The sequence below is a fragment of the Lissotriton helveticus genome, chromosome 7 (assembly GCF_964261635.1).
Source record: "Lissotriton helveticus chromosome 7, aLisHel1.1, whole genome shotgun sequence".
Taxonomy (NCBI): domain Eukaryota; kingdom Metazoa; phylum Chordata; class Amphibia; order Caudata; family Salamandridae; genus Lissotriton; species Lissotriton helveticus.
The window spans coordinates 480,777,998-480,922,176 of NC_136068.1; positions in this window are offsets into that span (position 1 = coordinate 480,777,998).

Below are 144,179 nucleotides of genomic sequence, written 5' to 3' on the forward strand. Positions count from 1 at the left end.
ATAAGAATTTTTGGGCGTCAAGAACTCAAATTAAGATAGTGGAGCAGTCACCAAAAATGACATCACACCGCCTTAGTTCCAAACATGAATTCACAGGAAATCACATCACACTTCGGTGCCAAATCAGAGGACCTGACTGCGGGGCTTTTGGACTAGAAGCCATAATAATAATGAATGAAAGATAAATGAGTGACTTTTATGTACCATGGCTCAAGGTTACCTCATTAACACATATCGTCATTGGTCTAGATCTTATCTCCATGAAGTCTATGCTCATAATTCCAGTCATTACCAGGAGGTATTTATTTCTAGGTATTAAGTGGCTTTGAGGCATGGCTTAACTTGTGTGACACTTGGCTGTCCATGGAATAACACTGATTCAACTTTACACTGATGGCTGCTTCATGGGCGCTGCATTGCGCTGCCGGTTTCCCAAGATAACCCCGAAAAATGTGCTGGCTGCTCCATCATTATAGAAATCTTCTCTTGCCCTTTCTTCAAACTAAACTTCGTTGAAATCTTTCAGGCATCAACTTCAGCACTTTTGTCAAGTGAAGCCGTGCATATTTTGTTTAAGGCCCTCTGCCTCGTGATGTCCTTCAGTTCCAGAGCGATTACCATTAGTATTGATACAACATTCAATAACCCACCGAGGCTGGGATTGCATCATACTCTTTTTATCACCCCAAAGGCAGATCTGACCGCGTCACAAGATGAATCCAGCTTAGCTTGTGGTAGCCTGACTTCTTACTATCATGTTTCAAATAATATGCCCATTTAACAGAAAGGCCATTTTTTTGTGTAGGATTATTATATATATGTTTAACTCTTTTTATTGTTTTTTCCCAACAACATCACAACTAGACCACCAGTAATTAACACCATATATGACACTTTCCGGTACACTATATTTCCATATTTACAGGGATTAGTCATCACCCGCCTATTGCTGTTACATTTGGTTGACCAAGGGACACCGCCCAGCCGTGTTATTTGCATTATCCGATACCCGTGGTGTTGTCGTTTTCTCCATGTCCCTCCCATTCCCCATCCATTATTCTCTTCCCCACTCCCCACCTCAGATTCCCAAATCATCGTCTTGTACATTCCTCCATTTGGACCATATCTTGGCAAACTTCTGGGGGCAGCGCTCAATAGACCTGTTTGCATCCAGACTAAAGAAGCAACTCCCTCACAGTTGGCAACCAGGTCCTCTGTCAATCAACTTGGATGCATTCCTTCAATCGTGGACGACGGGTAAGCATTATTCCTTTCGCCTGTTTGCCATGATTCATAGAGTATTGGCACAAATCTGCATGCAAACAGCGGAGGTGATATTGATTTTCCCATGTTGGAAAGCACAAGCTTGGTTCCCAGTTGTGAGAAGTTGGCTTGTCATATAATGTCCACTATTCTAGTGGGCACCTTGCACCAGTCCAAACGACCCTTATTGATGGTAGGTTTAGACAACTTTTATAGAAAGCTATCCTAGTGGTAGCTGTGGAGAGCAGCCTTCAGGCTAAGTCTTGAAGGAATGTAAAGCAGCTTGTTTTTCCAGTCTATAATCTCTTGAATGACCAAATGAAAGCAGAACCACGCCAGGTATATATATAAAATGTATGTAATTATTCTAAACACACCCCTCTAGTCTCTTTATGAGGCTAGAGACAAAAGTACAATAGAAGAACTTAAAAAGCACTCAGTAAATTAGCATAGTATACGTTTTGCCCTGGGGGTCTCACAAACCATATACTAAGAAAGTGGTATAAGTACCGCTCTCAGCATAGAGACAAGGCCTAGGGCCTGCAAAACCGCTGGGGCAACCAGGAACCACCCAAGGTAGGGACGCAGGAGACCCACGGGGGACGCTTGCAGTGTCTAAAGACAGCCATAAATCACCATTGACTTCTATGGAGGAAGTTTAAGTTAGAATTTTAAAGAATGAGGATACTTAGGAGTGGACTACAGTAAAACCCTTTCAGTACTGGACACTTCAAGAGTCGAGACCCACTTGTGGCAGTAGCCCCATAAGTTAAGAGCAAATTGATAGCTTCAGTAAAATAGCTTTAGGAGGAGCAGGAGCTAAGGGGGGTCTACGAAATCTCTGGAGAGCAAACACCACCTAAGCAGTTGCAAGGCAAATCTACAAAAGGAATTAAATAAAATATGCAGACTTAATAAGAGACATAAATCCTATACACAGTATCAACATTGTTTTTAATCACAATGTGTAAGTACATTTAGTCGCATAATCTAAGTAGTAATAAAAACTTCACGTATTTTGTGCCCCGGAAGGGAAGGGATGGGAGAAGTGGTAGTGTAGGGAAAAGTGTAGGGTAATTAACAGAGTGACAAAGCAATGGTCAGGCGACCTTAGTATACAATACAGTGGTTAAATCAAAACAATATAGAAAAATAGTTCAAATATTATTATATGTACATCATGCTTCCACAGGAAAATACAAACAATGAATTATATGGGAGGAAGCTGAATATAATGAGGCTGTCGACGTTTCGACCCACAGATAATTGCAGGCAAAGGATGATGCCTTGCTGAGGGGTCTTCATCAGGACCGGGGTAGGGGCGTATTACCTAAACAGAGGATAATATTGACAATAGTCAGACAATGGTCAAAAAGATCCATTAATATCTAAAAGCAGCAACAATGGTTGAAAGGAGGGGTTTACCATGAAAAGTGTGGTACTTGAATCATGGTAACAAGTATCTCATAAATGGGCGAGGAATATCGTGGCGTCCTGCCAAGGGAGCAAGAGAAAATAAATTAAAAACGCATCCAGAGCGAATGCAGGGAAAGAAAAGGTTGTTGTTATGTTGGATAACAAACTTACGAATTAGGTGGTAACATTGGAAACATACTCAACATTCGCGAGTCCAAATGGATGCATCGATTGGACTCCATTCAACACGGTCTAAATGAGAACGATAGCACATTTGCACAAATAGCTACACTTAATTAATCTTGAATTTTCTATATTATGTCACCTATAGAATTTATTCCCACATGATTATTTTTTTATTAAATTTCTTTAGCATTCATCTCTGAACAACTATACAAGGTAATGCGTAATAAGTTGATGTGGAATGTTTGAGATCGTTTTGAGATTACGCATTCTGTGCACCCATACATGCATATTTTCCTTGGATAGCATTATGCATAGGTTTTATTCTTCCTTATGTCATCAAAAGCTTACTACTTCATCTCAGCCTTTACCGTCATGTTGGATTGGTACGCAGATCCTTTGAAGTATTTATAATATACACTGTATTAATTGCAAGTATTTGTGTGTGACACACTATGTTTTTTGATCTGATACATAGAATATTTTTGGACTCGCTGTACAACTGTAGTCGATTTTGTGATTAGTTATTGTTCCTACAAGTCTAATACCGTGTCCCACATATCTTAGCAACATGGACCGTGACAGTCTTTTTTCCATTGCCACTGGCCCAGTTCCGGGTCATGTGACCGCGGTTACCTAGATACGTTAGATTAAGCCTTCGGCCAGCCGTTACGGTGGACCGCGTCTTTTTGGAACACTTCCCGATCATGCAGGTAACCTGATACGAATGCTCTGTTACAATCCTTCGAAGCTCCGCGGAGATCAGCTCCTCATGCTCTGTTGGCCCCCGGGCCTTTATGTCTTTTCAGTTTCCCGATCGCTAATCCGGTGGGATTTACTTGATCTTTCCTACAAGTCACCATTCCAGGTAAAGCGAGCCTGATACGAACCTTATAGGAATGCTATGTTACAATTCTTTGAAGCTCCACGGAGATCTGCTCCTCATGCTCTGTTGGCCCCCGGGCTTTTATGTCTTTTCAGTTTTCCGATCGCTAATCCGGCGGGATTTACTTGATATTTCCTACGAGTCACAATTCCAGGTAAACCGAGCCTCAGCTCGCAACACGATTGGCTCAATAGACACCACTCCCCTTCGGGACCAGATTGTAATGCCCTTCTGGCCTCCGGCCCTCTTACTGTTGTCTTTTAGATTCCAGATCTGTCCGCAGGATCTGTGAAGCTCTTTCAAGAATCATTTATGGTGAGGGCACGCCCCGATGTTTTGTGTTAGTCTTGAGGTTCTTTATTACCAGTCCCTTTTTGACTAACTCTGCCACATTCTGTCTATTTTTTCCTACAGAGAAGTACTCTTTTTAGACCTTCTGACGTCGAGTCCATTCTTTACCCTGAGTTATTTTGTAAGTTTGTTATCCAACATAACAACGACCTTTTCTTTCCCTGCATTCGCTCTGGATGCGTTTTTAATTTATTTTCTCATGCTCCCTTGGCAGGACGCCACGATATTCCTCGCAGATTTATTAGATACTTGTTACCATGATTCAAGTACCACACTTTTCATGGTAAACCCCTCCTTTCAACCATTGTTGCTGCTTTAAGATATTAATGGTTCTTTTTGACCATTGTCTGACTATTGTCAACATTATCCTCTGTTTAGGTAATACGCCCCTACCCCAGTCCTGATGAAGATCCCTCAGCAAGGCATCATCCTTTGCCTGCAATTATCTGTGGGTCGAAACGTCAACAGCCTCATTATATTCAGCTCCTCCCATATAATTCATTGTTTGTATTTTCCTGTGGAAGCATGATGTACATGAAATAATATTTGAACTATTTGTCTATATTGTTTTGATTTCAAATCGTTTTTATTAAGGATTAAAGAGCATACAAAAAATACAAAATAAACGAGAAAGAGACAGAAAACAATACACAATGATAATCTGTCTGATTCACATCATGTGGGCAAAAAAGAATATCATGAATAATTAATAGGTCATGAAATGGCAAAAAACACACAGTAGATACATGTCAGACAAATTTTCCCTACATGGAGCCATACTCTTAACACACCAATGTGGTATAAGATGAAGAAAGAAAAAGGAAAGTAGGGAGGAGCGAAAGGACTAGAGAAACAATAATATAGGCTAGGGAGAGAAAGAATATGATGATGAAGGATGAGAAAGGAGAAGAGAAGAAAAAGATTAAAGATTACAGCTTACAGCAGCAGCGTAACAGAATATCATAAAATTGTCTATAAGAGCATCTATTTTGTCCAAGTCATGCAATCCATTGCTATACAATTAGTAGACCAAAACAGGGTGTGACACATTGGATAGTTAATTTTGCGCTCAGCCTTGAGGATAGACAGTTGTTATCTTCACTACTTTATGACATTGGATAGTATCCCATACTGGCCTAAGGCGGGTCGTAGCATGTCTCCCTTGAATCAAGCGAGCTCCAGAGTTTAGTATGAGGTTTCTGCCATGGTGACGAGTATAGGACATCATTATCCGCACCTCTCAGGGAGTTTAGCCATTCTTGCCACATTTTGAACGATACCGCATAGGCACTTTTCCATTTATTTAAAACTACCTTGCATGCAAGTGTAAGCATGAGATCTAATAGGAGTCTATCGTGTTCAGATGGTAACCTCGGGTCAATTGCTCCCAATAGGACATATGCAAATTCTTTGGGCGGTCTAAATTGGAATATTCGTTGGATATAGTTAAAGATCCTATCCCAAAACTGCAGGAGCATCGGGCAATAGAAAAACATGTGTGCCAGGTTGCCATCGTGAGAATTGCAGTTCCAGCATAAAGGGTTGTCATGGAGCTTAAGTCTAAAAAGTTTTTCGGGTGTCCAATACGTCCTATTGATCAGCATAAATTTTGTCTTAGAGACATTGTCTATATTGTTTTGATTTAACCACTGTATTGTATACTAAGGTCGCCTGACTATTGCTTTGTCACTCTGTTAATTACCCTACACTTTTCCCTACACTACCACTTCTCCCATACCTTCCCTTCCGGGGCACAAAATACGTTAAGTTTTGCCTACTACTTAGATTATGTGACTAAATGTACTTACACATTGTGATTAAAAACAATGTTGATACTGTGTATAGGATTTATGTCTCTTATTAAGTCTGTATATTTAATTTAATTCCTTTTGTTCTGGGACCACTTGTCTCTTGTACTATATATTCACCCAGGTCCCAGTGACTATAATTGGGTTTAACCCATGTTTATAACGCAAGACAAATCTAGGCCACAGGAAAGGAGAAAAAAAAAGGAGGGAAAAAAATAAACCACACCTAAATCTAAAGTTACCCCATGGCTGAAAACTTACTTTCAAGTCATCTCATCAACAGCCTCTTCAACCTCAAATAAAACCCAACAACCACAAATCAACATCATGCCTAGTCCCATTAAGGGGGCTTTAGACGGCCAGTCAACAGGGAAACCGAGCATAACTCCTTCAACCCTCTTCCCAATGCCAAAAGAGAAGATAGGGAAGTCAGTAAAGATCAAAATAGTGAAGACACCCAAGCCTAAATCTGTAAGTTTGGAACAACCTGCCCAGTCCGTAAAATTACCCACGGATGGGCCTCAGGAACGGGAAATACACCCTGAGATAAATCTCTCCAATAGATCTGTTGTGTTAGAGGAATTGGACAAGGAGGCTCAAGTAGCTGCTCAATTAGGAGATAGGGTTGAAGAACAAGAAGAACAAGACTTTGGTCAGAAATGCGCAAGTCCCCCTACCTCCCTCCCCACCTCTAACACAGCCCCTCATTAATTGGCCGACCTATTGTTGGCAATGAAAGAAGAGATGACGTCAATATTCACTGTCTCTGAGGCAAACCAGGCTGAAATGGCCTCTAGATTCATAGTGTCAGAGGCAAATCAGGCTGCTATCCGGTCATCTTGCGAGGCCCTTTCTAAAAAATTGGAGGAGATCACAGCAAGGACTGAAACATTAGAGGAAGAGATCCCTAAATTGAAGGAATCATTAGCATCTAATACATTCAGGTTGGAGTCTCTTGCCGCTGAGAATAAAGAGCTTAAGAACGACCTAGAGTGCCTAGAGAATCATTTGCGTCGAAACAATCTGAAGTTTCTGAATCTTCCAGAGTCTGTCGAAGGGGAGGACATAAAGGCATTCTTAATCACTCTGTTAAAAGCTACCGTCCTAAAGAACCAATCAAGTATTGACCTCAACCACGAGATTCAAAGGGCACACAGAGACTCCTTTAAAAGGAAGCTTGGGAAACAAAAAACACGCAAAATTCTAGTGAACTTCCTGTCGTACTCTGTTAAGGAGCTCATCCTTTCTGCTGCACTAAAAGAAGGGAGTATCTTGTCACCACTATCTGAACACCCTTCTTTCTCTTTTCTTATAAGATCGGACATCTCGAATACAACAGCTACAAGGCAGTGGGAGCTGGGCAAGAGACTGGAAGAGCTCAATAGCCTCGCAAATAAGGCACAATTAAGATTCCCCACAACTATCCGGGCAATGTGGACTAACCACATGTATATGCTAATATCCACAGAGGAAGTCAATACACTCATTGATAAAATTAAACATGACAAACAGGGTGGGAAAGAGAGAGTGTCAAGAGGCTTCCCTAGGGGAAAATATTCCGGGCACATTAGTATTTAGAGTTTTAACTAAGGAAGATTGTTCGAGGGAGCAATACCCGAATAGGCTAGCCTAATGGAAGGGAGGGTTCCTTAAGGTAAAGGGGGAGAAGCTGGCACGAATGGGAGGATCAGGGAGATCGAGGGTGGGGAGCACTGGGTGGGGAGCAGAGTAGGGGGAAAATAAAAGTCAAAATTAAAATAAAAAATACCTCATTGTTGGACCTGACATCATTGGCGTGAGTCTCCCTTCCATTTTTGACGGATTGCCTCCTCTGTTTTGACATATTTTTGCTGGTTGTATGTTTTGGGCCCTGTGCCACTGCTAATCAGTGCCACAGTGCAAGTGCTCCCTATGTTAAATTGATATACTGATTGGATTCCATTATTGGCTTATTTGATCTACTGTCAGCCCCTAGTACAGTGCACCAGGTGTGCCCAGGGCTTGTAGAGCAAATGCTGCTGGTGGGCTAGCAGCACTGGTTGTGCCACCCACAGAAGCAGCTTGTAAAGTGTGTCTCAGGCCTGCCATTGCAAGGCCTATGCGTAGTCTGTGACTACCATGCCGACTTGGCCAAGTGCACCCACTTGCCAGTCCCTAAAACCTTCCCTTTGCTTCATATTAGACACCTCTACAGTAGGCCCAAGGGTAGGTTGCATTGTAAGTATAAGGTAGGACATGCTCTGATGTGTGTAGCATGTTCTGGTAGTGAATTACAGCCATTTTCGTTTTCACTATTGAAGGTAACCTGTTCTCATAGATTAGAACGGGCAGTACATCCCTACAATCCTAACTGACTCAGGGAACACGGTAGAAATTCGAGTTTAGTATGCCTGGACTCAGAATAATAAAATACATATTTTAGTAAAGTTTATTTTAATATTCTGTGTTTGCAAATACCACTTTTAGAAAGTAGGTATTTGCTTGCCTAACCATTTGAGCCCGCCTCTGCTGACTTGTGTATTCCTTGTCTGGGTTTGTGTGTGGCAGGGCTGGGGAAATTCCAGGAGACAGTCTGGGACAGCCCAGTGGTGATTAGGGAGATTTACATCCAGATGGGAGGGGGAGAGTGCACCTGGGACCTGAATAGGGCTGGGCCTTCTCTCCAAAATGCTGGCTCCACCCCATGTGGCTTATCTGAGGTCTCTGCCCTGCACAATGAAAGGAGAAGGGGAATTCTGTCAACAGAGTACTCCAGAGCTGCATCTTCCCTTCCCTGTGCTGGCTCCACCTCCTGTGGGGCGTCTGATGTTTCTGCCCTGCACAGTGAAAGGAAGAGAAGAGTCATGTGAAAACAGTGCTCAGGAACTGGTTTAAACTAGGCAGAGGCCTCTCTGCCTTCAGAGAACAAAGGATTTTTTGGTATAAATATTGGGACCCAGTCCCACAGACTTTAGATCACTTCTAGAACAAGAAACCTTTCTGCCAAGTAGAAAAACCAAGGAAGCTGCAGGAGTTTGGACTGCCCCTCTGCCAGGGTGCTGTTTGCTGGGTTGGCCTGCAGTGGTTGCTTCATTGCCAAGGGAAAGGAGAAGGAACTTTGTAAGGACTTTCATCTACAGAATATTCTCCAAGGTCTTGAACTGTGCTTGCCTCCTGCTGAAGTCTCAGGGCCAAAAGACTTCACCTCCAGCTCCCTCCTGAATTTCCTTGCTGTGAATTCTAACTCCAGTCACTTGCGTGCCGCTGGGAGCTGGAAGAGCGACGCATCGAGAGAAGCGTGTCGCCACCGCAGCTGAAATCATCGCAACGCCGGAGAAGCGAGAGTTCGTCGCATCTCCCTGGAAGCGTGTGTTCATCAAAGCTGTCTGCTGTCGTATCGCCGGAGAAGCGCGACGCATCAAGAGAGCTGTCATCGCATCACCGGAGAAGCCCATCGCAGGGCCTGTCGTGGCTCCAAAGTACAGAGTCGTCGCAAGGCTGCCAGGGAGTCATCGCATCGTCATCGCCGCATCAAGAGCGCCATCTTCTCGCATCGCAACTGGATCATCGCATCATCATCGCATCGCATCAAGGCGCCATCTTGCGCTCCGCAACAGGTCGAGAATCTACGCATCACCTCCGCACCGGTAAGGCTCACGACGAGTCCCCTACTCTGCGCAAGCATTGAGGAAGGACGCAACCGTTCCCCTGGGTCACGGAACCGACGCATCTCCCCTTTTTGCGAGCCTTTTGTTCACTTTGCGTGCCGCATCCAAGAACTTTGTTGAGAACTTTGTCACATTTACCATCATCTTGAATTAAGAGACTTTTATCATCTTTTAAGTAACCTTTAGTATAGTATTGTGGAATTTTGTCGTTTGTGGTCTTGTGTTTAAGTCTATATAAAGAATACCTATTTTTATAAAACCTGTGTTGTGTCCATCTGTAGTGCTATCACTGTATTACAGTGTATATTCACAAATACTTAACACACTGCCTCTGAGATAAGCCTGTCTGCTCATGCCAAGCTACCAAGGGGGTGAGCAGGGGTTATTAACCCCTTGAGCGCTGATGACAAAGCCAGCTCGTCATGGGCGTTACCTGCGCTACGCGTATGACGAGCTGGCTTTGTCACGTAACGCGCGTTTTTCAAATTTCAGCGCACAGCGGGAAAACCCGCTAGCGCGGTAGAGGTTAAGGAGAGTAATCCCCTTGTCCTGACTTAGAAGTAAGGGTCCCTATTTGGACAAAGGTAATATCCATTGCCAACTAGAGACCCCCAGATCTAACACTCATCTATTCCTAACTTTCACAATTTCAGTAAGAAGGCAGTAAGGGAGTGTAGTAACTGTGATGGTGCCCAAGGCTGCGATAGGTAAAGTGACAGATGGCCGTAAAATCCAATATTTGTCATGGAACCTGAATGGCCTGAGGTGTCCACGTTGGAGAAGATTGATCCTGAAATATTTAGAACTTGCCCCAGTACACATTTGCTTACTTAAGGAGACTCATTTAAGTCCAAACGAATTCAGTGAGGTTTTCTCCAAGACCCCATGGGTACAGTGTTTCTGTGTCTCGTAACAGACACTGAGTAGCCGAGGGGTAGTGTTAGACCTGTCAGCCCTAGGGTGGTCTTTCCCTGTGTTTTTTTTGCCCTTGCCTCATTTTTTCCACCATCTTTTTGCTGGCCCTTAGGTCTTCGGGCACCTTTTCATGGCAAATCCATTATAGGGTGCAGGTGCTCTCTACTTCAAACATGGCTGCCACTGGCCCCTGCTACTGCAGCGTGGTCTTTTTAGTGTAGCACCCTAGCTGCCAGGAGCTGGCTGGATCCCCATACAATGTTGCAATGCCAGCCACCCATCCCCTGTCCATAGGTAGAGTGGGGAAGCTCCTGGAACCTTCCAGAAGAAAGGCGGAGTTGATTTTTGCCGCCTTAGAGAGTGGTCACCTGACCTGGGCATACTTAAGCAAGGGAGGGAACTTTTTCTAGTCAGTTGGGGCATCACTGACCTGGGGAACCCACGCAGGAGTTTCAGGTGGGAGGGCCTAGTTAGGAACCTATGCTACTGGGAGTGACAGGATTTAGGTGCTGCCTCTTAAGCTGGGTGAGGTGTCCTAGACTAGCCCCCTGATCTGGCCCAGCGGTAGGGAACCCCAGGGTCCATCTGCAGTGACTGAGGAAAACTCATCCAGCCTCTAACTCACCCCCCCCCCTTCTCTTCAAGAAACCATCACCCAAGGGCGCAGAACCATCCAAGCGCCAAGAAGACTACTTGTTTTGACCAGAGACTGCTGGGGGATCGACCAGGTACTGGACTGTGCTGCCCTGCCTGCCTCCCCCTGACTGACTTGCTCTGCTTTCCCTCCTGCCTGCCTTGCTGGCTGCATAACTTGAAAAGCGCTATAAGCGGTCCCCTCCTCAAGCGCTGTGTCAGAGACTACCTGCCTGTCAAAACCTGCTGTAAAAGTACCCCTCAAGCACTTGACTGCCCTCACGTTGAAGCCCCGTGTGAGCGCTGACTGAAACTGCCCCCTAGCGCTTTGAGAACTGAGCGCGCTGGGCCGGGGTGACTCACCGCTGCGGCCCGGAGCCGTTTGCGCCCTCCGGTAGCACCTAGAAATCCCCTCTGGTGGCCGCGGCGTTAGCGCCAGCATTGCGTCCCCTTCGGCGGCCCCCGTGTACCAGGAGAGGGCCGCCGGAATCCTCCACGGGCCGTGCTGGCCCGAAGTCACCCTGCCTCTCTGTGCCCCGGGCCCTCGCGGGCCCTGCGCCATCATCGAACCTCCTCGGCGGCCCCCGTATGCCAGGAGAGGGCCACCGCACCGATTACACCAGGCCGCACTAGGCCTCAAGCCTCCCCCTGCCTGCAGCACGTGATGGGGGACTCCGGCCTGGTCATCCGCCACACCCCCCGCCAGAGCCGCGGCGCCATTGGCCGCCCAGACCGGGCCTTCTACAGCGAGGCCCGGCACCCGGGGAAGCACCAACTCATCGCGGAGGGGGCCGTGGAGCCCTGGAGCCCCCCTCCAATCGGCCGCCCCGAGCGCCGGTGCCCCACAGCTGCCCGCTTTCACCGTGCCGGGCCGAGTGAGGCCACGGGAGGTCCGAAGCCCCTCTCGCCTACCCCAGAATCTCCGCAAGGGCCCTGATCAGGCCAAAGACACAAGGTAACCCCCGGGGAGGAGGGCGGAAGGCCGGGTAAGGCCCCGAGGTCGCCCCTCCCCTGGGGAGAACTGTGATTGGGCCCCGTTGGCCCCCTAATGCGCCTCGAGTGTCTAGGAGGCCTGGGGACAGACTCTGTCCATACTTCATTGTTCTGCCTAACTGTCAGTTTTAGGCCTGAAGCCTGTCAATTGAACTGTGAGTTTATACTTGGCAATCAGATAATCCACTTCAGTGACTGTTGGTGTTTAGTGGCCGCCTTAGGTGGCCTGCATTGTTCATGCCTGCTAATGGAATGGTGATCTTGTTCACTGTACTGAATTTCTTGCAGGGGCGGGCTTCTAGAGTTCCTGATGGGGCCGAACTCTGATACTTATTGATTCATTCCAGTATTATTTTGATGACCTGAGTTCTGGTATTGAACTGTTGATATTTACAAGGGGTAATGTTTATAACTGCTTCTTGAAATGGTCGGCCCTGGTTTATGAAAGTACCCTTTTAGCCTGATGAATAGTATAACGCGACAGGCTGTGTTATTTGGAGTTTTTCTACTGTACTGAAAGTACTTAATGAAATGTTTTGCCATTTTACAGGAAATGCATTTTTTGGGAAAGGCGTTCATGAAATGTTTTAATGAGGTGCTGTAATGAAATGCTAATGATATACTAATGCATTAATTGCCTTGATCTAAAGCTTATATAAAAGATCTTGATTTTCAAACACAACTACTGGTGTGGTCTCCATTATTGCGCCCACTTCGTGTCTCAGTGGATGCGTGTGTTGAGTGGCTGCTTTATACGTAAGCCCCTGGCTGTCTTCCTGCTCGAGCCAAGCTACCCCCCCGGAGAACTGGTGGTCCCAGTTCTTACAGGTAGCAATTGTGATTAAGAAAGGAATCCCCTGTAATATTAAGTCTGTCCAAACTGATCAGTCTGTTAGGTGGGTAATTGCTCTTCTAGATTTTGGGGGGTTGAGATGACTTGTTCATCGTATTTTGATCCGAATACGGACGATCCTTCATTTTTGGTTAAATTACAGGGGTGCTTAATGTTGGCAAACCCTCTGCTGATAATCGGTGGAGACTTGAACATAAGACTTGACTCAGAGAAGGATAGTTCCAATTTAAAGTACAAAATAGCAACCCCTAAATCACAAAGGGTAATGAAAAACTTAATTTTAAACTTAAACTTAGTGGATAAATGGAGATCCAAGAAAGGTGATGCCCAGGGATTTACGTACTATAGTAAAAAATACAGACACTCCTGTCGTATTGACTACATACAGACCAATAAAGAACATTTAAATAACATCATAAGCATCTTGGTTCAGCCAATACATATATCAGACCATGCCCCCTTAATAACAATATATGCCATCAGCAGGAAGTGTGTACATCCTAGATGGACATTGAATAGAGTGATGCTTGCCGATGGGGAGATTCTACAATCAATCAGTAGATCCTCCTTAGAATTCTTCTCTATCAATCTGGGATAAACTTCTATCTATCAGGTATGGGATGCCTATAAGGCCAATCTGAGAGGCCATCTACACGCCCTAATAAGTTAAAAAAAAAAAAAAAAAAAGATTTACTAGCATTAGAGGGGATGATAGCCGCCCTGGAGGGAGAAAGGAGTAAGCTTAGTGTGGAAGACCTGGGGAAACTTGAGTCAGCTGATAAAAAGTTAGAGGAGGCCAGACAAAAATGTAGGCTACTTTTGGATCAAAAATGTAAAGCGCAGTAGCAATCTAGGAACATGGAGAATTTTGAATATGGAGAGAAGGCAGGGGCACTTCTCGCCTGGAAGGCCAGGCTAGATAGAGCTAAGAACGACATCAATGAATTAATAATAGATAATAGTGGCAACAAATCAAGCAACCAGGAAGACATACAAAATACCTTACTTTCACTTTTTTCAGATCTCTATAAAGAAGATCTTGAACCGACACAGGTTGAGATATCTTCCTGGCTAGCACTTAAATCCTTACCTACTCTCACGGAGGCCTCTAGAGAGGCACTTGATGCCCCCATAACAACAGAGGAAATAAGGATCCAAATAAAACGAGCAGAAAACAAAAAAAACGCTGGTCTAGACTCCCTCCCTAATGACATATACAAATTACTTCAGGAAGATCTCCTGCCGGTGCTCCTTACTCTCTTCAATTCAATATACTGCTCCAACGGGGTGATGCCAAAATCTTGGAGTGAGGCTACGTTGGTGTTAATCTTAAAACCTGGGAAGAACCCCCTGGCCGCAGACTCTTATCGTCCAATCTCCCTGCTGAATGTCGACTATAAGATCTTTATGGGCATTTTAGCAGGGAGATTGGCGAAATTGGCATCTAATTTGATCAATCCAGATCAGAAGGGCTTTATGCCAGGTAGGTGGATTCAAGAACAAACCCAGTTGCTCATAGGTAACATCGACCTTGCAGTCGCAAGGACAGATCCCTTAGCAGTAGTTGCAATCGACGCTGCTAAAGCCTTTGACCGGGTGTGTTGGAGGTATCTTTGGGGAACATTAGAGGCTATGGGCTTGGGCCCAGTGTTCATACAGACGGTGAAGCACTGTTACTCAGATGCATCGGCTAAAATTCTTCTGAACGGTTCTTTGACACCAAGTTTCTCAATTCAGAGGGGGACTAGGCAGGGATGTCCCCTGTCCCCCCTTCTGTTCAATCTCTACATAGAACCCCTAGCGCAGACTATTAGACAGAACAATGCCATTACCCCTTTTAAATCATCGGACTATGAGTGTAAACTGGCATTATATGCTGACGACATCATAGTTTACACCAGCAACCCAGAACATTTTATGCCACAACTTGAATACACTTTGAGGGAGTTTGGTAAGGTTTCAGGGTACCTAGTAAATTCAGATAAGACTGAAATAATGTGCTGAAACACAGAATACAGAAACGGTTCTGAGAGTAGAGAATTTAGATACCAGGGAATCAACGTAGTTAAAGATCTAAATAAAATCCCGTTTAACCATCTACGGGAGGGTCAATTTAGTAAAAATGTCAGTGCTTCCAAAGCTGACATATATCTTCAACGCAATCCCACTAATCTTCCCCAGTAAAAATATCAGCAGACTACAGGGGAAAATTGGCAGTTTTATTTGGGGTCAGAAGAAGGCCAGGATGTCGTGGAAAAAGTTGAGGAGGAAGCTCCTCAAAGGAGGATTAGCACTCCCGGACATCAACTGATACCTGATGGCTTTCCAATTCAAGGGTATAAGGATGCTACTATCTTATCCTGAACAATCGGCATGGGGTAGAGTACTCAGGGAACTGGTTTTGGTGGAGAGGGGAGGGCTCCATGGAGGCTTTCTTTATAAATTGGTGCACCAACATTTTTCAAGAGAATTCGGCTTAAGGTGTTAAAATCAGCACTTTCCATCTGGTACAAAATAAGAAGCATTTGGGTCATAGGGTACTTCTCAGATTTTGCCCCAATTTGGGACTCTCCTGGGACACCACTCTGTCTGAAAGATAGCCTGGCGATACCAATCAGAAATTCAGGGATGGTTAGATGGTCAGATCTGGTTGATTCAGAGGGAATTCTTCCCTGGGAACTTTTACAAGCTAAGATAGGCCCCCAGTTCTCAAGATTTAAGTACCTTCAATTAAAATCTTGGTATGAATCAGAAGCTGAGGACATCTAAGGGAATTGGGAATTAGAACAGCTGTTGCAAGATTCGAGCTCAAGGAAGAAAGAGATAGCTCTCTGGTATGCACGAATTCAAGAAGTAGAGGAAGTTAAGATGCCCCCCCCCCAGCATCGATTTGGAATTCAACGCCTCTTGCCCCGAACATTGAGGAATCATTTGAAACATCCTTGAAGATCTTATATAAATATGTAAAACCGGCCACCCTGAAAAAAAAAAAACATTTCTTTGTAATAAACAGGCTATATTATACACCGGCTAAAATTGCAAAATTTGCCCCAGATCCGCCACCAAGCTGTCCCAGATGTGCCCTAATCCATGCCAATGACTTGCATATTTTTTTTCAATGCCCAATACTAGCTATTTTTTGGAAGGGCGTTGGGGACATCCTATCATCTATTCTTGACATCGACTTGGAAGTTGATCTACCTCTAGTCTTCTTTGGTATGAACGATGAAACCAAAGGGGTATGCTCACAGAACCAAAAAGCTCTCTTATTATACTTAATACTTTTAGCAAGAAGACAGACCTGTATTAAGTGGAAATCTGCTACCCCCCCCAGGTAGGGAAGACTGGCTTAGAGCCGCAGTTAATATGTCAAGACTAGAACTAGATACTGGAAATGACGGCCCTCCCAACATTTGGCAACCTTTTACAAGATGGGCACGGCAAAGGTGCTTGATCAATTAATTAAAGTCTTAATATTTATAATCAAAACCCTTCTTGGCACTACGGTCCTATGATTAGACCAGTCCTCAATCACGTGAAGAAGGCCAAAGAGCCTAGACGGAAACAGTGAGCCAAGGGGCCCCCCAGAAGCAAAGAGAGTAAATTGGCTTATTAAATTTGTGAAAGTCTTGGTGAAGATGAGGACGAAAAAAGACAAAAGACAAAAGAAAACAAAAACATAGTCAAGACCCACGGGAGCACCGAAGTACTCGTGTTACCTCACCCAGGGAAGCCGGGAGCTTAGGTGTCTTTTCGTGTCGGGTTTCGTCGTCGTTTTCAATGGAGAGCTGCAAAGAAGTGCTGCAGGGGACCATAAGAAGAGTTATCCGGATAGATCCAAGGGTTGATCGGAGATCTGAAGAACCTGGAAGCAGAGGGGACATAGTCTGGGTCACTAGCCGGTGACCAGGAAGGCGACAAGAAGATGCCAGCCGATGTCGGGTGATTTCAGGTGATGTAGGTGAAGCTTGACTCTTTAGCCACGAGGTCCAGGAGGCGTCAACGACAACTAGGAGCTGGATTCGAGCTGTCCCACGTCGGATGTCGAGTGCTGCAGTATCGATATCTGGATTGGACCCAGCAAACCTTGGCAACAGCAACTCACGCAAGATGAAAAGAATGGCCTCGGAGCAGACCAGCAAGGTCTGCGGGACTCACCATTTGGAAGGGAGTCAGGGCACATCAGGAGCAACTAGAGAAGCCCAAGAAATAAAGTAGGTTTCTCCCTGGGAACCCACCAGTCGATGGACCAGGGATCGCGAAGGGGCCTTGAGCAGAAATGCATGAAGCAGGCCCACAGAACACTCGTGGAGTGTAGGCCTCTCAGCTTCGGTGCAAAAGGTGCTCAGTACTTGCACTACTAGGAGCCCAATGCACAACTTCGAGAAAGCTCGGGAAATTGATGCACTAGCAAATGTGCTGGATTTCCAGGAGTTCCTGTCCCACGTCTCTCGTGACGGCTACAGGTCTCAGTTTTGCTGGGGACTCGTGTCGGCCTCAGAGATGTCTGGAAGTCCATGTCCTGTGTCACAGATTCTTCGAGATCCGGCAGGAGCCTCGAAAATGCAGACCTGCAAGATGCTTTTTTGGTGCCTGTTTGAACAGGGGAGTCACTCCTTGACCCCAAGGGAGATTTCTTCCGTCTTCCAGTCAAAATGGAATCTCAAAGGTCCAAGATATGTGTTTCAGAGTTTTGTCCAGGGTAATCTAAAGTCCTAGGGACTGGGTTCCTATACTTATACTAAGTTTAGGGATTGGACTAACTCTAAGGTTCCACCTATGGGAGGAACTGTGGTGTGGGTGGTTACACCCCTTCCCTTTGTCCAGTTTCACGCCAGAGTTGGGGCTGAGTGGCCCAGCCACTGGTTTGAACTGGGAAATGCATGGGGATACCTTGTGTGCCCCAGGCACTGTCTGAAAAGCATTCACTGAATGCACCCACCCTGCCCCAATACATTAAAGTCTGTCTGGGGAGGTGCTGGCACCTCCCTGGACAGGAAACCTATTGTCCAAGCCTCCCCTGCCGGAGTTTTGTCCAGCAGCAGGAGGTCAGACTCGTGTCTGTGGCAGCAGCATCCATTTTGTGATTCTGAGGCTCTATTTAACTTCTACCGGGTATACCAGTGTGTACATCAATGTTATGACTTATACTTTCCGTTATCTTGATGACATGCAACTATTGTGATTAGCAAAGCACTTGCCTTACACTATATGTAGGATTGTGCTCACTCGACCCCTCTATTGGTTTGTTTGTTTGCCTGCCGGAGTTTGGTCCAGCAGCAGGAGGTCAGACTCGTGTCTGTGGCAGCAGCATCCATTTTGTGATTCTGGGGCTCTATTTAACTTCTACCGGGTATACCAGTGTGTACATGTCTTCTCCCTCTAGAAGGGTGGAATGCTACCCCGCCACCAGTACTGGCGGGAGGGGTGTAGTTTTCCAAAGTGTTTGACACCAAACACGACATGTTTTGATGTAGACATTTCAAAGTTGGCATTAACCACGAGGTTATAATGCTCTTAAGAGTATATGGTATGACTGTATCATAGAACAGCTATAAGGAAGGGATTCCGAAAGCTGCACAGGGGCTCAGCTCATGCTTGGGCACCCTCTCACACAAAACCAAGCACTCTGCCTTCAGGATTGTCAAGGCCTGCCATAGGAGTGACTTATAGGTTTATATGAGTCTATATATATAGGTAGATATAGGTATGCTGTATCTAAGTAAAGGGTACAAGTACCACCTTACCCAGGCTTCAGTAGCAGACCTGTGGTGCCATTTCGGAAGGCTTCCCAGGGGTGGCATAATACATGCTTCAGTCCCTGGTAGGCCTCTGGGGTACCTATGCCCTTGGTACCTAAGGTACCATATACTAGGGGCTCACAAGGGTAACCCAGTAACCAATCTGGAGTGTACCTAATGTACATGCAATCAATTTAGATAGGTTAGCAGGGCCACTGCCAGACTAAAGTCGATCAATCAGTGAAACACAGCAAAAAATGGGGGTAACCATAGTAAGCAGATCCTAATCTCCTACACAACCTCCCCCCAAACGTAGGGACATTAAACTAACCTTGACCAGTTGAGTCTTCATGTTCTAAGTGGAAATATCTGGAGAGTCCATCTGCATTGGCATGGTTACTCCCAGATCTATTTTCCACTGTATAGTCCATCCCCTTTAGGGACATGGACCAACTCGAAAGTTTGGAATTTTCACCCTTAATCTGTTTTAACCATAAAAGGGGCTTATGGTCTGTCTGAACAGTGAAGTGAGCGCCAAACAAGTATGGCCTCAGCTTCTTCAGAGCCCAAACCACAGCAAAGGCCTCCCTCGCAATAGCTGACCAACGTTTCTCTCTAGGGGTCAGCCTTCTGCTAATAAAAGATACTGGCTGGTCCTGACCTTCATCATTCAATTGTGACAGCACAGCCCCTACCCCCAACTCAGATGCATACGTTTGGACAATGAATTATTTGCAGTAGTTAGGACTTTGCAGAATTGGTGCAGTGCACATGGCCTGCTTCAGGTCATCAAAGCCTTTTGACATATGACTGTCCACTGAACTTTCTTAGGCATTCTTTTAGAAGTTAGGTCATTCAGGGGTGTCACATGGATGCATACCCCTTTTGCTCTGCAGTGGTTGAACCTGGCCTCCAACTACAAGGTGGCCCAGGTACACAACCTGACTCTGCCCTATCTGGCACTTAGTAGCCTTGATAGTTAGGTCTGCCTTTTGCAGGGCCTCCAAAACATTTTTCTGGTGGATCAAGTGATCTTCCCAGGTGGAGCTAAAAACAGCAATATCATCTAGATAAGCTGCACTATAGTATTCCAGAACTGTTAAGACTTTGTTCACCAACCTTTGAAATGTGGCAGGTGTATTTTTCAGACCGAAGGGCATTACCATAAATTGATAATGTCCACTAGGGGTTGAAAATGTTGTTTTTGGCTTTGCATCATCAGCTACTTTGATCTGCCAGTAGCCAGCTGTTAGGTCAAATGTGCTCAGAATTTTGGCTGAGGCCAACATATCTATGAGCTCATCTGCTCTGGGTATTGGATGGGCATCAGTCCTAGTGACTGCATTGAGAGCCCTGTAGACTACACAAAACCTCATCTCTCTATTACCACCCTGGGTGTGAGGTTTGGGTACAAGGACTACTGGACTAGCCCAAGGGCTATCTGAGGGTTCAATCTCTCCCAGATCCAACATGTTCTGGACTTCTGTCCTGATACAGTCCCTGACATGATCAGGTTGCCTGTAAATCTTATTTTTAACTGGCAGACTGTCCCCAGTGTCCACTTCGTGAGTGCACCAGGTAGTCTGACTTGGAGTCAGTGAAAACATATGTCTAAACTGTTGTAGAACTTGTCCGCAATCAGTTCGCTGCTGATCAGTGAGGCTGCCTGCCAAGGCTACTCCATTAACTGATCCATCATTAGGGTTCTGAGAGAGCAGGTCTGGGAGAGGGTCACTCTATTCCACCTTTCCTTCATTAGTAGCCATGAGCAAGCCCATGTCTGCCCTGTCAACATATTGTTTCAATCTGTTGACATGAAGCACCCTATAGGGGTTCCTGGGAGTTCCAAGATCTACCAAATAGGTGACCTCTCCCTTTTGCTTAACAATAGCAAGGGGTCCACTCCACTCGTCTTAGAGAGCTGCTGGGGCCACAGGCTCCAACACCCACACTTTCTTTCCTGGCTGGTAAACAGTCAGTACAGCCTTTTGGTCATGCCAGGCTTTTTGTAATTCCTGACTAGCCTTAAAGTTTTTGGTTGCTTTTTTCATGTACTCAGCCGTCCTGGAGCGGAGACCAAGTACATAGTCCACAATATCCTGTTTAGGGGGTTCGAGAGGTAACTCCCATCCCTCCTTCACCAGAAAAAGTGGTCCTCTGACAGGGTGTCCAAACAGACCTTTAAATGGGCTGTAGCCACCCCCTTCTGAGGAACCTCCCTGTATGCAAACAAAATGCAGGGTAGCAAGATATCCCATCTCCGCCTGAGCTTTTCCGGGAGACCCTTGATCATACCCTTTTAATGTTTTGTTGAACCTTTCAACTAAACCATTGCACTGTGGATGATAGGGTGTGGTGAACCTATACTTCACTCCACACTCCTTCCACATTGCAGTCAACTAGCTGGTCATACAGTTTGCACCTATATCAGATACTACCTCCTTAGGAAACCCCACTCTTGAGAACACTCCCAAGAGGTCTCTTGCCACAACAGGTGGTGTTGTGGTCTTAAGTGGAATAGCTTCTGGGTACCTAGTGGCATGATCCACTATCACTAGGATAAACCTGTGCCCAGATGCTGTCTGAGGATCCATTGGTCCAACAATGTCAATTCCCGCTCTTTCAAAGGGAACCCCCACGACAGGTAGTAGTATCAGAGGGCATTTGTAGTGCCACCTGCCTTCCCACTGGCTTGACAGGTTACACAGGAGCGACAAAACTCTTTTGTGTCTTCAGACATGTGGGGCAAGTGAAAGTGAGGGACAATTCTGTCCCAAGTCTTGTTCTGGCCTAGGTGTCCTGCTAGGGGAATATCATGGGCTAGTGTCAATAGGAAGCCCCTGCATTTCAAAGGTATGACAAACCTCCTGGCTGCATCAGGCTTGGGGTCTCCACTCTCTGAATACAGGAGTCCATCATCCCAATAAATCATATGGGTGCCACTAGCATTCCTAGCAGCCTAAGCAGCAGCCTGCTGGCTGAGGGGTTCAAGAGAAGGGCAGCTCAGCTGCTCCTGACTCAGATCTGCCCCGGAAGGGCCCTCTGCCCCGAAGAACTCAACCTGATCAGGCTCAAGCTCATCTGGGACAGTTCCTTCTTCAGGCTCACAATCATCTTCCTCAAAAGACTGATCATCACTCTGAGTCAGGGGGGAAGGCACTGCCTTAACCCCACTGCTCCTTTTCTGGGAAGGCACCTGGTCCATTATTCCAGAATCCAGGGCATGTCCAGTGTTAGACTTTCCGGCCTGTGACCTAGTCACAGCGAACACATATGCAGGGATCCCCAGCATTGCTGCATGGGTCCTGAACTCCACTTCAGACGAGGCTGAAGTCTCTAAGTCATTTCCAAGCAAGCATTCTACAGGGAGGTCTGCACTTATCACAACCTTCTTAAGGCCAGTTACCCCCCCCAGGAGAAATTAACAACTGTCAGGGCATAAGTGGTCCTGACATTGCTAGCATTGATCACTTGGTAAGTCTCACCAAGTATGACTTGTTCAGGGTTCACAAAGTCCGGTGTCACCATTGTAACACTTTCCCCTGTGTCCCTGTAGGCCTCTGCCTTTTTCTCATTGATCAAAGGCTGTTGTCTGTCCTCGCCCAAGTTATTGGGACTCACAGAGGAGGTCATATCCATGCCTCCATCACAGACTAACACAGCCTGAATTGGTACTCTGACTAGGCCAGAGTCCATCTCAGTTCCCAGGGTTAACCCTACTACACTCTTCTGCTGGGAATCACCACTTGTAGCTGAACTAGGGGGAACAGTTGCCTTAGGGGCAATGGTGTCTGGAGTGATCTGCTTTTTGGTGCAGTGACTGGTCCAGTGACTATTCTCCTTACAGACTTTGCCCCATGGTTTTCTTTGACCTTCTTTCTTTTTGGAAGATTGGGAATTCTCCCCATTAGAAGCTTTTTTGGGACCTTGTGAAGACTTCTGGTCTTTACCCTTCTCCCCACCTTTTTGATCTTGCTTCTTTTGGTCGCCACCTTGGTTCTGTACCTTCTGCTTCACCCTGGTTCTGACCCATTTGTCTGCCTTCTTTCCCAATTCTTGGAGAGAGGTCAGATCAGAATCTACCAGGTGCTGATGCAACATCTGATTTTGACAGTTATTAAGGATATGATCCCTCATGATCAGATTATACAATCCTGTATAATCACACACTTTACTGCCCGATAACCAGCCCTCCAGAGCCTTAGTAGCACAATCTACAAAGTCAACCCAGTCCTGAGTCTGTGTCTTCTGGGTGTCTCTGAACTGTATTCTATACTGCTCAGTGGTTAAGCCAACCCCATCTATTTGAGCACTCTTCAAGACCTTGTAATCATCAGCATCCTCTTCTCTGACAGTGAGGAGCTTGTCTCTACCTTTGTCTGCAAAGGAGAGCCACAAGATTGCTGCCCACTGCTCCTGGGGTACCTTCTGTACTTTGCAGACCCTCTCCAGTGCAGTAATCCATTTGTGGATGTCATCCCAATTTTGATAGGGAGGGACAATCTTGTTAAGGTTTCTATGGTCATAAGACCTCTCCCTACCACTAGGGATATTGCTGCCACCATGGGGCTCTAGCCCCATCTTTGTTCTTGCTCTTTCAAGCTCTATGGTCTCCTTCTCTAAGGCTACTTGTTGTCTCCTTATTCTCAGATGGGCTTCTTTCATCCTTCTTTCATCCTCACCTGATGCTCTCTCTGCTCCAGGTAGATACCCCTCCTATGAGCAGAGACATAGGACCCTTCAGATGTGTCAGAATGGACAGACTCCTGTGAAGGAGATCTTTCCCTTCTGGGTACACAACCAACTCTTCCTGGGAGGACAAAGATAAGGCCACCTGGGCCTTCTACATCTCCAGTAGGAGCTGGGTTCTCCAGGTCTAGGTCATTTTTACCTGCCTGGTCAGCATCAGAGTCAGAGTCCTGGTGGGGCAACCCACTAGGACTCTCCTCCTCAGATGTATCCACCCCATTGCCTACCCTTGCACGCTCTGTAGCTTACCTAAAGTCATCAAGCAATAATGCCTCTATGAGGCGTCTGGTATTGGGGCTCTGTCCTGTCTTTAATTTTCTCATGGAACACAGAGCCCTTAACTCTTGGAAAGAGACTGTGTCATACTTAGATGTCTGTACTTGACTGACATCTGGCAGAGACACACTAGGTTCTGCTTTTAAAGACATGACTAGTGAGGTGTGGTGTGAGCACCTAGCTACACTATTTGTTTTCTACTAAACCTCTCTTCTTGAGTTGTGGCAAGGGTGTGCTAAGCTAATAACACACACAACTCTACGTTCAGTAGAACTTACTGTATTATAAGCTTGTATTATATGTACCTATGGTATCTTTAGTGGTTTTTCAAATGATCAATACCCAAGATTATCTGGTAAAACAATGCAAGCTGGAATCCCACACGCTGCATACCAATATGAGAAGTTGGCCTTGCATATGATGTCCACTATTCAAGTGGGCACCTTGCACCAGTCCAAACGACCATTAGGTTTAGACAACCTTTATAGAAAGCTATCCTGGTGGTAGCTGTGGAGAGCAGCATTCAGGCTAGGTCTTGAAGGAATATAAAGCAGCTAGTTTTACCACCAGTCTATAATCTATTGAATGGCCAACTGAAAGCAGAACCACACCAGGTATATATATATATATATATATATATATATATATATATATATATGTATTCTAAACACACCCCTCTAGTCTCTTTATGAGGCTAGAGGCAGAAGTACAATACAGGAACTTAAATAGCATACAGTAAATTAGCACACTATACGTTTTTCCCTAGGGGCCTCACAAACCATAGACTAAGAAAGTGGTATAAGTACCGTTCTCAGCATAGAGACAAGGCCTAGGGTCTGTAGAACAGCTGGGGCAACCAGGAACCACCCAAGGTATTTATTTCCAGGTAGTAAGTGGCTTTGAGGCATGGCTTAACTTGTGTGACACTTGGCTGTCCATGGAATAAAACTAATTCAACTTTACACTGATGGCTGCTTCATGGGCGCTGCATTGCGCTGCCGGTTTCCCAAGATAACCCCAAAAAATGTGCTGGCCGCTCCATCATTATAGAGATCTTCTCTTGCCCTTTCTTCAAACTAAACTTTGTTGAAATCTTTCAGGCATCAACTTCAGCACTTTGGTCAAGAGAAGCTGTGCATAATTTGTTTAAGGCCCTTTGTCTCGTGATGTCATTCAGTTCCAGAGCGATTACCATTGGTAATGATACAAATTCAATAACCCATCGAGACTGGGATTGCATCATGCTCTTCTTATCACCCCAAAGGCAGATCTGACTGCCTCACAAGATGAATCCAGCTTAGCTTGTGGTAGCCTGACTTCTAGCTACCATGTGTCAAATAATATGCCCATTTAACAGGAAGGCCATTTTTGTGTAGGATTATCCTGTATTTTCTTAACTCTTTTTATTGTTTTTTCACAACAACATCACAACTAGACCACCAGCAAATAACATCATATATGACAATTTTCGGTACACTATATTTCCATATTTACAGGGATTAGTCATCACCCGCCTATTGCATTTACATTTGGTTGACCAAGGGACACCGCCCAGCCGTGTTAGTTGCATTATGACATGCCCGTGGGGTTGTCGTTTTCTCCATGTCCCTCCCATTCCCCATCCATTCTTCTCTTCCCCACTCCCTACCTCAGATTCCCAAAGCATCGCCTTGTAGAGCCCTCCATTTGAACCATATCATGGCAAACTTCCAGGGGCAGCTCTCAATAGACCTGTTTGCATCCAGACTAAACACACAACTCCCTCACAGTTGGCAACCAGGTCCTCTGCCAATCAACTTGGATACATTCCTTCAATCGTGGACAACGAGTTTGCATTATTCCTTTCCCCCGTTTGCCATGATTCAGAGAGTATTGGCACAAATCCGCATGCAATCGGCGGAGGTGATATTGATTTCCCCATGTTGAAAAGCACAAGCTTGGTTCCCAGTTGTGAGAAGTTGGCCTGGCATATGATGTCCACTATTCTAGTGGACACCTTGCACCAGTCCAAACGACCCTTATTGATGGTAGGTTTAGACAACCTTTATAGAAAGCTATCCTAGTGGTAGCTGTGGAGAGCAGACTTCAGGCTAAGTCTTGAAGGAATGTAAAGCAGCTTGTTTTACCAGTCTATAATCTCTTGAATGACCAAATGAAAGCAGAACCACACCAGGTATAAATATAAAATATATGTATATATTCTAAACACACCCCTCTAGTCACTTTATGAACCACCCAAGGTAGGGACGCAGGAGACCCACGGGGGACGTGTGCAGTGTCTAAACACAGCCATGAATTACCATTGACTTCTATGGGGCCTTGAGCAGAAATGCAGGAAGCAGGCCGACGGAACACTTGTGGAGTGTAGGCCTCAAAGCTTCGGTGCAAAAGGTGCTCAGGGATTGGACTACAAGTAGCCCAATGCACAACTTTGGGAAACCTCGGGAAATTGATGCACTAGCAAATGTGCTGGATATCCAGGAGTTCCGGTCCCACATCTCTCGTGATGGCTACAAATCTCAGATTTGCTGGGAACTCGTGTCAGCCTCGGAGATGTATGGAAGTCCATGTCTGTGTCGCAGATTCTTCGGGATCGGGCGGGAGCCTCGAAAATGCAGACCGGCAAGATGCTTCTTTGGTGCCTGTTTATACAGGGGAGTCACTCCTTGACCCCAAGGGAGATTTCTTCTGTCTTCCAGTCGAAATGGAATGTTGAAGATCCAAGATATATGTTTCAGAGTTTCGACCAGGGTATTCTAAAGTCCTAGGGACTGGGTTAATATACTTATACTAAGTTTAGGGGTTGGAGGAACTATAAGGTCCAATCTTTGTCCAGTTTCCTGCTAGAGCTGGGGCTGAGTGCCCCGGCAACCGGTTTGAACTGGGAAATGCATGGGGACACCTTGTGTGCCCCAGGCACTGCCTGTAGGAGAGTAGGGTCTGCTTTCCTATGGTCACCCCACTTTTTGCTTCACTGGTTTTCGACTTAGATCTGGCTGTGGGCCCGCTAATCAGACCCACAGCCCTGCTGTTCTCTCTCTAAATTCACAACATGTACTTTAGGTACATCACCAATTGGGAATTGGGTCACTCTTGTGAGTCCCTGTACAGTGTACCATAGGTACCCAGGGCATAGGTATACCCAAGTCCTACCAGGGGCTGCAGCATATCTTTTGCCACCCCTGGCTGGCCATCCAAACTGACACAACTGGCTGATCCCTCAGCTGGGGCAAGGTCGTGTAATCACCCCTTGCTTAGATATAGTATTCCTATATCTAACCTTATATCTAGACACATATACACCTATAAGTCACTCCTATGGCAAGCCTTAACAATGCTGGAGGCAGAGTGCTTGGTTTTGTGTGAGATGAGGCTCTAGCATTAGCTGAGCCTGTCTGCAGCTTTCGGAACCATGTCCTTATAGCTGTTCTAGGATATAGCCATACCATATACTCTTAAGTGCATTATGAACCTCACGGTTAAATGCTAACTTTGGTTTGGCTTTATCAAAACATGTCGTGTAAGGTGTCATAGGCTTTGGAATACTAACCCCTCAGACAGTTCTGGCGACGGGGGTAGCATTCCACCCTTCTAGAGGGAGAAGACATGTTGTTCCTACTAATCCCGGTTAAAGTTAACCAGAGCCTCAGCATCACAAAATGGATGCTGCTGCCACAGACACAGGTCTGGCCTCCTGCTGCTGGGAGTCCTTCCAGTGAGGGAGGCTTGGACAATAGGTTTCCTGTCTTGGGAGGTGCTAGCACCATCCCAGACAGGCCATAGTGTATTGGGGCAGGGAGGGCTGAATGAAATGAGACACTGCCTGGGGCACACAAGGTGTCCCATGCATAGTCCAGTTCAAACCGGTGCTGGGGCACTCCAGCCCCAGCTCTGGCACGAAATTGGACAAAGGGAAAGGCGTGTAACCACCCCCTTCCCTGGTCCCACCCATAGGAGGGACCTAGCAGGTAATCCAGCCCCTAAATTTGGTATATAGGTAGGAGCTGAGTCCCAAGACTTTAGATTTATCCTGACTGAAACTTGAAACGAAACTCTGGACCTTCGAGATTCTACTCGACATAGAAGACTGAAGAATCTCCCTTGTGGTCAAGGAGTGACCACCCTGTGCAAGCAGGCACCATCAAGCGATCAACAGTTTGCTTTGTCGACGCTCCCGCCGGAGCCCGAGCACAGAGCCTGACAAGACCCGGACTTCCAGACTTCCAACAGCCCGATCCACAGTCACAGCAGAGCTGAAACCCTTGGAGGCGACGAGAGACGTGGGACCGGCAATCTTGGAAAGTCAGCGAATTGCTTTCCGTACAACTTCCGAGGCACACTTGAAGTTGTGCATTGGGGATTGAGAAGCCCCAGACCCGAGCACCAACTGTACCGAAGATTAGCCCTCCACACTCCACGAGTTCTGCGTGGGGCCCTTCTGCATTTTCCTGCTCGACGCATCTGTCCGGTCACTTGCCTGTTGGCTATTGGCCTCTGTGACTACGATCCTATAAATCTACACCACTGGTCTGGTTGCTCCAGACTGCCCTCTGCTTCCCTGAAAAGGAGAAGCCCATCAGACCTTGCTGGTCTGATCAAGAAGCCATCTTTGATTCCTGCATGGGTTGCCTTTTCCAAGGCTTGTTGACTCCAATCCGGAAGCCGAGACCGCCGACAACGAGAGCCTTTGGGGGACAGTCCGTATCCAGCTCCTGGTTGTCGTCGACACCTCCTGGTCCACGTGGCTGCAGAGACAAGCTTCATGACATCACCTGATTGCTTCGCGACATCACCTGGTTCCTTCCTGGTTCCATCCTGGTCACTGGCTAGTGACCCAGACTCTGTCCCCTCTGCTTTCAGGTACTCTTCATCCTTGATCCGCCCTTGGATCCAACCGGACAGTTCCCTCCTGGTCGCCTGCAGCATCTTTTTCCAAGGCTCCATAGGAATCAGCGACGAAACCCGACACACTTTGACACCTATGCAGCCGCTTCCTGTGGGTGAGGTAACGCGAGTACTTTGGTGCTCCTGTGGGTATTTACTATCCTAGTGTCTAACTTTCAAGTAGCTTTCTCCTAGTCCATCCGGAAGTGACCTAAAAGAACTAGTTTCCATTTCTTTTGTTCCCATTCTAACTCTATGGTAACTCGCGTGCGTGTAAAGACACTGCACACGCATCCCGTGGGCCTCCTGCTCCCTATTCTTTGGTAGTACAGCGTAGCCCCAGCGATTCTCCATGCCCTAGGCCTATCCTTTGTTTGTGACGTGGTTATTATACCACTATTTTAGTATATGTTTCGAAGTGCCCCTAGGGCATTACTGTATTTTGTGCAACTTATTGTATGTTGATTAAGTCTCTTGTTATGTGCTTGTGCCTCTGACCTCATAAAGAGTTCAGAGGATTAATTTAGCAATAAATACACATATATTTTATATATATATATCCTGTGTGGTGTCCTTTCATTTGGTATTAAAGGGATTGCATATGGTAAAACAGCTGGCTTCACATGCCCTCTTGAGTTTAGCCTAAGACTGCTTTGTCCATGCTACCACTAGGATAGCTGGTCTATAAGGTTGACATTACAACCATCACCATAAGGGTTGTTTGGACTGGTGCAAGGTGCTCACTAGAATACTGAACATCATATACCAGGCCAACTTCTCACATTGGTGTGCAGCGTTGGGATTTGAGCTTGCTGTTGTTTTACCAATTGTAATCTTTGAGATATCATTTGAAAGATCACACTAGGTACCATAGGTACATATAACAAGACTTAGAATACTTAAGTTCTACTGAACTTAGTTGCTGTAGACCAAAGGGTCTAACACACCCTGACTACAACTCCTAGGGAGGTTCAGTAGGAAACACCTAGTGTAGGTAGGTGCACACACCACACCTCACTAGATCATGTCTACCACAGGTGAGCCAAGTGTGCCTCTACCTGTGGGGAGTGACCCTCCAAGGGCACCCGCCAGATATGAAATACTCAACTTCCAAGAACTGAGACACTTGTTTACCACAAGGAGGTTGAAACAAGGTTCTAACCCTACCCTTCAGCACCTGATGGAACTCCCAGAAGGTTATGATGCTCATAAGGCCTCTAGCTCAGGTCCTACAGGCAATGCAGATGAGATCCTGCCCTCAGTAGAGGATACCACTGATCCTACTGTCATAGACAATGAGGATGATGTGGAGGCAGAGGACTCTGAAGATGGGGAGCGTAGCCAAGGCCAGGTTCAGGTTAGAAGACTTAGCCAGGCCAACCTAAGCCTATTTGGGGCTGAGAATGTGACAGCCCCATTCAGGCCTTCAAGTGGGTTTAACCAGAGGTATAGGAGGGAAAGATCTCACTCAGGTGAATCTCTCCACTCCAATGCCTCTAGAGGTTCTCAGAGGGGAATGAATTCCTCTCAAAGGAAAGAACATGAGGCTAGGATGAGGGAAGTCCAAATCATAATAGAGAGGGAAGAACTTGCCCTAGCCCAAGCAAAACTTGCTTTAGCAAGGGAGCAAAAGTTACGTGGATTAGATTCCACTGGTGGCAGCAATATCCCTAAGGATAAAGACAGGTCCTATGACAATAGACACCTGAGTAAGATTGTGCCCCCCTACAAAGTTGGGGATGACATCCACAAATGGATAACTGCTTTGGAGAGGGCCTGCAAAGTACAGTAGGTACCCCAAAGTCAGTGGGCAGCAATCTTGTGGCTCTCCTTTTCAGAAAAAGGAAGAGACAAGCTGCTCACAGTTAGTGATGATGATGCTAACAATTACACTGTCCTGAAGAGTGCTCTGATTGATGGGTTTGGCCTAACCACTGAGCAGTACAGGTTGATGTTCAGAGATGCCCAGAAGACACAGACTCAGGACTGGATTGATTTTGTTGATTGTGCCACTAAGGCTCTGGAAGGCTGGTTACTGGGAAGTAAAGTTAAGGACTATACAGGATTGTATAATTTGATCACGAGAGAACAAATAATTAACAATTGTCAGAACCAGTTGTTGCACCAACACCTGATTGACTCAGATCTGACCTCTCCCCAAGAATTGGCAAAGAAGGCAGAAAAATGGGTCAGAACCAGGGTTAAGCAGAAAAACCAGGTCCAAGGTGGTGATCAGAAAAAGGCAGACCAGAAAGGTGGGGTTCAGAAACCAAAAGACCAGAAGTCTTCATCAGGCCCCCAAAATTCTAATGAAGGGGGGTCCCAAACTTCTAAGAAGAAGAAGAAAGAAGGTCCAAAGAAACCTTGGTGTAATTATTGTAAATCTGCCTCTCACTGGTTTAGTGAGTGCACCAAGAAAGGTACAGTCCCTACCACTGTAGCCCCTAAGGCATCTGCACCCCTTAGTACAGTTAACAGTGGTAGTTCCCAACCCAAGGTTTTAGTGGGGTTAACCATGGGTACTGAGGTGGATTCTGGCTTAGTCAGGATACCAACCCAGGCTGTTCTTCTCTGTGATGTGGACATGGCTATGTCCTCTACTGTGAGTCTCAGTACTCTGGGCAATTACAGGCAAACACCTTTAATTAATATCAAAGTGGCTCAGGCCTACAGGGACACATGCACCAGTGTCACTATGGTGACACCTAACTTTGTGGACCCTGGACAGATTGTACTGGGTGATAATTACCTGGTGACCAATGCAAGCAATGTCACTACTACCCATAGTGTGGCAGTTGTTAACTTCTCCTGGAGAGGGGTAACTGGCCTCAAAAGAGTTGTGATAAATGCAGACCTCCCAGTTGAATGTCTGTTGGGCAATGATCTTGAATCCTCAGTATGGTCAGAAGTGGAGTATAAGACTCATGCAGAGATGTTAGGCATATCAGCTCATGTCCTTGCTGTGACCAGGTCACAGGCCAAAAAGTGCCCAAATGAACAGGCCTTGGATCCTGAAACTATGGACCAAGTGCCATCCAAGAGAAAGAGCAGTAGGGTTAAGGCAGTGCCTTCCCCCCGGCCTACAAGTGAGGATCAGCCTTCTCAGGAAGCTGATTCTGAGACCCCTGAAAGAACTGTCCTAGAAGAACTTGAACCTGACCAGGTTGAGTTTCTTGGGACAGGGGGACCTTCAAGGGCAGACTTGAGGCAGGCACAGTTAGAATGCCCCTCTCTTGAACCCCTCAGACAGCATGCTGCTTCTGAGGCTGCTGGGAATGCTACAGGTACCCATAGAGTTTATTGGGATGAAGGACTCCTTTATTCTGAGGGTAGAGACCCCAAGCCTGGTGCTTCCAGGAGGTTGGTCATACCTCAGGCCTTTAGGGATTACCTTCTTACCTTAGCCCATGATATTCCCTTAGCAGGACATCTAGGCCAGAACAAGACTGGGGACAGGCTTGTCCCTCACTTTCACTGGCCCCGTATGTCAGAAGATACTAAGGATGTTTGTCGCTCCTGTGTGACCTGCAAAGCCAGAGGCAAATCAGGTGGCACAACAAAGGCCCCCCTTATACCACTACCTGTGGTGGGGGTACCCTTTGAAAGAGTAGGGATTGACATTGTTAGACCAATGGATCCCCAAACAGCCTCTGGGCACAGATTTATACTGGTGGTAGTGGATCATGCCACCAGGTATCCAGAAGCTATTCCCCTAAGGACCACAACAGCACCTGTTGTGGCAAGAGCCCTCCTGGGAGTCTTCTCAAGAGTGGGCTTTCCAAAGGAGGTTGTCTCAGACAGAGGTGCAAACTTCATGTCTGGGTACTTGACTGCTATGTGGAAGGAGTGTGGTGTTAATTACAAATTCACTACACCCTACCATCCACAGTGCAATGGGCTTGTTGAAAGATTTAACAAGACCCTCAAGGGTATGATCAAGGGTTTACCTGAAAAGCTTAGGCGAAGATGGGACATCCTTCTACCCTGCCTTCTGTTTGCTTACAGAGAGGTCCCACAAAAGAGGGTTGGCTACAGCCCTTTTGAGCTTTTGTTTGGGCATCCTGTAAGGGGACCCCTATGTCTGGTGAAGGAAGGATGGGAGTTACCTCTCAAAAAGCCTAAACAAGACATAGTGGACTATGTACTTGGTCTCCGCTCCAGGATGGATGAGTATATGAAGAAGGCTTCTAAAAACCTTGAGGCTAGCCAAGAACTTCAAAAAGCTTGGCATGACCAAACGGTTGTGCTGACTGAGTACCAGCCAGGACAGAAGGTGTGGGTGCTGGAGCCAGTGGCCCCAGCAGCACTCCAAGTCAAATGGTCTGGACCCCACACAATTGTTGAGAAAAAGGGAGAGGTCACCTACTTGGTGGACCTTGGAACTCACAGGAGCCCCCACAGGGTGCTCCATGTCAACAGACTCAAAGCATATGTTGACAGGGCAGACATGGGCTTGCTTGTGGCTACAGATGAGGGACAGGAGGAAGAGAGTGACCCTCTCCCAGACCTGTTGACTCAGAACCCTTATGATGGTTCAGTTGATGGTGTGGCCTTAGCTGGCAGCCTCACTGATCAGCAGCAAGCTGCAACAGACACAAGTCTGACCTCCTGCTGCTGGGAGTCCTTCCAGCGAGGGAGGTTTGGACAGGTTTCCTGTCTTGGGAGGTGCTAGCACCACCCCAGACAGGCCATAGTGTATTGGGGCTGGGAGGGCTGAATGAAATGAGACACTGCCTGGGGCACACAAGGTGTCCCATGCATAGTCCAGTTCAAACCGGTGCTGGGGCACTCCAGCCCCAGCTCTGGCGTGAAACTGGACAAAGGGAAAGGGGTGTAACCACCCCCTTCCCTGGTCCCACCCATAGGAGGTACCTAGCAGGTAATCCAGCCCCTAAATTTGGTATATAGGTAGGAGCTGAGTCCCAAGACTTTAGATTTATCCTGACTGAAACTTGAAATGAAACTCTGGACCTTCGACATTCTACTCGACATAGAAGACTGAAGAATCTCCCTTGTGGTCAAGGAGTGACCACCCTGTGCAAGCAAGCACCATCAAGCGATCAACGGTTTGCTTTGTCGGCGCTCTAACTGGAGCCCGGGCACAGAGCCTGACAAGACCCGGACTTCCAGACTTCCAACAGCCCGATCCACAGTCACAGCAGAGCTGTGACCCGTGGAGGCGACGAGAGATGATCTTGGAAAGCCAGCAAATTGCTTTCCGTGCAACTTCTGAGGCACCCTCGAAGTTGTGCATTGAGGAATGAGAAGCCCCAGCCCCGAGCACCAACTGCACCGAAGATCAGCCCTCCACACTCCATGAGTTCTGCGTGGGGCCCTTCTGCATTTTCCTGCTCGACGCATCTGTCCTGTCACTTGCCCATTGGCTAGTGGCCTCTGTGACAAAGATCCTTTGAATCTACACTGCTGGTCTGGTTGCTAAGACTGGCCCCTGCTTCCCTGAAAAGGAGAAGCCCATCAGACCTTGCTGGTCTGATCAAGAAGCCATCTTTGATTTCTGCGTGGGTTGCATTTGCCAAGGCTTGTTGACTCCAATCCGGAGGCCGACACCGCCGACAGCGAGAGCCTTCGTGGGACAGTCTGTATCCAGCTCCTGGTCTTCGCGAACACCTCCTGGTCCACGTGGCTGCAGAGACAAGCTTCATGACATCACCTGATTGCTTCGCGACATCGCCTGGTTCCTTCCTGGTTCCATCCTGGTCACTGGCTAGTGACCCAGACTCTGTTCCCTCTGCTTTCAGGTACTCTTCATCCTTGATCCGCCCTTGGATCCAACCGGACACTTCCCTCCTGGTCGCCTGCAGCATCTTTTTCCAAGGCTCCATTGGAATCAGCGACGAAACCCGACACACTTTGACACCTATGCACCCGCTTCCTGTGGGTGAGGTAACGCGAGTACTTCGGTGCTCCTATGGGTATTTACTATCCTAGTGTCTAACTTTCAAGTAGCTTTCTCCTAGTCCATCCGGAAGTGACCTAAAAGAACTAGTTTCCATTTCTTTCGTTCTCATTCTAACTCTATGGTAACTTGTGTGCGTGTAAAGACACTGCACGCGCATCCCGTGGGCCGGCTGCTCCCTATCCTTTGGTAGTACAGCATAGCCCCAGCGATTTTCCAGGTCCTAGGCCTATCCTTTGTTCGTGATGTGGTTCTTATACCACTATTTTAGTATATGGTTCGAAGTGCCCCTAGGGCATTACTGTATTTTGTGCAACTTATTGTATGTTGATTAAGTCTCTTGTTATGTGCTTGTGCCTCTGACCTCATAAAGAGTTCAGAGGATTAATTTAGTAATAAATACACATATATTTTATATATATATCCTGTGTGGTGTCCTTTCATTTGGTATTAAAGGGATTGCATATGGTAAAACAGCTGGCTTCATATGCCCTCTTGAGTTTAGCCTAAGACTGCTTTGTCCATGCTACCACTAGGATAGCTGGTCTATAAGGTTGACTTTACAACCATCACCATAAGGGTTGTTTGGACTGGTGCAAGGTGCTCACTAGAATAGTGAACATCATATACCAGGCCAACTTCTCACACTGCCTTAAAAGCATTCACTAAATGCACCCACCCTGCCCCAATACACTAAAGTCTGTCTGGGGAGGTGCTGGCACTTCCTTGGACAGGAAACCTATTGTCCAAGCCTCTACTGCCGGAGTTTCGTCCTGCACCAGGAGGTCAGACTCGTGTCTGTGGCAGCAGCATCCATTTTGTGATGCTGGGGCTCTGTTTAACTTCTACCGGGTATACCAGTGTGTACATGTCTCCTCCCTCTAGAAGGGTGGAATGCTACCCCCACTGCCAGAACTGGCGGGGGGGGGGGTAGTATTCCAAAGTGTTTAACACCAAACACAACATGTTTTGATGCAGCCATTCCAAAGTTGGCATTAACCACGAGGTTATAATGCACTTAAGAGTATATGGTATGGCTGTATCATAGCACAGCTATAATGAAGGGATTCTGAAAGCTGCAGAGGGGCTCAGCTCATGCTTGGGCACCCTCTCACAAAAAACAAGCACTCTGCATAAATACAGTAAGGGAAAGAAGCCTATGATGTGGCATCCTGTGTTATTTTATAGGTATGTATACCATGCATGCACGTGCCTACAAAGTGACAGAGGTACTTTTTTTCATTTTATTTACCAATACAAGTTGGGTCGGAAATTTTTGAAAAGGAGTAGCACAAAATACTTTAAGCAGATGAGGAATTAACATGGAGAGTGTGAATAGGGGGATGCAACACTGGAGAAAAACACAGAGGGCATGGGGGAACAATATGGAGGGCACGATTGGGGAAGCAACTTGGAGGGTGCAGGTCGGTGAGGCAACAAAGACGGTGTGGCAGGGCAAAGTGGAGCATGGTGAGAAACACACTCGTGAGAGAGAGCAACACGAAACAAGGAAAGCAAAGTGCACGAGAGAGACAGACAGCTGAAAAAAGGGAAACAACTGTTACAACTCATGCTTTTACCCCGCATGCGATTACAACAAAATTGCTTGCTGTAGGGGGTATAAGGTGTTGGATTTACTCCAACACCTTCCCTACTTGTGCACAGACTGAAGTTGGAATAGTAAATTATGCTATTCCAAACTCCAGCGCACCCCGACAGCAAGTCGTCATAAAAACTTGTGCTGTAACTGCATGTGGGGTAAAAGCATGCATTGTAACATCATACAACCCTGAAAAACACATTCAATCTCAAGAAGTGCATAACCAAAAAGAAAAAGGTAGTGCCTGAAACGTAAGCAGCGAAGGGAACATGTAAAGAGGTCATGCTCATGGAAAGCACACTCTCAAAAAGAGAAAGGAAGGACCACGCAAGCTAAGGAGTAAGAAGCAAGCAAATAGGAGTGACAATCAAGCTGACCAAAGGTTGCCAGCGTGTGGGCCGTAAGCCCACTGTATGCTGCCAGTAGGTATTTTTGAAAACAAACAGTGTGCATTGTCTGGTAGGCGAGACCTTAAAAGTATTTCACTGAATAACAGCAGTTGGAGGATACAAGCAATCCAGTCAAAAGGATGGTAAATAAGCTGACTCCAAAGGAGGGACAAACACAAGAATAGACACAAGTAAATGAGATTGATAAGAAAGCCAACCAATGATACACAATGGCCAACCCAAACCCTATGATAAGTATCTGCATTGTCTAGTATAGGTCCTTCAACAAGAGATTGCTGAAGCTGTCTACAGACGAGAATAGAATGAAGTGTATAATTATATTTAAACTTCAAAATGGGAAGGAAAATACAAATTCCTTCCCCAGAAACCAACCAATGCAATCATGATATTGGCAAATGACATTCTAAGGAAAGTTTAAATATTACAAAAATGCAGAAAGAAATCCCGCAAAAGGTGATGGAAGACATGGTTGCAAATAGTTTAAACCACTGGCAATCACTGTGGGTTGCATTCCAGCTTAAAACTTTTCACTTTAGAGGCTGCTCTAGACAGAGGCCTAATTTATGCAAATTAATGCTGTCCATGCTTCTCATAGAAACTAATTACCAATGTCTGAGATTAATTCAAGTAATTCACCCATCCCGTACATATGTTCTCAGTGTTATGCCCAAAATGCGACAGATATGTCAAGATGTGGGTGCCATGACCACTGCGTCACAGGACAGAAGCTGCACCATACTGAAGATGTTCTAATAGGCCACAACTAGTCTAGAGTCTATTCTGTTCTCATTCAAAGGAGTATTCCTATTGGAGCCAGAGAAAGGCTGATTTGCCTATGGACTGGAATGTGGCCCACATGATAACCAGTAACTGAGATTAATTCAGCAATCTACACAATTCTTTGATCTTCACAAAAAAATGTAAGACATAGTTATGTCAGGCTCATTGTTACTCACACTTAAATTGAAAATTATTAATACACATAACAAAGTATAACTGTCAAAACTGTATCATTATTGCTGCAAGGCAAAAGAAACCATTGTCTAATGTATGGTGTACTTATTACACATGTTTTTCTGCCAGCTGCTTGGCAAAAAGGTTGATCCTTCTTAACCAATGTTCTTAGGTAGTGCACACTGCAAATGGTCGAAATTGGAGGAACATACAATTTACAAAGGGGAATTGAGAGACAAAGAAATTTGGTCAGGGTTACACAATTCGTTCGAGCGGTGGAGCTGAGAGCAACATGCAGCTCTCCCAGTTCCAAATCTTCCCATTCCAGTGCTTAATTCGTAAAAGGACAAGTGCTGGGGCACAATGTTTTGCTCAGCAACCTTGATTCCACCTCCAGCCTCTTTCAAAGCACTTAAACACCTTGTCAGGGGTAGTAAGCGCTATGTAAATGCAATACAAAACAATACAATACAATACAATACAATACAATACAATACAATACCTACAGACCCTTGCACTTTATCTCAGCTATATAAATGCAATTACAATACAATACAAGACCTACAAACCCTTGCACTTTAACTTAGTTTTGCAGGTTCTTTTCCATCTTTTCTCCCTTTGTCACTCTTTCTTTCTCTAACTCTTTCTTCCCCGGGCTTTAACAATGACAGCATAGATTCATATATAGAATCATGTACAACAGATTAAAACATGAGACATGTTGGACCCGGCCTCATGGCGTGGTCCTACCCCTCCCGCATGGTGGGCCCAGGACGATATCCGCCCTCCACCAGACCTCGGGCGGCCCCTTCGGCCCGATCCTGCACGCCCCAACCCCACAGTGCCGGCTATCATCCCGGTCCACCAGCGCAGGCCTGACCCCAGCGTAGGCCCATCACGACCTCAGCACGAGGCCGTGCCCGACTCCATCTTGGACCCGCCACGTCCCAACCACGTGGCCTCGGCCCCAGCCCAGGCCCCAGCGAAGCCCCGACATCGAGGCACCAAGATCCACCCAGGTGGTCGAGTAGCCACTCGACAGATCCCAGAGGAAGGGGAGTTTCGATGGGCCTCCAGCCGTCCCCGGACGCATGGTATCGATCGCCCCCGGCCTCCCTGGGCGCTGGCTCCACCCCCCTGCTGGGTGTCTGGACACCATCATCCCGGCCCCTCTGACCCCCAGGCGCGAGGGTCCGGACTTCAAAGACCTCCAGACCTATATCTGGGGCAACCCTGGATTAAGACTCCAGTTGTATCCTGGACTGGACGCCCTGCTGACGCTGTCACGGCCGACACCAGACGAACTCGTCCGTAACCCGACGACCTTCTGAGAGCCTGCTGGCGCTGCCGCGGCCTCCCTTGCTGAACCTTCCGAGAGCCTGCTGGCGCTGCCGCGGCCTATCTTGCTGAACCATCTGAGAGCCTGCTGGCGCTGCCGCGGCCTACCTTGCTGAACCTTCCGAGAGCCTGCTGGCGCTGCCGCGGCCTATCTTGCTGAACCATCGGAGAGCCTGCTGGCGCTGCCGCGGCCTACCTTGCTGAACCTTCCGAGAGCCTGCTGGCGCTGCCGCGGCCTATCTTGCTGAACCATCGGAGAGCCTGCTGGCGCTGCCGCGGCCTACCTTGCTGAACCTGCTGAGAGCCTGCTGGCGCTGCCGCGGCCTACTTCGCTGAACCACCTTGCAAGCCTGCTGGCGCTGCCACGGCTCGAACATCTCGGAACCCCCCAGCTCGAGGATTGAGAGCTGTGCGTAGGGTATCCCTTCCTCCACCCAGAGTAAGACTGTCCCGCTACCTTACCCCCCATTTAAGAGACTTTCCAGATCCCTCGATCTGCTTGTACATACTGCCAAGAACCAGCAACCGTTTATTCCCTATAAAAGCTTGAGAACTTAACTTCTTGTGTGGTGTCCATCTGTAGTGTTGTGATTACTCTGCTGTACGATCCTAGGAGAGGACCCTCATTCAGGAGGCCTCTCAGCAACCGCTCGGCTACTCCTCGACGGAGAGGTGGACCTAGGGGTGGCCAGTCAGACATCTTCTGCCTCCCCGGGGACGCCTTTCTAACATTGGTGGCAAGCGCTGGGATCCGAGCCCACGCAGATCATACAGAGAGTAGTTCGCTCACTACCAAGAAAAAAAAAAAACCACTGCAACCATGAGCACAGAATTCCAGAAAGAGAAAATGGAAGACTACAGTCACAAGGAGCTAAAGCAATTCTGCAAGGACTTAGGCATCGCTACCACTGGCTTAAGTACTAAAGAAGACTTTAAATCGGCCCTGCAGGCCTGGGTGGACGCCGGCGAGGCGCCACCCCCGAGGGAAGATAACCCGGGCCCGAACGGAGGCACGGAGGCTGCGACGAACCCAGCGGGAGGGAGACCCGCGAACCCAGACACGGGCCTCTCCCACGAAGATGCCAGAGAACGAGAGAAGAACCGGCTCCACGAATTGGAGCTCGTTCGACTCAGGCAAGAAGGGGAGATCCAACTGGCAGAAAGGAAGTTAGCCCTCGAGCAGCTACGGCTAGAAGGAGACCTAGAAGAAAGGCGAAGACAAAGAGACCTCGAGGAGAAGAAACTCCTGCTCGAGCACGAGCGCGTCCTCAAAGAAATGGAATTTAAAGCCAAGGCAAACGAGACTGATCGCTCCGGGTGGGAGGACCTCACCTCCCCCGGGGGACACAAAGGTGCACATACCTAAGGATGTCGTCAAAGAGTACTATAAGAACGACGACATCCAACAGTGGTTCAAAGCCTACGAGGTCGCCATGACCGCCCATCGAGTACCCCTCAAGAACTGGGGCGCCGGCCTGTGGGGGAAGTTTATCAACGAAGGGAGAGACGCCCTGCTAGAGCTCTCCTCCTCACTCGCTACGGACTCACCCCCGAGATGTACCGGCAGCGATTCCGAGACTGCAAAAAAATCCCAGGTACCAGGTGGGTGGAGTACGTGAACTATTACAGCAGAGCCTTCGAGGGGTGGACTCGGGGCTGTCAGGTCACCACCTACCAGCAGTTGGTCGACCTCATTCTGTGGGAACATCTATCCAATAACTGCTTCATCGAACTCCGGCAATTCCTCCTCGACAGCAAACTGACTGAGCCACGAGAACTCGCTGTCGAGGCGGATAGATGGGGGAGCACCCGAGTCGGCCGGGGTCCGACGGAAGACTCCGGCCGGGGATCTCCGGGAAACCACCGACCCCGAGGCGGCAGAGTAGGCCAGAGCCGGGGACGAGACGCCCCCCAGGGGTCATCCCCTGCCTCCACGTCGCCACCCTGGGGCCAGAAAGGGGGCCCCCCAGCCAGACCAGGGCCCCGGCCGAATGTTACGTGCCACAGATGCCAGCGACAGGGTCATTACGCGAATGACCCCCTCTGCCCGATGAACCAGCGACCCGGCACCACCGGGCCCCCAGCCCGCCAGATAATGGCCGCGGCTCTGGGTGAAGAAGGTAGTGAGGAAGAGGACAACGGCCCCGAGCAGGCCGAGTGGGAGCCCGCCACCATGATCTTAGCCTGCCTGGGGACTCACGACCTAATCCCCCGAGGCCCGATCCCCGGCAACACCCAGAAGTACCGCCAGTGGGTCACCATCAATGGTCGCCGAACCGAAGCCCTCCGTGACACTGGAGCCAGCGTAACAGCCGTCCGCTGCCATTTGGTGACCTCCGAACAGATCCTTCCTAACGTCCTGTGCCCAGTCCGGTCTGCAGATAACTCAGAGACTTTGTGCCAGATGGCCCGCATCCCCTTCGAGTGGGGGGGAGTGTCGGGCATACTAAAAGTGACTGTCCACGACGATGCCCCCGTGGACTGCCTCCTTGGGAATGACCTGGAAAGTTCCCCCTGGGCAGGCGTCGAAAGGAGAGAGCACCTAGGGATGCTAGGCCTTCCCGAGTGGGTCTGCGCGACCACCCGTTCCATGTCCGCCCGAGCCTCCACCCCAGCAGGGGAAGCTTCGACTGAAGAGCCGGAGTGGCCCGCACCGCCGCCACCCGTCATCCCCGAGGACCCTGGCCTGGAACACGCCTCCCAAGAGCCCGACCAAGAAAATCTCCCCGAACTCCAACACCTCCCCGAACTCGCGCAATGGCGCCAAGAAGGGGGTCCCACTCGCGAACAGTTCCGGCAGGAGCAGAAAACCTGCCCCTCCCTTGAGGGGGTCCGACAGCAAGCCGCTACTCAAGCCGCGGGAGACCCAGCGGGGTCCCACTGGGTCTATTGGGACAACGACCTTCTCTACAGTGAACAGAAGATTGCCGAACTAGGGGCCAGCCGGGTGCTGGTTGTGCCCCTCCGATTCAGAGACTTCCTCCTAAACTTAGCACATGATGTGCCCCTCGCCGGGCACCTGGGGCAGGACAAAACTTACAGCCGCCTGGTGACCCATTTCTACTGGCCGAAAATGCGGAACGATGTGCATAACCACTGCAGGACCTGCCCGACCTGTCAAGCCAGCGGAAAGAGCGGGGGGAAGGTGAAGGCCCCGCTCCAACCTTTTCCCGTGGTCACCACCCCCTTCGAGCGAGTGGGAATCGACATCGTAGGGCCCCTGGATCCTCGCACCTCGCAGGGGCACCGCTTCATCCTCGTCCTGGTGGATCATGCTACCCGCTATCCCGAGGCCATCCCCCTCCGAACCATCACGGCCCCCGTGGTGGGCCGAGCCCTCATGAGCATCTTTTCCCGAGTCGGCTTCCCTCGGGAAGTCGTGAGTGATCGGGGCTCCAACTTTATCTCGAAGCATATGCGGTCCCTCTGGCAGCAGTGCGGGGTCGCCTATAAGTTCACCACTCCGTATCATCCCCAAGGAAATGGGCTAGTCGAACGATTCAACAGGACACTGAAGGGGATGATCAATGGCCTAGAGGAGCCCCTCCGGCGCAAATGGGATGTCCTACTGCCTTGCCTCCTGTTCGCCTACCGAGAGGTACCCCAGAAGTCCCTGGGGTTCAGCCCTTTCGAACTCTTGTACGGGCACCCGGTCCGAGGCCCCCTCAGCCTGGTCAAGGAAGGCTGGGAGACGGCAGCCCGAGAGGCCCCACCTGATGTCTACCGGTACCTCCTGACCCTACGCAATCAGACTCGGAAGTTTCGGGAACTTGCCGAGGCCAACCTGGAGGCTAGTCAGGAAGAGATGAAACGCTGGTATGACCAGAACGCCTTGTCCATCGAATTCGAGCCGGGCCAGCAGGTCTGGGTCATGTCCCCGGTCGAACCTTGTGCCCTCCAGGACAAGTGGACGGGGCCCTTCAAGGTGGTGGAGCGCAAGAGCCCCGTCACCTACTTAGTGGACATGGAATCCCCCAGGAACCCCCTCCGGGTTCTCCACGCTAACCGACTCAAGCCGCACTTTGCACGCACTGAACTAAGTCTGCTGCTGGCGACCGATGACGGAGCGGAAGACGACTCCGACCCACTACCAGACCTCCTCAGCACCTCCGAGAAAGACGGCTCCTTCGAAGGGGTCCGGCTCTCCTCTACCCTGACCCCAGAGCAGCAACAAGACTGCCGGAAGCTGCTGGGGCAGTTTGCGGATCTGTTTTCCCTCACTCCGGGGGTCACCCGGTGGTGCGTCCATGATGTGGACACCGGAGACAGCCCGCCCGTGAAACACCGAGCTTTTCGAGTACCCGACCGGGTTCACGCCTGCATCCAAACAGAAGTGGCCAAGATGTTAGCTCTGGGGGTAGTCGAACCCTCCAACAGCCCCTGGGCCAGTCCCATTGTCCTGGTCCCTAAAGCCGCCGCCCCCGGGACAGCTCCGGAGCTCCGGTTTTGTGTCGATTACCGGGGGCTGAATGCAGTCACCAGAACCGACGCCCATCCTATCCCCAGGGCAGATGAACTAATCGATCGCTTAGGAGCTGCCAAATTCCTCAGCACCTTCGATCTCACGGCGGGGTATTGGCAGATCGGCCTCACCCCGGGTGCACAAGAACGATCAGCCTTCTCGACCCCCGATGGCCACTATCACTTCAAGGTGATGCCCTTCGGCATGAAGAACGCACCAGCAACCTTCCAGAGACTCGTGAACCAGGTGCTGGCCGGACTAGAGGAGTACAGCGCTGCCTATCTCGATGACATTGCTGTGTACAGCCTTCACTGGGGTGAGCACCTGACCCACCTCTGGACGGTCCTGACGGCCCTTTGGCGGGCCGGACTCACCATCAAAGCCAGTAAGTGCCAGATAGGCCAAGGGACTGTGACCTATCTGGGACACCAAGTGGGGAGCCGCCACGTGGCTCCCCTCCAACCATAGATCGACGCCATCCGGGACTGGGAGCCCCCAGTCACCCAGACCGCCGTCCGAGCCTTCCTGGGGCTCACTGGATATTATCGGCGGTTTATAAAAGACTACGGGAGCATTGTGGTGCCCCTGACCGAACTGACCTCCAAGAAGCTACCAAAGAGGGTGCACTGGACCCCTGCGTGCCAAACGGCCTTTGAGACTCTAAAGACTGCCATGTGCACCGCCCCTGTGCTCCGGGCCCCCAACTACAGCAGAGAGTTTGTAGTCCAGACCGACGCCTCGGAGCACGGCATCGGGGCGGTCCTGTCCCAAGTCAACCCCGAAGGAATCGACCAACCTGTGGCCTTCATCAGCCGACGCCTGCTGGCGAGAGAGCAACGCTGGAGCACCATCGAGAGAGAAGCCTTCGCCGTGGTGTGGGCCCTCAAAAAGCTCCGGCCCTACCTCTTCGGCACCCACTTCCGGGTCCAGACCGACCACCAGCCCCTGCGTTGGTTGATGCAGATGCGGGGAGAAAACCCGAAGCTGCTGCGCTGGTCCATCTCGCTGCAGGGAATGGATTTCACCGTGGAGCATCGCCCCGGCAACGAACACGCCAATGCTGACGGCCTGTCCAGATTCTTCCGCCTTGGCGAGGAGAATCCCCAAGAAGATGGGTGACTCTCCCCTGCCTTCAGCTGGGGGGGACGCGTGTTCGACCCGGCCTCATGGCGTGGTCCTACCCCTCCCTCATGGCGGGCCCAGGATGATATCCGCCCTCCACCAGACCTCGGGCGGCCCCTTCGGCCCGATCCTGCACGCCCCAACCCCACAGGGCCGGCTACCATCCCGGTCCACCAGCGCAGGCCTGACCCCAGCGTAGGCCCATCACGACCTCAGCACGAGGCCATGCCCGACTCCATCTTGGACCCGCCACGTCCCAACCACGTGGCCTCGGCCCCAGCCCAGGCCCCAGCGAAGCCCCGACATCGAGGCACCAAGATCCACCCAGGTGGTCGAGTAGCCACTCGACAGATCCCAGAGGAAGGGGAGTTTCGATGGGCCTCCAGCCGTCCCCGGACGCCTGGTATCGATCGCCCCCGGCCTCCCTGGGCGCTGGCTCCACCCCCCTGCTGGGTGTCTGGACACCATCATCCCAGCCCCTCTGACCCCCAGGCGCGAGGGTCCGGACTTCAAAGACCTCCAGACCTATATCTGGGGCAACCCTGGATTAAGACTCCAGTTGTATCCTGGACTGGATGCCCTGCTGACGCTGTCACGGCCGACACCAGACGAACTCGTCCGTAACCCGACGACCTTCTGAGAGCCTGCTGGCGCTGCCGCGGCCTCCCTTGCTGAACCTTCCGAGAGCCTGCTGGCGCTGCCGCGGCCTATCTTGCTGAACCATCTGAGAGCCTGCTGGCGCTGCCGCGGCCTACCTTGCTGAACCTTCCGAGAGCCTGCTGGCGCTGCCGCGGCCTATCTTGCTGAACCATCGGAGAGCCTGCTGGCGCTGCCGCGGCCTACCTTGCTGAACCTTCCGAGAGCCTGCTGGCGCTGCCGCGGCCTACCTTGCTGAACCTGCCGAGAGCCTGCTGGCGCTGCCGCGGCCTACTTCGCTGAACCACCTTGCAAGCCTGCTGGCGCTGCCACGGCTCGAACATCTCGGAACCCCCCAGCTCGAGGATTGAGAGCTGTGCGTAGGGTATCCCTTCCTCCGCCCAGAGTAAGACTGTCCCGCTACCTTACCCCCCATTTAAGAGACTTTCCAGATCCCTCGATCTGCTTGTACATACTGCCAAGAACCAGCAACCGTTTATTCCCTATAAAAGCTTGAGAACTTAACTTCTTGTGTGGTGTCCATCTGTAGTGTTGTGATTACTCTGCTGTACGATCCTAGGAGAGGACCCTCATTCAGGAGGCCTCTCAGCAACCGCTCGGCTACTCCTCGACGGAGAGGTGGACCTAGGGGTGGCCAGTCAGACATCTTCTGCCTCCCCCGGGGACGCCTTTCTAACAAGACATGTTTTGCCCTATTGTGTTGGTATTAAACAGACATTTTCAAGGCTTAAATGTTTAAGTAGCTCCCTGTAGCTGTTCTGTTATTAAGTGCAAGAAATTCATGTGCTTCATCCCTGAGCAGTCTGCTCGACTGTCTATGTACCTAAAGTATTGGTGCTAAGTTGTCACATTGATTTTTTTGAAGATTAAGTATTTTTGGCAGCTATTAATATATCCTGCTTAACTGAATTAGAACAACCAATCTAGAATAGAACCTTAACTCAATAAGGCATACAATTATTATCACAGAGATTATCGTCAAAAGGCCCCCAGAACAGGAATTTTTGCATATTTTGTCTGCTCCCTACCTGCTCTCTACCTTCAGCCAAGAAGGATGTCAGGAGAGCCCCACTTGGGTAAGGGAAACATTCATTCAATCCTGCATTGTTATAAGCACAAGCTCTTCACCAATGCTTGAAAGGAGGAAGGTAGTGGGGGGATTACGAAGAATCTTTTATCTCCTGTCAACCACAGAGTATAGAGGATCAAATTATTGCTTTGATGGATCGTGTCAATAGCCTACTGGGATCAATAGACAAGACACATGCCTGGCTTAAAAGCCAATTCCGCTTGTCAAGTTATCACCCATAAGGCGGAAACATGTACTTCGACCCCCAGACTTGGACATTCTAGATCATCGCCCTGGCACTAGCGTCTCCTCTTTACACACGCCTCACAATCATTCTAGCCTGTGTCGGGTGTCAATTGCCATGCTGCATCTACAGCAGCCAGAGCATTAGAGTGGAACTATGCACCTGCAAACACTAAACTATCAGCAGCTGAGTTACTCCCAGTTCTACAATTCCCACCAGAAGCTACTCAGCATACTGATGTCTTAAAAGGGGTTCCCATACTTGGGTCCCAGCAGCCTGAGGGCTATGAGCAATTAGTTAATAAGGTTACCCATTGGCTAAGCGGGAGATCATGGGACAGATACCCATTACACAGCAGGATAAATATGGTGCACAGAATGTCTTGGATAGGGAATACACCAAAAACTGATCTAATGACTTTATTTTGATCAATTTCAAGAATGAGTTTGTTGTGCCAAATGTGTTTCCTAGACTCAACTCCCCATTCTTGGCTTAAGTATGATTGAGGCACTTCCACACAGTTATTTTCGTCTACCTAGTTTCAAAGATAGGAGGCCTAACAATGCAAAGGATACTTGGGGTGGTGAAAATCTGTTACCACGCTTCCCAACCATAGCAGCTAATAGATTTTCAGCATTAGGACAGCATGGGTCTGTAGAATACATTTAGAGACTATGGGCCAGATGTAGGTAAAACTTTTTTACCACTTCTTAAATACCGATTCATACCGAATCGGTATTTAAGAAGTGGTAAAAAAGAGGAGGGGAGATGTAGGTATTTTAGAATCGGTAAATACCGAATCGTTAAGATTCGGTATTTACCGATTCTGTAAATACCGAATCGATAATGCCCATTGCTTCCTATGGACATTGAAGCCCATAGGAATCAATGTGCATTACCGAATCGGTATTTACAGATTCGGTAAATACCGAGTTCAGCAAGGGTGCAGGGGGTGTCACTTTGACACCCTCTAGCACCCCCAAAACAGGTTCGGGTGCCATGTGGCAGGCATACCTGCACTAAGGGCAGGTCTGCCTGTCATATGGCACAGGTGTGCATGCACACATGTGCATGCACACCGGAATCGGTATTTTACCATCAACTTGGATTTAATGGTAAAATACCGATTTTGTCAGGCTTGTGGGACTCAGAAGAGTCCCACCTATATCTCAAATCTACCGAATCGGTAAAAATACCGATTCGGTATTTTACAGAATCGGTAAATTTACCGATCGGTAAATTTACCGATTCTGTAAAAACTGCCCCCTACATCTCAATTTCCATTTACCGGTCGGTAACGGCCGAATTCGGCCGTTACCGACCGGTAAATGCCTACCTACATCTGGCCCTAAATGCTTACTTTCCCCTGAGGCGGAAGCCGCGGGCGTTCTTACTTTCCCTCTACCCTTTGCAACACACTTGGCTGGTAAATCTATTTTAAAAGCTGTATATATTTTAAATTGTCAATTTTTACCGCATACTGTGTATCGATCCTGCAGGCGAGAATTACATCGCTTATAGGGTCCTAGCAGTTTACTGCCCACCGGCGCAGCCGATTCAGGTGCTGACGCCGGCACGCAGAGGGATAGCCTCCATCTTTGGGGAAGGCAGGGTAGCGGTCCAGCTTCTGGTCGCCTCCCGCCCTCCCGTGTTACTTAAGGCGCTATTTCTTGTTGGCTAACAGACTAAATGCTCACTTTCCCCTGAGGTGGAAGCCGGGGGCGTTCTTAATTTCCCTCTACCCTTTGCAACGCACTTGGCTGGTAAATCTATTTTAAAAGCTGTATATATTTTAAATTGTCAATTTTTACCGCATACTGTGTATCGATCCTGCAGGCGATAATTACATCGCTTATAGGGTCCTAGCAGTTTACTGCCCACCGGTGCAGCCGATTCAGGCGCTGACGCCGGCACGCAGAGGGATTGCCGCCATCTTTGGGGAAGGCAGGGTAGCGGTCCAGCTTCTGGTCGCCTCACACCCTCCTCTCCATGTATAAAAATAGATGGACTTCCCGTCCGCGCAACGGACGTGCGAAGCGGGCGCGCCGATGGCGCATCGAAGGCGTGCCTGAGGCAAGCCCGTCTGCGCACGTCCGCGCCTGGCCCGCGCCCAGGGCCGGACCCCCTGTCTGTTGCTCGGTAGGCAGCCGCATTAGCTGGCCGAGAAATCAACTTCATCAGCTGAGACCTAGCATATGTAGGCCGGCGTCTCGCTGCTGTCTATCTCACTTAGAAGACTCCCTCTTTGAATGCCCTCACTGTGATTTTAGACTGCCCCCTTCGAGAAAACGCTTATCTTACCATCTTAATATGGACAAACGTTGCATACATCCGTTGATGCTAAAAGCGGCCCTGGTCAATTGTCGATCTCTCCCTCGTCATGCCTGTGAGATTTGGTCGTCCCTTGTTTCGGAAGCCTGGGATATCCTGTTCCTCACTGAGACATGGCTGAGAGACACATCTAACCCTGACATTCATTTAGCCACCCCCCCGGGCTACCTTCTGAAAGGTATTAACCGTGAAGGCGGCAAAACTGGTGCGGGTCTTGCTATCGTGCTAAAAGCACATCTTAATCTGACCATCAGCAAACTCACAAACATTGGCAGAATTGAAGCAATGTATTTTACTATTGCTGATTCGGCTGCTGTAATTCTTGCTGGTATCATAGTATACAATCCACCCAATGCATTGGCCCCCTCTCTAACGTTACTAGTTCATTTGATTGCTGATCTATCCCTTAAACACCCTCACTTTATTGTGCTTGGTGATTTTAATTTGCATGTGGATAACTCGCTATGTCTGCAGGCTACTCAGCTGTTGGATACTATGCAGGGTCTGAATTTGCATCAATTAGTGCAGGGCCCAACTCATGTAGCGGGCCATACCCTTGATTTAATTTTTTCCAATCACTCGGACATCTTGCTACATCCTTCCCTCCCCCTTACCTGGTCAGACCATTACCTCCTCCCTTTTGACCTTACCCTTTCCTTGGTACCTAGACCAATTGCACTTAGCAAGGAGTATGGGAGAAAATGGCAAAAAATTACCTGTGCCACCTTAGATCCCGTGTTCTCTTATCAACCAGACCCCCTGTCTAATAATATTGACGAAAGTGTGTCTAAACTTAATTCCTCCCTGCTGCTTGCTATTGACTCAATTGCGCCACTTCAACCTATTACCTCCGCTAGATCCCGTCCTTCTGCTCCCTGGTTTTCTTCGATTCTTCGTGAGGAAAAGAGCAGGTGTAAAAAATTAGAACGTACATGGCGGCAACATTATGATCCAGAGGCCAAAACTATCTACAAATCTGCTCAAAAAAATTTCTTGAAATTAAAACGATCAACGATGAGAGACTTTTTTTCTCTACAAATCAAGAAGGCTGAGAATTCCTCTAAAACCCTTTTTAATATTGTCAAGGATTTTGTTAATCCTCCCGCTATGGTACCCCAGATCTCCGCCAGCCAGGCCCTATGTAATGGTTTGTCTGACTATTTTCAGGAGAAAATCATTAACATCAGATCTTCCTTCCCCACGGATTGGATTCCTCCGATCATTCATGACAGGGACTTGGTAAAATCTTCTTTGAAGTCCTTTAAGGAGTTGACTATCGAGTCCGCACTGAGGCTGATTACCCAGTGTAAAACGGGTTCCCCGTTAGAACTCATCCCTGCCAAGATTATGGGTAACTTGGCCCCTCTATTGGTCAGACCATTTCTTTCCGTCTGGGATACATCCCTTCGCACTGGCCAATTTCCAACCGTTTGGAAGGAGGCTATGCTAGTCCCTATCCTGAAAAAAGTGAACGCGGACCCAGCACAATTTAGCAACTATTGTCCTATTTCCCTCCTCCCCAATTCGGCAAACATTCTGGAAAAAGCAGTACAGCTACAACTGGCGGAATATCTAGAAACAAATCTGCTATTACACGATTCACAATCCGGTTTCAGAACGGGTTTTAGCACTGAGACTGCTCCCCTAGAAGTCTGTGAGACGATCCGAGAGTGTGTGGATAGGGGTGAGGAGGCCATGTTGGTCCTCCTCGACTTATCCGCCGCTTTTGATACTGTATCCCATGAGATACTACTGGATCGTCTGAACCAGATAGGAATTGGTGGCGTAGTGTTGACCTGGATTGACTCTTTTCTGAAAGGTCATTCTCAGAAGGTTTTACTCAAGCCTTTTAAATCAGTGGGTAAACCCCTTCTCTGTGGTGTTCCTCAGGGCTCTGCCCTGAGCCCTTTGTTTTTTAATGTGTATCTTGCCCCGCTGGCCAAGGTGGTGGAGTCCTGGTGGGTCAGAGTGATCTCTTATGCTGATGACACTCATCTTGTGTTTTCGTTTAGAGATCATTCTGACTCCTGCTTTGCCAACTTTCGCCAATGCCTGGACAATATATGCTCCTGGATGACTTCCAATCATCTCAGGCTTAACGCCGATACGACGGAGGTCCTGTTTTTTAATCAAAAAACTTCGCTGCCTACTAGCCTTTGGTGGCCAACGGTGCTTAACCCTCCCCCATACCCAGTCCAAACAGTACGCAATCTGGGCTTCCAGTTTGATAACGCACTTTCATGCGAAACCCAAATCAAAAAGGTTACATCAGCATGCTTTGCGAAACTTCGTATGATCAGAAAGATCTTTCCATACCTTCCCTTGGATGCCCGTAGAACCATCATCCACGCTTTAATTACTTCTCATTTAGACTATGCCAACAGTCTCTATGCTGGTGCTCCCCTGTACCAAATTGAGCGCCTGCAGATCGTGCAGAAAGCGGCGGCGAGATTGATTGGCAACATTCCCTATCGTCAATCAGTAGCATCCTATCACAAGAAGCTGCACTGGCTCCCTATTGCGTGTCACATTCAATTTAAGATGTTGATGTTTGCTTTTCGTGCCCTTAATAACTCTGGCCCAGGTTATTTGAAAAAGCGACTTGTTTTGTCTCAATCAGTCAGATCTTTGAGATCGAATAGCCTACGTCTCCTGATTATTCCCCGTTTCCGCCGTTCCAGAATGGGCGGTAGAGCGTTTGGTGTCTTGACCGCCAAACTCTGGAATAATCTCCCATTAGACCTGAGATTTACCGCCTCTGAATCCATTTTTCGCCGTAAACTGAAAACGTGGCTGTTCTCTTCTCTCTAAACTCTGACTTCTAATTGCTCTTCTTTCTGAGCCCTCAGTCGCCAGCGCCGGGACACCCCTTCGGGGGTAGCCGTGCGCTCTACAAGTTTCTTAAATAATAATTAAATAATAGAATGACACTACATACAACAGATGAGCCACTTTGTGGAGACTGTGCTTGAATCACAACATCTCCTGTGTCAATAATGGTCCTTTACACTCTAATGAGCTTTGCTCTATTTTAGCCGCCATTTCTGACAATGTTAACTGTCCTTTGACATCGACAGATAGAAACACTTTAACCAACACATTTTTCTTTACTTTTGCTTCATGGAACATTGTGGGTCCGAGCACAAAATTAAATCTCTGAGAATGGCTGGCTTTCATTAGAGGCTTTGATATTGTCAGCTGCCTGAAAACATGGTCCCTCGATCAACAGCATATTGATGGGTTTGTTTTTTGCTTTGCATCTGCAGTCCAAGCCTGCCCAGCTTGAGGCAAGAGAGGGCTTCGAACCCTGGTTTTTGTTCTGTTCCCTGGTACAGTTATTTGGTCTTACTGGGCTCTCCTAACTTTAAAGTTTTGTGGTGTGATTGCAGACCAACAACAGAAGGTGAGGGCTTTGCAAACAGACACAGGAGTTCTGTGTCTGTTTTTAAACTGTGATCTGTCTTGCCCTGTGATCTGTGGGTTTGCTGATCCAAATTGTGGGGTTCTAACACACTTCTTGCATACATCTTGTGGCAAGGCTTTTGATTTGTTTATTATCAAGTTTTCTTTGCACTTTGCTTTTGATTCGCTATTTAGTACCGTGGTTCTAAAACCCACGTTTACTGGGAGGAACAGGTGCAGTCAAATTGACTGGATCATGCTCTAGCTGAATCTGCTAGGATTCTTTGTCTGACTACTATGTCCACTGAAATTTACACAGGGACATAACATCTTATCAATCTCTTATTGTTGAAATGTGGTGGCTGCAGAGTGTTCACTAAATCATCTTCCACTTAGTGTGGCTAATAATAAGGGTTTTTTGAAGAGATAAGACAGAGTCGATAAGGAAAGATTACTATCAAATTTGATATCTAAAAACAAGTATAACTCTCTAGATGTCTGGACAAGGGGCGGTAGTCCAGTCGAGATTATTAGTTCTTTCACTGCATTATGTGAGTCAATCAGGGAATCATAACTAGCCTCTGTACAGCCTCTTTAAAATTAAACTTTCCAGATGGTTGGATTCTACAAAGTCTGCACCCCTCAAAAAAATCATCTATTCACAGTACACAGGACATACTGGATACCGAAGAAGTTGTCCAAGTTGGGGAGACAGGAGGTGAGAAAACGCCCAACATGTGGAGAAGAGAAGGCGGACAATATCCCCATGTTGTGGCGGTGCCCTCTGATAGAGACCTTCTGGCAAGATGTGAGGGGAGCCATAAACCTGTGAAATTAGTCAAGAAACAATTTTTTTTAATTGTCTGTGTTAATATTACTGGCAAGAAGGGAGAAATGTATAAATTGGGTATTGCATACTCCGCCAACAAGCACTGAATGGACATTATCTGTCCAGAGGATACGTTATTTAGCACACAAGATTTAATCGGCTAAAAGAGTTAACTTTTGGGAGCTAGTACCCAGCGATGCGACGATTGTGTGCTGGTAATGCGGGTGCCAGAGGAGAAGCCGGATATAATGGCCAGGGCTTGCGCTGAGGAACCGGGAGGCTGTGGTGAGCGGAGGACAGTCACTGCTCTCCTCGCAGAGATGAGCTGTGGCAGAGATCGATGGGAGGAAGGCGCTGCCGGGATTTCAGCAAGGTCAGAAGCGAAGAGGGCTGCGGTTGGTGCCCAACTGCGGCGGCCTGTGATGGAGGCGGCCAGCATCGTGGTGTGGCTGGACCAAATCATTGAGCACTGGTTGCAGGGCAGCTGTGCAACCCTGCCTGGCTCCCTGATCCGGCTTGTGCTGAGGCCCTGAAGGAATCAAGAGGTCAGACTGAACCTAGGTTTGTTGGGAACACAAGCGGAGGGGGTGGGCGACCGCACCAACTGGACCCACACCAGAATTCAGGAGGCTGTAATCAGGTGCGGTGTGTCAACCCCACCAACATTATGGCGGTCAGTGTCCCCGGGGACTGGCTGCGGCAGTGGACATTTTATGGCTGCGGCCCGTCCTGAACAGTGAGACACTGGCAATGTGGCAGCCACCTATGTGTGGGCCTTGAGGGGGCTGATGAATGAACTGACCCGAGGTGAGGAGAGATGCGTGCCCCTGCCTGGTACCTGGGTTTTACCAAAACTGCGTCTCTCCTGTTCTCCCTTTCCATTGGGGTCGTAGCCCATGGAGGATACTAGGAGTGGCGGGCGGCCTAACGCTTGACACTAGGCTAACTCACTGAATTGAGGCAGCGCACCCGCATGACCCGGCAGACATACTGGCTTGTGCTTGGGAAGGCCACCTGCCCTTGAAGGCTGAGACCTGACCCCGCGAGCTGAGGTGGAGCACAGGAATAATAGCTGCCCCGAGAACGTGACTGGAGATGTCATTGCTTGACATCGGAGATGAATAAACGTGCGGTGCAGACTCAATTGGGCAGCCTCCAACCCCGGCAGGCCCTATGTGCCTACCCGCTCAACAGCTGTTCATGGGTCTTCTCCTCCAGTATGTCTAATCTCGTTCCCAGATATACTTTTGGACCCTCTGGGTCAACCTCAGCCACTAGCAGTACAGGAATAGTTGTCCCCCATGGCATGGAGACTTTCAGTCGACGCTGGCAGGAGTTTCACAGGAAGCAATGTTCTTCCTGTCACAGTCTTGGGCACCCCCCTACGCACAAACAATATGAATCAGCTTGGCGTAGATGAGTTAGTTGGTGTTCTGAACGGCAGGGGGATCCCGTGGGATCCGAAATTCATATGATAGTTAATTTCCTTTCAGAGATGGAGGTCATGTAGGGGCTATCGGACGGTTAATAATTTCCGATCCGCAATTTCAGCAGGACATCCCCATGTGGATGGTAAACAGGTGGGAAAAATCCCCTGGTATGTAAAATTGTGAGGGGTGTCAGATTGGTGAATCCTCCAAAACACAAATATTCCACACTGTGGGATGTTGACATGGTGCTGCGATTCCTCAGGAATTGGCCAGCAAATGACGGATTATCTTGCTAACAATTGCCAGCGAAACTTACACTGTTGTTATGTCTATTATCCTGCAGACATGTTTCAGATATAGGAGCATTAGATCTAGCAGATAGAGTATTCACTCCTATGTATTTCATATCCTGCTTTTCCTCATCATAGCAAGTTATGTGTGGTACAATGCTAAACGTATTATGAAGATTGCAGGGGGTGGTTAAGTGGCTCCAAGGAATATGTCCCTGATGTAAATTCAAAGCCTTTTTTTTAGGGGTTGTCGATCTGCAGTCAGGAGGTTAATGCTTAATTTGTGGAACAATAAGTGTGGCTCCAATGCTTTCCACAGGAGCCTGCGGATGGCACTACTGGATGTCAGTGGACCAAATCCCAAGGCTGTCCAGCCTTGATTTCACCTCATGCCTCTTTTATCTAGAATCAGACATGCCCTGCTCCTTTAGCTCACTCTTGCAGGTTCCTGCTTTTGAGGACTCGCCTATGCAGCTCGCATGCACTGCATAGGAGAGAGACCTGTAGTCAGCGTCACAGCTTTGGGGGCAAAAAAGTGCACGCGTTGCATTGCTTCCAATGCAACGCGTGCACATTTTGGCGATTTCCTTGCGGGAGCCATATGGTGGCGCCATATGGTCGCACGCTTCCTCAAGGAAATCGCGCAGGCCCCCTCCCCTGCTGCCGCGTGAGGAGCGTGCATGTTCTACTTGTAAAGGATATCCCATTTCAACGTTGTTGCTCTGTTTGCTAAGACTTGTACCTGCTGATTTAATTTGAGCACCGGAGTGCAGCTGGGCCAGAAATGAGAAATGCCACGAATAGGGAGGGGGGTGTCAATCATGTAATGTGTGCTAGACTACGGTGTTTACAACAGAACACGGGATTGGGAGCCACCCGCACCCTTCCTCCACTGCCAACCACTGTAAAAAAACACACTGGGATTGTTTACGCAATTTTCATTTCCAAGGCGTCTACAAACAGCTTGTGTTTTCTCGCAGTCGTCATAGCAACTGTTCACGCATTCTAACGTGTTAAACGGAAAGGTCACGGTTCACATAGCCCCGGCATGGGTTATGCGCGATTTAAGACTATAGCAACAACAATATAATATCGCGCAACAGCAGCTGTTACTTTTACTCAGTTTACTAGATGACCCTGTGCCACAGCAGAGCATGTCTCTATTAAAATGAATGCTAGGTGGGGCATTGTGGGATTTGCTGTCCTAGTGTGTTTGGATTGAAGCAATTTGACAATGAATTCTAAAAGAAAGGACCTGGAATGAAAACATGTCCTCTCTCCTCCCCATCATTTACTACAGCTCTTTTTTTTAATCAATATCTGTAGACTAAAGGGCTAAATTAGCACTCCCCGGATCAGAAATTCAAGATTTTCTCGCTGGCGCCGCCCTCAAACATTTCGAGCCGTAGAACAACCCACCGAGCTATGTTTGAGCGCTTAGATAAAAAGGCATTTTAATGACTGGCTGCGTGGGGCGGCTGCAAGTTCATTTTTATTTCAGAATACATTTTCTGAACGAAAAAAACATGGTCCTTACAATCTGTGTAATTCATATTTTGGGTGCTAATCTGCAAGGCCTACCTCATAGTTTGAATATTTTGATCTGATAGAGGTGCGCATTTAAGTGCCTGTTATTACGTTTGCCACTATGTGAACCCAGGATCGGTGTTGTGGAGTTTGAGCGCACAGATGACAGTGTTTGCAGCGAGGGTTCAAAGTTCGCTGAATTGTGACTAAAGACAAAACAAATTGCTGTACAACGGGCGCGCTAGATTTCAAGGAGGCACTTGTTATTTTTTTGGCCGCTTCGCATCACTCACATTGGCATTGAAAACCGCTCCGCACACGAAAACTCTTGAATTGTGGCCAAGTCTGATCCGAAAAGAAAGTGCCCGTGTCCCATAATGGTAGAACCCCTAAATCCAATCTGATTAACTCTGGTGGGGGCGGTGAGGGGCCTCTGGACTGGAAGTAAACACATGTGTGCAGGCAGGCTGGCACACATCTGCTGTACCTTGGCAGAAGTGCCAGTTACTCAAGGTCTGCACTGCATTATCAAGGAACACATTCTATGGGAATTCTGGAATCTGCATGTTGTCCTTTTAATTGGTCATTTAAGTTGACGGGTCGACCGAAAGTTATGTTGTTTATACGCTGGGTAAAAATAGCTGACAAGTGATGACCCAATGCCAAAGTACATTTAGCAAATTCTGCCTCTTTAGCCAAAAGGTGGGTCTGTGTGTGTCTGTGTGTGTGTGTGTGTGTGTGTGTGGGAGAGAGAGAAAGGGAGGAGGGGCAGTAAGCGCACGGAAGCGACAGCCAGTGACCGCGAGAATATAAACTATATTTTCAAACCATATGCATCCGCAGACCAATAATCTGCCCTTTGTTTTTCTTTCAGGTTTTTGTTAAAATGACAACAAACCAAATTCAGGGTTATAAGCATCTTCCTTTGGATTTGATCCATAAATGCGTCAATACTTTTTATATTTAAATGACACACCCGCACTATTTTACAGAATCAAATCAAGGGCAAAATCGGAAGTAAAAGTTGGAAAAATGTCCACCTTTGAGTTTATGGCCGCAGCGTGAATCACCTTTTTTCCCTGTACTCAAATGTGGTATTTGCAGGTCAGCCATTTTACACAGTTAATCGAATAAATAGTCACAACCCCCCCCCCCCGGCCGCCCAGAATCGAGATTCTTTCCTAAACGTTTTGCCCCTCCCCCGCCACCGTGTTGTGTGTGGGGGGAGGGAGGGTGGAGACAAAACCACTGACGGGGCCTCCTGTCCCCCAGGAGAGCCCCGCCATTAGTAGCAAGTAGTTGAATCTAAATATTCTTGATGAAAGGAGATAGCTGGGCAAAATATATGCAAATGGCATGACGTTAATATTAAAACAAGCATTTGCATAGCCAATAGCTCTCGCCTTTGGGACTTTATAAGTGTTTAGCCATGCAACAGTTGATGTCGTTGCCCCAAGAATATTATGCTGCATAACTAAATACTTATAAGGTCCCAAAAGCGAGACCTACAGGCTATACCAATGCTTGTTTCCTTTGTCTCAGGTTTCTGTCTTTCTCTTACTCCTTCTTTCCCCTTTTACGTTTTTTCTCTCTCTTGTTGTGGGTCAGAGTTTGATTAGGATAAATAAACGATGGTCACCAAAAAGGAGTGCTGTGGCCCTCACCTGCAGCTGGCAGCTCAAATTAAGCACTGCCAGATGTGTGTGCCTTATATATCGCTGATTAAAATGGTGGTGTAGGAGCTGTTGGAGTGATTCCCAGAGGTCTTTTGACTATGGAGACCATCTGACCTATTTTCTATGATTGCGTGGGGATGTTGAAGTTAGATCCCAGTAGGTCTGTAGATCCTTGTGCATGTTGATGCTGTGGATGGTGATTTGACTTGTAAAGATGTATCTAATAGTGGTAAATACTTTTATTCTGACTATAAAACATACAGAAAATAACACAAGATAATAGTTAATTTAACATACCAAAAAGATTTCGATACTTAAAAAAACCCACTTTGCAACACACAAGTATACAGTATTCTGAAAGCAAGCCAAAACGTAAATCAAGTAAACCTTAAACATTATTTAAAACTTTATCAAGAAGTCACAACTACTTTTTGAAGTTGGTATATTATTAAGTCCTAGTTCAAAGAGACGGCAGTTACAATATATATTCTAAATAATTATTAAAGCACCTAAAATAATATTCAAGGGAGTATGGGCTAAATTTTTTCATTCTCCTTTTTTCCAATTTTACATTTACTCATATAGTTCAATTGGGTCCATACATCTGCATTAACGATGGGAAATAAAACAGAGTGATATAACCTTAATAATGGCAGTTACATAAATGAATGTTGTGCTATGGTAGCAATCAGAGTCTTACACACAACAAAACCAAGAGGTTCATTGATATATATTGGTTCCTTGAGGTCTCACCTGGCAACAGGACTAGAATCCAAGAGAGATGATGCTCCATCTCTCTCCTTATAGCGTTTCCTCAACCAAACAACTCCACATTGAGGAAAAAAATGAGAGCCGGTTCCTCTTCATTGAAGCAATGATACCTCGACTCATCAATGGTAAAGTGAAGGACCAGGTAACGAAGAGACGGCAAGGCCAGTGACATCATAAATGAAAGGCTGCTGACCTCAAACAATCAGAACCACCACTGTAGGATCTGCCTCCTACAAACATGGTGTGTTTGCTTCAGCGTGACCAGGGGCACCTGAATTGGTTCCCCTCTGCCACACATGTGCTAGGCAAGGGTCAAGTGAAAAGGTGCCCAGGAATTAAGGTGTTGGTTTGAATTCCGAGAAAGAATACTTGCAGCACAAAGGAGTCTCGCTTTAGGAATAATTTCCAGACATTCACAAGGGTTTGGGAGTATTGCTATCAGATTTGGGTCTTTGATGGCACCCAACCTAGATCACAGGGCCCAAGAAAGACCTAGGTGCAGCATTTTCAGCCTGTGTGCTCTTGTTGTGCCCATCAGCATCCTTTGCTTGCATTGCACCGCTAGGCTCCTTGGAAAAGGTCTTTGGCACATTGATGGCGCACAGCAGGTTCGATTTCTTTGCTATCATGATTTATTTATGATGGATTCTCCAATCGTGTCATCTTTAGAACCTGAAGCTTTTATTCCTCGTTGGACATTCTGAGAAATATCACCAATTTTGCTGCAGAACCTGGTTGTGTGGGCCTGGTGAGATGGAGGCATCTTGTTACGCGGCCAAGATTCATAGCACATATCCCTATGAATTTAGGTTAGACCCAGGAGAGAATGCTAGGAAAGTGAGCAAATAACCCCAGAGCCTGTGGGCGATTTAAAGGCAGAGACCGGGGTGCTCTTTGACAGACGTGGTCCGTAAACTCTTCTGGAACTGATTATTTCTTTGCTGGTCTCCATAGACCAGAGCATGGCTTCTTGCTTTCCATATCGGGTCAGATCAATAACAGTACATCAAACCAGAAAATATATAGAATGTGCATCTTTCTGTGCCTTCTGTGATATGCATGTCTCAGACCAGCGCATCACTCACTTGAGTAGTTATGAGTTTGTATCTGACTTGCACAGTCCTGGTGTTGGCTGTGGTTGTGTGGTCTGTACAACACGTGTCCCACTGGAGCCCATAGTGTAGAAAAAGCCTAACATAGCATTATTAGCCTATTTGTAGTGGAGGCCGCATCACTACCTCACACTATCACTAAAAATATAAGCCAATGAAATAGCTGATTTTATATCTGGCTTTGTTAGGAATATTAACGAATTGTTGTTTAACACATAGACAGCATTCATCAAACGAGCACGAATTTGCTGTCTCTACCTACACACACGTGCAAACACAAACTCCCTCCCCCCTGGAAGGCGAGTCCCAAATACTGCTGTATGTACTTGGCATGGGGGCGGAGTCAGAGCAAGGTCTCACTGGATTAGATACAGGACCTATTCAAGGTTTTTGGTCCTACCTCAACCTCTATAGAACACATTGGTATGTTGTTTTTCTGTCTGTGGACTAGGATTCTTAGATCAGCCCCTTGCATTCATACATGTTTGAGAATATTGTCATCTGGAAAGTACTCTTGCCAAGGTGTGCACGGCCAGGACAGTTGGCAGAGCAAGTGAAAGACCTGGTCAAGCATTATGTGTGTGCTTCTGTTCCCTGTACGGCTTTATATTCCTTTCTACTTGAATATGTACTACTTAAAGTGTCACTTCTTTATCTAATAAAGAACCTACAAAGAACAAACAGTCTTTACTGTTTCAAGAGTATGCAGATGCTTCCAACAGCTCTCCCACTTCAAAAGACAATATGCTACTTCCAGACAACAATTCACACACTTCACCAACCCATACTGCCACAGCAACTGTGGTTGAAAAGGATGCAGTGGATCCTAACAAGAGGTTATTTTCTTCGTTCCTCCAGACGGATGCTTCAAGCTGGCCAGTTGACCGACCAGTTTTCCTAGCTGCCAAGTACCGAATAGCCAGCTACACATGTACACTCATAAACACATTAACACCTTAGGAGCTCGTAAACAAACCTCCCCAGTGCTGCGCTGTCCATTATCCAGTGCTGAACTGGACGTCCAGCGGTCGCACGCAGCACTGGGGAGGTAGTGCCCGTGACGACCGTTGGCCGACGGCAGCACCTAAAGGGTTAAAATAAACATTACACCAGACAACCACGCATACATTCGAAAACACCTAACTATCGACGATCCAATTCAAACAATAAGAAAAAAGAAGAAATCCCCAAGACCAGGGCAGCGCTGTGAGGCCATACTAATAGCAATACTGATCCATATAAATGTATGCAACATAACATCATGTGAACCTGCTCAGATATAATGGTGGGGGCACTCACATGAAACCAGGTGCTTACACATCCAATCAGTAGCTCTCACCGCCCGATGCCCCCCAATGACTAGCAATCATCTTTGCACCCTTTAACAAAGCACTATATGAACGGTTTCCTGCATGGTCCCTGGGCCAAAGCATTGGACTCTCAGGGGTTAGGGTTCTTCTGTTAGAGAACTGGCATAGACTAAGTCACACATACAAATGCACACTGCTGTCCTCTGTTTACCATATAACTTGGTAAATTTCAAGGACCACGAAGAGATAGGAATTTTTGGGCTTCAAGAACTCAAATTAGGATAGTGGAGCAGTCACCAAAAATGACATCACACAGCCTTAATTCCAAACATGAATTCACAGGAAATCACCTCACACTTCGGTGCCAAATCAGAGGACCTGACTGCGGGGCTTTTGGATCAGAAGCCATAATAAGAATTGAATGAAAGATAAATGAGTGACTTTTATGTACCATGGCTCGAGATTACCTCATTAACACATATCGTCATTGGTCTATATCTTATCTCCATGAAGTCCATGCTCATAATTCCAGTCATTACCAGGAGGTATTTATTTCTAGGTATTAAGTGGCTTTGAGGCATGGCTTAACTTGTGTGACACATGGCTGTCCATGGAATAAAACTAATTCAACTTTACAATGATGGCTGCTTCATGGGCGCTGCATTGCACTGCCGGTTTCCCAAGATAACCCCGAAAAATGTGCTGGCCGCTCCATCATTATAAGGATCTTCTCTTGCCTTTTCTTCAAACTAAACTTTGTTGAAACCTTTCAGGCATCAACTTCAGCACTTTTGTCAAGAGAAGCCATGCATATTTTGTTTAAGGCCCTTTGTCTCGTGATGTCCTTCAGTTCCAGAGCGATTACCATTGGTATTGATACAACATTCAATAACCCACCAAGACTGGGATTGCATCATGCTCTTCTTATCACCCCAAAGGCAGATCTGACTGCCTCACAAGATGAATCCAGCTTAGCTTGTGGTAGCCTGACTTCTGGCTATCATGTATCAAATAATATGCCCATTTAACAGAAATGCCATTTTTGTGTAGGATTATTATATATTTTTTAACTCTTTTTATTGTTTTTTCCCAACAACATCACAACTAGACCACCAGCAAAAATATATATGACAATTTCCGGTACACTATATTTCCATATTTACAGGGATTAGTCATCACCCGCCTATTGCTGTTACATTTTGTTGACCAAGAGACACCGCCCAGCCGTGTTATTTGCATTATGCCATGCCCGTGGTGTTGTCGTTTTCTCCATGTCCCTCCCATTTCCCATCCATTATTCTCTTCCCCACTCCCCACCTCAGATTCCCAAATCATCGCCTTGTACATCACTCCATTTGGACCATATCTTGGCAAACTTCTGGGGGCAGCGCTCAATAGACCTGTTTGCATCCAGACTAAACAGGCAACTCCCTCACAGTTGGCAACCAGGTCCTCTGCCAATCAATTTGGATGCATTCCTTCAATCGTGGACGACGGGTAAGCATTATTCCTTTCCCCTGTTTGCCATGATTCATAGAGTATTGGCACAAATCCGCTTGCAAACAGCGATGGGGATATTGATTTCCCCATGTTGGAAAGCACAAGGTTGGTTCCCAGTTGTGAGAAGTTGGCCTGGCATATAATGTCCACTATTCTAGTAGGCACCTTGCCCCAGTCTAAACGACCCTTATTGATGGTAGGTTTAGACAACCTTTATAGAAAGCTATCCTAGTGGTAGCTGTGGAGAGCAGCCTTCAGGCTAAGTCTTGAAGGAATGTAAAGCAGCTTGTTTTACCAGCCTATAATCTCTTGAATGACCAAATGAAAGCAGAACCACACCAGGTATATATATATATATATAATAAATGTATTTATTCTAAACACACCCCTATAGTCTCTTTATGAGGCTAGAGGCAAAAGTACAATACAAGAACTTAAAAAGGACACAGTAAATTAGTATAGTATACGTTTTGCCCTAGGGGCCTCACAAACCATATACTAAGAAAGTGGTATAAGTACCACTCTCAGCATAGATACAAGGCCTAGGGCCTGTAGAACTGCTGGGGCAACCAGGAACCACCCAAGGTAGGGATGCAGGAGACCCACGGGGGACGCGTGCAGTGTCTAAACACAGCCATGAATCACCATTGACTTCTATGGAGTAAGTTTAAGTTAGAATTTTAAAGAATAAGGACACTTAGGAGTGGACTACAGTAAACACCTTTCAGTACTGGACACTTCAAGAGTCAAAACCCACTTGTGGCAGTAGCCCCAGAAGTTAGGAGCAAATCGATAGCTTCAGTAAAAGAGCTTAAGGAGGAGCAGGAGCTATAGGGGGGTCTTTGAAATCTCTGGAGAGCAAACACCACCTAAGCAGTTGCAAAGGAAATCTAGGCCACAGGAAAGGAGAAAAAAAAAATAAACCACAATTAAATCTAAAGTTACCCCATCTCTGAAAACTCACTTTCAAGTCATCTCATCAACAGCCTCTTCAACCTCAAATAAAACCCAGCAACCGCAAATCAACATCATGCCTAGTCCCATTAAGGGGGCTTTAGATGGCCAGTCAACAGGGAAACCGGGCATAACTCCTTCAACCCTCTTCCCAATGCCAAAAGAAAAGATAGGGAAGTCAGTAAAGATCAAAATAATCAAGACACCCAAGCCTAAATCTGTAAGTTTGGAACAACCTGCCCAGTCCGTAAAATTACCCATGGATGGGGCCTCAGGAACGGGAAATACACCCTGAGATAAATCTCTCCAATAGATATGTTGTGTTAGAGGAATTGGACAAGGAGGCTCAAGTAGCTGTTCAATTAGGAGATAGGGTTGAAGAACAAGTAGAACAAGAACTTGGGCAGAAATGCGCAATTCCCCCTACCTCCCTCCCCACCTCTAACACAGCCCCGCATTCATTGGCCGACCTATTGGTGACAATGAAAGAAGAGATGATGTAAAGATTTACTGTCTCTGAGGCAAACCAGGCGGAAATGGTCTCTAGGTTCATAGTGCCAGAGGCAAATCAGGCTGCTATCCGGTCATCTTGCGAGGCCCTTGCTAAAAAATTGGAGGAGATAACAGCAAGGACTGAAACATTAGAGGAAGAGATCCCTAAATTGAAGGAATCATTAGCTTCTAATACATTCAGGTTGCTTTTTTTTTGTGGAGTTGGCTTTACTGCCGAGGACAACGAAGCTTAGCAAAGTTAGCAAAAACCACTGAATGTTTGGCCCACAGTGAGCGGTGTACGGCGGTGGTAATTGCAGGAACGGCACCTGGACTGTAGTCTCACCTGTGCAGGATCATCATCTGCTGCTGCGGTGTGTGTGCTACTGAGCTCACGGCCGGGTTGGCGGGCTCGGATTCAAGTAGTGAGAGGAGCGGTTCACTCAACCCTTGCGGCTGTGGAGAGGCAGAACTTCTGATAAATTTCCTGCTACAATGTTACTGGCGTTACTGGCATTGGACTGAGAGCGAGAAGACTGTGAGAGAACGGCTTTACTCATTAAGGCTCTGGTGAGTGTGTGTGAGGGGCTGAATCGTCTGTAACTTATAAACTCTTCTGCTGCCTTGTCTTTTGAGGGGGCATTTAAACTTCGTGACTGTTCCCTGGCTTGCCGCTGGTCTCCCTCACTTTCCCCGCAGCCGCAGCCTGTCATCTCGTGGCAGGGGGACTACAACTCCCAGCCTTCTTTGCGGCAGAAGCCGCCAACGCCATTTCCGCGCCCGGAGGCGCTTTAAAACTCAGCGCAGCCCCGGTGGAGCGGGTGCTGCCTTGTTTTTTGAGGGGGCATTTATATTCGTGACTGTTCCCTGGCTTGCCGCTGGTCTCCCTCACTTTCGCCGCAGCCGCAGCCTGTCATCTCGTGGCAGGGGGACTACAACTCCCAGCCTTCTTTGAGGCGCAAGACGCCAACGCCATTTCCGCACCCGGAGGCGTTTTAAAACTCAGCGCAGCCCCCACGATGCGGATTCGCGCGCGGGTTAAGCCCGGGACATGGGCGGGACCGTCCAAGGCCGTCATAGGCCGGATGAGGCTGGGCTGGGCTACCCCCCTAACGCATTGCAATTGAAGTGAGACTTTAAACTATTGTCTTGGTATTTATGTACATATTATGATCTGGATATTGTTAACTTGCTGTTGTAACTAGCCCCTAGGCTTTTCTCATACACTCACAGTTATGTATATAGTTGGGAAAATGGCACTGCGATCTGGGAAGGGGAGGAGAGCATTGACTGGCTCTATTGGGGGGACAATTATAGCTACACTGGACCAGTTAGTAACTAGAGCAGCGGTAGTTTTGGTGCACGAAATAGCTCTAACTGAAAAAAGATTATCACTAGAGCTATTACATTCTAAACGTTCATAATTGGGCTTGATTATGTCAGCCGTAACACCTGAACAGCCACATGCCAGGTCAACAAATGGCGATAGATCCTCAGAGGTTATAGGGGCTGTTGGCATAGTGCCTGTAACTTGGTTAACACCACATTGGATAGCAGTTCATGGGCAGATGATGGACCGATAGAAGTTAGCCCTTCCAACGTTTCTAGTGATCTCCGAACCAAAAAACGAGTACCAGCCCCAGCACCGACTGGTAAAAGAAAGCGTGGGGGTGGAACGCAAAAGGGAAGATGCCCAAAGGTAATTAAAACAACTAGTAAAGGAGGGAATTTGATAACGTCAACTCAGGTATCATTAAGTAACGTACCCCCACGAGTGTCTAGTGGTACTGCTTGTATCCCTACCTTGCAGTCGCTCGAGCAACAACCCCAAATATCCCAAATTCCCGAAGACTTCATGGAACAAATAGAGCAGCTAGTGAAGTCTTTAATGCTGCCCTTACTTGAGAGAGTGAAAGTAATGAATGAGAAGCTGGGGAAGTTAGAACAGGTAGCTACAGCTAATTCAAATATATTGGAAACTCTTGCTGTCGGCATTCAGAACCTAGGCTCTGCATCACATATTGGTACAGCCCATGAGACCAACAACAATACATCAGATATTCCCCTTTTAACATCAAATAGACCGAACGGGACAAACATGGCAAAGCCCAATATGACCAGGAAAGTGACAGAAAGGACCAATTCCACCAGGGCAGGAGCAAAAGAGACAGGGGGAGGGGCTGTAAAGGATAATAGCGCACCAGTACTAGCCGAGGATATAACAAATGCGGCACAGGGTAGTACTAGCATAGAGAACCAAAAAACCAAGTACCCCCGTATTGATTTATCACCTGACTCAGCCCCTTACACAGTGGTACTGACAGGGGTCCCCGAATTACATGATGATAAAGAAGAAAGTTACACCGAACTGAAAAATAAGGTTACGTTTTGGCTTAATAACAACAGACCACTCCCGGGTAACACGCAAGTAGAAATACTTTTTGTACGCAGGGTGAGTTGGCTGGGCCATAGTAAGAAGGAAGTAAGAGGGGACTGTATAATTGTCAATTTTCGAGACACAAGAGTGGTAAGGTATATCTGTGACTGGCAAGGCTCCACAGGTGATGGTGGCATTCAAAGTCATGACTTGAGCTATTCCTATCCGTGCTCTGGTCTTGACTTTTCCCTCTTTGCTCCATTAAAGTTGAGAGGAAATGAGCATAGAGGGGGTACTAATGTACGTAGAAACGAGTTTAGTATTCCCCTGGCGAACCGTTTTGACGCATTTCTAGGATTAGAAGGAGTGGATTGACTGGGGCATAGTCATCATAGTGTTAACCTGGTCACCCCCCTCTGTAATAGAAAGCTCGATCCAGGGTGAAGAAAGCAAAGTAACACAAAATAGTCAGACTGAACTTGGAATACACGCAAGGGAACTTGATAAGGATCATGCAGACATTATGGGTAACAGTGGTATTGCTGTAAATACACCGGCAATAACTGAAGTAGGCATTGGTGAAACTATTAACATGGCGGAGGCTACTCCTTTGAAGGAAACATGGGCGATAATATTTTAGAACGTTGCGGGCCAAAAAAACTAAAATGTCAAATAGCGACTGGGTTACCTTGATTGATGAGTATGACATAGTAAGTCTACAGGAAACATGGTGGATAGAGGCCTTACATTTGTGCGGCTATAGGACCTTTCACTCACCGGCAATCGCCTCAAGACATGGCAGAGCTCAAGGGGGACAATGTACTTATGTGTCAAACCTATTTAAGTGCCGTAATATTGAGATGGTTTTTAATAATAGGTCACGGGAACTGGATTGGAATGTTTGCGGCTTACCGGGCTGTTTTTTCGACGTTCTTAGCGCTCGTCTGCAGCCGGCATCTTTGACCAGCGCTGGAGGTGGCTGAGTCTGCGGTCGAGTCCGTGGTCCGCGGACCGCCCTGAACTGTAGTGTGTAGTGTGTGCGATTCAAGGCAAGTAGAAACGCAGAGAAACGCCGAAACTGCGGAGGACTTCAGGTGGAGGATACCAGACGCGCCCTACTCGGTGCGGTAGGACGAAGCTCCGGAGGTTTCCTTGAGGGCGTACAGCTGAAAATCATTTCAGCAGGGAGGCGTCTAACGGCCAGTGTGGAGCATTGAGCTGAGCGGAGCGGACTGGACTTCACATTTTACATGGTTTTTCTTTGTGCCTTCAGCGTATAACTGTCATAACAGCTGCAGTCAAAGTGGTGAGACATTATTTTATAATTTGCATACTTTTGCTTTCCTGCTGGGACTGGACCCTTGTTGCTGCTGGTGCGCCGTTGCTATCCTGTGCGCTGTTCTCCCCTGAAGCGCTACACCTCGCCGGACCTGCTTCGAGGGTCCCGCTTCGTGGCGCTTGCTCATTGCGGGTGCTGGTGTAAGGAAGCTTTGCAAGACTGCTGTGGACGTTTGAAGTGTCAGGGCTGCAAGCGATTTGGTACTGGGACTCCATCTCCCAGGAGCCCCAGCTGACCAGACCCGAGACACCTGGGCCGCTCTCCCTGTAAAAAGCTAGGCTAACTGCCATTTTGATTTGCTTAATATACGGGCAGTAGTTTTAGTTTGCCCCTGTGCCGTGAGAGGACCCGCTCTGGTTTACATTGCTTTAGCCCGCCCTTCAAACGGCATTGCCTACCAAGCATGTTTTCCCCTCCGGCCAGCTCTGTACTGAGTCCCCCCCCGCCAACGGTAGGGACAACAATCTTGGGCCCCCTAGACAAGTATTTTAGTAGGGCAACTCGTGATATTGACAAAGAGATTGCCCTAGCCGAGAGACGCGCCGAGCGTAGGCAATCCATTGAACTCCTTAAACTTCCTCCGGAAAAGCGGCCACTTTTGGGTTCCCTGGCACCGGTTCCCCCTTTACCACCTGTAACCATGCCAGTGTTAGTAGAAATGTCCCAAGTCTCTCCACAGTCGCCCAGTTTGGCTGGGGTCGAAGGCAAGTTAGGCTCGGACCTGCAGACCGGAAATACCCCTTCGGTCGCTGCACCGACCATCTTGCCTCCCCCTTTGTCTACCACATTAAATGTTCCTTCTACTGACGACGAACACACTGCCCAATCGGGTGTATTATCCCATGTGGCCTCGAATAACCCTCGCACTAAAAGGAAAAGACACGTTACCCCGAGGAAGAGTTGTTTCCCTAAACACCCATAGAAAATTAGGAAACTTGGCATAGGTCTGGAAGCTCCCTGCAAGCCTAAAGGGGTCGGGTTAGGTGGGGTACAAACTGCCAAGGATGGAGCCATCCCGGCTAACTCTGTATCTAACCCTAGTGATCCTACGGTGACAGGGCTTGCTGAGATTTCATCCCTGGATTCACCCTTGCTTATGCAGCTAGAGAAGTTGATGAAGTCATTATTGACCCCCATTGTAGAACGAGTCAAAAGGTTAGCTGATCGATTAGATTGCTTTGAACAGGCTACCCTTGACAACTTCTTTTCAACTAAATCCTTAATTAAGACCCATCTTAGGACGGGGGACAGTAGTAATCCCATAAATATAAGTGGGTTGATAAGTTGAGTACCTGTTTCTGAGCCCCTTCCTCCTGCTGTTACTACTACCAAAACGGGGCCCCGTCTTGTAATGTATTTACTATGGGAACTGTATGAATATTCCTGTTTCTGACCCATGTCCAGTTAATAAATCACTAGTGGCCATACAACGGCACAGAAACCCGTTTTCTGATTAGGTCATAGCGCATGCTATCACATTAGGCAAGCACTATCCCTCCAGCCCCCCTAGAAAGCATACCGAGTTCTCAAAACAAATCAAACCTCCAGCAACCTGGGAAATCCCCCGCAGCTATTGTTTTGATTTAGCCAAGAACTCCAGTAAAGAATGTAAGAACGACCAGTTCTTATGACATCCTTATTGACGTATTTATGTCCATCCTTACGTCAATCTCGGCACCTTTCAGGTATAAATAATACCGACATTGCCCTAAGCAAACACACGGTGGTGACGAGATTGGAGCAGCGCGACTTGCCGAGGAGCCCAGCTGATGCAGAAAAAGCCCACGGACGCTGCCCCTCCCTTTTGACGCGCTGAAAGAGACGCTGCTTTTCTCCTGCCGAGAAATCCAGCTCCGGCATTTCCAGCTGCCCTCGCAGGCATCTGGGATATCAAGTCCTGAGATAGAGATACCAGCCCTCCAGCCTTCTAAATCCCAGGTACTGAACTGAATAACCCCTTACAGAGAATTCTTGAGTCAGACCCTTGGCAAAGCAAACTTAACTTAAACTGCTACTTATCTACTCCCGCCCACGAATTAGGCTTAGGTCAGGTACACTGGGGTAGGTGTAGTTAGAAGCACCAGTTGAGTACGATTAGTCAATGTATATATGTATGTATCTATTTTATCCATTTTAAAGTATCATATGGCTAAGAAACCATATCAATGCTTTTACAGTATTATTTTATAATTCTGCATTTACTGTATGCACTGTACTTAACTATAAGTATTGCAATAATAGCGATTCATTTCTCTTGTACGAGAAAAGAGACTGATCAATAAATAACACCTTTTTATTGAACACGCCTGTCTCTTCCTTTTCTCTACAATCTGGTGAAACTAAGAATGCACGTACTGACTGAGTAAAATAAGTTGTCTTTTGTTTTCACACGACTCTAGAGATATACTCTTGATTAGGGGGAGCAAAGTTGTCATGTTCTATGGTTGTCAGAAACTAAATCCCTTCTTGTCTATCCAGGGAGGTTAAACTCCTCCTTGCCTATTCGAGAAAGTTTCTAGTGAACTCTGAGCTAGCTGGCACACATAACTTTAAGTCTAATATCATCAGTAGAAGACCTAGTTAACCTCAGTCCTACGTCTATACTATTGTAGATATTATTCCAATGCGCAGAGCCTATTGGGATAATAGGAACTACACTACATGGCGCCCAACAGTTTGGATAGGCGATAAATCTAACGTAAGACATTAAAGTAACTCAGTCGTGCTTTTTCACACAGACCCTTTTTTCCCATAATACTCCAAAGACGTCTGTAGTGGGTGAAAGGTTAAATCCGCCAAACTTCGTAGGAGGAGACTCCTATGTATGGTTCTTGGTTTATTCAACGTTGAAGGATACACTGTTCCAAAATATTGTGCATCTAATCTTTGTTTCCGTAGAAACCTGACCTGCAAATAAACAAAATAACCTTCCTGTCAGTAAAATGTCAGACAGTGAAGAAGGAAGGGAGACAGCTAGAGTAGCAGCTCAACTCCTAGCGGATGACAATAGTCTCCTACAGCAAGACCGGGAGGCAATACTAATCCCGGTCAACATAAGAAAAACTATAACTTTAAAACTTATAGAAAATGGACTGACACCGAGAGGTGGTACAGTAATATTCGTAATTGAGGCACACGAATATCGGCAGACAGAGGTATTCTACTCATGGATAAACTTTCCAGCAGCAAACGCTGTAACAAAGGAGTTCAACTACTACAAAATAGAGGAACCTCCGAATGAGTACACTCCTTTCGAGGAAGTGGAGATATCACTCAAATACCAAGAGCACCTGCTCTGGTTTAATGGCGCCCTAAAACATAATAATCACATCACCAGGCTTGGTCCACTAGGTAGACCAGGAGCAACGTGGCCGGTCCTAGCCGGATACACACCACATCCAGACATTGAAGAAATGTCTGCACCAGATCTTTTAGCACAGCTAAAACAACTAATTAAAATACATACACAATTAGTCCAATATGTAATGTGGACTTCAACAGTCCAACCAGCTATTAAAATTCCACAGCTGACCTCTCATCAGGGAAACACAAATAAAATTACACCACAGAACATACAGTCCTGTCTAGGTAAAGTACCCGCAAAACGGGAACAAATTCCATTCTGGTTAGCACAAAAAATTACTCAAATAGAGGGGGTATTTCCAGATACCACCCCTGTTGAGAAACACAGAATTCTGACTATCTGTCTTCCAATGGGAATCGCACCACATGTGGAGGACTGTGACACTTGGGGTACAGTCTTTGCTTCCGTTTACACAAAAACACATGGTGTTCCATCCATGTCAGTAATACCAGATGTGCTAAAACAAATTCAAGCTGAATACGGTCCAGAACCGGCCCTAACTCTGGGTATGAAATTACTGAAAGACTTCAAGCAGGTCTCGGCAATATTACTAGCCAATATAAAGGGAGAAGCAGCAAATGTGGCGATCCGCCAGAGGTTGAAAGAGACAGATATAGCAGACCAACCATTTGAAATTGCCAGAATCATAGAAAAATCCTATGAAGAACTAGGAAGAGATAGTTTGGGTGGAATACCGGTGAAACCCCAACTAATAGAAAATCCTGAAAAGGTATTTATTAAAAATAAGCTAAACACTCAAAAAAAGAGCTGGGATGGAAATAAACAATCCACTCCAAAGGAAAAAAGATTCCAAACCAGAGGAAGGTCTCCTCGGCGGAGAGAAAGATCTCCGGACCAAGGACACAAGTCTCCCCAAAGGGAGCCCTCTGGGAAAAAATACAACCTTAGAAATAGGGATAATATAAAGAAACCTGATAGATATCAAGATATTGATACACGTCCCTCTCGATCTTTTCAGACTTCCTCGCAGAAATCGGAAAGAAGAGGACGATCAGAACACAGGGAAGAGCACGTCAAGTCCAAAGACAAGGAACCTGCTCATCAAAATAAAAAATTACAATTTCCAAAGAAGAAGGTAGCCAGTATTAAAGTAATCAACCATGCCAAGAATACTGAGGACACAGCTGAAAAACGGAGAATGGGCTCAGACAATGCTAGACAGCGCAGCAGAAGTGAGCATAGCTCGCAAGATCCTGATGAATCATCTGGAGACAGTGGACACGAATTAATACATTCAGGTGGAAACTGCAGATACCAGAGTTAGCAAACCTCATAAAATATATGAAATAACATTGCGTATAGAGGGGGATGAGACTAGGAAAAAAAGGGGTCTATTTTGGGATAATCTCTCCAAGGGCTATGACATCCTTCTAGCTGAAAAAGACTGGCCACCAGAGTTTGTCAGGGAGTGTCCTCATGGCGAAGAAATAATTATGCCTGCCTTCTCAAATCATATTCCAATACATAAAAAATATACCCTTGCAAGAAAGTGGGCAGTAGCCCAGGCTCCTGCATTATATAAAAACCATGTGGGATGGGATGAGGACTCTCCTCCTCACAAAATCCAGTTAAAATCACAACCTACTGCACAGAGGCAGTACCCAATTAAGCAAGAAGCTAAAAAACAGGTAAAAGAGATCCTAGATCAACGTGAATACCAGGGGGTGATTGAAACTTGCACCTCACAAATGAACAATCCTTTGTTTCCTGTCTCCAAACCAGATGATTCATATCGTCTTGTTTTGGACTACAGACACTTGAACTCATGTTGCAAAACTTTTGCAGTGCAAAACTCACACAGTGCAGCACTAATGAATAACATAGTGCGCAAAAAATACAAAACAACATTAGACATCTCTAATGGATTCTTTTGTCAAAATATAGCACCAGAAAGCAGATATTTGACCGCGTTCTTAATAAACGGCTCGCAAAAAAATGTCTGTCGTTTACCACAGGGTTTCAAGAACAGCCCAGGATTATTCTCAGCGAGAGTAACAGAGTTACTACAAATATATGATGATGAGGCATTATCTTATGTCGATGACATCTATCTAACAGATGATGACTTGGATACTCACTTGAAAAGAGTGAACACCATAATACTTGGGTTCGCAGCAGAGGGTTACAAATTCAACTTTAAAAAGTCCAGAATTGCCCATCTAACTGTCCTGTTTTTAGGATTTGAACTATCAAGTGAAGGCAAAAGCCTGGCTGACAATTTCCTACAGAAATGTGCTGTAATCCAAGCACCCAGAACACTAAAAAACTTACAATCAATTCTAGGTTTCCTAAATTTCGGAAGAACTTACATTATAAATTATGCAGAGAGGGCAAAACCTCTCTATGATCTAATAAAACCAGATTTTAAAAGAATCAACTGGACTCAAAAACACACAGAAATTTTGAGATCTTTACAAACAGACATGTTAGTTAAAACAAAACTACAAACACGCGACAACACACGCAACCTTGTGATTCGAGTCATCCCAGGAAGATGCGGATTCACATACCTGACCTCTAATGAGGGAGAAAAGGTACCAATAGCATACAAATCACACTTGTACACAAAAGCTGAAATGAAATTTAGCCCAACGGAAAAAATTCTGACTGCGGTACAAACTGCTGTAGCGAAAGATAGAGCCCTAGCACAAGGTAAACGAATAGTCATCGTGACACCAATACCAGCCCTGGAGGCGGTAACAAAGGCAAGCATTCCGAATGCTAAAGCCCTACATCCGAGATGGATACAGTGGGCCAATTCCCTTGCTGCAACAGATGTGGTATACAAATTTGATCCTAAGTTAAAAACACAAGAATTTCTCCAATATGAATTTGAATGTCCTCTGCCGACCGAAATTCTGCCTCTAGAACATTACGGCTGTATAATATATACGGACGGATCAGCACAACCCGCAGTTGGGGGTAAACATGCTTACAGTGCTGCGTGCGCGATTGTTAAAGGTCGCTGGCACAAAGGAAAATTTAGACCACTGGTCACAAAAACGCAATCTCTAGGAGATTGTACAGCTCAGCGAGCTGAACTACTGGCATTTAAGATGGCGCTTGAAAATACCGATCGCGAATTACCCACACTCATAGTGTGCGATTCATATTATTGCGTTCAGTCTTACAATGAATACTTGCAGATCTGGGTTCAGAACGGTTTTAAAGATGCAAAAGGTGGCACAATCAAGCATAAAATGCTTTGGGAGCAAGTAGTTCTTTTACAAAAGGAACTACAAAAGACTCACGTTATACATACACTGAGTCATCAACGTGATGGCGTTCACGTTGCAGGGAATTCATTGGCTGATGAGGCCGCGAAGGCAGCTGTGCAAACGGCTTCCGTAGCTGCCATCACCTGGTCAAAAACAAAAATAGACAGCGAAATATTACAGGCTGTCTGTGCTACGGTAAAAGATGCGATAGAAACACTCCCGAAAGGCTTTCCAGTAAAGTACTCATACATAACAGATGCGAATAACGTTCCATTTGCTCGAATCCCTGGAGTGGGGGATAGGGCAATTCCAAACATGGAACATAGGTTAGGACTCATTATAGCGGCACACGAAGGGCTTGCTTCTGTACATGCTGGCGTTTCAGCCACAGTATCATTATTAAAACAGAGATACTGGTGGCCGAGAATGAGAAGACAAACTAGGAACTATGTTCTAGAATGTGAAATATGTCAAAAAATGAAGGTATCAACAGTGAAACGACCAGCCCAGACGCCCCTTCTAATCGCAGATAAACCATTAGCCTGTGTTTACCTGGACCACTGCGGTCCCTTACAAAGGGATGGTAACTATAAATATATCATGGTCGCAGTGGATTCATGCACGAGATTCATATGGATGTGGCCCCAGCGATCGGCTGACGCCAGAACTGTTATCAAAGATTTGCGAGTCTTTATCGGCACAAAAGCAATTGGCATGCTGCATTCTGACCAGGGTCCTGCTTTTAGCTCTCGAGCTTATAAGGAGGCCATGACCAGCATGGGCATTACATTGCGGTACTCTTGTCCCTTTCATCCTGAGGGAAACGGAATCGTGGAAAGAAAAAACCGTGACATAAAGCAATCTATAACAGCAAAGGTATTAGGTTCGGGAGCTGGGTGGGTCAAACATTTAATAAGTGTCCAACGTAGTCTTAATAATCTGCCAAGAAATTCTCTGAGAGGTCTCAGTCCGTACGAACTATTGTTTGGGACTAGAATGTTAGTCCAGGACCTTGATAGTCAGACTTCAGTGGTTAAAGAAAAATGCTTTGATATCAAAGATCGTTTGGCTATTTTGCAGGACTTAAATGAAACAAGAAAAGACCTGAGCAACATAAAGTTGAAAAAACAGCCAACAACCACTGAAGAGAAACCACCTGTCCCAGCAAGGCCTGTCTGGATTCCAAAAATCGGGGATCTGGTCAGAGAGAAGATCGCGGTAAAGAAGGAATTTGGGCCTTCTTACAGAAAAGCAGTTCCTGTCTTGTCTGTCAACGGGACAAGATCAGTAGTACTACCGCCCCTTGCTGGTAAAAAGGAGAACCGAGTTGTATCCATCGACCTGGTTAAACCACAATCATGTGGCCGATAACAAGTAGTAGGCCAAGTGGACTCCCAAGAAGTAGCAGAACACCAAAGTTTGCTACAAATACAGAGGTTCAAACTGAGAGACTAATCACACCTGATAAACCTACAGTGATTCAACAAGGACTATGCAACGAAGCAATGAAACTTAAACCTCTTAAAACCCAAAACAAAGCTTTACATCAAGAAATTCCATTCTGCAGTGATGTAACCACAGACTATTCAGTTGAAACAAAACAAATTCCTAAAGCAAAAAGGAACACAGAAGCAATTGGAACAATTGACAGAACAGCATCCGGCTACTTCATCAACTTCGATGATTTTTCTGAGGATCCAAGTGAACCAGAAGTACAGCCGGCAACAAAAACTTTTAAAGACAAAGCAAAGGAACTTTTTCATCAACTCAAAGAAACCTATCTGATTTCTCCATGGATTGAAATTTGGGTGGCACTAGGTGCATTTGTCCTCATACTTTGGCTCATCATGGTACTATGCTTGGGACATTTCATTGAGGGAAAATATGCTAAAATGGACACAGCAAGCCAGAATATCAACTTGGTCCTTAAACCTCACACATCTTCACACATCGAGAAAAGAGAACTTTCTTCAGTAAACTTCACAGCCAATCCTATACCCGGCGGGGTAGCATGGGACAATACTGAATACGAAATATATGGCCCGGTTGAGATCCTGAAGTATCTACACCAATTTAAGATTTCATTGAGTGGCTTTGTAAAACCAAGAACATTTGCTGATGATTGGGACTTTGAAAGTATTAATGACATGATGTCTGATCTAGTGATGTCAGCTAAATTTACAGAACATGATTATTTGCTAGGTTCATCTAATTATGATCAGATGTTTTGCTACAACCACTATGGTAACCATTATCTGCATAAATCCTCTCAACCTAGAAATGTTTTAAATTATAACCAATGGGAACATTGTGCAACTCCACCAAAAGGCAGTTCAAAAACATTTTATGATAAATATTCATACTTTTCAGGGTTTAACACAAGTAATGCAGAAACATTCTATTTCAAATTGTTAAATAAGACAGGAGTGAAAACCATGCTTACAAACACAAAATTGATATATTCGGACTCATTTTTTGAAAAAATGAATACATTTGGTTTTGAGTTCTGGAACAATAACATTGATATGAAAACGATCTGGGGGACAAAAGATTGGCAAGTGCAAGGTGTAGAATCATTATTTAGAGCCTGCATGATCCCAGAACAAATTATATTTTTGAATGACACGATTCAACAGACTACCTGTCTTGGCCTAGCCAAAATCAAAGACTTAAATAAACCGTCTATTCCAAAGCCAACAACGGACAGTAATAGCACTACGGATGTTGAGATAGACGTAACCCATATTTTAAACAAAAACAGAACACATCCTGATTGGAAACAATGGTTGATCTGGCCCACAGACACAAATAACTGTCAAGACAGATTCCTGAACAAAATACAGGGGTTCACATTGACCAGGCCAGACCCTAGATACTCCCAGAGACAACATCCAGGGATTTTAACTACTTACAGTGTGGGAAAACTCTGCCTTCAATGGCTACATACATCCACACTGGCAGAAATTAAGCAACACCTAACTTTACTTAAAGAAGGTGCTGACTTGCGTGATTTCATTATGGGACCACGCAAACAGCGTCAAAAACATTTCATAGCGGCCTCTATATATGCAGCTTATAACGAAGCTTGGAAAGAAACTCAAATTGAGACAGCAGAAAAAATACGGGAAATTGACCGTATTAATTTGGAAAAATCACTTTCTGTTGTGGACAATGGGTTAATGACTCTGTCTTCCAGAATATATTCACTGGACAGTATTGTGTCTTCAGCAATCGATATAATAGAGCAAGACTTACTGATGTTACAACACGGTCAGTCTCAATTACGTTCTATTGTACAGCTTGGCTGGACGTTACAAAATCTGCGTTCAGGCTATGTGCCTTGGCGTTTAATCAACACAACGTCACTATTTAATATCTTTAACCTTACTGATAAACAAATCAGTTTGGCGCAGAAGGGTGCTGACTATACAATTCTGAGCATTGAAAAACTTGAGAGATTACCATTGACAATGTCAGAACGACCTGTCATTGAATGGATAATACATGGGATAATAAATATTCCGATAACGACTTTCCAGTTTCAATACTGCCAAAAATATATACAGGCAGGCCAGTATGAAAGGTTGGGTAAAGGATACATTAAATCAACATGGAACTTGCCCTATACACACACATGTGTCAGTAATAAAGGACAGAGTGTATTTCTTAGTGGCAATAATTGTGCAAAATCACTAAGTGGTATACTTCTGTGTCAGGGTATAAGTTTGCATGGGGCCTGTGAAGGGACTTCAAATAACCTTTCATGTCACCAGTTAGGCACACCTGCAACAAAAATAGAACCATTCTTTAGAAGACTTTCGAACGGGAGTTACATTCTAATTGTAGATCACAGATGTTGCAGCCTGCTGCCAGGAAAACCTTATCTCGTAAGCGTGACTACCAGGGTCATGTGCTGTGAAAGGGTATTGCTCCCGAATGATGCTCCAGACAGGGAGGCAAGGTTATGGCCCAGTTTGAAAATCTCTTCTATTCGAATTGATACTTTAAGCAGAATGAAGACTGTGCTCCTACAGACGCCAACCCAGTTGACGTCATCAAAAGAAACGTATGATCTCCAAGTTGCAAGGACAACGGCAGAGATTCATTCACTGTTATCATCAAATAGCCCCCTACACTTCGCAGAAATACTAAACGAAATCTTAAATATTTCTGATACAAGTGGTATCGCAAGTGTATTTAAGACAGTTTTTTCAGGAGCTTTGACCCCATTCAAAGCCATCCTGGGTATTTTTCCTAACTTCGTCCATTCCATCTTTGGCGGACTTCCTCTCCTGTTGGGACTAGTAGCAGGCATCCTATTTTTGCTACTTTTGCTTCGCTATGGCAAACCGTGTCACAGACATGACTCGAGCAACAATGGAAGAAACGATCCTAGCTATCCGCTACCGGGATCGCATAACTAAAGTCCTTGGATTAGCACGGCTACGAGATTTAAATATGACCTGGTTTCTTTCATTCAGACCCTTGTGGCAGAATTGTGTTATGCCTGCATTAAGGTGCATGCTATGCGGCGAAGAATGCGTGTTGGACACCTGTCTCACACTACAATCAGAAGTACCATTGGATGCAGAGACTTTGTTGAGTCCAGTTAAGGCTCAGCCATTGTGCTGTCCCCAGCGGCTACCTATCCTGATGACGGCATTCGTGGAGACTTCACCACTACGATTGAAGGGTAGCGAAGTACAAGATGAAAGCAGCATCGATCAGGTACGACCTTCTGTCAGCTATGCTGATCAAACCATCACTGAAAGCAATCATGCTGCATGGTAGCGTCATTTTCCAACCTAGTCGAACTCTCACCAGAAGATGTTGACTGTTTTTTCGAACATCTTAATGATATGATGTTTTCACCAGAACAAAAGGAATGACTTTAAGCAACGTGCACACAGCGTTCCCTGAACTCTGAATTTGGCCTTCAAACTTTGATAACAAAGCCACTAAGAATTTTTCCAGTTTTTTGCAAGAAAAGTAGAACTTTTTTTCCAAAACCAAAATATTTACATTTTTTTTGGGCACTTATCTTCTGCTTAAAGTAAAACTATTCTTAGAGAACAGAAAACTTCTATTTTTAGATAACTCTAGAAAACGTTACCTCGACCTCTAGGTTGTTTACAAGTAGAATTATATTTTATGTGATGAAGTGGTCTCGCAATTTTTCTTCTGTATTAAGAGCCATTTCATGTGTTATTTTCGCAAATCATTCATGCTGATATAATAATGTGCATCCTCTTTGAATGATTACACTGCTTAAATGCATACAGTAGCTATACTGATTTTCATTTATTGCGCAAAACCATTTTTTAGGTACAAATTAATGTATTTTGGGGTGGTTTCGTGTACACTTACACTATTAAGTTATGTTTACTATGCTTAGGTTAGTAAATATGGACATAGATTCCGTGGAGTGGGTGTAATGTATTTACTATGGGAACTGTATCGATATTCCTGTTTCTGACCCTTGTCCGGTTAATAAATCACTAGTGGCCATACAACGGCACAGAAACCCGTTTTCTGATTAGGTCATAGCGCATGCTATCACATTAGGCAAGCACTATCCCTCCAGCCCCCCTAGAAAGCATACCGAGTTCTCAAAACAAATCAAACCTCCAGCAACCTGGGAAATCCCCCGCAGCTATTGTTTTGATTTAGCCAAGAACTCCAGTAAAGAATGTAAGAACGACCAGTTCTTATGACATCCTTATTGACGTATTTATGTCCATCCTTACGTCAATCTCGGCACCTTTCAGGTATAAATAATACCAACATTGCCCTAAGCAAACACACGGTGGTGACGAGATTGGAGCAGCGCGACTTGCCGAGGAGCCCAGCTGATGCAGAAAAAGCCCACGGACGCTGCCCCTCCCTTTTGACGCGCTGAAAGAGACGCTGCTTTTCTCCTGCCGAGAAATCCAGCTCCGGCGTTTCCAGCCGCCCTCGCAGGCAGCTGGGATATCAAGTCCTGAGATAGAGATACCAGCCCTCCAGCCTTCTAAATCCCAGGTACTGAACTGAATAACCCCTTACAGAGAATTCTTGAGTCAGACCCTTGGCAAAGCAAACTTAACTTAAACTGCTACTTATCTACTCCCGCCCACGTATTAGGCTTAGGTCAGGTACACTGGGGTAGGCGTAGTTAGAAGCACCAGTTGAGTACGATTAGTCAATGTATATATGTATGTATCTATTTTATCCATTTTAAAGTATCATATGGCTAAGAAACCATATCAATGCTTTTACAGTATTATTCTATAATTCTGCTTTTACTGTATGCACTGTACTTAACTATAAGTATTGCAATAATAGCGATTCATTTCTCTTGTACGAGAAAAGAGACTGATCAATAAATAACACCTTTTTATTGAACACGCCCGTCTCTTCCTTTTCTCTACAATCTGGTGAAACTAAGAATGCACGTACTGACTGAGTAAAATAAGTTGTCTTTTGTTTTCACACGACTCTAGAGATATACTCTTGATTAGGGGGAGCAAAGTTGTCATGTTCTTTGGTTGTCAGAAACTAAATCCCTTCTTGTCTATCCAGGGAGGTTAAACTCCTCCTTGCCTATTCGAGAAAGTTTCTAGTGAACTCTGCGCTAGCTGGCACACAAAACTTTAAGTCTAATATCGTCAGTAGAAGACCTAGTTAACCTCAGTCCTACGTCTATACTATTGTAGATATTATTCCAATGCGCAGAGCCTATTGGGATAATAGGAACTACACTACAGTCTCTCAGGGCAAATCCCCACGATCACTCCCCACCCTCCAGACTATTCACGGGTTAATACAACTCAACCCAAGAAGCGTTTAGCTACTGTGGGCACGGGTATCAATGATAGATCCAAAACTGGGAATCTTGGACCCAAAAATCTCATCACCTCATCCCAAATTCCATCGACCTGCCCTGTTCCTCTCCCCTCGAGTCTGCCCGACACAATCCCTACTAAAGTGCCCCGTAGGACTCCACCCATGAATCTGCCCCCAGACTGCTATCCTTTTGTTGCCATCCTTACCAACGTACCACCGTTGTTGGTTGGGCAACAAGAATCCTTCCAGATGCTGAAAAATAAAACAATGCACTGGCTAAGGATTAATAGACCACTGCCCAGGGAAGTGGATGGGCTGATTATTGGTGTAGAAGGCTAGGTTGGGTAGGTAGTACCCCTAAGCGCTTTGAGGGGGATTGTGTAATAGTTAACTTAAAGGATTCCAGGGTGGCTCATTTAATTTCGAGGCAGAACTTGGGCACAAGTAGCGCTGGTATTGGTGTAGTCGACCTGACCTTCTTCTACCCGAGACCACCTGGTATTTATTTTGGCATCACTCCAGAGGTGGGTCGTTGTTACAACCATCCCACTCCCGGACTTGACCCCTTTACTGTACCTTACCAGCAGGGAAACCTTTACAATGTACCAACTTTCAATCGTTTTGAAGCGATGTCAGATCCGGGGTGGGTTGATTGACGTAATGGTAACGATCCACTGGGATTGGGCCGAGAAAACCTTAATCCAGACTATATCATGATTAATCTGGAAAGTATGAATTTAGAGGCAAGGTTTGGGGAGTCTGCACCAATTTCCGGGGTATTAGGAAGTGAGGACTTAAACGAAACTAGTATTCTTGGTAATCACAATATTACGAATAACAAGGAGGACAAAAATCTAGTAGAGGAGGGGCACGTAGGAATCCCAATTAGTCATCTTGGGGCTCCTCCTGTAGTAATGGCTCCCGTAGACGGTTCCAGTCTAGGTAAGATGGTCTCATGGAATATCGCGGGATTAAGTAGTAAGCTGGAATCCCAAAATTGGATAGACTTCATCAATGGTTTTGATGTATGTCTATTCCAAGAAACATGGGCCTGTGATCCTATATTCCTCCCGGGTTATCTAAATTTTTCAATCGCGGCTAGCAAAGGTGCCAAGGGACGACCCATGGGGGGTCTAACTATCTGGATACGTCAAAGTCTACCCGTTACAATTAAGTTGGTGGAAACGGGTAGCAACGATATCCAATTGATAAGAATGGTTTTAGACCCCAGGGGAGGATTAGACAGTTATAATGTCTACGTTAGGGGCAATATAAGAGGGAAGTCACCTATCCTAGAGGCCTTGTCCTCTCTTATGGAAAAACAGTCCTTGGGCAACAATGTTATTGTTGCTGGTGATCTAAACCGGACTTTTGAACCCCTAGATATCTCTGATGATTCTTTGGGGCGGGAGGAGGACACGCAATGGGGCGTACCAATTTTAGATCTGGCCCCAGTTAGTCGGTGGACCATTGATATAATACGACTGAATGCCATCTGCCTGGAACAGGGACTAAGAGCCCTAAATGGGAGAACGAAGAGCGACAGGGGAGGCGCCTGCACATTTGATAATGGTCGCAGCCAAAGTAGGATAGATTATGTCCTTTGTAGCCTGAACCTGTGGGAGCTAGTATGTGACATGGAAGTAAAGGGTAGATTGGAGAGTGACCACAACCCCCTTTGTGTGGCCCACAACTGGTGGTCGGTCACAACAGGGAATTCCCAACCGACCAATGCTCCGCTGCCTGACATGACCAATGACATGCGTAGATTGAAATGGCCATGTGTACTGGCTAATGTGGAATCCATGGCATTTATAACCTCCGAGGTGGACACTGCAATCACCGCCATGGAGGATGCAGCCTTAGTAATTCCAGGGTCAAGGGAAATATCTGATATTCATGATAAACTCTTTTCTCTTCTAAAACCGCACTTCCTGAGGCCCTGCAAGATAAATAGCAAACAACCACCTAGACTAGCTAAATGGTATAATCTCCAGTGTAGGGAAGCCAGGCTAAGCTTGGGCAGAGCAATCCGGAGTAGGGACGGGGTAGCGATCAGTGGCGCCAGAAAGCATTATAAGACCAGCATATCCCTAACTAAAAAACTATGGGATGAACAGCATTGGGCCGAACTAAAGGAGGCCTCGGGGGCAAAGGATTCTAGGTTATTCTGGAACATTGTTAAGTGGGGAAGAGGTGGAATTCCAGATAAACCCGGCAACAATGTCCCAGAGGGTGCCTGGGTAGATCACTTTAAATCCCAATATGCAGAGACTGCACAGTACAAGGGCATGGAAGAAATTCAAGCTGTATATTCCATTGGGGATTTATTCACTCTTAAGGAAACCGAATATGCTCTAAGCACTGTCCCAGGGGGAAGGGCCCCGGGCTTAGATGGCGTACCAGCTGATGCTTTTATTAATGATAAAGCGCGGTGGGCTAGATATATATTTCTTTTGGGAAACGCCATTGCAAAGGGAGCGGCCGTCCCGGAATTATGGAAGGGAGCGATCATTATACCCATATACAAAAAAGGGAATCGGTCTCTTCCAGTCAACTACAGGCCGATATGCCTGATTGCCACCGTTCAAAAAGTGGTAGGTAGGATGGTGGTTAACAAATTGATGGATGGGTTGATGAGAACAATGCCCTGTCCCCTTACCAGGCTGGTTTTCGGCGTGCCCCTTGTACAGTTGATTCAGAAAAGGGGGTGGTGATGAACAGAGTGTCTGAATTAAGCAGACCACTCTTACCCAGTCCAAAGATCAGGGCTTGATCCATCACCGTTATTTAGCTCACTGCCCCATCCCAGCTCAGAACCTGGCTATATGCAAATTAGTCTGTCCCTGGCCCAGTGCATCATGGGAACAGGGCAGACCAAACTACCAAGCCAATTCTTCACCAGAAAGGAGACAAGCTTCCGGGGACCGGTTTCTGGCATTTCAGCCGTCGTCGGCCCGGCTTGCTTGAATCCTGATGGAGCAGTGAGCAAGGGACTCATGTCTGAGTATACCCTGCCACACCTATAGTGGCCAAAAACGATTCAGAAAAGGGGGTGGTGATGAACAGAGTGTCTGAATTAAGCAGACCACTCTTACCCAGTCCAGAGATCAGGGCTTGATCCATCACCGTTATTTAGCTCACTGCCCCATCCCAGCTCAGAACCTGGCTATATGCAAATGAGTCTGTCCCTGGCCCAGTGCATCATGGGAACAGGGCAGACCAAACTACCAAGCCAATTCTTCACCAGAAAGGAGACAAGCTTCCGGGGACCGGTTTCTGGCATTTCAGCCGTCGTCGGCCCGGCTTGCTTGAATCCTGATGGAGCAGTGAGCAAGGGACTCATGTCTGAGTATACCCTGCCACACCTATAGTGGCCAAAAACGATTCAGAAAAGGGGGTGGTGATGAACAGAGTGTCTGAATTAAGCAGACCACTCTTACCCAGTCCAAAGATCAGGGCTTGATCCATCACCGTTACCTTGTACAGTTGACCAGGTGTTTCGTTTCACTCTGCTCCAGTGGGGGACAGTGGTGTTAGGTGAGGGCAGTCTGTATGTCGCTTTTGTCGACCTGCGGGCTGCCTTCGACCTGGTCCCAAGGAGAAAGCTCTGGGCAGTTCCGAGTGAAATGGGTCTCCCGGCTGAGTTACTTACCCTGGTTATGAGGTTGCATGAATGCAACTTCGCTAAAATCCAATGGGGCATGCATGGTGAATCCTCTGATGACTTCCCGGTTGAACGTGGAGTGCGCCAGGGGTGCGCAATGGCTCCCCTGCTATTCTCATTATTCATAAATGGGATTGTGGCTCGAATGTTGGACGCCAGTATAGATGCGCTATCGTTGGCGGGCACCAGGGTTCCGATCCTGATGTTCGCCGACGATACGCTAATTCTATCCAAAACACCAGGCGGTCTGCAGCGAGCTTTGAACATCTTTGATTCTTTTTGCGGGGAACATGGCCTGGAAGTCAATGTGGGTAAGACTAAGCTGATGGCCTTTGCACCAAAACGTATACCCAGGCCGAAAATATTCTTGAATAATAGTTTGTTAGAGGTGGTTACCGTATTCACCTATCTTGGGATACAGATAACAAACGATTCAAGATGGTTCCAGCACATCGAAATGGCGGTCTTGAGGCACCAACAAATCTCAGGGGCACTTCGGGTGGAGCATAAAAAATCCAGGTCCAAACCAATAAAACCCGTCTTGGCAGTGTATGAGGCCAAGGCTCTTTGGTCTGCTCTATATAGGGCAGAGCTGTGGGGCTTTGGGAAACTTCTCCCCTTGCAGTCCTCTAAGAACAGGTTTCTTAGGGGAATCACAGGACTCCCGCAGAGCACCCCACTGATTCCCCTTGGTCTTGACCTGGGGAGGAGAGCAGTTAGTGATCTAGTGAGGTTGCGCCAGATTCTTTATTGGAGACGGCTCTGGACTACCCCGGAGATCCAGCATTATGCAGAGGGGTTTTTAGCCTTAATAAATGCTGATATCTTTCATAGGATAGAATGGCTGAAATATCTTAGGTCTTCCCTATGTGATCTTGGTCTCTCAAATTTATGGGATAATCCAACCGGGGCGCTCTTTCCGAGCAAAAAAGTGTTTAAGGATCTGTACTGGGATCATGTAGCTGCAAGGGTCTGGAGCAAAACTAAATCTGACTCCATGACGGGGCGCTTTGTGGAAGCTAAACTGTATACAGTTTTGGAACCCTATTGGGATAGCATAACCAACCCTTGGGACAGAAAGCTTTTCTTTCAGCTAAGATCAGGTGCCCTCTCAGTGAGATCTTTGACAGGTAGGTGGAGGAGCTCCTCCACTCTATATTGCCCAGCCTGTGGAGCACCAAATGAAAGTATAGGCCACTTCTTATTCTCCTGTAAAGCCTATGACATCCCGAGGAAAGTTTGGCTAGTCCCTGTTTGTAAAAATTTAGGAACATCTAGGGGTGTAGAGGCCTTACGAATCATCTGTACCTCCACCCACATGCCTATAGTTTTAGCAATAGCTAAGTATTTGGGTTGGGCATGGTCCATTAGAAGGAGGGCTGTTCCCAAGAGTACACCGAATGGAGTATCTCTACTGGCTCCCGTGTAAATATGTACCAAGTTTTATATCTCTTTGTTTTTAACCAATTGTGTATGTCTGCTTAATCTTTTTTAAACTATTGTATTTAACGAGGAAACAATTGTTTAATGATGTATTTTAAATGTATGTTTGTGCTTTTATGAGATAAATCCTCGAATAAAGCTTTTGAATCGTAATAATAGGTACTATCACATAATTCGGATAGTGATAGATTTAGAGCTACATATGATCATTGTCAACTTTTACAACAATGTATTGGTGGATGCCATGGAACAGACTATGAAAAATTTGGGTAGAGATATTAAGTGCCTACAAGAAGCAAGAGTTCAATCAGTCTGTGTCACTTGGGGTGGGGTTTTTAATTGCCCCCTGTGTAAACATGGGGAAAACGGTACATGTGGCTTAATGCTGGATAAGTTGACCAGCTTGAGTCATTTTGAACACACTATCTGTGGGGACTATCTGAATGAGATAATCTTTTCATGTGATTTAGGGTTCAAAAATAAAATTGGCCGCAGTAATGTCCCTTTTTGCCCAACGTTTACTGGCAGAGGAGCATTTACTACTATAGATTTTGTATTAATCTCGGATAGGTTTGGTGGGGAGGTCCAAGAGTTCAGAACCCTAGACAACCCTCTGAGTGATCACTTCCCCTCAAGCGTGGTGATAACAAAACTAGGCAAAGTTTGCACTAATTCACACCACCCTATAGTTCATGCGAGGAACATTGACTTAGCTCACCAGAATGGGTATGGCTTAAAATGGAGCAAGGTGGTACCGGAAGATTTTTGGCTAAGATTTTAAAGACATGTAATGCAAGTATGAAAGCGGGCCTTGAGGAAAATTGTAAGATTATTGCAGAAAAGATTAAGAATAGTCTTTGGGTAGAGTTAAAAAGTACCAAGGAAAAACAAACGAGCTGGTTTGATACAGCTTGTACTAAAAGCTGTACTAAGCTTAAGTTCGCACTAAATGCCCCTATACAGGACTCTAATTTAATAAAAGTGCTAAGGATGAACTATAAGAATACTTTGAAGATGAGGAAGGACATTATCAAAAAGGAAGCATGGGATGCATTATGTGAGGCGTCCAAGTCCAAAGAGTCAGCGGCCTTCTGGAAGGTAGTAAATGCACCCCTTCTCAGCGATAATACGAAGGCCAGGGTGGAAAAACCTATCCCAGATAATGAGTGGGTTAAGCATTCTCAATAATTATATAGTGCTAATAATGATATGGATCAAGCCCCAACTGAAGACGCTGTTAGCATTGACTCACCACAGTCTAGAACTAAGCTGGAACTTGGTATTACCCTCCATGAAGTGGTCGTGAGCATAAAAGAGAGTGCAGGAGGAAAAGCCCCTGGCCCTGATGGCGTTCCAGTTGATCTTTATAAGTCCAACATGGATCTTTGGGGCCCGCTGCTCACTCAACTTTTCAGTACATCTTGCACAAATGGCTTGCTACCTTCATGGCGCGAGTCAATAATTGTTCCAATATATAAAAAGGGTGACAGATACAGTTGTAAATGCTATCGCCCTATCTCCCTCCTTGACTCTACCATTAAGATTTTTGGCCGAATTATTTTAAATAGACTGCAATTCTGGGCGGAGGAGCATTCTATAATTAGCGACCTTCAGTATGGCTTTAGGAAAGGCCTGGGCACTATTGATCAGTGTCTTAATTTGTATCTACTCTTGGAGAAATACGTTAAGGCTAAGGGTGGTCGCATGTTTTTAACATTTGTTGACTTAACGTCAGCCTTTGAGTGCGTCACCCACTGCAAACTATGGATGGTTCTTCAGAACCTAGGGGTCGAGAAAGACATAATTAATTTCCTAAGGGAACTTTATGCTGGGGCCACAGCCCGTGTGAGGTATGGGAAAAACGGAGAGTGCACTGACCCTTTTTTCATTGCAAGAGGAGTGCGGTAAGGCTGCGTTCTCGCTCCTTTTCTTTTTACTATTTATATTAATGATCTTGAAAAATTACTGATAGAGGGGTGCAGGGATATGCCGCTTGTTGGAAAAAGGTTTGTCCCTGCACTCTTGTACGCGGATGACGCAGTTTTGATGGCCAGGACTCCGCTGGCCATGCAAACAATGGTAAACAGTTTTACAGGCTTCAAGAATAATCTTGACCTGAAGACTAACTGTTCCAAAACCTTTTGCATGACTTATGGCCCACGGCAACAGAAAAAGGAAAAAACAATATGTATTGGTCTAAGACCCCTTGAACATACATCTACCTTTCCATATCTTGGCGTACTATTCGACCAAACGGGTCGATGGATGATGCAATTCAAACTAGGAGAATAATGTTTTGTAAATCTATTATGGCTCTGAAAACTTTTAGCCGTAGGCTGGGGAAAAAAACGATAGGGGAGCTTTTAACTGTTTATAGAGCAACTTGTGTGGCAGTTGCCACATATGGAGCAGGTTTATGGGGGCACATGAATGTGAAATCACTTCAGGTGGTTGATAACACCTTTTTGAAATTCCTCCTAGCGGTTCCCGATAGTGTATCAACATATGTCTGCCATGCAGAATTAGGGGAACCCTACCTAGAGGACATTATTAGAGTTGCTCCAATCCTGTTGTGGCAAAGGGTCTCGACAACTGAGGAATGTGCCCTAAATCGCTCTATTTTAAGGGACGTAATGACTCTGGATAACGCTGGCAAGGTGGGGTGGCTAAGATATGTGATGACGTTACTTACAAACTTAGGCCACCGGGAATATTATGAGGATCCATTAAGTATGAGTCAGGTCTCAAGGAAAATCTTTAAGGGTATATGTATGAGGCATTTGGGCGATCTGAGAACTAACACAGAAATAATGGAAAAAACTGTGGTCGCACACCAACTAATAGTGACCTCAGATTATATGCAACCTTACATTAGCTTGAAAATGAGTGACTTTGAGAGGTTCTTATTGACGCGTTTTAGATTAAACCTGTTGTTTAGATCCCTTAGCTTCCCTGTCATGAATACTTGGTCGAAACTACTTGTTAAGTGCCCTTGCGATGATTTGTCTGAGCAGTCAGACATTCACATACTTTTTTTCTGTAGATTTTACACAAATCCTAGGAGGAGATGGATTGTGCCCTTACTGAAGATTATGGAATATAATAAGTGTCGCCCTGCGTTTTTAGAATTACAAAGATTAGATAACATTTTAACTGTCGCATCCTTATCTGCATATTTTAAATTTGTTTTTAGATCTCGCAAAACGATTGTCTAAAGGAATCAAATCAAGACTTTCATACTTTTTTATCTTTGTATTTTGAATTGTGCTTTTTAAGGTAACTTTTATGAAATATGATGATTTACTTGTACTTTTATGGTTGTTTTTTTAATAACCGAATAAAGTTTATACTTGACTAGAGCAAGAGATCCCTACATTGAAGGAATCATTAGTATCTAATACATTCAGGTCGGAGTCTCTTGCCTCTGAAAATAAAGAGCTTAAGAACGATCTAGAGCGCCTAGAGAATCATTCGCGGCGAAACAATCTGAAATTACTGAATGTTCCAGAGTCTGTCGAAGGGGAGGACATAAAGGCATTCTTAATCACTCTTTTAAAAGCTACCGTCCTAAAGAACCAATCAAGTATTGACCTCAACCACGAAATTCAAAGGGCACACAGAGACCCCTTTAGAAGAAAGCTTGGGAAACAAAACCCACGCAAAATTCTAGTGAACTTCCTGTCGTACTCTGTTAAGGAGCTCATCCTTTCTGCTGCACTAAAAGAAGGGAGTATCTTGTCACCACTATCTGAACACCCTTCCTTCTCTTTTCTTATAAGATCAGACATCTCGAATACAACAGCTACAAGGCAGTGGGAGCTGGCAAGAGACTGGAAGAGCTCAATAGCCTCGGAGCTAAGGCACAATTAAGATTCCCCGCAACTATCCGGGCAAGGTGGACTAACCACATGTATATGCTAAGGTCCACAGCGGAAGTCGATACACTCATTGATAAAAATTAAACATGACAAACAGGGTGGGAAATGAGAGAGTGTCAAGAGGCTTCCCTGGGGGAAAATATTCAGGGCACATTAGTATTTAGAGTTTTAACTAAGGAAGATTGTTCGAGGGAGCAATACCCGAATAGGCTAGCCTAATGGAAGGGAGGGTTCCTCAAGGTAAAGGGGGAGTAGCGGGCATGAATGGGAGGATCAGGGAGATTGAGGGTGGGGAGCACTGGGTGGGGAGCAGAGTAGGGGGAAAATTAAAATTAAAATTAAAATAAAAAATACCTCATCTATTCCTAACTTTCACAGTTTCAGTAAGAAGGCAGTAAGGGAGTGTAGTAACTGTGATGGTGCCCAAGGCTGCGATGGGTAAAGTGACAGATGGCCGTAAAATCCAATATTTGTCATGGAACCTGAATGGCCTGAGGTGTCCACGTAGGAGAAGATTGATCCTGAAATATTTAGAGCTTGCCCCAGTACAGATTTGCTTACTTCAGGAGACTCATTTAAGTCCAAACGAGTCCAGTGAGGTTTTCTCCAAGACCCCATGGGTACAGTGTTTCTGTGTCTCGCAACAGACACTGAGTAGCAGAGGGGTAGCAATTGTGATTAAGAAAGGAGTCCCCTGTAATATTAAGTCTGTCCAAACCGATCAGTCTGGTAGGTGGATAATTGCTCTTCTAGATCTTGGGGGGTTGAAATGACTTGTTCATCGTATTATGGTACGAATAAGGACAATCCTTCATTTTTGGTTAAATTACAGGGGTGCTTAATGTTGGCAAACCCTCTGCTGATAATCGGTGGAGACTTTAACATAAGACTTGACTCCGAGAAGGATAGCTCCAATTTAAAGTACAAAATAGCAACCCCTAAATCACGAAGGGTAATGAAAAACTTAATTTTAAACTTAAACTTAGTGGATATATGGAGATCCAAGAAAGGTGATGCCCAGGGATTTACGTACTATAGTAAAAAATGCAGACACTCTTCTCGGATTGACTACATGCTGGCCAATAAAGAACATTTAAATAACATCATAAGCATCTTGGTTCAGCCAATACATTTATCAGACCATGCCCTCTCAATAACAATATATGCCATCACTGGGAAGTGTGTACATCCTAGATGGACATTGAATAGAGTGATGCTTGCCAATGGGGAGATCCTACAATCAATCAGTAGATCCTCCTTAGAATTATTCTCTATCAATCTGGGATCAACTTCTATCGATCAGGTATGGGATGCCTACAAGACCAATCTGAGAGGCCATCTACACGCCCTAATAAGTTAAAAAAATAGAAAAAAGCCCAAGACTTACTAGCATTAGAGGGGATGATAGCCACCCTGGAGGGAGAAAGGAGTAAGCTTAGTGTAGGAGACCTGGGGAAACTTAAGTCAGCTGATAAAAAGTTAGAGGAGGCCAGACAAAAATGTAGGCTACTTTTGGATCAAAAATGTAAAGCGCAGTGGCATTCTAGGAACATGGAGAATTTTGAATATGGAGAGAAGGCAGGGGCACTTCTCGCCTGGAAGGCCAGGCTAGATAGAGCTAAGAACGACATCAATGAATTATTAATAGATAATAGTGGCAACAAATCAACCAACTAGGAAGACATAAAAAATACCTTACTTTCACTTTTTTCAGATCTCTATAAAGAAGATCTTGAACCGACTCAGGTTGAGATATCTTCCTGGCTAGCAAATAAATCCTTACCTACTCTCACGGAGGCCTCTGAGAGGCACTCGATGCCCCCATAACGACAGAGGAATTAAGGATCCAAATAAAACGAGCAAAAAACAAAAAAGCCGCTGGTCTCGACGCCCTCCCTAATGACATATACAAATTACCTCAGGAAGATCTCCTGCCGGTGCTCCTTACTCTCTTCAATTCAATATACTGCTCCAACGGGGTGATGCCAAAATCTTGGAGTGAGGCTACGTTGGTGTTAATCTTAAAACCTGGGAAGAACACCCTAGCCGCAGGCTCTTATCGTCCAATCTCGGGGCTGAATGCCGACTATAAGATCTTTATGGGCATTTTAGCAGGGAGTTTGGCAAAATTGGCATCTAATTTGATCAATACAGATCAGAAGGGCTTTATGCCAGGTAGGGTGATTCAAGAACAAACCCAGTTGCTCATAGGTAACATCGACCTTGCAGTCACAAGGACAGATTCCTTAGCAGTAGTTGCAATCGACGCTGCTAAAGCCTTTGACCGGGTGTGTTGGAGGTATCTTTGGGGAACATTAGAGGCTATGGGCTTCGGCCCAGTGTTCATACTGACGGTGAAGCACTGTTACTCAGATGCATCGACTAAAATTCTTCTGAACGGTTCTTTGACACCAAGTTTCTCAATTCAGAGGGGGACTAGGCAGGGATGTCCCCTGTCCCCCCTTCTATTCAATCTCTACATAGAACCCCTAGCACAGACTATTAGACTGAACAATGCCATTACCCCTTTTAAATCATCGGACTATGAGTGTAAACTGGCATTATATCCTGACGACATCATAGTTTACACCAGCAACCCAGAACATTCTATGCCGCAACTTGAATACACTCTGAGGGAGTTTGGTAAGGTTTCAGGGTACCTAGTAAATTCAGATAAGACTGAAATAATATGCTGGAACACAGAATACAGAAACGAATCTGAGAGTAGAGAGTTTAGATACCTAGGAATCAAAGTAGTTAAAGATCTAAATAAATTCCCGCTGATAAATTTGGGGAAAATCGAGAAGGATTTAGATTATTTGTTTGCTAAATGGAAGAACCTCCCTTTGACTATCTACGGGAGGGTCAATTTAGTAAAAATGTCAGTGCTTCCAAAGATGACATATATCTTCAACGCAATCCCACTAATCTTCCCCAGTAAAAATATCAGCAAAATACAGGGGAAAATTGGCAGTTTTATTTGGGGTCAGAAGAAGGCCAGGATGTCGTGGAAAAAGCTGAGGAGGAAGCTCCTCAAAGGAGGATTAGCGCTCCCGGACATCAACTGGTACCTGATGGCTTTCCATTTCAAGGGTATAAGGATGCTACTATTTTATCCTGAACAATCGGCATGGGGTAGAGTACTCAGGGAACTGGTTTTGGTGGAGGGGGGAGGGCTCCATGGTGGCTTTCTTTATAAATTTGGTGCACCAAAATTTTTCAAGAGAGTTCGGCTTAAGGTGTTAAAATCAGCACTTTCCATCTGGTACAAAATAAGAAGCATTTGGGGCATAGGGTACTTCTCAGATTTTGCCCCAATTTGGGACTCTCCTGGGACACCACTCTGTCTGAAAGATAGCCTGGCGATACCAATCAAAAATTCAGGGATGGTTAGATGGTCAGATCTGGTTGATTCAGAGGGCATTGTTCCCTGGGAACTTTTACAAGCTACGATAGGCCCCCAGTTCTCAAGATTTAAGTACCTTCAATTAAAATCTTGGTATGAATCAGAAGCTGAGGACATCTCAGGGAATTGGGAATTAGACCAGCTGTTGCAAGATTCGAGCTCAAGGAAGAAAGAAATAGCTTACTGGTATGCACAAATTTAAGAAGTAGAGAAAGTTAAGATGCCCCCCCCCCAGCATCAATTTGGAATTCAACACCACTTGCCCCGAACATTGGGGAATCATTTGAAACATCCTTGAAGATCTTATATAAACATGTAAAACCGTCCACCCTGAAAAAAAAACAATTTCTTTGTAATAAACAGGCTATATTATACGCCGGCAAAAATTGCAAAATTTGCCCCAGATCCGCCACCAAGCTGTCCCAGATGTGCCCTAATCCATGCCAATGACTTGCATATTTTTTTTCAATGCCCAATACTAGCTATTTTTTGGAAGGGCGTTGGGGACATCCTATCATCTATTCTTGACATCGACTTGGAAGTTGATCTACCTCTAGTCTTCTTTGGTATTAACGATGAAACCAAAGGGGTATGCTCACAGAACCAAAAAGCTCTCTTATTATACTTAATACTTTTAGCAAGAAGAGAGATCTGTATTAAGTGGACATCTGCTACCCCCCCTTCCAGGTAGGGAAGACTGGCTTAGAGCCACAGTTAATATGTCAAGATACTAGATACTGGAAATGACGGCCCTCCCAACATTTGGCAACCTTTTTACAAGATGGGCACGGCAAAGATGCTTGACCAATTAATTAAAGTCTTAATATTTATAATCATAACCCTTCTTGGCACTACGGTCCTATGATTACACCAGTCCTCAATCACGTGAGGAAGGTCAAGGGGCCTAGACGGAAACAGTGAGCCAAGGGGCCCCCTAGAAGCAAAGAGAGTAAATTGGCTTGTTAAATCTGTGAAAGTCTTGGTGAAGATGAGGACAAAAAAAAAAAAGAAAAAAAGAAGAAAAAAAACAGAGTCAAGACCCACGGGAGCACCGAAGAACTCGTGTTACCTCACCCAGGGAAGCCGGGTTCATAGGTGTCCTTTCGTGTCGGGTTTCGTCGTCGTTTTCAATGGAGAGCTGCAAAGAAGTGCTGCAGGCGACCAGAAGAAGAGTTATCCGGATGGATCCAAGGGTGGATCAGAGATCTGAAGAACCTGAAAGCAGAGGGGACATAGTCTGGGTCACCAGCCAGTGACCAGGAAGGCGACAAGAAGATGCCAGCCGATGTCGGGTGATTTCAGGTAATGTAGGTGAAGCCAGAGGCCCGTGGAGGGTGTTTCGGTGGGGCAGAGAGGCGGGGTGGGGGAGGGGCAGGGTGGGGGGTGCTAAAAACCGGAGTATGGATCGCAAAATGTGATGCAGGGCACGCTACGAAATTAGTTTTATTTATTAAATTGTTTACTTACCTTCAATTATCCATACTCCAGTTGTTAGCACCCCCCACCCTGCCCTCCCCCTCCCCGCCTCTCCGCCTCACCGAAACTCCCTCCACGGGCCGTTGCTGAGTGATGCTTGACTCTTTAGCCATAAGGTCCAGGAGGCATCAACGACAACTAGGAGCTGGATTCGAGCTGTCCCACGTCGGATATCGAGTGCTGTAGTATTGGTATCTGGATTGGACCCAACAAGCCTTGGCAACAGCAACCCACGCAAGATGAAAAGATTGGCCTCGGAGCAGACCAGCAAGGTCTGCGGGACTCACCCTTTGGAAGCGTGTCAGGGCACATCTGGAGCAGCTAGAGAAGCCCAAGAAATAAAGTAGATTTCTTCCTGGGGAGTCACCAGTCGATGGACCAGGGATCGCGAAGGAGCCTTGAGCAGAAATGCATGAAGCAGGCCCACAGAACACTCGTGGAGTGTAGGCTCTAAGCTTCAGTGCAAAAGGTGCTCAAGACTTCGACTACAAGTAGCCCAAGGCACAACTTCGGGAAAGCTCGGGAAGTTGATGCACTAGCAAATGTGCTGGATTTCCAGGAGTTCCGGTCCCACATCTCTCGTGCTGGCTACAGGTCTCAGCTTTACTGGGGACTCGTGTTGGCCTCAGAGATGTCTCGATGTCCATGTCCTGTGTCACAGATTCTTCGAGATCCGGTGGGAGCCTCAAAAATGCAGACCGGCAAGATGCTTTTTTGGTGATTGTTTGAACAGGGGAGTCACTCCTTGACCCCAAGGGAGATTTCTTCCATCTTCCAGTCGAAATGGAATGTTAAAGGTGCAAGATATATGTTTCAGAGTTTCGTCCAGGGTAATCTAAAGTCCTAGGGACTGGGTTCCTATACTTATACTAAGTGTAGGGGTTGGACTAACTCTAAGCTCCCACCTATGGGAGGAACTGTGCAGTGGGTGGTTACACACCTCCTCTTTGTCCAGTTTCACGCCAGAGCTGGGGCTGAGTGCCCCAGCAACTGGTTTGAACTGGAAAATGCACGGGGACACCTTGTGTGCCCCAGGCACTGTCTGAAAAGCATTCACTGAATGCACCCACCCTGCCCCAATACATTAAAGTCTGTCTGGGGAGGTGCTGGCACCTCCCTGGACAGGAAACCTATTGTCCAAGCCTCCCCTGCTGGAGTTTTGTCCAGCAGCAGGAGGTCAGACTCGTGTCTGTGGCAGCAGCATCCATTTTGTGATGCTGGGGCTCTGTTTAACTTCTACCGGGTATACCAGTGTGTACATGTCTTCTCCCTCTAGATGGGTGGAATGCTACCCCCACTGCCAGAACTGGCAGGGGGGGGGTAGTATTCCAAAGTGTTTTACACCAAACACAACATGTTTTGATGCAGCCATTCCAAAGTTGGCATTAACCACGAGGTTATAATGCACTTAAGAGTATATGGTATGGCTGTATCATGGCACAGCTATAAGGAAGGGATTCTGAAAGCTGCAGAGGGGCTCAGCTCATGCTTGGGCACCCTCTCACAAAAAACAAGCACTCTGCATAAATACAGTAAGGGAAAGAAGCCTATGATCTGGCATCCTGTGTTATTTTATAGGCATGTATACCATGCATGCACGTGCCTGCAAAGTGACACAGGTACTTCTTTTCATTTTATTTACCAATACAAGTTGGAGAGTGTGAATAGGGGGAAGCAACACTGGAGAAAAACCTTTGAGGGCATGGGGGAGCAATATGGAGGGCACGATTGGGGAAGCAACTTGGAGGGTGCAGGTGGGTGAGGCAACAGAGACGGCGGGGCAGGGCAAAGTGGAGCATGGTGAGAAACACACTCGTGAGAGAGAGCAACACGAAACAAGGAAAGCAAAGTGCACGAGAGAGACAGACAGCTGAAAAACGGGAAACAACTGTTACAACGCATGATTTTAGTCCGCATGCGATTACAACGAAATGGCTTGCTGTAGGGGGTATAAGGTGTTGGTTTTAACTCCAACACCTTCCCTACTTGTGCACAGGCTGAAGTTGGAATAGTAAATTATGTTATTCCAAACTCCAGCGCACCCCGACAGCAAGTCGTCGTAAAAACGTGCGCTGTAACTGCATACGGGGTAAAAGCATGCGTTGTAACATCATACAACCCTGAAAAACACATGCAATCTCAAGAAGTGCATAACCAAAAAGAAAAAGGTAGTACCTGAAACGTAAGAAGCGAAGGACACATGTAAAGAGGTCATGCTCATGGGAAGCACACTCTCAAAAAGAGAAAGGAAGGACCACACAAGCTAATGAGTAAGAAGCAAGCAAATAAGAGTGACAATCAAGCTGACCAAAGGTTGTCAGTGGTTGGGCCATAAGCCCACTGTACGCTGACAGTAGGTATTTTTGCAAACAAACAGTGTGCATTGTCTGGTAGGCGAGACCTTAAAAGTATTTTACTGAATAACAGCAGTGGAATGGTACAAGCAATCCAGTCAAAAGGATGATAAATAAGCTGACTCCAGAAGAGGGACAAACACAAGAATAGAGTCAAGTAAATGAGATTGATAAGAAAGCCAACCAATGATACACAACCAATGATACACAATGGCCATCCCAAACCCTATGATAAGTATCTGCATTGTCTAGTATAGGTCCTTCAACAAGAGATAGCTGAAGCTGTCTATAGACGGGAATAGAATGCAGTGTATAATTTTATTTAAACTTCAAAATGGGAAGGAAATACAAATTCCTTCCCCAGAAACCAACCAATGCAATCATGATATTGGCAAATGACATTCTAAGCAAAGTTTAAATATTACAAAAATGGAGAAAGAAATCCCGCAAAAGGTGATGGAAGACATGGTTGCAAATAGTTTAAACCACTGGCAATCACTCTGGGTTGCATTCCAGCCTATAATTTTTCACTTAAGAGTCTACTCTAGACAGAAGCCCAACTTATGCAAATTAGTGCTGTCCATGCTTCTCATAGAAACTAATTACCAATGTCTGAGATTAATTCAAGTAATTCACCTATCCCGTACATATGTTCTCAGTGTTATGCCCAAAATGCAACAGATATGTCAAGATGTGGGTGCCATGACCACTGCGTCACAGGACAGAAGCTGCACCATACTGAAGATGTTGTAATAGGCCACAACAAGTCTGGAGTCTATTCTGTTCTCATTCAAAGGAGTGTTCCTATTGGAGCCAGAGAAAGGCTGATTTGCCTATGGACTGGAATGCGGCCCACAGGATAACCAGTAACTGAGATTAATTCAGCAATCTACACAATTCTTTGTTCTTCACCCAAAAATGTAAGACATAGTTATGTCAGGCTCATTGTTACTCTCACTTAAATTGAAATTTATTAATACACATAACAAAGTATTACTGTCAAAACTGTATCATTATTGCTGCAAGGCAAAACAAACCATTGTCTAATGTATGGTGTACTTATTACACATGTTTTTCTGCCAGCTGCTTGGCAAAAAGGTTAATCCTTCTTAACCAATGTTCTTAGGGAGTGCAGACTGCAAATGGTAGAAATTCGAGGAACATACAATCACAAAGGGGAATTGGGAGACAAAGAAATTTAGTCAGGGTTACACAATTCATTCGAGCGGTGGAGCTGAGAGCAACATGTAGCTCTCCCAGTTCCAAATCTTCTCATTCCAGTGCTTAATTCGTAAAAGGACAAGTGCTGGGGCACAATGTTTTGCTCAGTTTCCTTGATTCCACCTCCAGCCTCTTTCAAAGCACTTCAACACCTCGTCATGGGTAGTAAGCGCTATATAAATGCAATACAAAACAATACAATACAATACAATACAATACAATACAATACAATACCTACAGACCCTTGCACTTTATCTCAGCTATATAAATGCAATTACAATACAATACAAGACCTACAAACCCTTGCACTTTAACTTAGTTTTGCAGGTTCTTTTCCATCTTTTCTCCCTTTGTCACTCTTTCTTTCTCTAACTCTTTCTTCCCCGGGCTTTAACAATGACGGCATAGATTCATATATAGAATCATGTACAACAGATTAAAACATGAGACATGTTGGACCCGGCCTCATGGCGTGGTCCTACCCCTCCCGCATGGTGGGCCCAGGACGATATCCGCCCTCCACCAGACCTCGGGCGGCCCCTTCGGCCCGATCCTGCACGCCCCAACCCCACAGTGCCGGCTATCATCCCGGTCCACCAGCGCAGGCCTGACCCCAGCGTAGGCCCATCACGACCTCAGCACGAGGCCGTGCCCGACTCCATCTTGGACCCGCCACGTCCCAACCACGTGGCCTCGGCCCCAGCCCAGGCCCCAGCGAAGCCCCGACATCGAGGCACCAAGATCCACCCAGGTGGTCGAGTAGCCACTCGACAGATCCCAGAGGAAGGGGAGTTTCGATGGGCCTCCAGCCGTCCCCGGACGCATGGTATCGATCGCCCCCGGCCTCCCTGGGCGCTGGCTCCACCCCCCTGCTGGGTGTCTGGACACCATCATCCCGGCCCCTCTGACCCCCCGGCGCGAGGGTCCGGACTTCAAAGACCTCCAGACCTATATCTGGGGCAACCCTGGATTAAGACTCCAGTTGTATCCTGGACTGGACGCCCTGCTGACGCTGTCACGGCCGACACCAGACGAACTCGTCCGTAACCCGACGACCTTCTGAGAGCCTGCTGGCGCTGCCGCGGCCTCCCTTGCTGAACCTTCCGAGAGCCTGCTGGCGCTGCCGCGGCCTATCTTGCTGAACCATCTTTAATAAGTTATAAAACTCTCCTTGGCACATATAAATCAGCTATCCTAGGTAAGAAGGCAGCATTCTATGAAGCTAGGATTAGCTCGGCGGAAAATAAACAAAAAGAGATCTTCGCAATACTGAATGAACTGAGTAATAAAGGGGACAAATACACCATGGGAGACTTGCCTACCTGTGATAGCTTCCAGGAGTTTTTCCTTCAAAAGGTTCGGAATATTGCCTCAGAAATCACTGCAAACCCCGTAGACCCCAGTCTCCTGGACCAGTATGCCCCCCCATGCCCGAGTAGCCAGCTGGTTAGTTTTCCAAAACTCGACCAGGCCACCATAACTACAGTGGCCAAACAGATTACATCAGGCTCACAAATGGACCCCTGCCCGCCGGGCTTTTTTCAAATGGCCCAGCCGGGAGTCGAAAAGCAGGCCCTGGGACTACTCAACGAGTCTTTAGACCTGGGCCATCTACCAGCAACGTGGAAGGAAGCAAGGGTCACTCCCCTATTGAAAAAACCAGGGGCAGATGTGTCAGCCTTAAAAAACTATAGGCCCATGTCACAGCTCCCTTTTCTTGCTAAAATACTGGAACAACATGTCCTGAAATCCCTTTCAAAATATCTAGATGACCATCATCTGCCCCACTCTAGACAAGCGGGTTTCAGGACACATCATAGCACTGAGCTGGTGATGGTGTCGGTTTTGGACGAGCTTGGAATCAGAGCCGATAATAAACATCTGAGTGCTCTGATTCTATTAGATCTGTCAGCAGCATTCGACACGGTCAGCTATGACATCTTGCTGAGCTGTTTGTCGAATCTGGGCATAAAGGGGCAAGCACTTCAGTGGCTAAGATCCTTCCTGACCAACCGTACCCAGAGAGTCCAAATGGGGGACCAGGTGTCGACGTTGGGCTCCCTGACCTGTGGAGTCCCCCAGGGCTCTGTTTTGTCTCCACTCCTCTTTAACATCTATCTGCAGCCCTTGGAGGTGAGGCTCAGAGGCAGGGATTGCCAGGTCTTTAACTACGCTGATGACACCCAACTCCTGGTCCGTCTTGATCATACCAGCCAGGCACAAGAATCAGTGAGAAATCTTCTCAGGTTCACTGTAAACTGGATGGCAGCCAATTCGCTAAAAATCAACCTGGACAAAACCGAGGTGCTTATTGTTCCGGCTCAAAAAAGCCCTTGGTGTGAACTGAATTAGGAGTAGCACCATCTCCAGTACCAACAGTAAAGAGCCTGGGCTTGAAGATCGATTCTGATCTGTCAATGTATGGCCAGGTATCGGCAGTGGTGGGTATCTGTATAGGCCTACTCAGGCAATTACGGAAACTTGTTCCCCTTCTCTCTTCCTCTGTCCTACAATCAATTGTATCAGCTACGGTCATCTCCCGGCTAGACTATGGGAATGCCCTTTATTTAGGCATCCCACAAAAGCTACTGAAGAGACTGCAGGTTGTACAAAATGATGCTGCCAGGTTAATTTTTAGCCTCCCTAGGCACACGAGAGCCACCCCCTGCTGCATAAACTGCACTGGCTGCCGATTGAACAGCGGGTTCACTTTAAGAGCCTGTGTATAGCCCATAAGGCCCTACATGGAGATGCACCAAAATATATTAAAGACAGAGTACAAAAGTACATGCCGGGTTGGGCTCTGCGTTCCTCAGAGACCTGTAGACTAGCCTCCTCCAGATACAACCTTAAGACCAAAGGGGGCAGAGCGTTCTCGGTCCCCCTGCCTCGGATCTGGAATGCTCTACCAGAGTCCTTGCGCAAGGAATCAGCCCTGCTCCCCTTTAGAAAGCTGCTAAAAACCCACCTGTTTAGAGAAACACTGACATCTGTGTAATCCTCCGCCCTGCAGTCATGCAGTGCCCTGCTCCTTCTTTTAAGCGCTTAGAGAGCAGTGGTAATTTGCGCTATATCAAAATAAAATAACATAACATAACATAACATAACACAGCGGGATAAATATGGTGCAGAGAATTTCTTGGATAGGGAAAACACCAAAAACTGATCTTAATGACTTTATTTTGATCAATTTCAAGAATGAGTTTGTTGTGCCAAATCTGTTTCCTAGACTCAACTCCCCATCCTTGGCTTAAGCATGATTGAGGCACTTCCACACAGTTATTTTTATCTACCTAGTTTCAAAGATAGGAGGCCTAACAATGCAAAGGATACTTGGGGTGGTGAAAATCTGTTACCACGCTTCCCAACCATAGCAGCTAATAGATTTTCAGCATTAGGACTGCATGGGTCTGTAGAATGACAACTACGTTCAACAGATGAGCCACTTTGTGGAGACTGGGCTTGAATCACAACATCTCCTGTGTCAATAATGGTCCTTTACACTCTAATGAGCTTTGCTCTATTTTAGCCGCCATTTCTGACAATGTTAACTGTCCTTTGACATCAACAGATAGAAGCACTTTACCCAACACATTTTTCTATACTTCTGCTTCATGGAACATTGTGGGTGTGAGCACAAAATTAAATCTCTGAGAATGGCTGGCTTTCATTAGAGGCTTTGATATTGTCAGCTGCCTGAAAACATGGTCCCTCAATCAAAACCATATATGTTGAGTTTGTTTTTTGCTTTGCATCTGCAGTCGAAGCCTGCTCAGCTTGAGGAAAGAGAGGGCTTCGGACCCTGGTTTTTGTTCTGTTCCCTGGTACAGTTATTTAGTCTTACTGGGCTCTCCTAACTTTAAAGTTTTGTGGTGTGATTGCAGACCAACAACAGAAGGTGAGGGCTTTGCAAACAGACACAGGAATTCTGTGTCAGTTGTTAAACTGTGATCTGTCTTGCTCTGGATCTGTGGGTTTGCTGATACAAATGGTGGGGTTCTAACACACCTCTTGCATATATCTTATGACGAGGCTTTTAATTTGTTTATTATCAATTTTTCTTTGCAGTTTGCTTTTGATTCGCTTTTTAGTACTGTGGTTCTAAAACCCACGTTTACTGGGAGGAACAAGTGCAGTCAAATTGAGTGGATCATGCTCTAGATGAATCTGCTAGGATTTTTTGTCTGACTACTCTGTCCACTGGAATTTACACAGTGACATAACATCTTATCACTCTCTCATTGTGAAATTTGGTGGCTGCAAAGTGTTCACTAAATCATCTTCCACTTAGTGTGGCTAATAATAAGGGTTTTTTGAAGAGATAAGACAGAGTCGATAAGGAAAGATTACTATCAAATTTGATCTCTAAAAACAAGACTAAACTCTCTAGATGTCCGGACCAGGGGCGGTAGTCCAGTCGAGATTATTAGTTCTTTCGTGGCATTATGTGAGTCAATCAGGGAATCATAACTAGCCTCTGTACAGCTTCTTTAAAATTAAACTTTGCAAATGGTTGGATTCTACAAAGTCTGCACCCCTCAAAAAAATCATCTATTCACAGTACCCAGGACATTCTGGATACCGAAGAAGTTGTCCAAGTTGGGGAGACAGGAGTGGAGAAAATGCCCAACATGTGGAGAAGAGAAAGCGGACGATATCCCCATGTTGTGGCGGTGCCCTCTGATAGAGACCTTCTGACAAGATGTGGGCAAGATGATCAACAAGGTTATAGACAAAGACAATAAGGTAAACCTAGCAATGGTAATATTTGGGGTTGTTGAGGGGAGCCATAAACCTGTGAAGTTAGTCAAGAAACAATTTTTTTAATTGTGTGTTATTATTACTGCCAAGAAGGGAGAAATGTATAAATTGGTATTGCATACTCCGCCAACAAGAACTGAATGGACATTATCTGTCCAGAGGATAAGTTATTTAGCACTCAAGATTTAATCGGCAAAAAGAGTCAACTTTTGGGAGCTATACCACCATAAGTGAGGGGCCTCCCGAGCACTAGTACCCAGCGATGCGACGGTTGTGTGCTGGTAATGCGGGCGCCAGAGGAGAAGCTGTATATAACGGCCAGGGCTTGCACTGAGGAACCGGGAGGCTGTGGTGAGCGGAGGACAGTGGCACTGCTCTCCTCGCAGAGAAGAGAAGAGCTGTGGCTGAGATCGAGGGGAGGCAGGCACTGCCGGGATTTCAGCAAGGTCAGAAGCGAAGAGGGCTGCGGTCGGTGCCCTACTGCTGCGGCCTGTGCTGGAGGCTGCCAGCATCGTGGTGTGGCTGGACTAAATCATTGAGCACTGGTTGCAGGGCAGCTGTGCAACCATGCCTGGCTCCCTGATCCGGCTTGTGCTGAGGCCCTGTCGGAATCCAGAGGTCAGACTGAACCTCGGTTTGTTGGGAACACAAGCGGAGGGGGTGGGCGACCGCACCGACTGGACCCACACAAGAATTCAGGAGGCTGTAATCAGGTGTGGTGTGTCAACCCCACCAACATTATGGTGGTCAGTGTCCCCGGGGGACTGGCTGCGGCAGTGGACATTTTATGGCTGCGGCCCGCCCTGAACAGTGAGGCACTGGGAATGTGGCAGCCACATATGTGTGGGCCTTGAGGAGACTGATGAATGCACTGACCCGAGGTGAGGAGAGATGCATGCCCCTGCCTGGTACCTGGGTTTTACAAAAACTGCGTCTCTCCTGTTCTTCCTTTCCATTGGTCGTAGCCCACGGAGGATACTAGGAGTGGCGGGCAGACTAACTGTTGACACTAGGCTAACTCACTAAATTTAGGCAGCGCACCGGCATGACCCGGCAGACATACTGGCTTGTGCTTGGGAAGGCCACCTGCCCTCGAAGGCTGAGGCTTGATCCCGCGAGCTGAGGTGGAGCACAGGAATAATAGCTGCCCCGAGAACGTGACTGGAGATGTCATTGCTTGACATCAGAGATGAATAACCGTGCGGTCCAGACTCAATTGGGCAGCCTCCAACCCCGGCAGGCACTACGTGCCTACCAGTTCAACAGCTGTTCATGGGTCTTCTCCACCAGTATGTCTAATCTCGTTCCCAGATATACTTTTGGACCCTCTGGGTCAACCTCATCCACTAACAGTACAGGAACAGTTGTCCCTCATGGCATGGAGACTATCAGTCGACGCTGGCAGATGGCAGGAGTTTCGCAGGAAGCAATGTCCTTCCTGTCACAGTCTTGGGCACCCAATATGCACAAACAATATGAATCAGCTTGGCGTAGATGGGTTAGTTGGTGTTCTGAAAGGCAGGGGGATCCCGTGGGATCCGAAATTCATATGATCGTTAATTTCCTTTCAGAGATGGCGAGGTCAGGTAGGGCCTATCGGACGGTTAATAATTTACGATCCGCAATTTCAGCAGGAAATCCCCATGTGGATGGTAAACAGGTGGGAAAAATCCCCATGTATGTAAAATTGTGAGGGGTGTCAGATTGGTGAATCCTCCAAAATACAGATATTCCACACTGTGGGATGTTGACGTGGTACTGTGATTCCTCAGCAATTGGCCAGCAAATGACGAATTATCTTGCTAACAATTGCCAGCGAAACTTACACTGTTGTTATGTCTATTATCCTGCAGACTTGTTTCAGATATACGAGCATTAGATCTAGCAGATAGAGTATTCACTCCTATGTATTTCATATCCTGCTTTTCCTCATCATCGCAAGTTGTGTGTGGTACAATACTAAAAGTATTATGAAGATTGCAGGGGGTGGTTAAGTGGCTCCAAGGAATATGTCCCTGATGTAAATTCAAAGCCTTTTTTTAGGTGCTGAAGGGTTGTCGATCTGCAGTCAGGAGGTTAATGTTTAATTTGTAGAACAATAAGTGTGGCTCCAATGCTTTCCTCAGTAGCCCGCGGCTGGCACTACTGGATGTCACTGGACCAAATCCCAAGGCTGTCCAGCCTTTATTTCACCTCATGCCTCTTTCCTTGATTTCACCTCATGCCTCTTTAATCTAGAATCAGACATGCCCTGCTCCTTTAGCTTACTCTTGCAGGTTCCTGCTTTTTAGGACTCGCCTATGCAGCTCGCATGCGCTGCATAGGAGAGAGACCTGTAGCCAGCGTCACAGCTTTGGGGGCAAAAAAGTGCACGCGTTGCATTGCTTCCAATGCAACGCGTGCACATTTCGGCGATTTCCTTGCCGGAGCCATATGGTGGCGCCATATGGTCGCACGCTCCCTCAAGGGAATCGCGCAGGTCCCCTCCCCTGCTGCCACGTGAGGAGCGCGCTTGTTCTACTTTCAACATTGTTGCTCTGTTTGCTAAGACTTGTACCTGCTGATTTAATTTGAGCACCGGAGTGCTGCTGGGCCAGAAATGAGAAATGCCACGACGAGGGAGGGGGGTGTCAATCATGTACTGTGTGCTAGACTACGGCGTTTACAACAAAACACGGGGTTGGGAGCCACCCGCACCCTTACTCCACTGTCAACCACTGTAAAAAAATCGCTGGGATTGTTTACGCTATTTGCATTTCCAAGGCATCTATAAACAGCTTGTGTTTACTCGCAGTCATCATAGCGACTGTTCACACATTCCAACGTGTTAAACGGAAAGATCACGGTTCACATTGACACGGCATGGGTTATGCGCAATTTAAGACTATAGCAACAACGTATATAATATTGCGCAACAGCAGCTGTTACTTTTACCCAGTTTACTAGATGACCCTGTGCCGCAGCAGAGCATGTCTCCATTAAAATGAATGCTACGCGGGGCATTGTGTGATATGCTGTCCTAGTGTGTTTGGATTGAAGCAATTTGACAATTAATTCTAAAAGAAAGGCCCTGGAAAGAAAACATGTCCTCTCTCCTCCCCATCATTTACTACAGCTCTTTTTTTAATCAATATTTGTAGACTAAAGGGCTAAATAGCACTCCCTGGATCCGAAATTCAAGATTTGCACGCTGGCGCCGCACTCAAATATTGCCAGCCGTAGAACAAGCCACCGAGCTATGTTTGAGCACATAGATAAAAAGGCATTTTAATGACTGGCTGCGTAGGGCGGCTGCATGTTTATTTTTATTTCAGAATACGTTTTCGGAACGAAAAAAGCATGGTCCTTACAATCTGTGTAATTCATATTTTGGGTGCTAATCCGCAAGGCCTACCTCGTGGTTTGAATATTTTGATCTGATAGACGTGCGGATTTAAGTGACTGTTATTACGTTTGCCACTATGTGAACCCAGAATCGGTGTTGTGGAGTTTGAGCGCACAGATGACAGTGTTTGCAGAGAGGGTTCAAAGTTCGCTGAATTGTGACTAGAGACAAAAAATGTACTGTACAACGAGCGCGCTAGATTTCAAGGAGGCACTTTTTATTTTCTTTGCCGCTTCGCCTCACTCACATTAGCATTGAAAACCGCTCCGCACACGAAAACTCTTGAATTGTGGCCAAGTCTGATCCGAAAAGAAAGTGCCCGCATCCCATAATGGTAGGACCCCTAAATCCAATCTCATTAACTCTGGTGGGGGTGGTGAGGGGCCTCTGGACTGAAACTAAACTAATGTGAGCAGGCAGGCTGGCGCACATCTGCTGTGCCTTGGCAGAAATGCCAGTTACACAAGGTCTGTACTGCATTATCAAGGAATACATTATATGGGAATTCTGGAATCTGCATGTTGTCTAAATGTGTTAGCTCCTTTTAATTGGTCATTTAAGTTAGCGGGTCGACCGAAAGTTATGTTGTTTGTCCGCTGGGTAAAAATAGCTGACAAGTGATGACCCAATGCCAAAGTACATTTAGCAAATTCTGCCTCTTTAGCCAAAAGGTGGGTCTGTGTGTGTGTGTGTGTGTGTGTGAGACAGAAAGGGAGGGGGGGGTGGGGGGGGGGGTTGAGCGCACACATGCGACAGCCAGAAGCCGTGAGAATATAAACTATATTTTCAAACCATTTGCATCCGCAGACCAATAATCTGCCCTTCATTTTTTTTTCAGGTTTGTGTTAAAATGACAACAAACCAAATACAGGGTCATCAGCATCTTCCTTTGGATATGATCCATAAATGCGTTAATACTTTTTATATTTAAATGACACACCCGCACTATTTTACAGAACCAAATCAAGGGCAAAATCGGAAGAAAAAGTTGGAAAAATGTCCACCTTTGAGTTTATGGCCACTGCGTGAATCACCTTTTTTCCCTGTACTCAAATGTGGTATTTGCAGGTCAGCCATTATGCACAATTAATCGAATAAATAGTCACGACCCCCCCACGCGCCCAGAATCGAGATTCTTTCCTAAACATTTTGCCTCTCCCCCGCCGCCGTGTTGTGTGTGTGGGGGGGTGGAGACAAAACAACTGAAGGGCCCTCCTGTCCCCCGGGAGAGCCCCACCATTTGTAGAAGGTAGTTGAATCTAAATAATCTTGATGAAAGGAGATAGCTGGGCAAAATTTATGCAAATGGCATGACGTTATTATTAAAACAAGCATTGGCATAGCAAATAGGTCTCGCCTTTGGGACCTTTTTTCCAATTTTACATTTACCCATATAGTTCAATTTGGTCCATACATCTGCATTAACAATGGGGACATAAAACAGAGTGATATAACCTTAATAATGCCAGTTACATAAATGAATGTTGTGCTATGTTAGCAATCAGAGTCTTACACACAACAAACCCAAGAGGTTCATTGATATATATTGGTTCCTTGAGCTCTCACCTGGCAACATGACTAGAATCCAAGAGAGATGATGCTCCATCTCTCTCCTTATAGCTTTTCCTCAACCAAACAACTCCACATTGAGGAAAAAAATGAGAGCCGGTTCCTCTTCATTGAAGCAATGATACCTGGACTCATCAATGGTAAAGTGAAGGACCAGGTAACTAAGAGACGGCAAGGACAGTGACATCATAAATGAAAGGCTGCTGACCTCAAACAATCAGAACCACCACTGTAGGATCTGCCTCATACAAACATGGTGTGTTTGCTTCAGAGTGACCAGGGGCACCTGAAATGGTTCCCCTCTGCCACACATGTGATTGGCAAGGGTCAAGTGAAAAGGTGCCCAAAAATTAAGGTTTTGATTTGAATTGCGAGAAAAAATACTTGCAGCATAAAGGAGTCTCGCTTTAGGAATATTTTCCAGACTAGGGTTTGGGAGTATTGCTATCAGATTTGGGTATTTGATGGCACCCAACCTAGATCACAGGGCCCAGGAAAGACCAAGGTGCACCATTCTCAGCCTGTGTGCTCTTGTTGTGTCCATCGGCATCCTCTGCTTGCACTGCACCGCTAGGCTCCTTGGAGAAGGTCTTAGGCACATTGATGGCGCACAGCAGGTTTGATCTCTTTGCTGTCATGATTTATTTATGATGGATTCTCCAATCGTGTCACTTTAGAACCTGAAGCGCTTTTACTCCTCGTGGGACATTCCGAGAAATATCACCAGTTTTGCAGCAGAACCTGGTTGTGTGGGCCTGGTGAGAAGGAGGCATCTTGTTACGGGGCCAAGATTCATAGCACATATCCCTATGAATTTAGGTTAGACCCAGGAGAGAATGCCTGGAATGTGAGCAAATGACCCCAGAGCCTGTGAGCGATTTATAGGCAGAGACCAGGGTGCTCTTTGACAGACGTGGTCTGTAAACTCTTCTGGAACTGATTATTTCCTTTCTGGTCTCCATGCACCAGAGCCTGGCTTCTTGCTTTCCATATCGGGTCAGATCAATAACAGTACATCAAACCAGAAAATATATAGAATGTGCATCTTTCTGTGCCTCCTGTGATATGCATGTCTCAGACCAGAGCATCACTCACTTGAGTAGTTATGAGTTTGTATCTGACTTGCACAGGCCTGGTGTTGGCTGTGGTTGTGTGGTCTGTACAACACGTGTCCCATTGGAGTCTATAGGGTAGAAAAAATCTAACATAGCATTATTAGCCTAAGTGTAGTGGAGGCTGCATCCCTACCTCACACTATCACTAAAAATATAAGCCAATGAAATAGCTGATTTTACATCTGCCTTTGTTAGGAATATTAATGAATTGTTGGTTAACACAGAGATAGCATTCATCAAACGAGCAGGAAGTTGCTGTCTCTACCTACACGCACGTGCACACACACACACCCTCCCCCCTGGAAGGCGAGTCCCAAATACTGCTGTATGTACTTAGAGCAAGGTCTCATCCCCTTGCATTCATACATGTTTGAGAATAGTGTCATCTGGAAAGTACTCTTGCCAACGTGAGCATGGCCAGGACAGTTGGCAGAGCAAGTGAAAGACCTGGTCAAGAGTTGTGTGTGTGCTTCTGATCCCTGTATTTGATAAAACAATGGAGTTAGGTCCTTCAGGGCATGGGGTAGGCTGGACCTTATTATATCAAGAAAAAACGAGAATGCCTCCTCCACCCTTATTTTTAATCCAATTTCTTTTCAAAAGTCAAACCACGATTTGTTTAGTTTGACAAGGTATTTTTATTTATACCATCCAATTTTATATTTTCAAATTATTTTTTCAGAATTCATAGATGCAAAACGAGACCACTGTACATTAATCTATTTACAACACTGTACATTACCATTAGAAATATACATATAACAAAAAAACAAAGTAAACCAATGAGGCGTTTCATTAATTGAACTCCTCATTGGTTTACTTTGTCTATTCATTTTGGCATTTGAAGTGTACATAATGTGTTGCTTTGTTTAAAACTGTTTTTGTTTGGGATGAATGAATGATATTGACCAATTAATTTTGATTTGGTTTTTTGTTATATGTATATTTCTAATGGTAATGTACAGTGTTGTAAATGGATCAATGTACAGTGGTCTCGTTTTGCATCTATGAATTCTGAAAAAATAATTTGAAAATATAAAATGGGATGGTATAAATAAAAATACCTTGTCAAACTAAACAAATCGTAGTTTGACTTTTGGAAAGAAATTGGATTAAAAATAAGGGTGGAGGAGGCATTCTCGTTTTTTCTGATCCCTGTACGGCTATATATTCCTTTCTACTTGAATATGTACTACTTAAAGTGTCACTTCTTTATCTAATAAAGAACCTACAAAGAACATACAGTCTTTACTGTTTCTAGAGTATGCAGCTGCTTTGGTAAATATAATAAACATATTAGTCTGAAAAATACACACAAATGCAATACATTCGAGAGACATCGCCAAAGAGCTCCCAACAGCTCTCCCACTTCAAAAGACAATATGCCACTACCAGACAACAATTCACACACTTCACCAACCCATACTGCCACAGCTACTGTGGTTGTAAAGGATGCAGTGGATCCTAACAAGAGGTTATTTTCTTTGTTCCCCCAAACGGATGCTTCAAGCTGGCCAGTTGACAGACCAGTTTTCCTAGTCCCTGTACACTCATAAACACATTAAAATAAACATTACACCAGCATGCGTTCGAAAACACTGAACTATCAGTGATCCAATCAACAATAAGAAAAAAGCCGAAATCCCCAAGACCAGGGCAGCGCTGTGAGGCCATACTAAAGGCAATACAGAGCCATATAAATGTATGCAACATAACATCATGTGAACCTGCTCAGATATAATGGTGGGGGCGCTCACATGAAACCAGGTGCTTACACATCCAATCTGTAGCTCTCACCGCCCGATGCCCCCCAATGACTAGCAATCATCTTTGCACCCTTTAACACAAGCACTATATGAACCGCTTCCTGCATGGTCCCTGGGCCAAAGCATTGGACTCTCAGGGGTCAGGTTCTTCTGTTAGAGAACTGGCATAGACAAAGTCACACATACAAATGCACACTGCTGTCCTCTGTTTACCATATAACTTGGTAACTTTCAAGGACCACGAAGAGATAGGAATTTTTAAGCTTCAAGAACTCAAATTAGGATAGTGGAGCAGTCACCAAAAATGACATCACACAGCCTTAGTTCCAAACATGAATTCACAGGAATTCACATCACACTTCGGTGCTATATCAGAGGACCTGACTGCGGGGCTTTTGGACCAGAAGCCATAATACAAATTGAATGAAAGATAAATGAGTGACTTTTATGTACCATGGCTCGAGGGTACCTCATTAACACATATTGTCATTGGTCTATATCTTATCTCCATGAAGTCCATGCTCATAATTCCAGTCATTACCAGGAGGTATATATTTCTAGGTATTAAGTGGCTTTGAGGCATGGCTTAACTTGTGTGACACTTGGCTGTCCATGGAATCACACTGATTCAACTTTACACTAATGGCTGCTTCATGGGCGCTGCATTGCACTGCTGGTTTCCCAAGATAACCCCGAAAAATGTGCTGGTTGCTCCATCATTATAGAAATCTTCTCTTGCCCTTTCTTCAAACTAAACTTCGTTGAAATCTTTCAGGCATCAACTTCAGCACTTTTGTCAAGTGAAGCAGTGCATATTTTGTTTAAGGCCCTTTGTCTCGTGATGTCCTTCAGTTCCAGAGCGATTACCATTGGTATTGATACAACATTCAATAACCCACCAAGACTGGGATTGCATCATGCTCTTCTTATCACCCCAAAGGCAGATCTGACTGCCTCACAAGATGAATCCAGCTTAGCTTGTGGTAGCCTGACTTCTGGCTATCATGTATCAAATAATATGCCCATTTAACAGAAAGGCCATTTTTGTGTAGGATTATTATATATTTTTTCAACTCTTTTTATTGTTTTTCCCCAACAACATCACAACTAGACCACCAGCAAATAACATCATATATGACAATTTCCGGTACACTATATTTCCATATTTACAGGGATTAGTCATCACCCGCCTATTGCTGTTACATTTGGTTGACCAAGGGACACCGCCCAGCCGTGTTATTTGCATTATGCCATGCCCGTGGTGTTGTTGTTTTCTCCATGTCCATCCCATTCCCCATCCATTATTCTCTTCCCCACTCCCCACCTCAGATTCCCAAATCATCGCCTTGTACATCCCTCCATTTGGACCATATCTTGGCAAACTTCTGGGGGCAGCGCTCAATAGACCTGTTTGCATCCAGACTAAACAGGCAACTCCCTCACAGTTGGCAACCAGGTCCTCTGCCAATCAACTTGGATGCATTCCTTCAATCGTGGACGACGGGTAAGCATTATTCCTTTCCCCTGTTTGCCATGATTCATAGAGTATTGGCACAAATCCGCATGCAAACAGCGGAGGTGATATTGATTTCCCCATGTTGGAAAGCACAAGCTTGGTTCCCAGTTGTGAGAAGTTGGCCTGGCATATAATGTCCACTATTCTAGTGGGCTCCTTGCACCAGTCATAACAACCCTTATTAATGGTAGGTTTAGACAACCTTTATAGAAAGCTATCCTAGTGGTAGCTGTGGAGAGCAGCCTTCAGGCTAAGTCTTGAAGGAATGTAAAGCAGCTTGTTTTACCAGTCTATAATCTCTGGAATGTCCAAATAAAAGCAGAACCACACCAGATATATAGATAAAATATGTGTATTTATTCTAAACACACCCCTCTAGTCTCTTTATGAGGCTAGAGGCAAAAGTACAATACAAGAACTTAAAAAGCACACAGTAAATTAGCATAGTATACGTTTTGCCCTAGGGGCCTCACAAACCATATAACTAAGAAAGTGGTATAAGTACCGCTCTCAGCATAGAGACAAGGACTAGGGCCTGTAGAACCGCTGGGGCAACCAGGAACCACCCAAGGTAGGGATGCAGGAGACCCACGGGGGACGCGTGTAGTGTCTAAACACAGCCATGAATCATCATTGCCTTCTACGGAGGAAGTTTAAGTTAGAATTTTAAAGAATAAGGACACTTAGGAGTGGACTACAGTAAAACCCTTTCAGTACTGGACACTTCAAGAGTCAAGACCCACTTGTGGCAGTAGCCCCAGAAGTTAAGAGCAAATCGATAGCTTCAGTAAAACAGCTTAAGGAGGAGCAGGAGCTAAGGGGGGTCTACAAAATCTCTGGAGAGCAAACACCACCTAAGCAGTTGCAAGGCAAATCTAGGCCACAGGAAAGGAGAGAAAAAAAGGGGGGGAAATAAACCACAATTAAATCTAAAGTTACCCCATGTCTGAAAACTTACTTTCAAGTCATCTCATTAACAGTCTCTTCAACCTCAAATAAAACCCAGCAACCACAAATCAACATCATGCCTAGTCCCATTAAGGGGGCTTTAAACGGCCAGTCAACAGGGAAACCGAGCATTACTCCTTCAACCCTCTTCCCAATGCCAAAAGAGAAGATAGGGAAGTCAGTAAAGATCAAAATAATCAAGACACCCGAGCCTAAATCTGTAGGTTTAGAACAACCTGCCCAGTCTGTAAAATTACCCACGGATGGGCTTCAGGAACTGGAAATACACCCGGAGATAAATCTCTCCAATAGATATGTTGTGTTAGAGGAATTGGACAAGGAGGCTCAAGTAGCTGCTCAATTAGGAGATAGGGTTGAAGAACAAGAAGAGCAAGAACTTGGTCAGAAATGCGCAAGTCCCCCTACCTCCCTCCCCACCTCTAACACAGCTCCGCATTCATTGGCCGACCTATTGTTGGCAATGAAAGAAGAGATGACGTAAAGATTTACTGTCTCTGAGGCAAACCTGGCTGAAATGGCCTCTAGGTTCATAGTGTCAGAGGCAAATCAGGCTGCTATCCGGTCATCTTGCGAGGCCCTTGCTAAAAAATTGGAGGAGATAACAGCAATGACTGAAACATTAGAAGAAGAGATCCCTAAATTGAAGGAATCATTAGCATCTAATACATTCAGGTTGGAGTCTCTTGCCTCTGAGAGTAAAGAGCTTAAGAACGATCTAGAGCGCCAAGAGAATCATTCGCTTCGAAACAATCTGAAATTTCTGAATATTCCAGAGTCTGTCGAAGGGGAGGCCATAAAGGCATTCTTAATCACTCTGTTAAAAGCTACCATCCTAAAGAACCAATCAAGTATTGACCTTAACCACGAGATTCAAAGGGCACACATAGACCCCTTTAAAAGGAAGCTTGGGAAACAAAAACCACGCAAAATTCCAGTGAACTTCCTGTCGTACTCTGTTAAGGAGCTCATCCTTTCTGCTGCACTAAAAGAAGGGAGTATCTTGTCACCACTATCTGAACACCCTTCCTTCTCTTTTCTTATAAGATCAGACATCTCGAATACAACAGCTACAAGGCAGTGGGAGCTGAGCTGTGACTGGAAGAGCTCAATAGCCTCGGAGCTAAGGCACAATTAAGATTCCCCGCAACTATCCGGGCAATGTGGACTGGGCTAGATTCCGACCGATTTAAGAGACATTTCACTTCGTGTTACAATTGTTCTCCTTCACTTGGAGAGCTCCTTTTACTTTCAAAACTTTAATGTCTTTAGGATAACGCTCTCCCAACATGAACCCCCTCCTCCACAACTTCACGTTTTTACTGGCTACTCACACTCTTTCAAATGCACTGCTACCACCATTTGCGCCGCTCCTACCACCATCAATACGCATCTTCATGCCCCTCCGCTCACGTACCTGCAGCATAAAATAGTCCCTCAGGTCCAAAAACTTTCAATTGTCTAACCTGCAATCTCATCATTCAATCTGCTCCTTCTCAACACCTACAGCCGGCTACAAGTCCTTTAAAACGAAGGCAGATTAGACAGTCCGCTCCTACCAGCCTTTAAAAAAATATTTAAAAAGAGTCACACTATCACAAAAGCTTCTTTGGCGCGCTTCTTTACAGTGTACTAATGCGTCCTGAAGTGTGTGATATTTTTTCATTAAAAATTGAACTCAAATCACAAACGTGCCTTCATGGTATTTCATGCTGCTGAAGTCGATAAGATGGTAGGGTGACCAGGACTACAGATTTCGAACGGCTGCTGCAGCATTATCTACTTCTGCCCAGGGAACCCAAAAAAAGGAAATACTTGCGCCTGTCCTGGTTTTTAGATAGGGGCAAGTAAAAAATGTTGGGAGTTTTTTTTAGCCTTTTAGCAAACACACGGACACTTAGCAGTTGTTTCCAAATTTAAACTAATTTACATGCAAGTTAAACTGATCTAATTAACAGGCATGATTCTGTGTTTGAAAAAAACATTTTACGTCTGTTTTGCCTCCCTGCTCTGTTATTCTTTCATAAGGAGCACAGACCGTCTCTGCGCTCTATTTCAATAAAGCTCAGCGCACCACTGCACTTTCCTCTCTTAACATCTAATTTACACATCACTGCAAACCGACCTTTAGATGTCTAACTCTGAATCGGCTCTCTGCCCCTAGCTTCTTCTCAAATCTCACTCTTACTCTCACTCTTACTCAGCATCCCCCTCAATCTCTTTCCCTCACTCTCTTCTCCTCCCTCCCCTGTCTCCCCTCTCCCCTCCCCACCTCCTCTCCCCCTCTCTCTCCTCTCTCACCCTCCTCTCTACCCTCTCTCCCTTCTCTCCTCTCTCCCCTCTCTCTCCTCTCTCCCTCTCCCCACTCTCCACTCTCCTCACTCTCCCCTGTCCCCTCCCCTCTCACTCTCCCCTCTCTCCCCACTCTCCTCTCTCTCCCCTCTACCCTCTCCTCACTCCCCTCTACCCTCTCCTCACTCCCCTCTACCCTCTCCTCACTCCCCTCCCTCTCTACCTTTCCCTCCCTACCTTCCCTCTCCTCTCTCCCCTCTCCCCTCCCCACTCCCCGCTCCCCTCTTCCCTCTCTCCTCACTCTCGCCTACCCCCTCTCTCCTCACTCCCCCTCCCTCTCTCCAATCCCTCTATCCTCACCCTCCCCTCTCTCCTCGATCTTCCCTCTCTCACCTCCATCTCCCCTCTCCTCCATCTCCCCTCTTTTCACTCTCCCCTCTCCTCACTCTCCCCACTCTCCAATACCTCTCTCCCCATCCCTCTTTCCCCTCTCTCCTCACTCCCTTCTCTCTTTACTCCCCTCTCTTCTCACTCCCCCCTCTCCCCTCAGTCTCTTCTCTCTGTCTTATGATGTCTGCCCTGCCACCATTTACTTCGGACCCTCACCCTCACACCTCCTCATCATCACACCCTCACACCCTCACCCACCCTCACACACTCTCACTCACCCTCACACCCACACCCCCTCACCCTCACAACCCTCTCACCCTCACTCACCCTTACCCCCTCACTCCCACACACCATCACTCACCCTCACACCCTCACCCCCTCACCCTCACAACCCTCTCACCCTCACCCCCCACACACCCTCACTCACCCTCACAACCTCATACCCTCACCCTCACCCCCCTCACCCTCACCCTCACCCCCACCCCCGTCACGCTCACACCCCAGTCACCCTCACACCCCATCACCCTCACACCCCGTCACCCTCACACCCCATCACCCTCACACACCCTCACACACCCTCACTCACCCTCACTAACCCTCACACACCCTCACCCACCCTCACTCACCCTCACACCCCTCACCCTCACAACCCTCTCACCCTCACTCCCCCTTGCACCCCCACAAACCCTCACCCTCACACACCACATCACTCAGGAACACAACCACATCACCCAGGGACACCACCACATCACTCAGGGACACCACCACATCACTCAGTGACACCACCACATCACTCAGGGACACCACCACATCACTGAGGAACACCACCACATCACTCAGAGTACCATAAGGGATCTCGAACCGGTTATGCAGCAACATGCTTTGCATCAAATGTCCCGTTATCTTATTGACGCATGGGAACAATGCTTTCAGGACGGATTGGCTCCTCAAATATTGTATGACATCTTGGACCGAGCTCATAAGTTTGGTCTAAGTCTGGTGGAATTGTACAAAAACGTAGAAACATTGGTGAAATACTGAGGCAGAATGTTCGTAAAATGCCCCAACTGGGATTTTCAACATCCCATGAGGAAAGTGCATCCTATTTTTCACCCTGAAGTGCCTGAAACACGTGTGATAACAATCAAGTTACAAGAGCTCGAGTAGATGCACGGTTTCAGGAACAATGGGTATATACACCATGGAAACGAAGCGAGGTCCTTGCTTTAAAATCACAACTGCCTGATCCTCGTAAAAACCCCACCGCTTACTATAAAGAACTAACTGAAGCTGCAGCATCGGCTGCAATGACCTTAGCGGATGTCGAACTGTTTTTCGGGTTGCTGGTTCCTGTAGATATATTGCGACAGGTTCATGACACTGATCACGCAGCGCAACTAGGGGAAACTTGGAATCAGTTGAAAGACTGGACCGAGACCGCAAACCTGGAGACAAGCCCAGAGATGAAATTACTACCCTCCCCGCGAAAATAATTGCCTACATGCACACACTGATTCCCCCACGTAAAGTTGATTGGGATAAATTGACCGCTTGTACACAAAAGAAAGACAAAAGTGTTTCTGATTTCTTCACTCGGTTTGAGAGTACTTTCATCGATTTTAGCGGGCAGGACCTAGCCATGGAAGGCGGGGTCCGGTTGTTTGTAAATCGTTTTGTGACCAACTTGATACCTGAAATTTCTACTCGGCTGCAAGCCGCCGAGAGTACCTGGACTACCTCTACTCCCTCCGTGATATGAAGCATGGCCCAATATTATGAGCATAGGGAAAATGAGAGCAAGGATAAGGTGGAGAAAAAGGTCAAGGATCTTAAGACCCGAGTATTGCTACAGCAAGTCATTCGAGGACAAGGAGGACGGAGAGGAGTCCGAGGGCCAGTATCTAGAGGGGTGGGGACAGGAAGAAGTGCAGGCGTAGCTCCGACGTTAAGGATAAATCAGTGTGCTTATTGTAAACAGGAAGGACATTGGAGAGCTCAGTGTCCGTTACTGCTTGCCCAGAACGGAGCTGTTCGGGGACGGGGGCGTGGGCGAGGCGGCCCAGACCGAGTGATATGCGTAGGGAGGAAGTTGCTCAAGGCAAGCCTGAACGGAACCACTTTGATAACCCTCAAAGTAGGCAATACTTTAATGAGGATTATGCATTTGGAGATCAGGATGGATATGTTCATCCATAGGACAGCCAGGGACGGAGTAGGGGCCAAGTGTCGATCCCAGTCAATCAACGAGGACCTTATGTGAAAGGGGAATTGATGGGGACTTCTGAGAATTTTCTAATTGACATGGGAGCAATGAATAGTTCTGTTGCTCGATCATTGGTCCCAGGGGCGGCTCTGTCCAGGCAAAATAATGTATTGGTGGGATTTTCAGGAGTTCCGGTGGTAAGCCCCATCTCTAAACCCCTCCCATTCACTATTGGTCCTGCTACCATTGATTCCCCCTTTTTGTTGCCTTCACATTGTGGTGAGAATCTATTAGGTTTGGATATGTTGAAAAAGTTGAATGCAAAAATATATTGTTCCCCCGATGGTGTTCACTTAACGATACAGCCCCACCCTGATAATATGAAAGTGTTTTGCCAAAAATGAACCTCTTTCCCCTGAGTTTGATACCATCCGTACTGCATTATGGGCAACAGGGGATGCGGACGTCGGAAAATTAGACATCCCTCCCGTCCATATTACACTGAAACCAGGTGCGAAATTGCCACGTAAACCTCAGTACAAACTTTCGCCGGCTGGCGAACGAGCCTTGCTCTCAATTATTCAGGACTTAATTGATAAAGGGGTGGTTGAGGAAACAGCTGCCAATATTTGTAACAGTCCTATTCTCCCGATTTTGAAGAAATGCTCTGATTCTGGATCCCCTGGGAATATTGATGCATATCGTTTTGTAATAGACCTGCGGGAGGTTAATAATATTGTAGTGCCACAGTACCCTGCAGTGACTGATATCACCACTATACTCACGATGATCCCACCAACTACACAATATTTTTCGGTCATTGATCTGAAGAATGCCTTCTTCAGCATCCCGATTCATCCAGATAGCCGACAGATCTTCGGCTTCTCGTTATATGGCCGAAGCTTTAGATTATGTCGGGCACCTCAAGGCTATACTGAAAGTCCGAGCATCTATAGTCAGGTCCTTAAGGCCCTGTTGGACGATTTAGTTTTACCCACAGCTAATGTGCTCTTGCAATATGTGGATGACTTGTTGATAGCGTCAGACACTGAGGAGGGTTGTAAGCATGCCACTATTAAATTATTGCACCATCCGGCAACAAAGGGCAATAAGGTGTCCCTGTCTAAGTTTCAATACTGTCGACAGGAGGTGACCTACTTAGGTCATCTACTGTCGAATGAGGGTACGCGTTTGACTCCTGAACGAATTACTACTATCTCTAACATGTCTGTCCCTTGCACCCAACGTGAAGTTTGTGCTTTTCTTGGCATCACTTCATACTGTCGCCAATGGATACCTAATTTTTCTCTTCTTGCTAAACCTTTGTTATATTTAACCACTAAAGATGTGCATGAACCTCTCCCTTGGACTGACGAATGTCAGCACTCTTTTGATTCTTTGAAATCTGCTCTTTGTTCTGCACCCGTCCTGGGTACTCCTGATTACCGTGAACCCTTTGTACTGTATGTGCATGAGGTCGACAGTTGCTCGCTTTCAGTGTTAACGCAAGGATTTGGTGGTAAGCAAAGACCTTGCGCATACTTCTCGGCCACATAGGATAATGTTGCCAGAGCACTTCCTAGCTGTCTGAGGGCCACTGCAGGTGTTGCAGTAGCCAACCGGCAGTCGGAGGGGCTCGTTCTAAATTCTAGTCTAACAGTGATGGTGCCACATGCTGTGGATGCATTGCTAAATAAAACCAAAACACAGCATCTTACAAGTGCTCGCCTCACTGGTTATGAATTGACACTATTTGCTCCACATATTATGATTATGCGCTATGCCACATTAAACCCTGACACATTACTACCTCTCCCTTCAAGTGAAACTACAAATGATGTACATGATTGCATATTTTGAACTGAGGAAGAAACGAAGGGGAGGATTGACCTTACTAACATTCCTCTATCTGATCCCCAAGGGGAATTATATGTGGACGGGTCTTGTTTCAAGTTAGCAGATGACACAACAACAGCTGCATATGCAATCACCACGTTGAAAACGGTAGTTGAGACTTCTCGAGTTCCCTATCGATCAGCCCAGGCTGCTGAACTGGTGGCATTATTACGAGCCTGTGAATTAAGTGAGGGCCTCGAGGTTAACATCTATACAGACAGCCAATACGCCTTTGGCGTGGCCCATAGCTTTGGGCGGCTGTGGAGGGAGCGGGGTTTCCTCACCTCTCATGGTCAGAAATTACAGAATGACCCGTTGGTGTTACAATTACTTGCTGCCCTAACCTTACCCAAGAAACGAGCCATAATAAAATGCAGTGCCCATAAGGCGGTGGTGAATGAAGTAGGGGAGGGGAATGCCTTTGCTGATCAGGTTGCTAAGCAGATGGCTCAGTCCACACTGTCGGCTATGTTTGTAACCTCTTCTGCAAGATGGGTGGAAGAATCTGATTTGTTCAATAATACCATAGAGAGCGTGAAAGAAATACAGAAAGAAGCCACTCCAGTTGAATTGGTGCGATGGGAGCAGGAAGTGGGAAGGTTGGATGAAAATAACTGTTGGGTTGATTTGACGGAAAAACAAAGGTGGCTGTTACCCAATGCCTTGGTGCAAGCCGTCGTAACTATGGCCCATGGTCCAGCTCATATTGGAGCTAAAGGTATTTATGCTTTGTTGGACCCAGTATGGAATAATCCCAACATTCAAAGGACGGCTGTCCATTTGGTCCAATATTGTATGGTCTGTTTACAACACAATCCAGAAAAGGGAGAAAGTGTTTTGAGCAGGAATTTTGCACCCCCCGTTTTACCGTTTGAAGTACTCCAGATGGATTACATCCACACAGAGCGCGTCAACTTAAAATATGTTCTGGTGGTGGTTTGTGCCTTTAGTAAATGGGTTGAGGCTTACCCAACTAAGTAGAACACTGCTTTGGCTACAGCAAAAGCTCTTATCAAGGAGTTTATCCCTAGATACGGGCTGCCCCGTTTGATTTGGTCAGACAATGGGAGGCATTTCCATGGGGCTCTTGTTAGACATATCTGTGACGGGCTGCAGATAAGACAGAAATTCCATGCAGCTCGACACCCCCAGTCGGCAGGATTAGTGGAAAAGTATAAAGGGATTTTTTTAAAACTAAAAATGGCTAAGATTCAGGAGAGTACTGGTTTGAAGTAGCCCGATACCTTGCCCCTGGCCCTCATGTCATTACGAGTTACCCCTCACTCACGTTCTGGTCTCTCTCCTTATGAAGTAATCTTTGGGCGACCTGCTAAAGTATGGGGAGTGCCCAGACCACGGTCATTTTCCGATGTTGAATATCCTATGTTGATTGATTACCTGTATACTTTGACTAAAGACCTCTGTTCTATTCATCAGCAGGTAGCATCTGTACTGCAGCCCCTGCCAGAGGGTCCTGGACATCGATTGGAACCTGGCCAGTGGGTACTGGTCAAGAAGTACGAACGAGATACTAGCTTGGCTCCGAGGTGGTCCAATCCATATCAAATCCTTCTTGCCACACGGACGGCTGTAAAGGTGGACGGGAAGAAACACTGGATCCATGTTTCTCATCTCAAACGGCTACCACTCCCGCTCCCTCATGATCAGCAGCATCCTAATGGAATTTTGACCCAGGAAAGTGATAGAGCCACTGCATTCGTTCCTTTTTCCGACGCCTGCGAAATAGAGCAAAGGAAAGAAGAAGGAGTGACGGGGTCGGGCGAAACGGCCCCAGCTGAATCGGCAATTGCCCTTAATCCTGTCACCGATATTCCAGTAAGCGGAGGCTCCGATGAAGGAAACATACCTTCTGTACTATTCTCTGATCAGGAAGTTCCAGGTCATGTACGTTACAACCTACGGCCAAGAAAACATCACGTTACCTCAGATGCCACGGCTAGGAGATAAGGAAAGACTCGAATAAATAGGGTTTGCTAGATTTCGAGTCTGAGGTACTGAGCGAGACTCTGGACTGAACTCGTTGAGAGATGGAACTTTGGTGTCGTGCTCTGTTCAGAAAGAAAGACTGTCACATGTGAACGGCCAGGTTGTACATTGGATCTCCTTGACGACGACGTTTTGTTTTCTTGAGATGAACGATAGGAGTCTGTCTGTGAGGCTCTAGACGGACACAGGGAGAAGAACTCTCTGGCAGGACGGACTGCTGTGCCCGAGTTTAGCTTTGGAATTTTAGTTAGGAATGTACCCTTTTGGTCGCATTGTACCTGAAGAAGAACGTCCTTTTGCACCACTATATTTGCCATTTTATGAGCCAATGTTTTCTGCCTGGACCATGCGTGTAAAATTAGCCTTTGTGTTAGTAATAACAGTTATATTAGCCATTTTTATGAGTATATTCGTATATTTAATTTATAAATATCCAATGCAAGCAATGATGCCCTCTACCGTTGCCCCGCCTGAACACTTGATGTGCACCTTAGCACCACATAAGGAAAGACACCGCCAGACTTATGCTAAGAATGTATTTGTAGAAATGCTCCACCAAACCCATAGTACTACTAATTTGACCGATTGCTGGGTTTGTGGACTCTTGCCATGCATAAACACGACTTATTCCTCTCTCTGCCCTTATCATATTTAGGTAGCTGTGAAGCATGGTTCCAAATGTTCTCCGCCAAGTATAACCATTATGTGGAAACCCCAAACAGTATTCAGAAAAAGATTATAATATGATTCTAGCTTACATTGCAACACACCAGGGATTCGATCCATCGGGAAATGGGGGGAGGGATCATTGGACCCAGAAGCTTGTATGAATTTGTATACTACTAATGAAAACAGTACTTGGTTGAAAGATGAACTTTATGATTTCGCAAATTTTAATCATTCACAGTATTTTCAGCAGTTTGTCACCAGAAATGTCACTAGCGAACGCATTATGCCTGTCCCTATCTTGAATACTTCCTCCGATTTCTGTGTGCAGGGAATTGGGCATGTGCAAGTTGGAAATAGTATTTGTAATTATACATATAGAATGAACATTTTTAGCAGCCCTCCACTGTTGACACCACTGAATGTTTATTTTGTATGCGGGGAAAATGCTTACACCTTGTTACCACGGGGATGGGCGGGGCAGTGCTACCTATCTTTCCTGTACCCTCCTGTATACATCAGTGAAGAGAAGGGGTCCCAGTAGCCATGGAACATAAAACCACACAATTGAAAAATAATCAAGAACACATAAATTGAAACCACATTGTTTACTTCACAATGGGAATGCGTATCGAATATGCAAGGATAAATACACACAATAATAGAACACTCGTTTCGGTGGTGCCCCAAGGAGGGAGAGGGGATGGGACGGTGTAGTGAAGGTGAGGAATTGGTGAGGAAAGAAGTGGCGATTCAATAGTGACAGTAAAATCAGCAATTGTCAATCGTTTGACAGAGTTACACACTATGTACAGAAAAAATAAGACACAAAATGTTCATAAGAAAGTTCGAAAAAGTCAGGGAGTTCTATCCCGTATTCACAGCGTATATATATTTCTATACATCCACTAGGTTATATGTCCCCCAGTCCTGATGAAGACCCCCCAGCAAGATAACCATTGATATCTGCATCCCTGAGGGTCGAAACGTCGATATCCATTTCCGTGTGTCATCTCCATTCCCCACTGTCTACATTTATTGGATAACCTTGAGGATGACTTTTTCGAACTTTCTTATGAACATTTTGTGTCTTATTTTTTCTGTACATAGTGTGTAACTCTGTCAAACGATTGACAATTGCTGATTTTACTGTCACTATTGAATCGCCACTTCTTTCCTCACCAATTCCTCACCTTCACTACACCGTCCCATCCCCTCTCCCTCCTTGGGGCACCACCGAAACGAGTGTTCTATTATTGTGTGTATTTATCCTTGCATATTCGATACGCATTCCCATTGTGAAGTAAACAATGTGGTTTCAATGTATGTGTTCTTGATTATTTTTCAATTGTGTGGTTTTATGTTCCATGGCTACTGGGACCCCTTCTCTTCACTGATTTAACTACCCAGGTCCCCGTACCTTCCACTGGGTCAAACCCCCCCTATTAATAATTCTCCTGTATACATAGCACCATCAGATTATCATAAAACTCATCAACTTCATAAAACAAAGGTGGTTTCCAACAGACAGCGAAGACAGCTCGGAATGACTGAGGTTGATCAGACTGATACTTCCTTACAACAGTTTACAGATTTTACTCAGGGTTTGGTCCCTTTCTGGGGACCAATATTCAATAGTAGAGAAATAAGATGATTGTCCCGGATAGTGGAGAATGTCATTAATATCACTACTGAAATTATGACAAATATTACTAAAGAGCTTCAGGCTACGAGGCTCGTTTCTCTTCAGAACCGGATGGTTCTTGACGTTATCTTGGCCGATCGGGGAGGAGCATGCCGGGTGATCGGCAGCTCCTGCTGTGTTTATATTCCAGACTCCGCCCCCACGGTCCACTTAGCTATTCAGAAATTGCATCGCATTGCGGCGGAAATGCACACTGAGAATGGATCCTGGTCACTCTCCAGCTGGTTTTGGGGGCTCCTATCTACTTGGGGTTGGAAATTATTGATGATAGTTGTTGGAGCTGCAGGTATCCTCTTCACTTGCTGACTTTATATGCAATGTGGTCCAGCCTGTTGCTCCTATTGTGCAACCAAACTGACAGCCATGATCGTCCCTTCTCCCACCCCTTCCAAGTCTCAGCTGCTCCAACAAGAGATTTGTGAGTTAATGGCCATTGATGAGGAAGTTTTCCAGGATTAGTATTCCTCTTAGTTAGCTACATCACGCTAAAAGGAGGGTTTGAGGAACCGAAATCTGAATTAGGCCCAGTAAAACACATAATTACAGTCAGAAATTAGCGTGATGTACCTATTAGACTAGGGTAGGTGTTCGAGTATTAATAAAGCTCACATATGTAGTGTCTTAGGTATTAATGTTCGCCTTATTTTGTTTTTCGTCTTTTCCTAGACCATATAGCTTGATCCGACGCGCGCCATTTTGGGGCCTAGTCTACCCACAGCATTAGTGGAAACCTACCATTACACTTAGTAAGAGCCGTTCTCCTGAGAAATAGTCTGACAAATGTAACAAGCTGCTGCTTCTGCATGTTAGGCCTGTCAAGGTTGTAGGTGGGGGTAGGCTGGATAAGCACATTCCAGGAGGCGCTGTGCGGACTCTCCTAAGGGCTGGCAGAAGGGAGTCACCCTCTCGACCTTGCTATAACGAGCTGAGCTAAACTAAGGATGCTTTGTGTCCCATATATGGTCTTTTCCTTGCACCAACCTGTACCAACTTGTATTTTTGCTTCTTCGGTAATGGTTTCGAAATGTAACAGTATATATGTGATCTGTTGATAATGTGCCAGCGGACCTCGAGGGGTTAGGTCGCGAGAGGCTCCTCTGGCAGAGTTGTTTGTGTAATAAACGATTGGACCTTCTACACTGCCAACTGACTGATTATTGGTAATTGGTATTAGGGCTATTTGTAAGTATAGCTCTATAGGGCTGTAATTATTTTTCGGTACTTCATTTCAAGCGGTCAGCCCAAGAAGTCTTACTGTGTCCCCATTGAGTGAAAGTATACCATTCCTTTTGACTAGCTGATTGGTAAAGGTAATGGTGTTCAATCAAAGCACAACATATCTTTGTAGTCATCAACATCAAGATAACAACCATTCTTGTCTCATGAAGCATATATATTCTATTAATCTAGGAATTGATTGGCTGCTTTAATATCCCATGGACTTGCAACGGACCTGGCATAACAATGTAATCTAATGAAATGCATATAGCATGTGGTATTTGTGCTACTTACGTCGGCCCCAGTATCTGATAAGCCATGATGTTTACAGCATAATAGAGCCTTGTCACATAATGTGAGGATAAATCTGGTTACAACTTTCATATCACAGGCAATATTCCACAATATTCCTAAAGATAGTGCATGTTCACTACCCTTAAAATGATAATCAGATTTGTAATCTGCAAGAGGAAGGACGAATATGATGCTAAACTTCAAATATTGGACAATGGTGGATCAATGTACCTAGTACTTCCCCTTCAATAGGTCATTATTCACCTTAATCATCCATTAACTTAAGTCATCGATGTTTCTAGGAATGATGGAAGAACAATAACTGATGTCTTTTTTAGGCTAAGGGTCATCTATTGACATTGCAACTTTTTGCACGGAAACAAAACCTTTCACTTGTGTAGAATCTTTTGTTGCTGTGAATGCAGTTGATGTTGAAGCAGGTTCAGCTGTGTTAGTTGCTGCTTTCACCAAATAAGGATGTGTTGGGTGTAAAAGACTCAGGAGTTCCTCCCAGGGGTGGCTACTCCGTCTGAGTGGAGGAGCGTCGCCCCACTTAAATGCCTCCAAAAGCCCAGCGGATGAAAAATAAAATGGTAATTCATTACTATTTTATTTTTCATCATCCCGTCCTTAACGCAGTGTCAGGATGGGGCGGGGCTTGTTGAGTGGTGGTAAGGAGGAGTGGTGGGCAGAGTGCTGCCTGTGCACTGTTTAAAGTGCACATGTCTCTTTGGCAGACCGTCTTGTGATGGCCAGCCAGACATGCGCACTTTAAACCTCTCAACCCAGCTGTCCTAGACAGCTGTGTTGAGTGCAAGTGTAGGCCTCCAGTGCACTGCTGAGGGCCGAGAGATGCCACTCTTTTCAATCAGGGCGATACAAAAGGGGATGATGGACGGAGCGTTTGAGCAAATCAAACACTCACCCCCAGTCAACTGATCTGGGTTTAATCCATCACCATTCTTTAGCCCACTCAGCAACCCCATTTCAGACATGGCTATATGCAAATCAGTCTGACCCTGTGCCTTATGGGAACAGTCCAGCCCGAACTGCCAAGCCATGTCTTCCATGGACCGGAAACAAGCATCCTGGGACCGGTTTCGGATTCATAATCCTCATCAGCCAGGCTATCTTGAATCCAGTGGCCAAGTGAGCAAGGGACTCACGTCTGAGCATACCCTGCCACACTTAGGGCGAACAAAGCGATACTCTTTCAATCAGGGCACTGATGTCATGCTGGTTAACACCATGTGAGTAGCGCCTGGATTGGTCAAGGGAGTTTGCTGGTGCCCGCACTGCAGTCGACGGCAGAACAGGTACGGAGCTGAGGACATCTTCAGCAACTTTTTAATTTTATTTGCACGCCTACCTGCCCCCCTCTCCATAGATGCCAACAGCCACTGCAATTACAATTTTAAAGACTTCCACAAGCAATATATTGGGCATTAAATTAACATCTGGTACAAGGCAGCAATGTTATGTATCATTTTGAATGTTTATAGTTTCACTTCTAGAGTTGATCAAACAAATTGACGGTGCTCCTCTTATAATTATTGGTGATTTGAATAAACCTTTTGGTGCCTTGGTTATAACTGGTTGCTCTAATACAGAAATTTAAGTTGAGTTGTGGGCTATTACTGATTTAGAGCTAGTACCCATTAAGCGATGAACATAAACGGCTACTCAGTTGAGTGCACTTACTCTTTCTTTACGGCTTAGGCCCTGTAAAGGGCAAACACGTTCTGACAGGACTGGGAAACACACATATTATAACAGACCAAACCATTCTAGTCAAATTGGCTATTTCTTATTAGATCTTAGACTTTGGAAGGCACTAATCGACTGCTTTTTGTAGAACACCAGGATAGCGAGCATAGTGCGCTCCACCTGGCCATGAATGCCCAGTTACCCTCAATGTCAGGAGCTTGGGGGAAGCTAGCTGGACCAGAAGCATTTGTCTCAAACAACAGGCGCAATGTAAAATGGAGCTCTCTAATGCAGCAGCCTGATCTATTATTCAGTATATACAGGGAAGTGTCTGATAGTTTAGATTCCATATCACATACACTTGATAACCCCAACAATGTTGTTCGGGTACATGTTGACCTGTTGAAATCACTGGGAAACTTTTTCTGTAGAGAAATAAGACTGGTGCACCATAAATCAAAGAGCATTTCTTGGTTCAATAAGGATTGCAAGGTGGAAAAAGGGGGGCCTAAAGACGAAAATTCACTCGAAAACCAGCAATAATATTAGGGCTGCACTAATAAATACAAGAAGGCCTTGATAGAGCCAAAAGAGAGTAGGGCAATACTAGGTGGGCTGACCTTTCAACGCAATGAATGCTAAAAACTCATTTTGCCATTTTGTTGCCCAAGGTAGTCATTATGATCACCACAGTCAACTATTTCATTCAGCCAAAAACCTAGGTTGCCCATTTCACCAACCTGTATTCCAACACCAAGGACAATTGCAATCTAGATGAGCCATCTGATGTGCTGCCCCCTTCTAAAGATATTGAACTGTTCAGGATCGGACCATGCAGGTAATATTGGTGGGGCAGGTTGGCAGTGTGGGTGGGGAGTCGATAGACTACGACGAGGGAAATTTAAATTAAAAAAGCAAAAAACACTTACCCGGCGAGCGCACGGTAAGTGGTTTTCGTTTCTTAAATTTACGTTTCCCTCATCATCGTCGTTTGTCGACTGCCCCCACCCCGCTCCACTGCTCTTACCTGCACGGACTGTGCCTGGTTAGAACCGTTAACTGTTTCCCTAGCAGACACTCTCCAAGCAATAAAGGCAACTAATTTAAATAAAGTTTTTGGCCACAATAAAATCCCAGGCAACTTATTTATGTCGGAACTCAGTTTGTCGGGTCCATGTCTTAATGTATTTTTTAATGCTGTATTGACTAACTAAGTTAACTGCCATTTGGGCAGGAGCTGAAATAGTTTCCATTTTTAGATAGGGATTAAGGTAACATCCGAGCAATTATCGTCCCGTAAGCCTTATCGATAGTTCTCAATACATCTTTTGTTGACAGATACTCTAGAAGCTACAAGATTGGATTAATGAAAGTAATATTCTATCTCATATTCAAGCTGACTTTAAAAAAGGGTGAGTACTGTTGTATGGCCAGGGACTGCTGGAGGACCCCCCCCTTCCATTAACAAACATTCTTAACCAGGATATGAGAGGGATTTCTTTGGAGGCGGTACAACCCCCCGGCCGTATTTATTAAAACATACAAATAAATCAAAAATTTAAATTAACAATATTTTTCACAATTACGCAGAAAATGTTCTATGACATTCGATTACAATTGATATATACAGATATCAGATGGCTAACCTTAACATACTTCTGATAGATATTTCCTATCTGTATCTAACGTATCAATCACATTATACAATATTTCTTTACTGCGTATCCTATTTGGGCCTACGGCAAGGTCACTAACTGGTGTCAGATCCTTATCACTTAAACCACGCCCTCCTGTCAGAGTGCGCATGCGCAGAGGGCCCGTTTACCCTGAGGGTACTTTGCCTCCCGGTTACCCCCGCACGCCCTATTAACCACGCCTTTCCATCGAAGTGCGTATGCGCAGAGGACCTGCTTACCGTGAGGGTACTTCCGCCTCCCGGTTACCCCTGTATGCTCTATTAACTCAATTAAAGGGGGCCCTTGCATCTCTGTGCCGTTTACTGCCGTCATTGTGCACGTGCGTGGTGGCCAACCAGCCTAGAGAAAGCGTGACTCTCCCCTCCCCCGCACCCATGTAGCCAACAGGCTGTAACTGCCCCTGGAGTTCTAGGAGAGACCACTTGTCCCTCCCTTTGGGTGACCCCATTCAAGAATGTTGCCGCACCCCTAAGGACCTTAATTTAACTGCTCACCAATCATGAACTTACCGCCACAGGCCAGCGTAGTTGACCGCCTATCTGCCCCCCTACACTCCTACACTGAAAGGTATCCTTAAAAGTCACAAACCTCGCCGATATCATTTTTTGTAGTCCGACTATCAGGCCCTACCCACTCACTGCAAGGTCATGCCCTGTCAAAACTAGCACTGTTTGAAAATGTACCACATTAGGATACTATGCTAGCATTGGCAGGATTCGAACACCCATTCTGTGAGAGCCGTCACCACCAGAGGCACAAGACTTACCATTGAGCTATAGCTCCTTGGTCCTATACGCTACAAACTAGTCCTTAAAAATTCACAAACCTAGCCCGCTCACTGCAAGGTCCTGCCCTGTCCCTATACACCACTAACTAGGCAAGAAGATTCTCCATGACGATTTCGTCCCCTGGTGTGGACAAATGGACGCCGTTCTTTTAAGAAGCACGACTTCCCCCCGATGCACCCCTGGGTAGTAATCTGTAAGTATCAAGCCCTAGCTAGCCTCAGGTTTTTTTGTTACCAGGTATTACTTTCCAATGGCACACTGGCCTCACAGACTTGCTTCCTCCTATTGGAAGCTCTGGCATGTCCGTGCCAGGGTGTACCCTGGACACAGCCATGTCGACCCACCCCTCTACCCATGCTTCCCGGTATACCCAGTCCTTTTCCACCCCTTCCCCAGTGCGGGATAGATATGCTAGGGCTGTCTTATTTTGGGAAATTAAACTGGCCGCCATGGGGCCACCAGATGGGCCCAATTGATGACATCACGCGGAGGCCGCTAAGCCACGGCACCCCAGACGCTGACACTCATTGTTGGTGCAATTGGAAGGCTACCCAGTGAACCACAGGCCCCAAAATCTCCCCAAGGCCTATCATGAAGTCTGTGAATCACCTACACCTCACCACTACGCTCTGGGAAATGCTCCGTGTATGCCTACATCCGTACTATGGAATATCCCCACTACACAGTGTCTGCTATGATGGCAACTGGGAGCTCAGGTGCCGTAAAGGCAGAGTACCACTTATCCGCCAAGGGGTGCTGAGGTGTTGCCTACACCTATTACTCCTGGGTTTGGCCAAGCTGTCAAGGTCCACCCCTGTGAAGCAGCGAACTGCTACATTACTACGGCTGGCACAACCAATTGGTAACGCATCTATACAATACCATACTGCCCTGGGGCCACTAACTGGGCCCACTTGATGGTATCACGCTGTGCCCGATAAGACACGTCACCCTAGATACTGACATGCATTGTTGGTATAATTGGAAGGTTACCCAGGGAACCACAGGCCCCCGGATCTCATTTAAGCATGACATGAAGTTCGTGATCAACCTACACTGGACCACTATGTTCCACTACGGAATATCCTAACCATCGCAGTGTCCAGTACGATGGCACCCGCGAGCACAGGTGCCGTAAAGGTCGAATACTGGTTAACACACCTATAAACAACCAACACAGTGCTGGCACCTCTTGTGCCCTTGATTGATCGCCCATCACATCCGATCCGCCGCTTGTCACTCACGTTCCAGATCTACCGGTCCCCTTGGTTGTCCACCTCTTGCAGTTGTTGTGGCACTTCCCCGGTATCCGCCATGGATCCGGTCATACATAAATGAAAACAAACACAAATGAATAGTGCCTTTTTGTAGTTAGATGACCAATCACAATTCGCAAGTCAGCGCTATTTCTGTACCGGTACTGTGTGATGCCACACGGATGCATCAATCCTGCTTGATACTACACCCGAATCCAGTCTGTTTGACAACCTAGGCACCCCAATGTGCCCAAGCCCCAGGAGGAGTTGGCCCAATGTGACACAACCCAGGAATAACCAGCCTAATTGTACAGGCCCAAGGAGGTAAGAATTGCGTGACCCTACCGTATAAGTGTACAGGCACCAGAGTGCAGAGATACAGCGTGACAAACCCTCGGCAACTAATGCCCCGTTGCACCCGCACAGGGGTGCGATGGCACCTTGCGATGCCACATGGACATCCATGGACAAGTGCACCGGCTCAATATATGATTGTGCCCATTCGCAGGAATACCCTTGAAGACGAGACAAGAAGGCCTGAGATGTACTGTGACGCCATACGTGTTGAAAGTATACTTTAGAGAACCCTCACCGAGGGTTGTGCCAAGTAAACCTGACCTCCAAACCATGCAATAACTATCCTAACCCCCCCAGTAAGTAATTTGACCCCATGTGGTATCCTGGAGCCCACCTTAGAGGTAACATATTTAAAGAAAGAAGGTTTGGGTCAACCTGGCCACTTAGCAATTGTGTGTGCAGACCCTATAGTGATAGGTCTAACATAATTACATGGCTCACCCTGCGGGTGGAACAAACAGGTGGTGCAAGCCCACTTGCAACATTTATCTTACCGGCCCTGACACTCACCCGAGTAGTTACAAGAGATTTATCAGTAAATTCGCTAAGTCAACCATAAGACACCTGGCTACTGCCACAATTTCCACAGCGGGCATATGCATTAAAGAGTGCTTATCATAGCGCCAGTTACATTATGTGTTACATATTGTTCAGTAAGAACATTGTTGGATGACTGCATAGTGCTGCTAATTAATTCGCAATCAACTGGTAAACCTATTTCGCTTTTTTTCTTCCACCCATCTTCCATGAGTTTATAAAACCGTGTACCACCGTGAGTGATCTAATCCTATTATTGCGTCTGCAATTGCATGGAATGCAGCTAAGGGTTTCTCGGTGGTAAACTAAAGGTAAAATGTGGCTATTAGAACTTGGTGCAAAAACAACTCCACACCACTGGAGTCAAGCTATCCTGGCTGAAGACGGCTGATAGCCAGAAACCGGTCCTAGGATACTTGATTCCGGTCCAGGAAAGACATGGCTGCGCAGTTCGGGCTGGGCTGTTCCCATGAGGCACAGGGTCAAGGCTGATTTGCATATGGCCATGTCTGAACTGGGGTGGTGTGTATTGCAAAAAAACGATTGATTTAGGCCCAGATCTCTGTACTGGGGTGAATGCATGACATTGTTCTGCATTCTGTCCATCAATTGTTATTGCATTTGTCACCCCGAGTGGGATGGGTATGCTCAGACGTGAGTCCCATGCTCTCCACACCACTAGAGTCAAGTTATCCTGGCTGAAGACGGCTGATAGCCAGAAACCGGTCCTAGGATGCTTGATTCCGGTCCAGGAAAGACATGGCTTGGCAGTTCGGGCTGGACTGTTCCCATGAGGCACAGGGTCAAGGCTGATTTGCATATGGCCATGTCTGAACTGGGGTGGTGTGGATTGAAAAAAATGATGGATTTAGGCCCAGATCTCTGTACTGGGGTGAATGTATGACATTGTTCTGCATTCTGTCCATCAATTGTTGTTTTTGCATTTGTCACCCCAAGTGGGATGGGTATGCTCAGACGTGAGTCCCATGCTCTCCACACCACTGGAGTCAAGCTATCCTGGCTGAAGACGGCTGATAGCCAGAAACCGGTCCTAGGATGCTTGATTCTGGTCCAGGAAAGACATGGCTTGGCAGTTAGGGCTGGACTGTTCCCATGAGGCACAGGGTCAAGGCTGATTTGCATATGGCCATGTCTGAACTGGGGTGGTGTGGATTGCAAAAAAGCGATGGATTTAGGCCCAGATCTCTGAACTGGGGTGAATCTATGACATTGTTCTGCATTCTGTCCATCAATTGTTGTTTTTGCATGTGTCACCCCGAGTGGGATGGGTATACTCAGACGTGAGTCCCATGATCTCCACACCACTGGAGTCAAGCTATCCTGGCTGAAGATCGCTGATAGCCAGAAACGGGTCCTAGGAGGCTTGATTCCGGTCCTGGAAAGACATGGCTTGGCAGTTCGGCTGGACTGTTCCCATGAGGCACAGGGTCAAGGCTGATTTGCATATGGCCATGTCTGAACTGGGGTGGTGTGGATTGCAAAAAAATGATGAATTTAGGCCCAGATCTCTGTACTGGGGTGAATGTATGACATTGTTCTGCATTCTGTCCATCAATTGTTGTTTTTGTATTAGAACTAGGTGGCGTGGCCCTGTCCTTTGTTGAAAGCTGAACAACCTAGCGCCTGCGCTATAAGTACTAGAGTTATTACGCGACAGCACTGGAAACATATAAACTCCCTTTACATTAAGGCCTTAGTTGCATTATCATCTGGCTAGCAACTGAGAGCACCTTGCCCAGCCTCGTACCATAGCTGCCAACACCGGGACAGCTCAGAAACTGGCCCCCTTTAGTGAACAAACCAAAAGCTCTATCAAAAAGAACAGGCATTTTTCGATGCATTGTACCCGCAACAGAGCAACTTGACAACGGCAAGTGGCGATTGCTTAGCTATTGGAGTCCCTGGAAATAACCAGCATCCCATTAAAAAACGCCAGAATGGCTCAGTGCCTTGTGGGGTTGTTGCTGACTACTTTGGAGTCATACAAGTATGTAATCTATTGCAGGTGTATTTATCAACTATATTCTTTGAGTTTACTTTGAGCAATAGATAAAAGACCTTTCGTGGCTAGGATCATGAAATTGAAGTCAGCCCTGCCCACCCTACCAGGGGTAAGTGTCCAGTACACCTGCAGAATCCTTAATATTTAGACACCCTTTAGGAGTAATCCAGTATAAAAGCACATGTACAGTGCCACGATAAAGCAGCTCACAAGCTCAACAACGCTTCTGTTTTAAAATTTTGACAGCTAATGCAGACGCTGCAAACTTGCACACCTACTACCACCAACAGGGGCATCAGATATATCACCATCAGCTATCAGCGCATGTTCACCTACGTTGTAATAACAGCTGAGCGACCAGAAAACACATCACAGTTGATCACTACTCCGTTGGCGACACTGGTCCCCGCGTCCACCCATCCGCTCAGCCTCTTTTTTCCTCCGGTGGGCAGGAAACTGCGACTGGGTCTGTTCATGCCAGGACTGTACACACCACGTTGAACCCAGTTGCATGTAACCTAGAATACAGCAAGAAACAGGAGGGGTCATGCCTCCGGAGAAGCTGAAGAGAAGTCGTGCCTCCCATGATCCAGGAAAGATTGACTCACTAAGGGCAAACACACCCGGGTCCGCCCCTGATGACCCAATGCGCCTAAAACGTGGCTTGTCATGTGCCTAGTGCACCAACATACACAGGCGTACTACAAACATGTACCATGCAAATAATCCCCTTATTAAACAGCATGTGCCACCTCTCACCCAATCAATGGGTATTGTTGGGCCAGATGTATCAAAGGGTTTTGCCCATTCTGTGTCTATGGGGAAATGTGTTGATACATATGGCCCTTAGCTCCTCCATTCTTCGCATTACAAGCCCCAGAAAAGGCACTGAAAATATTGTAGCACAACTAGCTCTTTCTCCCGGACTCAGGAATTCACAAAAAGCATATGAAGTACACGTACAGCCATGAATCGAGAGTTACCCCGGTCATGGATTACTTTAGACCCGCCTTTCACACACTCGACAACAGAAACCGGAAAATACATAACATAACCGACAGCGCCTTCCCTAGGACTCGAGAATGCACACAAGCATAGGAAGCACACGAGGAGCCGTGAACCTAACCATACATCTGCAACCTAATGAATTTAAAAGTGCAACATCCCCCCCCCCCCCGGGCCGATGAAAATTCCACAACTAGTGCCTTCCCCCGGACTCAGGAATGCACAAAACAGCATACGAAGTACACGTACAGCCGTGAATCGAACATTACCCCGTTTATGGTTTACTTTAGACCGCCCTTTTACACACTCGACAACATAAACCGGAAAATACATAACATAACCGACAGCACCTTCTCTAGGACTCGAGAATGCACACAAGCATAGGAAGCCCACGAGGAGCCGTGAACCTAACCATACATTGGCAACCTAATGAAATTTAAAAAGGGCAACACCCGCCCCGGGCCGATGAAAATTCCTACTGGTGACCAACAGATACATAAAAAAAAAAACAGGGATTGAAAACGTAAACTTGACAGTAATAGTCTAGGACCTTCACCATTAGGCCACAATGACTCCCCACGACTCGGTGATTATGAAATATCACCTTTTCTTCCAAGCTGGTGCTACTGGAAGTAGACTGGGGTAGCCAGGAAACTAACTCTGCCCAGGCTCTTAAAAGACAATAGTCGGGACCAGACTCGGGCAAGCCGCAGAGCACTGCAGCCGAACCGGTCCCCGAATGTGATACACAAAAGGCCGCCTTAAGGGGTGAGTCACTCCATCATTCAACCTCCCCTTTCTCCAGAAGCGGTGCTCTGTTCAGAAACACTGACCTGGCATCGCAGCTGTCCTGCTGCGTCACACATGAAATATTCAGCAATGACACGTGTGGCTCAGCCAGCTGAAGAATCGGGTCTTTTTCAGAACCGGCGGTGCCAGGGACACACCCGATGTCTTCGGATTCACCTGTCTTGGCAAACAGAGACACTGAATATGTGGCGTCAGAGATCAAATTTATTAGCTGCAGTTAGTAACAGTGAACCAAGCAATACAACACGGTGTACAACTCAGGAAACTGCTCAATTTTCGTATAGCAAGACATCTTCTTTTATGCACAGTTTCAACCGATTACGAATGCACACCCATTGCGGCAAATTCTGACCAATAGAAACAAAATTCTATACATTATCACATTCCAAAAAGCTCACTTTACATTGTACCAACCCCACAAGTTAATTATTAGGACTGTCCCAAATTCGATTACCAAAAGCCGGACAAACCCATAATTGAAAGCACTACCCATGTAATGAAAAGACATAAAGATATGTGCAAGAAACTAAAGGCTAACCATATCCTGAACAATGATTGGATTCCCAGATGACTATCAGCTAACGAAACTAGCTTCGTGGAAGGGTCAGTTTCAGGTGAAAGGGGTCAGCATCTTGCAGTTCACTCGCAAGTCAAAAAGGCCCAAGTTAATATATACATGAACAACGAGGCCCATGCAACTTCGTTCGTTCGTTTACTTCCACGGCCGCCGTGAGAGTAACACAAAATGGCGTCTCGAACAACGCAAAACAAAATGAAGTCCAGTTCCAAAAACCACGGAACCTCAGACCCTCCTTTTGCCATTATGTAGGCAATGACCCAAACTCACGTCCATCAGAATCCAGGTCTATATCTATTCTCATCAGATCATCAAGGTGTTGCTGTAACATCATCTTATTCTCTATCACTTCTCTCGAAACGGGTCTCCTCACACAGATCGTAGCACAAATGCCACAAATGGCGGGACCACACTGGATGCATAAGCAACACAAGAAAAGGATCGCTAAAACCATACCAAAAACATCAGAATCTTCCATCCCCATTTGGACAGCAATTCCCAAAACAATCCTATCAACGACCAGTAACCTTCATCTACATGAATAGATTCAGCAGACTTATGCAACTTCTGGATAGCTTGGTACACCGTCGGGGCATTATCTGGTATGAAAACGCAGCAACTAGATCCGATCAATTTACATAGTCCACCTCTATCTGCCAGTATAATATTTAAAACAAAGCGGTTCTGTAATGTCATAAGGCGATCCGCTTGAAGCTCAGCAGTAATAATATTAAGGGCACCTGCAGTCTCATTTATAGTGGCCTCAACCACTCTCGTAAGCTGACGAATATTCCTACTATTAGCCATAGGACCCCAAAAGGGCAGGAAACCCTTAAAGAAGTCTCCAACTTCTTGTGCGACAGTATCTTTCGCATCGATAATACCTCTACCAAATCTTGTCTTATGGTAGTCAAGAGCAGCTGTGTATGTAGGGGGAAGCAAAAATGCTACATAACATGTGCCTAAAAAATCAGACGGCAGCCATGTATACGCTCTGACATAACAAACAAAATACGTGCCTTTAGCTGGCACGAACGGAGGAGATTTCTGGGACGTATAAACGAATGTGTGAACACACACACTCTTACCAAGCTGAGCTCTCGGATTCTGACCATTACCTTGTAAGCAAAGATGACCACGGTGGGGTACAATCCAAATCGGAGGAGACCTTCGCTGTCTCTCTTTCTCTGTCAAACTAACACTATATGTCGTCTTATTCCAACCGACATATGCTTGTACCTCATCTTTGGGAATAGCATTATGCGCATCGATGTCTCTAATCATATCGACTATTCCCCGTATCAAAGCATTGTTACTCACGTTATCCTTAACAGAACGCACTGGAGAGGCTTCATTCGCATAGATAAACATCGATTGGAGTGCCCAAACTGACCCATTAGGTGAAAAAGGCAAAACCAAATATGGCATTCCCTTATCTGTCGTATGTGGCATGAGACCACAAACCCAACAATTCGTAGTATTTATGACTAACTGATGCTGATGCAACATCTGTATGAACGAATTGTTCACAAATTCTGATCTTGTTTGTTCATGTTCAGGCAACGTATAAAACTCATGTGGAGAAACAGTAGAAAAAGAAAGAATAGGTTGGGAGGTAGATGTAAGCAGCTGTTGTGTGGCATAGAAAATCCAACCCACACAAGCTAACGTAATATTCAAAAGCATTAGAAAACACATTATTAAAAAACATTTGCTACGAACCAATATACATATTCGAACTTTAGAATCAACTTTCCTAACACTCTAGTCAGACTAAAAAAACTCCATCCTCTAGCGTGCTGCTCACGGCTGTTACCTTCTTCACTTAAGTGTGCGCCAAGATCGTACTAACGACCCTGGACCACGGACCTTGTGTCAATATGCGGCTCATCCCTTAAGGCTGTACCGGGACCCTGCAGCAGAGTCCGGATGTTGACTCGAAAAAGGAAAAAGCAAAAAAGTTTCTTGATCTGACAGGGTGTAAATTCACTATCTATATAAAAAAAAGAAATCTTTATTTGTCCATATGTACAAGCTTTCTTGGTCTGAAATCGTAGCGTTCTTTATCAGGCACAGTCTGGTCCTTGAATAAAAGTTCCGGATTGGTGGTGTCAATCTTCAGATGAGGAGGCACAGCAGCTTGCAGAACATCATCATCCTCGCGTTCTGACCGAGTCCATGTCAAATGAGCATCACTAAAAGGCACAAATCTAGGAATTCGCTCACATTCGGAATCAGCTATACCATCCCTCACCCACTGATCAAACGGCAAAGGAGCGTTTTTTACAGTGGGTGGCATCCACCCAGTTCTTTTTGCCTGCTACTCTAACAGCGGTTCTAGTAACCAACAACACCAAATAAGGACCAGTCCATCTCGGCTCCAAGTTCTTGGTGCACTGAAAGTTCTTGATGAGGACGTATTGTCCAGGCCTTATTGTATGTCCCAGATCTGCAGTAGCTGTCGGCAAACTGTCATGGACCTGTTGGTGTAGAACACGTAATTCAGCAGTCAAGTCATGTAAGTAATCCACCAACATAGGGTACTCAATACTGCTGTATTCTCTCGGACGAGGCACACCCCAAACATTCGCTGGACGACCAAAAACTATTTCATACGGACTAAGTCCCACTCGAGAATGCACAGTCGTCCTTGTTGACAAAAGAGCCAACGGCAAGGCATCCGACCATGTAAGACCAGTGCTCGCTTGTACCTTAGCTAATTTCAGCTTCAAGGTACCATTGTAACATTCAACAAGTCCAGCAGACTGGGGGTGATTCGCTGCATGGAACTTCTGATTAATTCCCAAACCAGAAAACACTTTCTTCATGATTTGACCCACAAATTCACTCCCATTGTCCGACCATACAATTCTCGGCAATCCATACCTAGGGAAGTACTCTCTCAGCAAAACCTTGGCTGTAGACAAGGCAGTATTATCCTTTAGGGGGTAAGCCTCTATCCATCTAGAAAAAGCACAAACAACCACAAGGACATACTTCAGATTGTTACATCTCTCCATGTGAATATAATCTAGCTGTATCACCTCAAAAGGATAAGTCGGAGGAGCAAAATAACCAGCTGGAGTTGGAGTTCCCTTACCAGGATTATATTTCAGACAAATCATACAATGTTTCACCACATTTTCTGCACATTTCGGAATTCCAGCATTCTGCAAAACTGGAGCCAACAACTTGCATATTCCCTTCGAACTGATATGAGCTATGTTAGAAAGGCGATCCCGGGGGAGGCAGAAGATGTCTGACTGACCACCCCTAGGTCCACCCCTCCTTCTGGAAGTGGCCAGGCATTGTCGAGAGGCCTCCTGCGTGAGGTTCCTCTCCGATAATCGTACAGCAGAGCAATCACACCACTACAGATGGACACCACACAAGAGGATAAGTTCTTAGGCTTTATCAAGAATAAAGGTTGATTGTTTTCAGCAATATGTACAAGCAGATCGAGGGATCTGAAAAGTCTCGTAAACAGGGAACAGGGTAGCGGGACAGTCTCAGTTCTGGTAGGGTGTAGGGATACCCTGCGCACAGCTCTCAATCCTCGAGCCGGGGGGTTCCAAGAGGTCGAGCCGCGGCAGCGCCAGCAGGACTCGGAAGGTGGTCTTAACGACGAGGGGCCGCGGCAGCGCCAGCAGGCCTCGAGGTGGTTTCGGCGAGGATGGGCCGCGGCAGCGCCAGCAGGCTCCAAAGATGGTTTCAGCGAAGATGGACCGCGGCAGCGCCAGCAGGCTCCAAAGATGGTTTCAGCGAAGATGGACCGCGGCAGCGCCGGCAGGCTCCAAAGATGGTTTCAGCGAAGATGGACCGCGGCAGCGCCAGCAGGCTCCAAAGATGGTTTCAGCGAAGATGGTCCGCGGCAGCGCCAGCAGGACTCCAAGATGGTTTCAGGATTCCGGGTAACGAGTTCTTCTCGGGGTCAGCAGCGACAGCCTCAGCAGGGCTCTCGACTCTGGGATACAACTGGCGTCCTACTCCAGGGCTAGCCCAGATATAGGACTTGAGTCCTTTGATGTCCGGACCCTCGCGCCTGGGGGTCAGAGGGGCCGGGATGGTGTGTCCAGACACCCAGCAGGGGGGTGGAGCCAGCGCCCAGGGAGGCCAGAGGGCGATCGATACCAGGCGTCTGGGGACGGCTGGAGGGCCATCGAAACTCCCCTCCTCTTGGATCCGTTGAGTGGCCACTCTACCACCTGGGGGGATCTTGGTGCCTCGATGTCGGGGCTTCGCTGGGGCCTTGGCCGGGGTCGGGCCGAGGCCACGTGCTCGGGACGTGATGGGCCCAAGATGGAGTCGGGCCTGAAATGTGGGTCCGGAGTGGTGGCCGGACCTGCAGCGTTGGGGGCGTGCAAGGTTCGCCGTGTTCCAGGGGGGAGAGCCGTGGTTTGCCAGGGTGGTTGCTCTCGTCGGGAGTTCGTGTAGGTTGCGCCAAGGGGGCAACCGTGGCTCGATGGAGGGCCGATGTCGTACTGGGCCCGCCATGCGGGAGGGGTAGGACCACGCCATAAGGCCGGGTCCAACACACGTCCCCCCCAGCTGAAGGCAGGGGAGAGTCACCCATCTTCTTGGGGGTTCTCCTCGCCGAGGCGGAAGAACCGGGACAGACCATCAGCATTGGCGTAGTCATTGCCAGGGCGATGCTCCACAGTGAAGTCCATCCCTTGGAGGGAGATGGACCATCGCAATAGCTTCGGGTTCTCGCCCTGCATCTGCATCAGCCACCGCAGGGGCCGGTGGTCGGTCTGTACCCGGAAGTGGGTGCCGAAGAGGTAGGGCCGGAGTTTCTTTAGGGCCCAAACGATGGCGAAGGCTTCCCTCTCGATGGTGCATCGTTGTTCTCTAGCCAGCAGGCGCCGACTGATGAAGGCCACGGGAAGGTCGACTCCCTCAGGGTTTACTTGGGATATGACCGCCCTGATGCCGTGCTCCGAGGCGTCGGTTTGGACCACAAATTCTCGGCTGTAGTCGGGGGCCTGGAGCACAGGGGCGGTGCACATGGCAGTCTTTAGAGTCTCAAAGGCTGTTTGGCACTCGGGGGTCCAGTGCACCTTCTGTGGTAGCCTTTTGGAGGTCAGTTCTGTGAAGGGCCCCACAATGCTCCCATAGTCTTTTATGAAGCGCCGGTAATATCCAGTGAGCCCCAGGAAGGCTCGGACTGCTGTCTGGGTGACCGGGGGCTCCCAGGCCCGGATGGCGTCAATCTTTGGTTGGAGGGGAGCCACCTGGCCGCTCCCTACTTGGTGCCCCAGATAGGTCACGGACCCTTGGCCTATCTGGCACTTGCTGGCCTTTATTGTCAGTCCGGCCCGTCGGAGGGCTGTCAGGACCTCCCAGAGGTGCGTCTGGTGCTCGTCCCAGTGGAGGCTGTACACCGCAATATCGTCCAGATATGCGGCACTGAACTCTTCTAGCCCCGCCAGCACTCTATTCACTAGTCTCTGGAAGGTGGCCGGAGCGTTTTTCATGCTGAAGGGCATCACTTTGAAGTGGAAGTGGCCGTCGGGGGTCGAGAAGGCAGATCGCTCTTGGGCACCAGGGGTGAGGCCGATCTGCCAATACCCGGCTGTGAGGTCGAAGGTGCTGAGATACCTGGCGGCCCCCAGGCGATCGATCAGTTCATCTGCCCGGGGGATGGGATGGGCGTCGGTCCTGGTGACGGCATTCAGCCCCCGGTAGTCGACACAGAACCGGAGCTCCGGGAGCGGCGGCTTTAGGGACCAGGACAACAGGACTGGCCCAGGGACTGTCTGAGGGTTCGACCACCCCCAGGGCTAGCATCTTGGCAACTTCGGACTGGATGCAGGCCCGAACTCGGTCGGGAACTCGGAAAGCCCGATGTCGTACAGGCGGGCTGTCCCCGGTGTCTACATCATGGACACACCACCGGGTGACCCCGGGAGTGAGTGAAAACAGGTCCGCAAATTGCCCCAGCAGCTTCCGGCAGTCCTGGTGCTGTTCTGGGGTCAGGGTGGAAGAGAGAGTGACCCCTTTGATGGAGCCGTCCTTCTCGGCGGTGCTCAGGAGGTCCGGTAGGGGCTCGGAGTCGTCTTCAGCTCCGTCATCTGTAGCTAGCAGCAGGTTCAGTTCGGTGCGGGCAAAGTGGGGCTTGAGCCGGTTGGCGTGTAGAACCCGGAGGGGGTTCCGGGGGGACTCCATGTCCACCAGGTACGTGACGGGGCTCTTGCGCTCCACCACTTTGAAGGGCCCCGTCCATTTGTCCTGGAGGGCACAAGGTTCGACCGGGGACATGACCCAGACCTGCTGGCCAGTCTCGAACTCGATGGACGAGGCGTTCTGGTCATACCAGCATTTCATCTCCTCCTGACTAGCCTCAAGGTTGGCCTCGGCGAGTTCCCGGAACTTCCGAGCCTGGTTGCGGAGAGTCAGGAGGTACTGGTAGACATCAGGTGGAGCATCTCGGACAGCCGTCTCCCAGCCTTTTTTGACCAGGCTGAGGGGACCTCGGACGGGGTGTCCGTATAATAGTTCAAAAGGGCTGAACCCCAGGGACTTCTGGGGCACCTCCCGATAGGCAAACAGGAGGCAGGGCAGTAGGACATCCCATCTGCGTCGTAGTGGCTCTTCTAGGCCCTTGATCATCCCCTTTAGTGTTCGGTTAAACCGCTCTACAAGTCCATTTCCTTGGGGGTGATACGGGGTGGTGAATTTATATGTGACCCCGCACTGTTGCCACAGGGACCGCATATATTTAGATATAAAGTTTGTGCCCCGATCACTCACGACCTCTCGGGGGAAGCCGACTCTGGAGAAGATCCCCATTAGCGCTCGGCCCACCACGGGGGCCGTTATGGTTCGGAGGGGGATGGCTTCTGGATAGCGGGTGGCATGGTCCACCAGGACGAGGATGAACCGGTGTCCCTGAGAGGTGCGGGGGTCCAAGGGCCCCACGATGTCGATCCCCACTCGCTCGAAGGGGGTTGTTACCACAGGAAAAGGTTGGAGCGGGGCCTTGACTTTCCCCCCGCTCTTCCCGCTGGCTTGACAGGTCGGACAGGTTCTGCAGTGATTGCTCACATCGTTGCGCATTTTCGGCCAGTAAAAATAGGTCACCAGGCG